Raw genomic sequence first — 144,179 nt, forward strand, 5'->3', positions numbered from 1 at the left:
TACAGCATTCTGTATCCAGCCATTATGAACAACACCATAATTGCAACCCTGAAGGCACTCTTTTTATTGGGATAGACAAGTTCGACCCCCATTGGAGAGGGAATTCATTGGTGAGAGAATTATCCAGGCTCGAAATGGCCTGGATATACAAAATACGCACATATGTCCCTTTTGGATTAAACATAGAGACAGATGTTAACGCCTTTATAGATAATGGTTGATTTAGATTCCTGTAATAATATTCTTTGTAAACCAGCTCTGAGTTTTGGTATATCAGGGCATTCTATATTTTAAATTATATTCATGGTCTCCTATAATTTGGTTCCTTTTCTCTCCAAAATTTCATCTAAGATATGGATATATTTTTAATCCATTTTTAATTGTACCGTTGTACCGTTGAATTCAATCATTTATACTGGAGTGTTGACATTCTGGATCCTCCTTAATGAGAGGCTCCAATTTGTTTGACCTACCAGGTTTTCACCACTTTGTAAAGAGTTTTAATGTTCAATTCATTGATGTGGCCACAAGATGGCAGTATTTTAACTGCTACCTATCTAGCTAATGGTGTATATCCTACGATTGCAAATATAAAGAGGGCCTTTATATACACATTTTTTATTACTTTCATTTTATTTTTGTGTTTTATCTTTTTTAAATAATTGATGCAACATACATTTCCTCTTGATTTTTTAGGGCAGGTTATTACGTAGAGTGTTATACCTGATTCATAATCCAACCCCTTTTTTTATTAGATTTTCAATTCAGCTGATTTGAGCATTCAGTTGCTCAGATTACAAGAATTATATGGCGCTAATATGCCCTCTGGTTCTTTAATTGCCTGCCTTTGAGTTTTCTTTTACTGCCGTGTAATAAGGGCAAGGATCCCAATTCAAATATGGCGGCTCGCGCCCGCGATCACTGAAGCTCAGAGCTGGGCGGTCCTGGGCGTTGTTCTGTGCTTTAAAAGAGTGGTGAGTCAGCACGCCGCTCGTACCCCTGGAAGAAGTCATTGGACGAAACGGCGTTGGGAAGAGCGGCGTGCTGACGTCACCACGATTTGCGCTGTCTATCCGGAAGGACGAGCGGACAGTACAGCCGGCCGGCTAAACAAACTACACGCACGATTTTTACTGCATAATTGTAAGTGCAACCTTTTTATTAATAAAAAACCCTTTTTATGGTAAAACACTATGTCAGCCTTCTCTCTTTTGGGTTATACTATGGAGATTGAGTGGTCTGATTTGTGAAAGTGAAAAACGTACCCTGGAGATCCTGGAAACTGTCTCGGTGGTTTTACTTGGCTACATGCTTGATTATTTCAACTATCTGGTAAGCAGCTAGGATTTACTGGTGGAGGACACTATCATCTGTCTTACAGATTCACGGGATACTGCCAGGATACTTTTCACCCATTTGGAGAAGTTTCTGCCTTCTTTTTGATATTCTCTGCGTTTTCTCCATTCATATGGACTTTGCACTATTCATTTGTTTTCTTGGTTTTCTTAGAATTTACTAGTGATTTGTGCATGCAGCACCTTTTATATTTGAACGTCACGTTGATATTGTTTCATATTTCGCAGCGCAGCTTTTTTCACAGCCAATTATCCTTCACTACCTGGTGCAATGCATGGTTAGCCACATTATTGGGTTATTCTTTTTTTTTTTTCTCTCGTTATCAATGTTATCCCCCTCCCCCTCCCCCTCCCTTCCTTTTTACCCCCCCTCCTTTCTTCCTTCCCCCCTTTTATTTCTACCACAAACCAAACCCCCCCTCTTTTCCTTCTCCCCCCTCCCCTCTTTCCCCCTCCCTTCTTTCCCCCCCTTCCCTTTTTTTCCCCCTTTCCTTTCCCTCCTGGTATACACCCCTCTTCTATGGTTCCTGTTCTTTTTTCCCCCTCTCCCTTCCTTTCCCTCCTTTTTCCCCCCTCCCTTCCCCTTTTGTCCTTGGGTTCCCCTCCCCCTTTCTTTTTCTCCCTTTTCCCTCTCCTCCCCCTCTCTCCCCCCCCCTCATTCACCCCCTTAAAACTACAAACCCCTTCCCTTTCCCCCACTTTTCCTTTGCTCTTTCCCCCCTTCTTTTCTGGTATTTTCTTTTAACTTTCTTCTTACCCTTTTGTCTCTCTCTCTCTACCTTTCCTCCCTTCTTCCCCCCCCTCTTTCTGCCCTTTCCTTTCTTCCCTTATTTCATCCCCCCTTTCCTCACTTGCCCCCCCCTTTCCCCTCCTCCTTTTTCCCCTTTCAAATCTCCCCCCTCCCCTCCTATCCCTTCCCTCCTCAAAACCCCTTTTTTTCAACTCTTCCCCCCCCTCCCCCAGCCCGGTTTTCTCCCCCCCTTCCTCTTGCTTTATCCTTGGTTATGGTCCTGCACATTCTATCCCTCAGGTGCACACGGTGTCCCCTTTTTACATCCTAATGGACCCCCAAGAAATTAACATTATTATTATTATTACCCCATCAGACTTTTACCTACTCTCTGTTCCCCCTTGTTCGCTACGGTGGACTTTGGTCAGCGAATTTGCACTGCGGTCCTTGACTCCGGGTAAGCGGTCGTGTGGTGTAATGTGTAATTTTTTGACTTCCCTAATGTTTTAATTGTTGTTTCTTATGTTTTATGTATTGCTAGTCTTGACAAATGTATTGTTTATTGCACAGACCATTCCTCCTGAAGAAGCGGTTCGCGGCAAAACCGGTAGAGGTTCTTCTAGGACTCCCCCTCACATCTGCTGATACCTCACGGCTCCTTCCGTTTTGAAATAACATCTTCTGTATCTCTATGTGGGGTTGTTAGTCCTAGCCTTGTTTTATTTACGGAACATTGTATGTTTTTATGTATAATAAATGTAATTTTTTATTATATCGACTCATGTTATCAGTACCGAGAAAGTCCATTGATACACATCTTTACTAGGTAATAGTCTGTTTGAGTCTGTGGTACTAGCAGCCACTACCCCTCTATTCCTGGTGTCCCTTTATTTCCTAATTAATTTCGGATGATGGTACATTTAAATTTTTTCCCATTAAACCAATCTGAGGCTATACTCAAACTCTTTGCAGAGCTAGAAGGAAGTGGGGATTTACCTTACATAAGGAAATGGGAACAAGACTTAACAACAAAGTTAGAGGACAAGCAAATGATAGAAGCAGTTTATAACTATGCAACAGATATTGCTACTATTGAAGCTAACTATAAGTGTTTGGTAAGATGGCATCTGACCCCGGAAAGAATCAATCAAATTCAGCCAAGAAGAGCTCCCCAGTGTTGGAGGGACTGTAAACAAACGGGAACAACAATACATATCTGGTGGGAGTGCCCAAAAATAAAAGGAGTACTGGTTTAGTATATTAGAGTACATTGAGGTTATAACCAGTGAAAAGATCCCTCAAAATGCCTGGAATGTGTTATTTCATGGAAACAATAAAACTAAGAAACAATATCAAGAAACTTTGGTCCCTCCCCTGCTCAATGCGGCAAAGGCCATGATCCCAAAAAAATTGCTTCAAGTAGGGAAGCTATCTATAAAAGAATGGATACAGAGGGTAGATTATATATCTGAGATGGAGTACCTCTGTAGCAGAGAGCAGGGAACGGAGGAAAGACATTGATTAATTTGGAAGAAATGGCATGAGTTTAAGCAAACAGAGAACTACGCAGTAGCCATGATAGCAACGGAAGTGACCGAAAGATGTTTTAATGGCGAAAATACCGGATATTAAGGGGGGGGGGGGTGGTAAATAGGATGTTTTGTTAGAATTTTCTTTTTTTTCTATGTATTTTGTACTGTATGTGAAAACATTCTTATAATAAAGCAAAGATTTATTAAAAAATATATAATAATTGAAATAGTATTTTCTATTAGTTATCAGTAACCTCTTTAACAAAGAAATGAGAAAAGGCAGAAAGGATGTAGCAGCTGTCACCTTGCCAAGCAGAAACTCATACAATGCACATCTGCAGTGTATGTGTTAAAGCAATATGATGGTATGCATGACAAGTTTTTTTTTTATTTTCCAGCACACATACATTCTGTATTAGACAGCAGTTCTAGGTGAGAACACACATTATAAATAGCGCACCATGGAGACCTACGTATTTTAAGAATAACTTTTTTCCATCATGGCAAATGTGTGTGAAGTTCTTTGATGGAAATACTGTATATTATGCAATATTAACATACCTCTCTACAGCAGTATAGATTTCATATGTTAAAGGAAGGTAGAACTGGTCTTACTCTGCACAGTAGCAATTTAGAACCTTTTTATTCTTACATACCGGTACTTCACTGGCAGAATGAATATTATAATCCGGCTGGCTTCTGTGGACTGCTTGAGCGACAGATTTTTTCCTTTATATATTCTAAAAAATAAGGCTGGACATATGAATGAAACTTGACCAGCCAGGTCTTGGTTGGTCTTAATATATGCAGGACAAACAATAAAGTGATATTAAAGGATATTTTTTTTTAATAACAGATATGTTATACTTCCCTTCTCTGTTCAATGGTTTTCTGGGGTCCCCCACTGGCACACTTGGCTCCTCCTGCATTTAAGTACCCTCCCAACAAGCTTGCTTCCGAGCTGCACTATGTGTGTCTATTGATACACATGGTGCTGGTCAGCCCGTCCCCCATTGGATTGGATGGACAGCAGCAGGAGCCAATGGATCTCGCTGCTCTCACTTAGTCCAGTGAGGAGAGAGAGAGAGAGAGAGAGAGCGAGCAGCGCTTCTGCTCTCAGGCACAGCACTGGACCAAGATTGGGCTCAGGTATTTTAGGGGGACTGCACCTAAAATGTTTTTACCTTAATGCAGAGAATATGTTAAGAATAAAACCTTAGCCTTTACAACCACTTTAACCACTATGCTGCAGAGACGCTGGATCGTTTTTGCATTTGGTTCAGTGGGGGGCACCCTCGCTAAATTGCCCCGCTTTTCTGAGCTTTTCCATTCCACCAGTTCCAGGGGCTGACCATAGAGTTGAGGGAAGATCTGAAATTCACTGATCATCTCTATGGTCAATAAAACCAGAAACGATTAGTATATTGGCACTTTTTGGCAATTAGTATATTGGCACGTTTCGTTCTAGTGTTTACAAGCCGTTACCAGCTTGTGAAAGCATTTAATCAAATTGATCTTGGTTTGATCAGATGCTCTTGAGGACAGACCCCCTCAAACAATAGACCCCAGATTTCTCAGTAAAGAGTACCTGTTGCTGCCCCAGCTATCACAAGGGATGCTGTAACAATAAAATTTGAAACAAGAAAATTAAAGAGGCAGTGTAAAAAATATTTTTTTTAAATAATATAAATAAAATTAAAGAAAAATTAAAGCGCCCCCATCCCCCCAAGCAAGACGGTCCCACACGCATATGTAAATGACAATTGCATTATACATGTGAGGTATTGCCGCAAACGTCAGAGCGAGAGCAATAATTTTAGTACCAGACCGACAGAGTAACTCTAAACTGGTAACCTGTAAAAGCTTCTAAAGCATTGGCTATGGATATTTTTAAATACTGTAGTTTGTCACCATTCCACAGGAGCGCACAATTTTAAAGCATGACATGTTGGGTATCTATTTACTTGGTGTAACATAATCTTTTATATTTTATCTAACACTAGGGTATTATATTGTGTTTGTGTGCACTAAAAAGTATATATTTTCCCCAAAATTTTGAAAAACCGCGGTGCAGATATTGTGTGACATATAAATTGCAACAACCAATACATTTTTCTCCTGGGTCTTTGCTTTCATAAATATGTATATGAGAAGTTTCAGAATAGACTTGGGAGGCAAGTGGTTAAAGACTACTTCCTCCCAAAATATTAAAGAGAAACATTTTTTGTCTAATTGTATTTTGTTTTTTTTGTTTACACATTTGTAAACTGATGACTGATATGTTTTATGTAAAATGCCAATTTTGCAATTATACATTTCATACAGGCTCCTTCCAAGCCATTTGTTTTGCAAAAAAAGCTAGGGGTAGATCCACAAAGTAATTACGCCGGCGTATCTCTTGATACGCCGCGTAATTTCAAATTTTGCGCGCCGTGGTATCCACAAAACAAGATACGACGGCATCTGTGTTAGATCCGACAGGCGTACGCCTTAGTACGCTGTCGGATCTAAGATGCAATTTTCCAGCGGCCGCCAGGTGGCGTTTCTGTCGTATTCCGCGTCGAGTATGCAAATTAGCTATTTCCGACGATCCACGAACGTACGAGCGGCCGTCACATTCTTTTACGTCGTTTCCGTTCGGGTTTTTCCGGCGTATAGTTAAAGCTGCTATATGGTGGCATACTCAATGTTAAGTATGGCCGTCATTCCCGCGTCTAATTTAAAAATGTTTACGTTGTTTGCGTAAGTCGTCCGTGAATGGGGCTGGACGCCATTTACGTTCACGTTGCACGGCTGGAAATTTTAGGGACGGCACATGCGCAGTTCGTTTGGTGCGAGGACGCGCTTCATTTAAATGAAACACGCCCCCTACCCGCCGCATTTGAATTCCGCGCCCTTACGCCGCGAGAGATACACTACGTCGCCATAACTTACGGCGCAAATTAGTTGAGGATTCAAACCAAAGCCAAGTAAGTTACGGTGGCATAGCGTATCTTAGATACGCTGCGCCGGTGCAGATCTTTGTGGATCTGCCCCCTAGACTTTCGAATAGTAAAGCCCAGCAATACTTGTATTATATTTGGTTGTTTGTGTGCACTAACTAGATAAGACATGTCTGTCTCTGCAAAGACCGAAGTCGGAATTTTGCCTGCAGTTCTTCTCTATTTTAACCACAACAGCCGTAGAAAAAAGTCCTTACAGTGTATCTACGATTGCAGTGCTATATTTGCTAGTTGTAAGTTCTTAATATTCATATTCAATATTTCCTTTTTACCTGATTAAAAAGTACTAAAATATTACCATCTGCTTTTAAACACAAAACATAATGAATTAAAATATTATAAAAACTACATTTGCAAATGTTTACTTACCTGAGGCCATACCTTTTATCCTTTCATCTCTTGGTTGGGCTTCTTACAAGAATTACATATCTGCATGAATCACACTCTGTTTTCAAGGAAGGAGTCTACACTAATGCATTCAATGAAGTAAGCCACATAGAACTTTATTATCAAATGAACTGAATGGCTAGGCCAGCTGGGGAAATTGAGTATTTTGACAGTAAAGCACAGTGTTATGGTAACTCTGAACTATTTCCAGGTGAGCAGGAGAGATTGCTTAGAGACACAGGCTTTCTTTCTTCACGCTGATGAGGGTCATCGCCTTATGTTCCAAGGATCTGAAATTTCTACAAAGTTAGCAAGATTCTTCATTCCAATCCTATACACATCCAAAACTGTAGCAGAAGAATGATAGTGATAATATTAACAGTGTATTAAAAATAGCTACATCAAACAGCTTTGACGATAATAGCATATTTTCTTCATTGTAAGAAATAACCAATTTCCTGCTGTCATTAATACTGCTATTGCATCTAAAAAATTTACTGGTGTCAATCAGTTTACAGTTATGTTAATCCAGGGAGTGATATAAAGTTAAATCACTTAGAATTCGTTTATAGGCCTGTATATATTATATCTAAACTCAAGAACTTAAATATAATGTATTGCAGCTTATCTTACTTGCTTTTACTTTAAATGCTTTATTCAATAAACAGTGAAAAAAGAGAAAGTGTCAAGTGCAATAACCTATAGCATCCAATCAGAATCCATTTTACTGAAATCAGACCAGTACGGCATTAATTATGATTGGTTGTTATAGATCAGGGGTGGCAAACACAAGGCCCGCGGGCCGAATCCAGCCCGCCAGACCTTGCCATGTGGCCCGCACAATGGCCGGCAGGTCTCCCAGGCAACATGAGTAAACATCCTCTGTCCGGTTTTTAAGTCATGTGTCTGGTTTTCAGCACGCTCGAAACCCAGAAACACATTCAGAGCGGATGGTGGCTTCCTCTATGCAGGCTTTTGGGAGAGTGTTTATACCAGCCGGCACAGAACCTGCCCCTGTCACCTCACCTCCCCGCTCTCACTATCTCTCTTTGTCACTGTATTAATTTCCGGGATTGAGGGGACGCTGCTGAGCATGGAATACTAGCAGATATGTGTGTGGGCTGGGGGGTATGTGTTCACCCCTGGTGAAGTGTCCTTTCCATCTCCGAGCGCCATGTGACTGTCAGAGGATACTTTTCTGCAGAGTGAAGACAGCGGTGTAGCGGGTGAGGGGCACAGGATTAGCCCAGGTTACATCGTACAGGCTCTTGCAGGTACAAGTGTCCCCTCGTTCATCACAGCTCAGAAAGAGGCAGCGGCAGTACAGTGAACAGGAGGTGGGGGAAGTTATGATCTCTAGCAGTAGAGAGCCGGTGGAGGAAGCAGTCATCGTGCAGCAGCAGGTCTGTGCAAGTTACAACACACAGGGGTTGGGGGCATGGATAATTACTGTGTGCTCTATTGGTCATGAGTGAGATCTGCAAGACTTCCACACACACCAAACCCCATCCCATCTCATCCCATCCTACCCCACCCCCATCCCATCCCGTCCCATCCCATCCCACCATACCCCATCCCATCCCATACCCACCCCAATCCCATCCTACCCCACCCCATACCATCCCCATCCCATCCTACCCCACCCCACCATACCCCATCCCATCTCATCCCATCCCATACCCACCCCATCCCATCCTACCCCACCCCATACCATCCCCATCCCATCCCACCCCACCATACCCCATCCCATCTCATCCCATCCCCACCCCATCCCATCCTATCCCACCCCCATCCCATCCTACCCCATCCCCATCCTACCCCACCCCCATCCCACCCCGCCATACCCCATCCCATCTCATCCCGCCCCCATCCCATCCTACCCCACCCCATCTCATCCTACCCCACCCCATCCCATCCACCTCCATACCATCCTACCCCATCCCATCCTACCTCATCCCATCCTTCCCCACTCCATACCATCCCACCCCATCCCTCCCCATCCTACCCCACCTCCACCCCCATCCCATCCTACCCCATCCCATCCCACTCCACCACACCCCACTCCACCCCACCCCATCTCATCCTACCCCACCCCCACCCCATCCTATACCACCCCATCCCATCCCCATCCTACCCCACCCCCCCACCCCATCCTGCTCCACTCCACTCCTACCTCATCCCATCTCATCCCACCCCATCCCATCTCATCCTACCCCATCCCATCCCAGGGTGGATGGGAGGATGGAAGGAGAGTGGAGGGTGCAGAGGTCAGATATTGCACACGGTCCATAGCATACTCCTGTATCCTGCATTCCGTACGCAGCAAACTCCTGAACCCTGCGCTCCATAAAACCAGTCATAAACAAATGCAGTGACAATTATTTATGATAATAAATAGTGGACACATAGTCCTACAGATACAACCGGCCCTTTAAGGGCAACCATACTGCTAATGCGGCCCCCGATGAATTTGAGTTTGCCACCCCTGTTATAGATACTGTACTTTGCACTTTACTCCATGTTTATTGAATAAACCCAAAAGAGTATTTCTCTTAAAAAAAATAATAAAAACAGAAACAAGGGTAAATATTTTATAAATTAACTTATTTAAAGGCTGAATTTCCATTACTACAGGAAAAGCATTTTTGCAGTTTGTGAAAAAATAAATTAATTTACAGAATAGTAACATATAAATATACTCATTTAAATACATTTGATTTCCATTAAAGCTTACTTCAAAATGAAGACTTAAAATAAGACAAAATTCATTTATGATAATAAATAGTGGACACATAGTCCTACAGATACAACCGGCCCTTTGAGGGCAACCATACTGCTAATGTGGCCCCCGATGAATTTGAGTTTGCCACCCCTGTTATAGATACTGTACTTTGCACTTTACTCCATGTTTATTGAATAAACCCGAAAGAGTATTTCTCTTAAAAAATAAAATAAAAACAGAAACAAGGGTAAATATTTTATAAATTAACTTATTTGAAGGCTGAATTTCCATTACTATAGGAAAAGCATTTTTGCAGTTTTGTGAAAATATAAATTAATTTACAGAATAGTAACATATAAATATACTCATTTAAATACATTTGATTTCCATTAAAGCTTACTTCAAAATGAAGACTTAAAATAAGACAAAATTCAGTGAATAATTAGTTATTACTTAAAAGAACAAGACTATAGCAAAGCAAATCCAATGTCCAAATTTTTGCTGCAAATGTCCTCAGATGACTGATGAAAACTGGAAATAATGAGACTAAAAAGTCACTTAGGTTTATCTTTTATATGAATCCAGTACCTAATCAAATATAGCGATTTAATTATATTAAAGGATAACAAGTTTCAACCTACAATTTAACAACTCAAAATCCAACAAAAGGCGAATGAAACAAATGTTTAATTAAACTGTTTAAATTGTTCAATGTTTGACATTTTGGTGCCTATATGAAACCACCAGTCGCTACAGTCTATGATGCTGTTTGTGAACACCAAAGGCCCATTAGGTGCTGAACTTAGGTGGAGATTTTACTCAGTCCCAGTGAACTCTCTTTCTTCTAGTCTGTGAAGCTGCCTGCTTGCTCTTTGCTGCTGCTCCTTCAGTTCAGTGTAAGAGCGAGAGAATGTGTGAAATATGGACGTCACAGGAAATGCCATAAGCAAAATACCACTCAGTATGCTGCTTAGGGCCACCACCTGTCCTGGGATGCTTCGAGGAACCATGTCACCATAGCCTACAGTTGTCATGGAGATTACTGCCCACCAGTAACTTCCAGGGATACTGGTGAATTCTTGTTTGGCACCTAGCTCATTCTCTGCAAGATATACTAGAGGAGAAAACAGTGCCATTGCAACACACAAAAACAGTAGAAGTAGCCCAAATTCTCTGGTGCACCTTCTGACCGTGAGTCCAAGGGTCTGCAGTCCTAGAGAGTGCCTTGCTAGTCTCATGACATACAAGATTCGCAAAGCCCGCAATACGCGAAGTACCAGTCCCACCTTTTCCAAGTAGTTATTTCCTGTTCCTCCAGTTTTTTCTCCTGATAGTGAATCTACTATCAGAGTGATATAATAAGGCAAGATGGCCATCACGTCGATCATGTTAAGTGGTGTTCTTAGGAATACACACTTACTCTCAGCCTGGATAAAGCGTAGTATGAACTCCAAGGAAAACCAAGCTACGCAAACTGTCTCTAGAACAAAAATATTGTAGCACTTCTGCGAACATTCACCCTGCAAATAGAAAACATGAAAAATTATGAGTTAACATATTTCTTACCATCATATGATGAATAATATTTGACTCCACATATCACTGTATATGAAAATATTTAAAGATCTGTGTTTCTCATAGTACCCAATCACCTTATTCTGTGCATATTTTAGTGCTGCTTAAATAATGACAGAATAGTATGTTATGGGTAACAGAGAAAGTCCCAAGTGCGTATCTTTACAGCAGTCAGAAAATAGCCTGAAATCTTCTGCAATAAGTGTAACTGCCTTCACACAGATAGAGGGATGTGTCTACAAAACTATGCCATTATGACAGGTTACTTAATAGGGCAACAGATTGCATGCAATGTTTGTATGCATGTTTAGTAAGCCTTTCCAGGTTATATTACCTGTACAATGGTAATTTTGGAAAACAAAACATTACCAAATGTATAGATGTGTTACAAAGCTTTACCTTGCGTTTATATTAATGTACTTTAAACATGTGCATTGCTGATTAAGAATTAGTCCCTATTCAAAGTTAACCCAGATAAAAATGTCCTCAAAATGTCAACTTTCTTCTTTATAAATCAGGTTACTGTCTGTACCGAGAGCTAAAATTGTTACAGATGTCAGACTGAAGTGTACTCTTGCTACCCTGCTTTTGAAAACTCAGGTGAAACTTGTGAGGCTGATGAAAATCAGTGAGACAAGGAAGGTCACAGGAAATCATTGACAGACGTCGGATATAATTTCAAGCATAGCTGTACGCTGTATCAGCATCGCTGTTCTAGCCTGCAGATAGCTGATAAATATATAGTGAAACCAATGGAATAATTTGTCATCCTGCTACTATCGTGATGAGTTGAAGTGTCTCGATGTGTGCAATGTCTTTGATTTCTGAGCCAGGGATCATATTTAAAGTCTGTGCTCTGATGATCCCTGTTAATCATTTTAAATGTGAATGAATTTAGCCAAACCAAATACCACAGAGTATCACAATATTTATATAACCATAAGATTACTTCATATAAAGAACCTTTGGATATTTTTATGCAAAGTACAGATGCACTGAAATATTTTTTTGAGGATTCTCAAATTCTAAGCCCATGAATGTGCAAACTATGTAGTTTATTAAATATTTCCTAGGGGTCCCAGGACAACAAAAAGCTTTCTAAGTTTGTTCCCATTTAGCTGCAACACCCCTTAGGGTTATAGCATCAATAGTGTTAAAGTAGATCTAAACCCACAGTGTATCATAAACAAATGTCTTTATTTTTTATAAAATATATTTTTTTCAATTAATTTGTGCATATCAGTGCTGTTGATCCCCTAAAGTCTATATTCAGCCACTTAGGTTTTAAATGCGCTTGCTTAAACATTTACTGCACATTATTGCTCTTGAGCAGTTTACTGATAGTTACAACAGTGGACCATGCCTGTGTAGTGTGTATCAGCATAGCTACATGTAGACTCCAGAGGGTATAACGTAGGAGCAAAATTGGGGGATAGCTGTCACATAATAGCAGAAAGGCCCTGAACATTGCAGGGATACCAAGCATTAATTTAACCAAAGCTGTATATTTATAAAGATTTGTATTTATTTTGGAATTCGCTAAATATTTTAAGCTGGGATGCAGCTTTTGTCCATGAAAAATCAGTAGCCCACCATTTAAAAAAAAAATGAAGCCCTCCTCACTCAGGTGCACTACTCACCTATACTCTCTTGCAGTCTCACTGGCTCTGCCATCCAGCACCAGTCTTCTTCCAGGTTGAATGATACCTGGTGACATTTAACTAACTTGCTGGATTTTAGAGTGCCATAGAGCTGCCCCCTGCGCTGCAAGACTCTATGCATCATCCAGTGTGATGAAGAAGAAAAGAGGAAGATGACCCAACATTTCACGTGACTGGGTTCAAGACTTCTGTAAAAGGTTAGGTATAACTAAAAAAATGGAAAAACACATGCTGGGGACAGACCAGGGATGTATGGGGGTGGAATTGGACATTACAGCTTTTATGAGAATTTTGCAATAGATCACCTTAAAGCACCCTTGTAGATGTCCATATATATCAATCATGTACATAAATAATTGCCCCAAAATCTAAAATAACTGCAGATTGGCTGCAGTATTAGGCACATTGTCATTTTATATATATTTATTTATTTAAAATGCTTATTGGGAGCGCAGTCATTACCCGAAGGCCTCGATGCGCTCAATATATATATACACACACACACACACACACTGCTCAAAAAAATTAAAAGGAACACTTTTGAATCAGAACTCCTGGGATATTGATCTGGTCAGTTAAGTAGCAGAGGGGGAGGGGTGTATACAGAGGGGGTTGTTAATCAGTTTCAGCTGCTTTGTTGTTAATTGAAATTAACAACAGGTGCAATAGATGGGCAACAATGAGACGACCTCCAAATAGGAATGTTTTTTCAGGTGGAGGTGTCTGACATTTGCCTGCCCATCTTTTCTGACTGTTTTTCACTAGTTTTTGCATTTGGCTAGGGCCAGTGGCACTACTGGTAGCACAAGGCGATACTTGGACCCTATAAAGGTTACACAGGCAGTCCAACTCCTCCAGGATGGCACATCAATATGTGTCATTGCCAGAAGGTTTGCCGTGTCTCCCAGCACAGTCTCAAGAGCATGGAGGAGATTCCAGGAGAGCTGGACAGAGCCGTATAAAAAGGGAAGAACTGGAGCAAGATGTTGCTCTGGCCTGGGACTCAGGGAAGCCAATACCTGAGAGAATTACATATGGAGATTGCGCTGTAAGAGAAGGAAAACTTTGCACAAGGTTTGTTTTTTATTTTCTGTTTTGTTTTGTTTTCTGTGCAACCTTTTAAATAAAATTAACTACGAGTCAGAACTTTAAGAAAAGACCCCTATTGAGCTAACCCCCACACATGGTGGAGGATGCAGACATGTGGTGAATTACCCTCTAGCCACAGTTTTTTTTCCCTCAACAAGGATAGCAGCCTTTTTCTGCATTGACTGCCCTATTGTTGCAGTCACGCACCCAACTGAATTTTTTGGCCTAGCTGGGGCACAGGAGGAGCTGGCATCCAGCCCCCAACTTCAGGACAATGAACAAGAAATGATCTCTGACAATGAGAGTGGACAGAATGTGGTGCCTGATTTAGGAGTCAGAATAAACGATTTTTGTACAGAACAACTGAAAGATTCCACTCTTACTAGAGCCAGAGAAAATATTAATATAATAGATGGGGAATCCATTAAACCTGACCTTGGGGTCAGCCTATGGTCAAATAATGGGTGGATATGGAAAACTATTCATCAACACATTCATCTCTTAAAACCTTGGAAGGGCAGAAAGACTTTGCTGGGAATACCAACCCCCAAAGGACACAGCCCCCATGACACTTGAGGTGTCCATAACTGAAACCTTGTAGTGTAATGTAAGATGGATTGAAATTTAAGCGCCACACCACTGCTAAGTCCAGATACAAATTCAAAGGGGTACAATTCAAGAAATAACCAACATGTTTCGAGGGTCTAAGTACCCCCTTCATAAGGGCTTGACTGGCAACAAACCAGCAGTGAACTGGACCTACAATGATATTTATTCCAGTGTGAGTTGAAAGCACATGCCTAATCAGCAGCTTGTTTGGCAGTTAGAGTTTGTGAGAAAGAATAGAAACTTTTTCTCTCACCTACCCGAACTGACCAGTTTTACAGCATCATATAATTACGAAACCGGGTGTCTGTGTAAATGTAAAACCCTATAGAATACTCGAAGCCAAGCAATAAGCAGTTGCGAAATTAAATAAATAACATGTTAGAACTGGGAGTGATAGAGGAGTCCCACAGTGTTTGGTCATGTCCAATAGTGTTGGTCCCATAGCCAGATGGAACCATAAGATTTTGTAACGATTTCAGAAAGTTGAATAGCATATCCAAATTCGATGCTTACCCGATGGATGATATGAGGTGGATGAGATTGGGAACTGCCAGATACAAAACTTTTGAATCTGACTAAAGGTTATTGGTATATACACCTAACGTAATCTGCAAAAGAAAAGATTACATTCTCTACTCCCGAGGGGTCATTCAAGTAGAAGTGGATGCCTTGTGGTTTGCATGGTGATCCTACTTCATTCCAGAGAATGATGGACAAGATGTTAAAGCCATATTGTCAATACACGGCTGCTTATTTGGACAATGTAGTCATCCAAAGCCCTGACTGAGAGTTTAATTTGCCCCAGGTGCAAGCAGTAGTAGATTTCATTAGCACAGAAGGACTTACTGCCAACCCCAAAAAGTGTGCCATAGGTTTGGAGGAGGCCAAATATCTTGGCTACATTATTGGCCGAGGGCAGATCAATAAGACTGAGGCAGTTCAAACCTAGTCCCAACCTATAAATAAAAAGCAAATCCGTGCATTTCTTGGAATTACATGCTACTTTAGATTTGTTTCCAATTTTGCCACCATTTCAGCCCCACTGACAGATCTAATGACAGGTAGGGGGGTTTTGCCGATGTTCCAATAATGGTTACTGGAAAATGCGTGTGGTTTTGCTGTAAGTTTACTACAATTTTGGAGTTATTTTTATAGGTCATGTGACTCGTAATCTTTTCCCTTCTGTTATTATTTAATTTTTGCAGACTCGCACCGTGCTTTTACCCCCGAAGAAGTGGACATTGTTCCACGAAACGCATTGAGTTCTTGGATGCAGCTCTGTTACAATAATGCGTTAAAGACTTGGACGCCACATTTAAATTTATTGATACTATGACTTAAATGAGTTGTAAAGGCAGAAGTTTTTTTTAAACTTAATGCATTCTATGCATTAAGATAAAAAGCCTTCTGTGTGTAGCAGCCTCCCTAGCACCCCCTAATACTTACCTGAGCCCCATCTCTGTCCAGCTATGTCCACAAATCCCTTGGCCATCCGGGTCTCTTCCTCCTGATTGGCTAAAAAACAGCAGCAGCGCCATTGGCTCCCACGGCTGTCAATTAAAATCAGCTATCCAATCAGGAGAGAGAGGGGGCAGGGCTGAACGGCAGCTCCATGTCTGAATAGACACATGGAGCTGCAGTTAGGCTCGAGTGCCCCCATAGCAAGCTGCTTGCTATAGGGCACTTGACAAGAGGGAGGGGCCAGGAGCAGCGAAGAGGGACCTGAGAAGAGGAGGATCAAGGCTGCCCTGTGCAAACCCACTGCAACTGAGCAGGTAAGTATAGCATGTTTGTTATTTAAAATAAAAAATAAAATTAGACTTTACAATCAATTTATTCCAATCTATCAATGCAGGTATTGTATTTCTGCTACTTATTAGTTCTCCAGCATTATTTGTGTATTGCGTTGCTATCAGATCTGTTTATAATTGGACCAATACATTTGCAATCATGTGTATTGATGTTTACTAGTTTGATGTCATGTGCTTCATTTAAACTCACAGGGGAATGCAAATTGTATGTATAGATGATGGATGGGAGGGAGGCACATGGTTATAAATGGTGCTCCAGGCCACAATTTTCCGACAAGTATAAATAACTAGGAGTGGAGCAAAAGGTTGCTCTGGCCTGGGACTCAATGAAGTCAATACATGAGAGAGCTACATGTGGAGATTGCTCTGTAAGAGAGGGAAAAGCTTTTCAAAATGCTTGCTTTTTTTTATTAGTGACTGGGAGAAGCCCTTCGCCTGTGAGGTAGGAACCTGTACTGTTTAGTTAGTGCCTGAATGGCAAGGATATATTTTCTGTTTTGCTTTGTTTGTTGTCTGTGCAACCTTACATAAAACTGACTGCAAGTCCGAATTTTAAGAAACGACTTACCATTGGACTGCCTTTTTCCCCAGGGAAGGTGATCCCCACTTGAGCTACAGTACATAATGTATCTGTAAAATCACCTTATGCCTCGTACACACGACCAGTTTTCCCATCGGGAAAACTGTCATGACAGCTTTTGGCCGGGAAAACTGGCCGTGTGTATGGGGAAAAATCTACCGAGCAGGTTCTCGGTTTTCCCGGCGGACTTTTTACCGCCGGGAAAAACGATTGTGTGTACAAGGCATAAGTCACATAAAACATCAGTAAGCTCTTTCCCTGGAATCAATTAGCATTGTAAATATTCTCTCCCGCCCACAAGGTGCCACTGGCCTTCTCTGTAGAAACATATATATATGTCAGTTCTTTTAGAAAACCAAAGAGATAATGGATTAGCATTCAATCCCCTAGGGAGATATCAGCAATGAAAAACAATTTTTAGAAAGACAGAGGGTGGCAGATTTAAGCTTTAGGCGGAAAACCCCTTTTAACTGTATTATCTTGGGAACAAAAATTGTACTGACAATTTATTTTTTGACACCACATAACCTGTATTCTACAAGCCCATAAACACATAAGTAAACAAAATCCAATTACAACAGTGTCTGTTCAGTTTCACGCTTGCTGTAGACTACAAATCATACTGTTGGTGCAGAGGTACTGGTAAAGTATTGCAGACTCAGATTACTGCTATCACTGTACTAGAGCCATGAAATTACAATTGCTCTCCACAGTAGGGTATGACAGTTCCTGTAATTGTATAGCTGTTAACCTTCCTGTGGAGATTACAATTAAACAATACCAACGTGAAAAAGCTGAGAAGAAAAGCTTAATTGAAGTAACTTCAAAATAAAAAGAAAGGTTTGGGATGTAGTAAAGCAGTATGCCTTCCAGGAAGAAAAGGAGCAAATTCAGATGCATAGTCAACGTTTTAGGATGTGCTTTTTATTATATTTGAAGTCATTTATCAATAAGATGCAGGTGGCTGCATTACTAACTGATTTTCAAATGACATTTTACAGTCTTTCAAGGAGCTGCTAGTGATGGATTGCCCAACTGTTTGAAGCAAAAAACGTGTTCAACCATTTACCTATAAGTGTCACAAGACTTCACTCAATCTTCTGTAATGTTCAGTCCTTGAACATCGATTTCTACTTTTCAATATTTTTTTTAAGGCTATGTATTGATCAGGAATTATCATGGGCCATGGCTAACCTGTGACCCTTCTGACTTTAAAAAGAACTGAGCTGTCATGCCCCCATAGAGAATCTGCCAAGACAAAAATAAAGGAGTTGTTAACAAAGCGGTAGCTTACACACCCTACAAACTCTATCACGTCTCTGTGTTAACCCATCTCCTAAAGACGGACCAGGGCATAATCCAATTATATTAAAAAAGGGCAGCATAAAGGACTTGCAGGTTCAAGAGCATTAATTGCAATTTATATTTCTATATATACATTGTGGGATTCCAAATGTTGCAATATAAGTGACTGATTTGTTGTACCATTTATATGTTGCATTTTACTACTGATTGATAATATGGAATTAAAAGAGCCATTTACTCACTTGGACCTCAAATGCTCTGTGTTAACTATTTAGACATAATAATACAAGAATCCCATGAGGAAGTCAATGTGACGAAACATGTCGGGGGCATGGCTATACAACAATCATCCATACTGACGTGTGACGCCTGAGCTGAGAGCAGGACACTGACACCGCGATCCGGAGCTTTGGAGTGGGTGAGAGGTTATATCGAGGGCACACTTCAGGTCCACCGAGTCAACACTTTAAGCTTTGCTGTGGTTTTTCATTACGGGCTGTTTTTATTTGTTTGAAATGTGAGTGCAAAGATTGAAGGTTTTGTTTGATTTTAAATAAACAGGTTGAAACGATATCATGCTATTGGAGCACGGTTGAATAGTGGATGATCGTTTTAACCCATGTGTGGTTTAAAAAGCATCTGAGCCAAACACGAAAGTGGGAGGCAAGATTAGCTGGTGAGTGCGGTTTCAGAAGGAGTGGTGTCACATACACGTTGGTGTGGTGGAAGATTTAAGATATAAGAAGATTTATCATTTGGATTTTTTGCATTCAATGGGCTAGATTCAGGTACCTGCGCTTGTTCTTACGGCGGCGCAGAGTATCGTATTTACGCTACACCAAAGCAACTTACAGGAGCAAGTGCAGTATTCACAAAGCACTTGCTCCGTAAGTTGCGGCGGCGTATCGTAAATGGGGCCGGCGTAAGTGCGCGTAATTCAAATGTGGAAGGGGGGGCGTGTTTTATGTTAATGTGTGATGACCTGACGTGATTGACATTTTTTACGAACCGCGCATGCGCCGTCCGTGTACATATCCCAGTGTGCATTGCTCCCAAGTACGCCGCAACGATGTATTGGTTTTGATGTGAACGTAAATTACGCAAACAACGTAAAAAATTCAAATTTCGAAGCGGGAACGACGTCCATACTTAACATTGGCTGCGCCTCCTAATAGCAGGAACAACCTTACGCCGAAAAAGCCCAACGTAAACAACGTAAATAAATTGTGCCGGCCGTACGTACGTTTGTGAATCGGCGTATCTAGGTAATTTGCATATTCTACGCCGAAAACAACGGAAGCGCCCCTAGCGGCCATCGTAATATTGCACACAATTATACGCCGCCGCATTCAAGTTACGTCTATTTTTTGAGCGTATATGCCTTTGAGAATCGGCGTAACGATACGCCGGCGCAGATTTGAAATGACGGCGGCGTATCTGGAGATACGCCGCCGTAAATGCTACATGAATCTAGCCCAATATCTTCACTTCAACATTTGTTTTATTTATGGACTATTAATTTGTCACATATAAAATAATATGCAAAGTGGTTGGAGTGGGCTTCAGAATAGCAAAAATGTTTTTATTACAAATTATGTGAGTCGACTGCAGTTCCTCTTTAACTCACTAAAAACAAGCAAAAATAAGAATGACAGAATTGGAGCTTGCACCTAAAATAAATCCCAAACTTCATCTTGCAGAGAACGCCCCTGTTTTTATTTACCTCTTTCCAGTGCAATGGATTTCATCTTTGTAGCCCTTGTAATGCTATTGTGGGGAGATATATACAACAGAGTGGCAGGGGCAGAGTTATGAAGAGTAGTATGGTTCTGGACACTGAGGGACTGTATATACCTAACCAGCATCTGGTGTTTGACCATTGCAGGCAGAACCGATGTAATGATGTCAGCACTGCCTGGACAGAACTACAGTACATTGAGTGTCGAGAGGCAAGTAAAGACACGGTCAAGGCCACTGAAACAGGGGTATGTCTGGCCCTCTTGTATAGGGCCCAGGCCCCATCAGTTCAACAGGGGGTACCCTGGCAGGAGGAGGGGGTGATCAGAGCAGCTGGCAGGCAAATTACTGGAACTAAAAATAATGTGAGTGTCACCGGCGCAAAAAAAATATATATAGTGATCTGCTGCAGTACCGTATATGCCTCCAAAAGGAGGTAAGAAAATGTGTCAAAAAAGTGTTACTGCGCTAATCAAAAAAATGTTGAATTAATTGCAATTAAGAAAATATGCAATTCATAAAGTGCTATTGAACTATATACTAAATTATGTATTATTGTAAATTATGTAAAACGGCAATAAACGTGCTAGGTTATGTGCAAAAATGTGCAATACAAAAACTATATAGAAAAACTTTTCGGGTATAAATACTATAAAAATACCATAAATTATATCAAAGATGTGCAAGTCAATATAAAACAGCAAAACAGTTATCAATATTGGACAGCAAAGGAAAATGTCAAATTCCCAATGCGTTCCAATAGAAAAAAAAAAGTAGTAGACTTTGGGAATTGGCATTTTCCTTTGCTGTCCCATATTGATAACTGTTTTGCTGTTTTATATTGACATTGCACATCTTTGATATAATTTATGGTATTTTTATAGTATTTATACCCAAAAGGTTTTTCTATATAGTTTTTGTTTATCCACATAGCATATTTATTTGCAATTTTGCACATAACCTAGCATGTTTATTGCAGTTTTACATAATTTAGTATATAGTTCAATAGCACTTTATGAATTGCATATTTTCTTAGGGCTCTTTCCCTCGGAGCGGACCGTTTCTGGGTCCGCTCTGTGTGTCTCCGTCGGCTCAGCGGGGATCCCCGCTGAGCTGTCGGCGGATAGGGCGGTCCCCGCACACAGTGCAGGGACCGCCCTGTCTCAGCTCCGCTCTGCCCTATGGGGAACCGGATGCAGACGGACCGTCTGTCCGTCTGCATCCGTTCCGTTCCGCCGGACGGAAGAAAAATAGGGTTTTCTTCCGTCCGAAAACCTGATCCCGACGGACGCGGACGCTAGCGGATGCTCCATCCGCTAACAGACGCGATCCCATAGGGATGTATTACAAGTCCGTTAACGGACTTGTAATAACGGACAGGCGGAGCGGACGTCTGAAAGGGGCCTTAATTGCAATTAATTCAAAACTTTTTGGATTAGCGCCGAAACACTTTTTTGACACAAATTACTGGAACTGATTCCCTCTGTGGTTCTTCCTACTTCTGTGGCTTCTCCTCCTCTCCCACTCGCTGGCTTTCACCTGCTGTAGGGGGAGCCACAGGGTGATCAAATCCAGTAATTCTCAATGATCTGAAGCATGGATGTGTGACAGTTATGTCATGAATAACAAATTATCTGTAATTTATTACTCTGAGAGTTCAGCTTTAACCACTTCAGCCCCGGAAGATTTGGCCAGGCCATTTTTTGCGATACGGCACTGCGTCGCTTTAACTGACAATTGCGCGGTCATACAACGATGTACCCACACAAAATTGACAAATAGAGCTTTCTTTTGTTGGTATTTGATCATCTCTGCGGTTTTTATTTTTTGCGTTATAAACAAAAAAAGAGCGACAATTTTGACACAATATTTTGTACTTTTTGCTATAATAAATATCCCCATTTTTTTTTTTAAAAAGCAAATTTTTTCCTCAGTTTGGGACGATATGTATTCTTCTACATATATATTATCTATCTATATATCATCTACAATAATATACAAGCATATATTGATTGGTGTGCGCAAAATTTAGCGTCTACAAAATAGGGGAAAGATTTATGGCATTTTGATTATTATTTTTATATTTACTAGTAATGGCAGTGATCAGGAATTTTTATCAGGACTGCGACAATACGGCGGACAGATTGGACACTATTCACACATTTTTGGGACCATTGACATTTATACAGCAATCAGTGTTATAAAAATGCACTGATTACTGTGTAAATATCAGTGGCAGGGAAGAGGTTAACACTAAGGGCGATCAAGGGGTTAACTGTGTTCCCTTGTGTGTGTTCTAACTGTAGGGTGATGGGACTGAAAAGAGGAGATGACAGATTGTTGTTCCTAGCTAGTAGGAACACATGATCTGTCTCTCCTCACCTCACTAAACAGATTTGTGTGTTACACACACACATCCCTGTTCTGGCTCTCGTGCCCACGATCGCGCATTGCCGATGGTCATCGCGACCGTTGGCCACACGCATCGGCACCACCACAGTGCAGCACGCGCGCCTGCTATTCCCACTTAAAGGGCCGACGTACAGCTACGACGGCTCGCGGGAAAGTGCCGACCTGCCGCCATATAATGATGGCGGCTGGTCGTGAGCAGTTAAAGTAAACCTCTTGCTGCTCTTCCCTACTTTTCGAATGTTTGTATTAGGATCCCCACATTGCCTTATATACCATTCTGAGGATGACAAGGGGAGCCACACACATAAGAGTCAGCAGCAGTAGCAGAGATGCTGATATTTGTCTCCGCTTGGTCCTTTAATAAGTGGAGTGCAGATACAGCACACAGGAGAGCTGACATCGCTTAGAGAAATAACAATATCTTTGCTGCTGCTGGCTCTCCTCTGTGCGGCTCCCCCTGTCATTCCCAGGATGATATAATACGTGAACGGTAAGGCAGTATGGGCTGCGGGACTGGGTGTTCCTATTTGATTGACAGCTCTTCCGACCTTCGCATACAGCGCGTCACGAGTTCCCGAAAGTAGCCGAACGTCTTCTTTTGGCAACTGGTGAGGCCCTGTATGCGACCGTCGGAAGGCTGTCGATCAAATAGGAACGCCCAGTCCCGAAGATCATACCCGGAAGCCACGGAGGACATCTATCTCTAAAACGGTAAGTACTGCATTGATTTTAGAAAAAACACCAGATTCTGCTTAGTAAAATTAGCCTCAATCTAATGTTAAAAAAAAAAAATTCTCCCGCTTTAAAGTATATTTCCAATTTTGTAGCTAAATTGGGATAACACCTATATTTGCTCTCATTCATGTAGCATAACATAAAAAAATGCTGCTTACATGTTACCTGCTGTTTTTTGAAAGCTCCAAAACTGAAGTTTTTTAAATTTTTATGCTGAGGGGGTTGGAGATCAAATTTTGTGCCATAAATAACCCTGTCTGTATTTTGCTGGCAGATCTCATTATCAGTTGTAGACTAGACTGAACACTGGCTGACCTAGCAAAGGGTTAAAGATCTAGAATCTGGTATTCTACATTGTGATTGTATATTAATGAGGGAGTGTTCCCCTGTTTGTCAGTTTTCTCTCACTTCAAAATGTTCAAAGTACCGAATAGCTTGCCCGAGGCCTTCTTTAAGCAAACACCTAAAAATATATATTTTTAGCATGTATTTTTAACCCCTTCCCACTCAGTTCTGGCATCCTATTACTGGGGTCTGTATGTCTGAGGGTGTGGAATGTCACAGCGGTCACATGATTGTGAACCAGCCTTTATAATGCCATATAAATGGGAACATATAGGTAGGTATTTACAAAATCTGATGCAGTTGTGCATAGTAACCAATCAGCTTCTAACTTTAGCTTGTTCAATTAAACCTTGACAATAAGCCTAGGTTCACACTGCTGCGGGATTGAAATAGTGCCAGTTCAGCTGAACTCGCACAATTTCATACCCGCATGTCAGTCCGACTTCAGGAGAAATTTCAGAGACATCTGTATGGGTTCCTGCACAGATGTCTATTGAAATCGCACCCGAAGTCTCCAAAAGTAATACAGAAACTCCTTTTGGGAATCAGTGCGGCGCTGCAAAGTTGTTGTCGCACCAATTCGGACGGTGGCATTGCTGCTCATCTTTAAGAGATTGCATCTAGCAAACCACGAATGCAGTCCATGATTCTATGTCTCTAACAAAATACGTGTTCTAATCAATAGTTAATTTCAAAGATTGGTGATAGATTAGAGGGGATATATGTTCCCAAATATTTCAAGGCTGTATCTGTCCACTTGAGCCTGAAATTTGTCTGTAAGGGCTGTAGCTTCTCGATAGGTACGCCTACCCCCATTGCCTCTGATTTATTCAAATGAATCCGTAGATTAGATAGTTGACCATAAGTCTCAAATTCGCGGATAAGATTCGGCAGCGAAACCACAGGGTTGGTGAGGGAGAAGAGTAAATCATCAGCAAAAGCTGAGATTTCATGTTGCTCCTCTCCCACACCAACTCCGGTAATGTCTGGGTATCCCACACAAAAAAGGCTCAAGGGAAAGAACATAAAGTAAAGGGGATAGTGGACACCCCTGCCTCGTTCCGTTTGAGATGGAAAAAGGGTATGATAAAACTCTGTTAACTTTGGCCTGGGCCGTCGGGTGTGAGTAAATCTTGGATATCCATTGCATCATATGTTCCCCCAGACCTATATGGCGCAGGACTGACATTAAAAATTTCCAATTAACTCGATCAAATGCCTTTTCCGCATCTATACTTATCATAACGCACGGAGTATGCGTCTCCTGTGCAAAATGAATAAGGTTTAATACTTAGTCGTATTATCACGAGCTTCTCTGGTTGGAATGAATCCCACCTGGTCCAGGTGTATCATGGACTGTAAATGTTGCGCAATTCGGGTAGCAATTATTTTCGTAAATAATTTAAGGTCACAGTTAAAGAGTGATATAGGTCTATAGCTACTGCAGCAAGTGGTATCCTTTCCTTCCTTGAGAATTACAGTGACGTGTGCTTTTAAAGTATCTCTGGGGAAGGATGTTTCCAAACTTACTTTATTAAATAGTTCCACCATATAAGGGCCTGGGGCTTTACCTAATTTAGAGGTCTTAATTGCTTTCTGGAGTTCATCCAAAGTTATTGGCGCCCCTACATTTTCTCTAACCTCTGGAGACAATTGGGGGAGTTGGGAAGAAGCAATATAGTTTTCTAATTGTATGAGTAGAAGATTGTTCTGGGAGGTTATATAGTGAAGAATAAAAATCTCTAAACCCCTGTGTGATCTGCTTAGGTAATCCCACTTTTTGACCTTGAGGTGTAATGATTTTGGGAATGTACAAAGCAATTTTTTGTTCTTTGACTGAGCGTGCTAACATTCTCCCTCATTTATCTCCTGACGCCTCTTATAACTGTCTTATGAGCTTCCCATAATATCCCTATATCACCGTCGGCTTGTTTATTAATTTGAAAGTACTGATCTATCTCTCGTTTTACTTCCTCCGCTATCTCGGGGGTCTGCAGGAGGCTTTCATTTAATCTCCAGAATCTAGTCCTGGAGTTTGGGGGCTCTGAAAGTCGGTATGTCAACTCAGGGCCAGATTCTCGTAGATCGGCGTATTTTTGCGCGGGCGTAACGTATCCTTTTTACGTTACGCCTCCGCAACTTAGACGGGCAAGTGCTGTATTCTCAAAGCACTTGCTCCGTAAGTTGTGGCGGCGTAGTGTAAGTAGGCCGGCGTAAGCCTGCATAATTCAAATTTGGAACAGGGGGGCGTGTTTTATGTAAATAACTTGTGATCCATCCGTGGAATGTCCCGGTGTGCATTGCTCCAAAGTACGCCGCAAGGACGTATTGGTTTCAACGTGAACGTAAATGACGTCCAGCCCTATTCACGGACGACTTACGCAAACAACGTAAAATATAAAAAATTCGACACGGGAACGACGTCCATACTTAACATTGGTACGCCGCATGTACGCCACCATATAGCAGGGGTAACTTTACGCCGGGAAAAGCCTAACGTAAACGGCGTATCTGTACTGCGTCGGCCGGGCGTACGTTCGTGAATTTGCGTATCTAGCTGATTTACATATTTCTAGGCGTAAATCAACGTACACGCCCCTAGCGGCCAGCGTAAATATGCAGTTAAGATCTGACGGCGTAACAGACTTACGCCGGTCGGATCTAATAGAAATCTATGCGTAACTGATTCTAAGAATCAGGCGCATTGATACGACCGCCCAGACTCAGAGATACGACGGCGTATCTGGAGATACGCCGTCGTATCTCCTTTGAGAATCTGGGCCTCAATCGGTGCATGGTCTGACCATGTAATCACGCCAAGTGTTGTACTTTGAACTGCCTGTAAATGTGTATGTGGAATCAAAAAATAATCTATACATGAATAGAGTTTATGAGGAGAGGGATAGAATGTGTAGTCTCTCTCGTCTGGATGTTGTAAATGCCAGACATCAATCAGTTGAGCCTTATGGATAGTCTGTATCACTCGTTTACAAATACCGGAGACGATGGAGGACGAACCAGATGAGGTATCTACATTGGGAAATAACGGAACATTAAAGTCGCCCCCAAGAATCTACTGACCTTCAAGAAATCCCATAAGGCGATTCATTGTTCGACTCAGAAAAAAATCTTGATGATCATTTGGAGCATATATAGAAGCAAAGGTAATTTTTACCTCTCCTATGAGACCTTTAATAAACAAAAAATGCTCTTCTGGGTCTATCAGGGTATCCTGATTCAGCCATGGAAGTCGACTGGATAGTAATATTGACACACCCTTAGTTTTGGCTAATTTATTCATAGAATGGTATACAACTGGATAGTATCTGTTCTTCAAAATGGGAAGTTTATTGCTTCTGAAGTGCATCTCCTGGATAAAACGCTACGGGCCATATTCTCGTAGATCGGCGCATATTTACTCAGGTGTAGCGCATCATAGATGCGCTCCGCCGGCTTAACTTGGAGAGAGCTCTCCCATATTCCTGTACCACATGCGTCCTAAGTTGCGCTCGCGGAGCTGAAATGTGTTGGCGTAAGTAGGCGCAAGTGACGGTAGGAGGGATGTGGGCGTGAAGAATGCTAATGAACCGTGACCCCATGCAAATGATGTCCAGACCGAACGGAGCATGCGCCGGACGTGCCCCGCCCTCTGCGCATGCGCAAAACAACAGTAGGCCTAAATCCCTTCTGAGTTGGGCCGGCCCAGTGCATAAAAACGTCACCACATGCGCCCAACAAGTGCAAAGTTACTCCATTTTCATTCTGTTGGTGGTGTGATATTTTGGAGTGTGAACTTTGCAATGCCTGGACCCAGGAAGGAAAGGAGGAAGAAAAATTTCTCCCAAGATGAGAGGGCCATCATAGTCTCTGCCATGGAGAGATATGATTCTAGACTCCATGGTGCTGACAGTGGCAGCACAAGTAAAACAAAAAAGGAGGATATCCTTAAGAGAGTGACTGCCCAGGTCAATGCCTTAGGCCATGAGGCCAGGACCCCCCAGGACATTCTTAAAAAAATGAATGACCTGCGTGGTGTGGTCAGGAACAAGATGGCCATCATTGCGAAGCATGCCAGGGGCACAGGAGGGGGGCCACCCTGTTCTACCCGGCTCACTGAAGAGGAGGAAGTGATTGCCCGCTGCCTTCGGAGGGAGCAGGTGGAGGGCCTGGAGGGCCATGACTCAAGTGAGCCACCCATGAGGACAGGTAAGTGTGTTTTATCTTCTATCTGGTGTGTTGCATGTGTGGTGGGGGTGGTGGGTTATGTGACAAGTGTGTGGGTCCACCAACATGTGAATGTTTTGTGTCATCCACAGGTGAGCAGGATGAAGCGGGCCATCCAATGCTGCCAGTGGCCGTCACATACCATCATCCACTGAGCAGTCTGCTTCTGTGACTGACCTCCTGGGAAGCCAACAGGCCTTGGTGGAGGGGAGTGGTCAGTCCTCCGCGCAGGAGGTTGTTGAGGAGGAGGTCCATGAAGAGGTGGTCCAGGAAGAGGTGGTCCAGGAAGAGGTGGTCCACAGCGAGCAGGAGGTCTTCCTTTTTTGGAGGAGTCGCATGTGGTGGCAGGACCATCACAAAGCCACCGCATCTCCAGCCCCTCAGGGTCCTCCAACACCCTCTCCAGTCCCTCCCGTCCCATCCCCCTCATCTCCAGCCCCTCAAGGTCCTCACCCTATGCAAGGGGCCCAGCCACTTCTGTCCCCAGGAGGGCAACCCACAGGACAAGGGGTGCGGCAGAAATGCTGCATGAGAATCTGGCCAGGCAGCAGGACCAGCAAAGCCGCCATATGGGGGAAATGGTGGTGGAGTTGAGGCACCTGTCCGACAGCCTGGCCTCCTCGGGAGCAGTACCAGATGCTCTCCAAGATGTGGCTGGAAACAGCGCAGCCACAATCACCAGCCTGGGTGAGCTGCAGACTACACCTGCAGAACTTGTGGGGGAGGTCAGGTGCCTGCGAATGGCTGTTCAGGCCCAGACAGCTACCCAGGAGTCACTGCTCACCCGCATAGCACTGGCTTTGGAGGGCAGACAGGCAGGCAGGGAGGCACCTGTGGATGTTCCTCCACCTGGAGATGCTCCTCCACCTGATGCCCCAGCTCCCCCCAGGCAAGTGAGGGCCAGGAACCTGGGCACCAGGCGTAGCCCGCGCCGGGGCAAGTGATTGTTTATTCTTTATTTGCTCTGGTTAAGAGCTTTTTTTATTATTTGCTCTGGTTAAGAGCTTTTTTTATTATTTGCTCTGGTTAAGAGCTTTTTTTATTATTTGCTCTGGTTAAGAGCTTTTTTTATTATTTGCTCTGGTTAAGAGCTTTTTTTATTTTTGGGTGCTGCACACAGGCAGTGTTGCAGAGTACAGTGTGAATGGTGTGTGAATGTGGGGTGGTGACATTCCTGCCAGTAAGGGGTGTCACCCTCGGGCGCTGGTGATAAGTTCTCCCCAGGTCCGTATGAATGACGTATGAATGGACAGCAACATCATTGGGGCCTTGACGCGGCGTTGCTGCTCCTTAGTACCGTGTGGTGTACTTTGGTCTAATCCAATGTTCTGTGCATGTGGGGTGTGTGTTAGGGACCACAGTGGTGTGCATGCGTGCATTTTCTGTGTGCCATGTTTAATGTGTGTGTTTAACGTTCAAAGATTCGCTCCACGAGACATCTCCTGACTGCTGTACCATCAGCAGACGGGGTAGCCACGGTTAGGGGGGGACATGGTGGTTGGGGGGTCAGGTCCTCACGTAGGTCAATCTGCAGGCCCTTTCTCACTGCGAAGTTGTGCAGCACACAACATGCAGCGATGATTTGGCACACGAAGTTGGGGGAATACAGCAGGGTACCCCCAGTCTTATCCAGGCATCGAAAGCGTGACTTAAGGATGCCAAATGTTCGCTCAACCACTGCACGGGTGCGTGCGTGTGCTTCGTTATATCTTCTCTCTCCTGGTGTTTGCGGATTGCGGAATGGAGTCATCATATGAGGTCCCAGGGCATATGCAGAGTCACCTGGAAGGGAAAAGACAGGAGGATGTTAGTCATGCATGTGCCCCTCGTGATGTCTGCATCATGGGGGGGTACAGTCATACCTGACACCCATGTCACTTACCAACCAGCCAACTGTCCCCATACACATTCTGCTCAAATTGTCTTGGGATGTCACTTTGCCGGAATATAAAGCTGTCATGGCTGGCTCCGGGGTGTTTTGCACGGACGTGCCATATGAGGCCATGTGCATCCACGATCACTTGGACATTGATGGAATGCCAATGTTTTCTGTTGCGGTATATGTGCTCGGTCTCGTGGGGGGGGCTGTATTGCCACATGGGTACAATCAATTGCACCCACAGTGCGTGGGAAACCATCAATTAGGCAGAAATCTCTCATTGCCTTCAGCCGCATGTCCTCCTGGGTGGGTCTGATTATGTGGTGCGACATGCGTCGGAGTATTGCGGGGACAACTTGGTGCACGCATCTACTCATGCTGGTTTGGGATATCCCAGCCACGTCTCCACTGGTTCTTTGAAAAGAGCCTGTGGCAAGAAAATGCAATGTTGACAGGACCTTCACCAGTGGCTGCACTGCATGGGATCGTTGTGTTGGGCTGCTGATGTCATTCTGCAGGGCTCTGGTAATTTCCAGGATGGCATCAGTGCTGAATCTATAACGGTGATACACATCCAAATCAGCCATGCCAAAGAGGCTAATGCGCTGTGGGTAGATACTCTCATGTGCCCTCCTACGTGCCCTCCTCCTTCTACGTGCCTCTTCCTCTTCACACACTAGCAGTGCTAAGACCACGCTTGCCCCTGGCATGTTGGCATACGAATGTGTTGTCCGATAAATTTGGTTGCTCAGCTCGTCCGGGATGGTGCTGCTGTATTTGCTTTTTTCAAGCTAACTTACTCAGGTCTGGAGCAAAGTTAACCGAGCTCTTATAAGGGGTAACTTTCAGCCGGACAATCGTCTTACGCGCACAGCGCGTAGCCTAAGCCGATCGCGCGTAGGTTCGGGAATCAGCGCATCTACATCATTTGCATATTTGAATACTAATTCTATGGCAGCCTAGGATGCCATCAGCTGAAATATACGCCTACGCTGCGTAAACTTAAACTAGTTAAGACGGACGGGAGTAGCCTGATTTCTGGCGGATCTGGTTCTGTGACTACGGCGCATAGATAGGACGGCGCATCTTTACACTTACGCCGCGCATCTCCATATACGCCGGTGTAACTTGTTTGAGAATATGGCCCTGTGTCTGTATGTATACGACTCAGATCATTCAGCAGTATTTAATCCTTTAGCATTTAACGAGAGTATCTTAATAGTATCCATCTCAGGGTAGGGGATACGGTTTAGGAAAAAAAGAAGGAAAGGGAGGAAAAAAAAGGAAAGAGAAGGCCCCAGAATCTATACCACTTTCTGGGGTCTATTCACTATGGTCATCGAGGGTGGGCGTCCTCCGGCGTCCACCCTAGAGAACACTTAGCAATTTGCCTTATGCACTCTGCTCCTTTGAGCTATTGAGCGCCTTCCTATTGGGGGGGAGTAGTTAACCACTTGACCACTAGGCACGTAAACCCCCTTAATAACCAGACCAATTTTCAGCTTTCGGTGCTCTCACAATTTGAATGACAATTACTCAGTCATACAACACTGTACCCAAATGAAATTCTCGTCCTTTTTTTCACACAAATAGAGCTTTCTTTTTGTGGTATTTAATCACCGTTGGGTTTTTTATTTTTTGCGCTATAAAAGAAAAAAGACTGAAAATTCTGTAAAAAATAATAATTTTTCTTTGTTTCTGTTATAAAATTTGGCAAATTTAGTATTTTTTCTTCATTCTTTTGCATAAATGTGAAAGATGAAGTTACGCCGAGTAAATAGATACCCAACATGTCACCCTTCAAAATTGCACACGCTTGTGGAATGGCACCAAACTTCGCTACTTAAAAATCCCCATAGACGACGTTGCAGGGTATTGCGGAGTATTGTGGGGTATTGCGGAGTATTGTGGGGTATTGTGGAGTATTGTGGGGTATTGCGGAGTATTGTGGGGTATTGCAGGGTATTGCGGAGTATTGCGGGGGTATTGTGGGGTATTGCGGAGTATTGTGGGATATTGCGGAGTATTGCGGGGTATTGCGGGGCATTGCGGAGTATTGCGGGGCATTGCGGGGCATTGCGGAGTATTGCGGGCATTGCAGAGTATTTTGGGGTATTGCAGAGTATTTTGGGGTATTGCAGAGTATTTTGGGGTATTGCACAGTGTGGGGGCATTGCAGAGTGTGGGGGCATTGCAGAGTATTTTGGGGTATTGCACAGTGTGGGGGCATTGCAGAGTATGGGGGCACTGCAGGGTATGGGGGTAATATTGCAGAGTATTACACAGGGAGGGAGGGATGGATCTGTGACTGCATGTGTCACAGATCCAGCCCGCAGCAGCAGCAGCTCCGCTCTCTCCCCTCTTCTCTCTCACACTGTACCGTTCGGTACAGAGAGGAGAGGGAGGAACCGGCGTCATCACATGACGCCGGTTTGTTTACTAGTGATCGCTCCGTCATTGGACGGAGCGATCACGTGGTAAACCGCCGCTATCAGCGGCGATTTACCGTGATCCGTGATCAGCCGGGTCCGGAGGACCCGGCGGTCACGGAGACTCCCGTGTGCGCGCCCCACAGGGCGCGCGGGAGCGCAATTCTAGGAGGACGTACATTCACGCCCTCCTAGAATTAAGCAACCGCCTTGTAGACGTATTTCGTCTATAGGGCGGTTGCTAACTGGTTAAACACTGCCGCGGTGGAAGAGCCTCCGACATTCTCCGCTGACCTCGCTATATAAATTCGTTAAACGGAAAAAACGACACAAAAAGCAAAAAAAAGCAAAGCTGCTATAATTATAACCTTTGTCCCATTGCCTCATCCTGTTCTGCCTCATCTTCTCTAAGGGTCATTAGTTAGTTTCACACATAGTATAATCAATGACCTTAAAAGGGGTAACGATTTAACTCTTTCCCCTCTTTCCCCCTCTGTAACAAAGAGAGAAGAGAGGAGAAAAAGAAGAAGAAAAAAAAAAAGACCACAGCAAAACAGACAGATAAAAACAAAAATGAAAAAATTAGAAGACCAGGGAACCGAAGAACCAAAACCAAAAGGGGATCGGGGGAAGGGGGGAAAGAGAGAAGACAAACAAAAAAACTAAATAAATAAATACTCCGTACCCCAAAAGGGGGGGGGATCTAATCTCTCCTACCCTCTTCTCTACCGTGTAATTCCAGTCTTATGTGCTGTATGTGGGGATTACATATCCCTTCCCTGTATTCTAACTTGCGATCACTCGTCTGCGGGAGTATCTGTCGCCAATCCGGCACAGGAAAGGCTTCTATCTCTAGAAAATTGAAGAGGCCCGGTAAGTCTGCCTGTGATCTTAGTGTAAAGGAGGATAAACCTTTGCGTACTGTCACTGCAAAGGGGAACCTCCAGTGGTATGTACAGCCCAACTGTCTTATCCGATCTAGAACGGGGGCGAAGAATGGCTCTACGTTGCAACGTGGCCTTCGATAAGTCCGGTAGTATTTTAATCCGTGCACCATCTAGCTCCACTATGCCAGTTTCCCACGCTTTCCTAAGTATAGACTTCTTCTGTGAATGATAGTGGAGGTGGCAGATCACGTCTCGTGGGCGATTAGGGTCAGTGGATTTAAGGCCTAATGTTCTATGAACTCTATCGAGTGTCTTTTCATGTCTTCTTCGGTGACCCAGTTGCCCTTAATCCCAAAATTGTCCATTAGCTCATAAGGACACATATTATAGACAGGGTCGGATTAACAGAGGGGCTATTGAAACTGAGCTCCAGGCCCCTACTTTAATGTAGGCCCAGCATTGAAGTAATGTAGGCCCAGCAAGGGCAGACTATTCAGGCACTGCACAAGGGCTCGGAGCCAGTAGGGAGCCCCAATGATTGTCGCCTGGTACCTTCTGCAGCAGGAAGAATCTGACAGTCATTTACTGGCCCCTTTCTTGTCTGAATGAACAGTGCCAGTGATCCATACCGGTCACTGTTCATTTATAACTGAAGCATAGTAAACTGTCAGTTTATAAATGGACAGGAGCCTCTATCTCCAGTTCATGTATCTGCAGTACAGCTAAAGCTACAGAGAAAGGGACTAGAGAATATGTCCTCAGTCCCTTTCTCTGACTCAATAGTAAGACTAAAAATTCAAATTTAATTGTAAAAAAAAAAAAGCTAGAGACAATAAACAAATACTACAGACACCGTCCACTGCTCTACTGACACTGTCCACTGCCCTATGGACACCATCCACTGCCCCATCCAAAAGCCAAAATGAAAAAAGAAATACTGACACTGCCCACTACCCTACTGACACTATCAACTGCACCCCCCCCTAAAGCATGGTGAACAAAAATAAAATAAAAAATTAACAAAATTGCAGGGAATAAAAAAAAAATAGTTTAAAATTATAAAACAAATAAAAAAAAAATAGGGTCTCATTCACATGAGTTGCACATGCAGTGTGAATGAACGGTCTGTTTTCATTTTCATTTGTTTTTGCATTTTCATTTTTTTTATTTACATAAATAGGCCCATCAAAATCCTCAGCACCAGGCCCATGATGCTCTTAATCCGGCCCTAGATAGAGATGGGTCAAAAGGAAGGTGGAAGAAGACAAATCATTTCTCAACACTCTGAACATCAGGAAGTGTTGAAAATAACAATGACAGCCCTCCAAACTTCAAGCCACCAAAGTTCTCAAAGTTTAAAGCGGAGCTCCACCTTAAAATCATACTTTGCTTCAGTAGCATCCTTTTAATAGTGGTAAAAAAGTTCTTTCTGAAAAAATGTTTTTACTTGCCTGGAACACCCTGTTGCTAGGCAGAATTCCTAATCTACCTTCTTCCTGGACCGCGATGGTTCTCCTATCCTACCTAAGCACAGACTCCTGGGAAATGAGTGTCATCATTTCCCAGGAGACTGTGCGCTTGTCTGTGCCGATAAATGTGCGGGATTTCCATACAGGAAATTACGTGATTTAGGCTGTTTACCAAGCTATGTTCAAATAGGGCACAAAGCCCTTCTTATAAATATATATAAATTAGTCTATATATATATATATATATATAAATACAATGGGCCAAATCCTCAAAAGGGATACGCAGGCGGAACTGCTGTTCAGCCTGCGTATCCCTGTGCCTATCTTTGGAACTGATCCTCAGAAGCAGTTTTCCAAAGATAGGCAGAAGATCCGACATCTGTAAGAGACTTACACAGTCCAACTGCCCAACCGTTCTCAATGGGGAGACCCCTGGGGGAGGGGCCTTGTTAGAAGGCCTGTCAGCCAGACTTTTTCTCGTCAAGGACTCTTGGAGGTAGCGAGGTCACTAGACCGACCCGTCCACTTCCTAGGTAAGGAAACGAAGAGGGTGGCACGCTCCTTAGGATAGGGGGAGGGAGGGGGGGAGGGAGACACAAGGGAATAGACACTGGGATGAAGAGTAGAAGGAAGTCAGCTTTCCTTCTCTATTTTTTGTGTGTTGATAGCAATTGTATACTCTCTCCTTATGGTACAAGGTGGTTGTTTTCTATACTATGTTACTTTGCAACAATGTTAATTGTACCTGTCAATTACTGAATTAAGAAAAACAAATAAAAATGAATGATTATAAAAAAAAAACACTGTCGGATCTTAGGATGCAGTACCGCATCCGCCGCTGGGGGCATTTCGTGTCGAAATGCCGCTTTGCGTATGCAAATGAGGACTTACGGAGATCCACAAAGCTTTTCAGCTTTGTGTTTTCTGTGTAAGTTTACGTTTGCATACGTAAAATTAGTTCTGCTTTTACAAAGTGTAAACTAGTAACACCTTGTAAAAACAGACCTTTTTTTCGATCGCCGCGATTTTTTTTAAATTTTTAATTTTTTTTCCCGGCGCGTAACTTTTTTTTTACCCGACGCAATTTTATTGTCCCGTCGCAATCCACAAAGCCCGACGTAACGTAATTTCGCGTGCTGCCCGTCGGGAAAATGACGTCACGAGCATGCGCAGTACAGCCGGCGCGGGAGCGCGCCTCATTTAAATTGTCATCGCCACCTGCAGAAGAGGACCGCCTAGCGCCGGAGACATTTAAGTTACACGGCCTGAAATTTCTAGGTAAGTGCTTTGTGGATCGGGCACTTAGGTAGAAATTTTAAGTCAGTGTAACTTAAATGGGAAAAGTTAAGTTAGGCATGATTTTTGAGGATTTGGCCCAATATATATATATATATATATATATATATCATGTAAATATATCATATAAATATAAATATTTTAAAATATTACAATTTTCATTTGCATGGATGTGAGTAATGACCCACCTTATCCAAGCGCTGCAAATAGACTGCTTGGAAAGAGGAGTCATTCAGAGTTTTATTGGAGTGTAGATTGAGTTATCACTGTTGCAACGGGGCGGGACAAAAGAATAAACAAACTGCGCTACGAGCGCCATTCTACTGCACTCGTGCGAGATGTAGGTTACCCAGCATGCACTGCAGGCCGAAATCCAGGAAGGGAAACGAAGTGGGCTTCAAATGCCCACACACATAATGGATTCGGCCAGATGAGGAGAAGAAGAAAATAAGGCAAGTGTGGACCAATATTACTTTAACGGCTGGGGAGCTATTGCCATATTATGGGGACTATGTTATGTGACAATTACAATCTTGCAAAACAAAATAAAATTTTTTGACTGGAGCTCCGCTTTAATAATCCAATGTGAAATTCTGCTTCTGTGCAGGAGCTTCCTGTAACAAAAACCTTGTGCAGGGTCACTGGTCTTGTCTACACCCCCTCCTGTAATTCTAAGCAGGCAAACTGTAGTGGGTGGGACTGCTGTGTCCCTCCCACACCTCTGCTCTGCACAGGATACGGACAGCACATTAATGATGTTCCTGTTACTTTTAGGCAATATCTGGGTTTGCAACAGGATTTGGTGTACGCAAAGTTGATTTATATTCTTTGTCGTCATTGACAAATACATTTAAATGAGTTAAGCTTTAAATACCAAATCAGGTGTCAGCTCCTTAAGCAAAATAATGTTTTGCATTTTATGGACGTTACTCCTATAGCTCTTTTTAATTGGGTTTTCAGTGTTGATTGAAAAAAAGTTAAAAACCCTTTTCAATGTAAGACCCTTTTCTCTATTCTGACAAATGAATGACCAATGTGCTTGTACAAGGAAAACTTGAACCTTCTGCCCAATTGGGATGACACGCCTTTATTTCTTTCTGTACTCCAATCTTAAAAAAACTGGTGATTTAGCAGTATGATTAGCCAGATAAAATCAGTCTATTTCTTGTTATCATTTTTAATCATGTTTTCTTAAAGCTGCTTTCAGTGCCACTGATTTGGTAAACCAATAATTGGCTCAAATTTAACTTGATCTATTCACATATAGCTAGATTCAGAGAGAATGGCTTAACTGTGAGCCGGCGTAGCGTATCACATATAAGCTACGCCGCCGTAAGTCAGAGAGGAAAGTGCTGTATTCACAAAGCACTTGCCTCCTAAGTTACGGCGGCGTAGCATAAATGGGCCGGCCTAAGCGCGCCTAATTCAAATGAGGAACAGGGGGCGTGTTTTATGTAAATGATTCGTGAACTGACGTGATTGACGTTTTTTACGAACGGCGCATGCGCCGTCCATGGACAAATCCCAGTGTGCATTGCTCCAAAGTACGACGGCCATGCTTAACATTGGCTAGGCCATTTATTTGTTCGACTAACTTTACGCCGGAAAAAGCCTCATGTAAACGACGTAAAAAAATGCGCCGGGCGCACATACGTTTCTGAATCGGCGTATCTAGTCATTTGCATATTCTAGGCTGAACTCAACGGAAGCGCCACCTAGCGGCCAGTGTAAATATGCACCCTAAGATACGACGGCGTAGGAGACTTACGCCGCTCATATCTTAGCCTAATTTAAGCGTATCTGTTTTCCAGAATACACTTAAATTTACGACGGCGTAGATTCAGAGTTACGACGGCGTCTACTGATACGCCGGCGTAACTGTCTCTGAATCCAGCTAATAGTTTCCACATAGTGCCACAGTAAAGAATATATTAAACTATTTATAGCTATAGTTTATATATATATATATATATATATATATATATATATATATATATAATTAGCTAATGCACCTTAATATTTTAATATTTTAAAAGAAGACATAAAAATGATGGCATGTAGACATCTCTTCGAATAAGAAATCACAAAATGTACTTCTATATTCTCCTATGCCTTAATGTAGACCAATTAGCCTTATATATTCTATAACTGTCATAAATCTGACCTTGATATGTGCTTATTACAGTGCGCAATGCAATATTCACAACAAGCACTTAGGGGAGTAGATAATATTGTGCTATAGCCGGGTCTCTGAAAACACACAGAAAATCTCTGGGGCATAATAACAAGGACATCTAATTATGACTAGCTGTATACAGCTGTTAGAGTGCAATATTATTCTGTAATTTAATACAAAATCAAACATTTGTGAGCATACCAACAGTATATTCACTAGGTATAAAACATTTCTAATTGTGCCTGCAGTCCGTTCCATGTAGTATTTTGATTTGTTTTAGTGCTAAATGTGTACTTTTGATATATTACTTGTTACAGGTTTATAAACATGACATCCAGTAACTTGACCATTTATGTATTATGTGCAGTCAGGCCATATATGTGTCCCACACTACATTTAAAAAACAATTATATATGCTATAATATTGTAACCGGAAACACAGGAAACCTGGAGGCAATTTTTCGTTTTAGCCTATGCTGATCTGAGCCCCCACACCTTGCTCCATTCTACCACCTAATTACCCTGCTGTTTCCCCATACAGCTCAGAAATCTGCAAATTCCTCTCCCAGTTCCTTGGCCATGTTGCAGGTGCAAATGTGTGTGATCTGGAGAAAAATTGCACCTTCTTGTAATGTGCTGCAGCCAGGGCCGCTGATAAGGCAGTACAACTAGTCCTGTTGTACTGGGCCCAGGCCCCATTAGCTCAACAGGGGGGCCCGGGCAACTTTATAGTTCATTTCTCCCCAATTAAAAATAGGTCTTTCTAAACTACACCCCCTTCTTGCTTAGGGGGTGTATAATTACATTCTCCTGGGCCCCATCAGGTCAACAGAGGGGCCTAGGAGATGAGAGGAGAGGAGGGACTTTTTTCTATTTCAGAGCGCAGGTACATAATTCTGCCCCACATGTTGTGGTTTCAGCCGGCCACCCACTGCCTTCTCTGGCGGAGTGAATAGTAGCTAGCGGGAGTTTGTCAGGGGTGGGGTCATATGAGGGGCCCAAGAGCGGGGTCAAAGGGGGCCCCCTCTACTATGGTGTCAGGGAAGATTGGAGCTCAGAGTTGTGACACTGCAATCTGGCATTCACAGCATTGCCTCCTGCCTATCACCCATCTTGTCACCCTGCAACCCCCCCTACGTCACAGCTCTTTTCTATCGACATGCTTCTCCCATCAATCAGTACACCATCACTCTCCCCAGAATGTCTCCACTTCCTATCACCCTTTAACCCCATCCTCCTCTTTCATAGGCACCCCTCTCTCTACTATCATTTAGGCCCCATACACACGAGAGGATCCATCCGCTGAAAAATCTCAGCGGATCGGTTTCAGCGGATAGATCCCCTGGTGTGTACGTTCCAGCGGATATTTATCCGCGGATATTTCCGATTTCCAGCAGATAAAAATTTGTAGACATGCTAACAAATCTATCTGCTGGAATCGGCTCCAGCGGATCGATCCGGTGGTCTGTACAGACTCACCGGATCGATCCGTCCGAACCCATCCCTCGCATGCGTCGTAATGATTCGACGCATGCGTGGATATCCTTATATGACAGCGTCGCGCACGTCGCCGCGTCATCATCGCAGCGACGGCGCGACACGTCACCGCGATGGGAATTCGGCGCAGATTTTGATCCGATGGTGTGTACACTCCATCGGATAAAAATCCTCAGAGGATTTATCCGTGGATACAAAATCCTATCGTGTGTACCAGGCCTAACACCCCATTTCCCTTACTCTGTCTCCCTTCTGTCACCTAGCACCCACTCTTTTCTTACAATGGACATCCTCCCACTGCCAACTTGTAAACATGATTTTTAATATTTTAGGGTGCATGAAATAAGCTGCAATAACTAAAAGAAAACAACTTTGTGACATAGCGTTGTCATTTATATGAAGCCATGTCACTGTAGTGTGTGTGCGTGTCTGTAAACACATCCATTTATAGTACTTGGCAGTCAATATAATGGTGAATCACCAATGAACTCACATACATATGAATAACTTTGTTTAACTTCAAGCTTGCATCCAGTATGCCAAAAGTGCTAAAGTTGTTTTTAGCCCTTTTTTTTATAACCTGTAGAATACTGTGAACACAATAGGAAATGGATTTTAACTGGTTGCCACCTGGCCACAGTACTTTTACTGAGGCAGGGCGGTATGGGCAGGCTGGATCATGTACATGTACCTCATCTAGCTAAGGGGCCTGCAGTGCACATTTCCAGTGACCACTGTGTGCACTGGACACAGCAGATTGTGGCTCCCAGTACCCGGCTGCTGAAAGCACGACCTATGCCATCACAGGATTATAATGTCAACAAAGCTGTTAAGATTGTATTTCATTCATAACAGCTGTGATTCCTATAGTGATGTTGTGATTGGCCCACAGCTATCACATGGTACCTGGGCCAATCATAGCACCCTGTACCATGTGATAGCTGTGGGCCAATCAGTCAATAAGACAATCAAATAATAATTTTCAGTGATCATCACTGTAACAGCAAAGTGTGAAAAAAAATTGGTGACACTGAACTACTCTGATAAAAGTATGTGAAAAAGAAAAAGAAAAGAAAAAATTTTTAGTAAAAAAGTTTTTTTTTTTTTGTTTAATAAAGTCAGTATTTCTGATTATTGCCACACTAGTCATATGATGACTCAGTACTGCACTAGTGACATTATGTAAGAAAAAAAAAGTTATTTGATTTCTTAATTTTCCAAAAAATGAACACTTCAAAAGGAGTGTCCGTGACCGCCGGGTCCAGAGGACCTGGCGCATCACGGATCACAGTAAATTGCCGCTGATAGCGGCTGTTTACCACATGATCGCTCTTGTCCAATGATTGAGCAATCACATGTAAACAAACCATTTGATGACGCCGGTTCCTCCCTCCTCTCTCTGTACCGATCGGTACAGTGTGAGAGGAGAGAGCGGGTGGCAGCAGCGCTGTGGGCTGGATCTGTGACTATTGCAGTCACAGATCCAGCCATCCCTGCAATACCCTGTGCAATACTCTGCAATACCCCTGCGCAGTACTCTGCAATACCCCCTGCTCAGTACTCTGCAATACCCCCTGCGCAGTACTCTGCAATACCCCCTGCGCAGTACTCTGCAATACCCCCTGCGCAGTACTCTGCAATACCCCCTGCGCAGTACTCTGCAATACCCTCTGCGCAGTACTCTGCAATACCCTCTGCGCAGTACTCTGCAATACCCCCTGCGCAGTACTCTGCAATACCCCCTGCGCAATACTCTGCAATACCCCCTGCGCAATACTCTGCAATACCCATACTCTGCAATACCCCCTGCGCAATACTCTGCAATACTCCCTGCACAGTACTCTGCAATACCCCCTGCACAATACTCTGCAATACCCCCTGCACAATACTCTGCAATACCCCCTGCACAATACTCTGCAATACCCCCTGCACAATACTCTGCAATACCCCCTGCACAATACTCTGCAATACCCCCTGCACAATACTCTGCAATACCCCCTGCACAATACTCTGCAATACCCCCCGCACAATACTCTGCAATACCCCCCGCACAATACTCTGCAATACCCCCCGCACAATACTCTGCAATACCCCCCGCACAATACTCTGCAATACCCCCACACAATTTTCAGATATTGGCACCATAGCTTGTTTACGCTATAACTTTCACAAAGACCAAATAATATTCACCAATTTGTACTTATTTTTACCAAAGATATGTAGCAGTATACATTTTGGCCAAAATGTATGAAAAAAAATTACAAAATTTGCTAAATTTTATAAACAGAAACAAAGAAAAATTCATTTTTATACAGAATTTTCAGTCTTTTTTCTTTTATAGCGCAAAAAATAAAAAACCCAACGGTGATTAAATACCACCAAAAGAAAGCTCCATTTGTGGGAAAAAAAGCACAACAATTTCATTTGGGTACAGTGTTGTATGACTGAGTAATTGTCATTCAAAATGTGAGAGCACCGAAAGCTGAAAATTGGTCTGGTTATTAAGGGGGTTTAAGTGCCCAGTGGTCAAGTGGTTAATACACTTTTTATAACAGAATTTAGAAAATATAAATTTTTTTTCTTTCAAAATGTTTGGTCTTTTTTCGTTTATATAGCAAAAAGTTTAAAACACAGTGGTGTTCAAATAGCACCAAAAGAAAGCTCTATGTGTGTAAAAAATAAAAATAAAATTTTATTTGGTTACAGTGTTCCATGACAGCGCAATTGCCAGTTAAAATAGCAGTGTTGAGAAGCAAAAAATGGAGGGGGTAAAATCTTCCAGAGGTCATTTCGTATTTGAATAAGAAAAAATTTTGGCCGCATTCGAAAAAATCTACCGCATTCGAAAAAAAAAATCTACCGAAATCTAAAAAAAAAAGATCAAATTCGAAAAAAAATTACCAAAATGAAAAAAAAACTATATGTAACCATTTTCCCCAAATTAAAATTTTGTATGGAATGAAATTTAATTAGAATAGAAAAGATTAGAATAGACAAGAATAGCATAGAAAAACAATAGAACAGAACAGAAAATAATATATATATATATATATCCATCTTCCGAAAATTATTTTATTCTATTCTATTGTTTTTCTATTCTATTCAAATTCATTCTAAATGATATTGGGCGCGTCTGCATGCCGTGCAGACGTGCGTGTGATGTATGTGAGGGCTCCTCCCCTCTGAGTTCCCCCGGGCAGGGAAAAGCATGCAGCGGCGTGCTATGTGAATGGATGGTCGGATAATAGGAGCCCTGTAAGCCTCCACAACCCCAGCACGATAGCTCTACTGAGCGGAAGAAGGAGAGAGGACTAACAGCACTCGCCTCCTCAGCACTTTCCGGCACTGTCTGTTCATCTAGAGGTGGTGGGCGGAAGAAAGGAAGGGGGACAAAGCAAGAAGTGTCGTAAGCACTTCTTGCACCTCTGTGAAGTAAGCTTACCAGCAGGTTTTACTCACACACATGCGGTGGGCGTGTGGGAGGTAATCGGCGGAGATAGCTGCAGAACCAGTGGATGGGACAATTATATGGTAACTACTGAGCTAGAGGAGATCTTGATAACTGTCAAACGCTATTAAATCAGCAGTGACTCCAGCAGGAGGAGGAGGTGTATTGTTTATCTTAAAGATACTAGCTCTCAACTGGTTCAAGGCTTATAAAATACTCCATAACATTGCATCTGTGGACTGTATGTTTCCCTTGCTGTCATTGCATTACATATGTAGAACTCTGAGAATATTTCTACCAGCGTGAACTAACTAAGTGGCATAAATTAAAACAGAAGGTGGATGAGGAGGTGCTTGGGATCTGAAGTTCCAACTAAAGCTCTCCAATCCTCTCCCCCCCCCCGGCTAAGAGAGGATTTGTAGCGGCTACTGAGTAGATAGAGTGCACAGCGGAGGAATGTCGACACGCCGACAGGCTGCGCAAAAGCTGCCGGGAGGGATACGCTCTTACCTTTCCCCTCGTATTGCTGAGCTTGTGGAGGTTGATGGGAGAAGGGAGGGGATGGACTCCAGGGCGAACCAGACTGTGAGCGGGTACGACTCCCCTAAACTAGATCCTAAGCAGGACTGTGGACCAGGGACACCGGGCGGTATGCAGACGAAGGAGCGGGGGTCCCTGGCCCTGGGAAGGGGAAGGACAGTACCCGGAAGCAGTAAGGAGACGTTCAGTCCAGGGCATAACCAAAGCAGTAAAAGGCAGGAGGGAAGCCGGCCAACACTGAGTCAGGACAATACTGACAATGATAGGACCTTGCTGATAGCAGAGCAGAGTGGGGGGCCAGCAGTGGAGGTGGAGGAACAGAGAGACCCTCAGGTAAAGAACCAAGACACTCATTCTTTAACAGCGGATGGGGATAAGTTGTTGGCCTGGGATGAAGAGGCATTCATGGAGAGTGGTGACCCCCGGGGGGGAGAGGATGAAAGTACAGAGGAGGAAGGGGCATGGACAGAGACTGGACCAGGTTCCCATGGAATAGGAGTATTAGTGATGTCCCCAACAGAACAACACCCTAGTATAGGGCAAAGCGGGGGTAGTATCCCCCTAAAATCAAATGGTTTAGAAAAGGACATTAGGGAACTTGGAGAACTTCTGAAAGCCCTACTAACCAAAAAAGATATTCAGCAACTTATCTCCGCTGTGGAGCAGTCTTGTCAGCAAGCGGTGGAGTTGGCGTGCTGGGACACAGAATTGAGGCATTAGAGGACGGTCAGGAGGGAATGATTCAAACAGTGATCAATTTTCAAGAGACTGTGAAATATCAGGAGGCGACCTTAAATTTATATCAAAATCAACTGGACGACCATGAAAACAGGGATCGCAGACAAAATATTCGGATAAAATAAATATTGAAGGCAGTCCAAACATTCGAACTGCTTCCAACAATCCAGCAATTGTTTCAACAGATAATGGGGCAATCCGCACCATAGAAAATAGAGATTGACACGGTCCATCGTGTTCCGTCTTATCCCATTTTAAATATAGAAAGACCAAGAGAGATGGGTACATACAGTGAGAGATCAACAGGACAAATTTAAGGATATATGGGCAGGATGGCAATACTACTTCTCCGAAATAGTGACGGACTGACCCGGGGGAGGGGGAGAGCCAAGCCAGGGCTTTCTTTTTTTTTTTTCTCTTTTGGGTTTGTTTTGTTCAGTTGTTGTTCCTCTCTTCTTCCTTTTGGAGATTGGAGGATAATGGCCCCGATTCACAAAGACTTACGCCGACGTATCTCGATATACGCCGCGTAAGTGTCAATGTGCGCCGTCGTATCTATGCGCCGTACCCATAGAACTAGATACGCCTGAAATTAGGCTTCCTTCGACCGACGTAAGTTTCCTACGCCGTCGTATCTTGGGCACATATTTACGCTGGCCGCAAGGGGCGCTTCCATTGATTTACACGTCGAATATGCAAATGACCGAGATACGCTGATTCACGAACGTACTTGCGCCCGTCGCATGAGTATACGCTGTTTACGTTCGGCGTACATCCGGCGTAAAGTAAAACACCTATAGGGAGGCGCAACCCATGCAAAGGTATGGACGACGTATTTTACGTCGTTTACGTAAGTCGTACGTGAATGGGGCTGGTCGTAGGTTCACGTCGTAGGCATTGAGCCGACGTATCTTAGGGCGTAAATTCGATGTGATTCTGAGCATGCGCGTGCATGCGCCATTCGTTCGGCCCATCATTTGCATGGGGTCAAGCTTAATTTAAATAGATCACGCCCACTTCCTTCCTACTTTGAATTACGCCGGCCAATTTACTTTACACTGGCGCAACGTAGGGAGTGAGTGCTTTGTGAATACTGCTCTTGCCTCTCAGAGTTACGTCGGCGTAGCGCATTTGAGATGCGCTACGCCGGCACAAAGATGCGCCACTCTACGTGAATCCGGGCCAATGTGTGTATGTGAGTGTTTCCCGCCACCCAAGGGGCTCTGGAGGGAAGAAATAGAATGAAAAGGGTAAAATAGGAGGTTAGATCCAGAGAAATCCAAGGGGAAAGGGGAACGAGTGTTACATGTTAAAAGGATTTTATAGGGGTAAATTGTAAGCATTGTAAGTATTTGTTTCTGTTTATTGTTTCTTTTTTATATATATATATTCGATTGTAAAACGAGATTTGTTATAATAAAAGGAAAAAATTGATTATAAAAAAAAATTCTATATGATATTCGAATTTTGGAAGCCATCTTTGGAAATTCGAATTTCATATAGAATGAATTTGAATAGAAAAGATTAGAATAGAATTGAAATATATTATATTTTTTTCTATTGTTTTTCTATGCTATTCTTTTCCTTTATTTTCTATTCTATTCTAATCTTTTCTATTTAACTCAATTTCATTCTATACAAAATTTAAATTTTGGAAGATGTTTTTATATATATATATATATATATATATATATATATATATATATATATATATATATATATATATATATATATATATATATATATATATATATATATATATATACACACACACACATACACAGACACATACTTATATATATAAAACCATCTCTTGAAATTCAAATTTTGTATAGAATGATTTCAAATTGGAATACAAATGATTAGAAGAGAAAATAGAAAAAAATAGAATTGAAAAGCAATAGATAAGAATAAAATATAATATATATTATGCTTTATTCTATTCTGTTCTATTGTTTTTCTACTGTATTATTTTAGTTTCTATTGTTTAGCAGTCTTTTCCAATTTATTCTGGAATTTGAATTTATACTATTCGAAATTCGAATTTCAGAAGACGGTCATATTCTATTTTAGTACATTCTATAAAATTCTATTCTTTTCTTTACTATTCTTTTATTTTTATTGTAATGCTTTATATTTTATATTCTATTTAATAGTATTCTTTTTTAGAAAATTGATTTATATTTTTTCAAATTCGATTCAAATTTGTTTTCAAATTGTTTTTGAATTAGATTCAAATCAAATTTCAGATGTTTTTTATTCTAAACATTATTTCGGATTTGTTTAAATTCGTTACTATTGTAATTCGGTAATTCAGATGCTTCCAAATAATGAAAAATTTGTCCGAATTTCGATTCGGAACGAAACAAAATGCACATCTAGTGACACCAATACAGTGATCAGTGCTAAAAAAATGCACTGTCAATGTATACCTGACACTGGCAGGGAAGGGGTTAACATTAGGGGCAATCAAAGGGTTAAATGTGTTCCCTATGAGTGCATTCTAACAGTAGGGGGGAGTGCTTTGACTAAAGGAAAACAGAGATCCATGTTTTCCTATCTGGCAGAACGGCGGTCTGCCTTGTTTACATACAGTTGTACTCATAAGTTTATGGCCGAATTTATGATTTTTTTGCCCATTTTTCAGAGAATATGAATGATAACAAAAACTTTTCCACTCATGGTTTGTGTTTGGCTGAAGCCATTTATTATCAATCAACTGTGTTTACTCTTTTTAAATAATAATCACAACAAAAAGTACCCAAATGACTCTGATAAAAAGTTCACATACCCCAGTTCTTAATAGCGTGTATTGCCCCCTTTAACATCAATGACAACTTGAAGTCTTTTGTGGTATTTGTGGATGAGGCTCTTTATCTTCTCAGATGTTAAAGGTGCCCATTCCTCTTGGCAAAAAGCCACCAACTCTTGTAAATTCTTGGGCTGTCTTGCATGAACTGCACGTTTGAGATCTCCCCAAAGTGTCTCAATGATATCGAGGTCAAGAGACTGAGATGGCCACTCCAGAACCTTCACTTTATTCTGCTTTAGCCAATGACAGGTCGACTTGGCCTTGCGTTTTGGATCATTGGCATGTTGGAATGTCCAAGTATGTCCCAAGCGCAGCTTCCTGGCTGATGAATGCAAATGTTCCTCCAGTATTTTTTGATAACATACTGCATTCATCTTGCCATCAATTTTGACCAAATTTCCTGTGCCTTTGTAGCTCACACATCCCCAAAACATCAGCGATCCACCTCCGTGTTTCACAGTGGGAATGGTGTACCTTTCATCATAGGCCTTGTTGATTCCTCTCCATACGAAGCGTTTATGGTTGTGGCCAAAAAGCAACATTTTGGCCACCTCTTCAAGTGCCTCCTTATTGTGCATCTTGGAACAGCCACACCACATGTTTTCAGAGTCCTGTATTTACACCTGAATTTTTGAGGGTTTTTCTCTGCATCCCAAACAATTGTCCTGGCAGTTGTGGCTGAAATTTTAGTTGGTCTACCTGACCGTGGTTTGGTTTGAACAGAACCCCTTTGAACAGGCATTCTCAAGTCCTTGGATATCTTTTTATATATATCCCTTTCCTATTTTATACAGTTCAACTACCTTTTTCCCGCAGATCCTTTGACAATCCTTTGGCTTTCCCCATGACTCAGAATCCAGAAACATCAGTTCAGCACTGGATGAAAGATGCAAGGGTCTGTCAGGAGTCCAGAAACTCATTGACTTTTATACACACACAATCATTACAAGCAAACAGATCACAGGTGCGGATGGTTACCTTTAATAGCCATTCAAAACCCTTTGTGTCAAATTGGGTGGGATAGAGCCTGCGAGGCTGAGTCCCACGGTTCAAACCACTCTCTCTGGTCCTCCATCTGTATTGGTGTTGCTGGACGCAGATGGGGGAGCAGGGGAGGGAAAAAGCTCTGGGTGGACCGCAGTTAGGCAAGTGATGCTGGATTTGTCGGAGCGAAGCGGTCTCTGTGGCTTTGGTGAGCCTGGGACTAAAGATTGGGTCTGAGATGCAGGAGAAATAGGCTGCAACCGTGGCAGGGATTGTGAAAGGCCTGATTGGGATGTGTCGGGGGAGCCCCCAATGTTGGAAGGCCGGTGGAGTGTCCTGAAGGGAGATTGAGTCAAATCCAGAGCCATTAGAGGGCGAGGGGACAGGAGAGGGACTCGCCCACAGAGCTGCTGGAAATGTCCCGACTCCCCCGCCAGCAAGATGGCGGCGGTTGTTCCACGTGGTGTATTGGAGATGGGCCGTGCAGGGCTGGAGGGGCTGATATATGTGCTGGGGCTGATCAGGTTCTTTGATCAGGATATTTGAATTTCCATTTTGAATGGAACTAGGCAAGGTTGTCCACTTTCCCCCATTGCTTTACGCCCCGTGTATCAAACCCATGGGGGCCCAGACCCGAGAGGATCCCAAAATCAGCGGTAAAAATAGTTAGAGGTCACAAATTAAACTGGCAGTGAAGGGGTTAACACTAGGGGCAGGGAAGGGGTTAAGTATGTGCCTGGGTCTGTTCTTACTGTGGGGGGGGGGGGTGGCCTCACTAGGGGAAACACTGATCCTCTGTTCATACATTGTATGAACAGAAGATCAGCATTTCCCCCGCTGACAGGACTGAGAGCTGTGTGTTTACACACACAGCTCCCAGTCCCCGCTCTGTAACGAGCAATCGCGGGTGCCCAGCGGCGATCGAGCCTGCCGGGCACACGCACGGGAGTCAGGAGCGAGCGGGGGGCGCGCGCGCCTCTGGCGGCGCGCATGCGCCCCTAGTGGCCGCTCAAAGAGCCGACGTAATACTACGGGCTCTCGCCCAGGAGAGCCGACCTGCCGCCGTAGAATGACGGCGGCTGGTCGGCAAGTAGTTAAATAAAAAATAAAAAAAATTAAAAATTCCTTTAAATATTGTACCTGCTGGGTGTCTATAGTAATGCCTGTGAAAACGTCTGAGAACCCGGGTCTTGCCCCAGGGAACATGTATCAATGGAAAAAAAGTTTTAAAAACGGTTGTTTTTTTCAGGACTCCTGAAAAAACTACAGTTTTTAAAACTTTTTTTCCATTGATACATGTTCCCTCGGGCAAGACCCGGGTTCTCAAAGACGTTTTCACAGGCATACTATAGACACCCAGCAGGTACAATATTTAAAGGAATTTTTCATGTTTTTTTTTTTTAAATTTAAGCATCATTAAAATCACTGCTCCTGAATCTTTAGGTGCAAACTACAGATCACACGGCCAGTACACACCAAGTAGCTTTAGGTGCAAACTACAGAGGACACAGGCAATAAACCACGTAAGAATACTGCAGCTAGCACAATCACCTGCCTGCCAGTAAATTAGGAAGAACTGATCTAGCTAAACTATACAGTGTATAAATATATGTACAACACCTGGGATGTATATATATCCTCTACACACTGTAACATTAACTGACTAGCCTGCCTGCCTGCTCTATCTACCTGCAAAAAATTACACTCTCTCTGTCCTCTCAACCACCGCAACACACTAACGAAGCTAGGTTCCATTCATGTGACTGCCATAAAGTGTGTGTTTTCCTCCCATCTGGTCTGTGTATATCATTACAGGCTGATGCCTCATTGGTTGGCATGGCATGGCTCTGATTGGTGGGCTTCCCTATTCCTGGTTCAAGATTGGCTCCATCCCCAATCCCTATACTTTGCATAAGTCAGCAAATCTTTGGCACCGCGTATTTTGAGTGGGAGACTTAACTTCTAGGTACATGTAGGTAGATTCAGTAAGAGTTAGGCCGGCTTATCAGCCGATCTAACTCAGAATCTACGCCGACTTATGTTTAAGCGTATGCTCAAACAGAGATACACTTAAACATATCTAAGATAAGACGGCTTGCGCCGTCCTATCTTAGGTTGCAATTTTTCGGATGGCGCTTCCATTGCGGTCGGCGTAGAATATGTAAATGAGTTGATACACCGATTCACAAACGTACGCCTGGCCGCCGCAGTAGATTTATGCCGTTTCCGTAAGGCATTATCAGGCCTAAAGTTATTCCATCTATTAGGTGGAATAAAAATGTTAAAGTATGGCTGCCGTTCCCGCTGCGAGATTCAAATTTTTTACGTCGTTTGCGTAAGTCGTCCGCGAATCGGGATTTACATCGTTTACGTCCACGTCGAAATCAATAGGCCCGTGCGGCGTATTTAGCCACAATGCACATTGGGAAATGTAGGCGCCCGGCGCATGCGCAGTTATAAAGAAAACGTAAAAAAAATGAGGTCAAGCCCCATTAACATAAAACACGCCCCCCCCTCAAACACATTTGAATTAGGCGCCCTTACGCCCGCCGCATTTACTCTACGCCGCCCTAAGTAAGGAGGCAAGTACTTTGAGAATACAGTACTTGCCTCTCTTACTTAAGGCGGCGTAGTGTAAACACGCTAGGCTACGCCGCCTTATAGTTGCGCGCCCCTACCTGAATCTACTTAATGACCTTCAGGAAAGTTAAGTATTGATGACCCTAATTGCATATCTAAACATGGGATCCTTTGAAGTGAATATGTGTAGAACAATAAGGTTTGGGTCCCATTGTTTAGATACACAAGCTTAGGTACCGAACTGTCTGTCTAACTTGGAAGCTATGTTACACGCCCTACATAGATACAAGCTAAATGAAATATATTCATAATTACAATATTTTACAGCTATTAATGGAGATTTCACATAAACTCATATGGCAACACGATGTCCCCCCCACTACACACTATGAATTTGCTGGAGACAACTAAACTGCAACACTCCCATACAATCTGAGGCCTCCTTAGTTACGGCTGTCCTCTACAACCCTAAATTACCTGACAGCATAACTTTCTAGATGATCTTGCCATGGTTGCAGAGGAAGCGCTTTCATTATGGACACTTGGTGAACCCAGTGTCTAGGGTCTTATTACCCTTCGATGAACTCAGAACTAAGCATGAGCTCCCCCGTAGTGCCTTCTTTGGCTACCTCCAAATTCAGCACTATGCACTTACCATCACCCAAAACCTCCAATTCTTTAAGCCATCCCCATTCAAATGCTTAATCCTATAAGGCCCCACACAGAAAGGACTGACTTATATAAACTCTGATATGATATGATGATATGGTCTCTCAGGGGAAACATAGATAAATGCGCAGATGGGAGGAACACCTCGAAGAGGAATTATCCCTTGAACAATGGTCCACTATATGGTCTTGGGCGGCCAAGAGCTCTATGTGCACGCTCTATAAAGAGAACACATATAAGGTGCTCTTCTATTGGTACCTGACATCATCTCGCCTACACGCTATATACCCATCGGCCTCGGATATGCTGGAGATGTCTCCAGAACCGGGCCACGTTATTCCACATCTACTGAAACTGCCCATCCCTCCAGCCTTGAGACACCACCCCCGCCCTGTACACTGTAACCATCGGAGCCCAGGAGAGACAAGTCCAGCTGATTGGTGCTTTCTTCGTCTTTCCCCCTCTTTTTTCTTCCCTTCTGTCCCCCTTTCCTCTTTATTTTTTCTTATTTTTCTGGAAAAGCAGGCCTTGCAGTTATAAATGACAGAATGTGCTAATGGGATGTCTAACAGAGAAGCTCTCACTGTTATTTCTTCAGCATTGTGTTCTCCTGTTCTATAGAGCTGTAACCTAGCTAACTATGCCTAATAGTTTAAGTCTAATCAGACTTTCTCAATCCTGATGTATGAAGGTCGTCAATCCCCTTTCCAGAGTTGTTTGTTATTACCACTTCTCTTTCTTTTTTCCTCCCTCAATTGTGTTTTACACATTTGTATTGAAAATACGAAAAACTTAATAAAAAATTTCAATTATAAAAAAAAAAAAAAAAAAAAAGAGAAGAGAGGCACCTCTAAGGCCCCGTACACACGAGAGGATCGATCCGCTGAAATTTATCCGCGGACCGGTTTCAGCGGATAGATCCCCTGGTGTGTACAACCCAGCGGATATTTATCCGCGGATATTTTTCGGGTCTGTAAAGACTCACCGGATCAATCCGTCCGAATCCATCCCTCGCATGCGTCGTAATGATTCGACGCATGCGTGAAAGTCCTTTTCCGCGGATCAATCCGCTCGTGTGTACTAGGCCTAAGTGTACATTTAATGAAGGTACAACATTTAGCAACTCATATGGTTGATAATTAAAACAGGCATGTCTAAGTAGTCAGGCACCCTGAAGTTAAATATTAACCCTTTGCTAGGTAAACTTTTGTTCATAACATCACTGTGACAGGGACAGCCCCTCTCACTGAAGTAGCACTGAAGTCATATCAAATCGTTACAAATCTCGAAGAAGTAGTGCTGAAGCAGTGATTGAGGTTGGGCTTTAAATCGCACTACTTTAAATCATATCCGGTGTGATCGCAGGCTTCTACGCAGTTGCAACTCCTATTGCAAGACATCGTTTGATTATCAAGCAAAAATGTATTAAAAAAACTTTGCTCATCTTGTAAAATACTCGCAGACCAAGTTACTCGCAATCCAAGGTTTTACTGTATATAAATTTCTATATAGCACTATTTACTGTATATCCACTGTGATAACTATTTAATTTCCTTTTTGCAAGCTAATGATAATTTTGCAATAAATGATGCATTATTTGTATTGTTAAAATGTATAACAGTAGTTTAAATGCATTCCTAAATAGAATGTAGAACTTATGAGGTATACGATTTTCTAGATATACAGTACCTTTAACCACTTAACGACCATCTCCTGTATATTTACGTCGGCAGAATGGCACGGACAGGCAAATCAACGTAAATATACATCAGTTTAAATGTCGTGTGGGCGCTCACCCTGCTGCGAGCTCTATGATCACGCCCGCGGGACCCGCGGACTTGATGTCCGCCGGTGTCCCGTGATTGTGTGTCATGGAGCTGAAGAAAGGGGGATGCCTGTGTAAACAAGCATCTCCCCGTTCTGCCTAGTGACACTGATCGTCTGCTCCCTCTCATCGGGAGCAGCGATCAGGTGACGTGTCACTCGTAGCCATGCCCCCTAACAGTTACAATCACGCCCTAGGACACACTTAATCCCATCCTAGCCCCCTAGTGGTTAACCCCGTTACCGCTAGTCACATTTACACAGTAATCAGTGCATTTTTATAGCACTGATCGCTGTATAAATGTGAATGGTCCCAAAATAGCCTGATGTAAGGAGGGACTCCGCTGGGGGCTCCTGATGTAAGGAAGGACGCCGTTGGGGGCACCTGATGTAAGGAGGGACTCTACTGAAAATGCCTGGTGTACGGAGGGACTCTGCTGGGAATGCCTGGTCTAAGGAGGGACTCTGCTGGGAATGCCTGGTCTAAGGAGGGACTCTACTGGGGACACCTGATGGCATCTAGTGGCAGGTGACGTGGCAAGTGACACGCTCAGGGCTTTCACTGATTCTGCATTATGGTGAGTTGAACTATTTAATTTTATATTACAATGTAATAATATAAATAATGCGCCTCAATCATCCTGACACCATACCAACCATGGTGCCGTGATGATTGAAACGCTAACACCAGGTGTTTGGAGTATCTTTATCTGCTGATTGTTAAAATTTCTGGGATACACATATTGTGGTGTAGGATCTGGGCCTGCTGTCCCTCCACCCCTTTTTCTTTTATTCTTTCTATCTCCCCCTAATTTCTTTCTTTCTTTCTCCCTCCCTTACTTTCTCCATCCATTCCTTGTTCATCTCAGACTCTAACCACACCCTGTTTAGCCACGCCCCATTTAAGCCACACATTTCTAGTTAGACCATGCTAATTTTTCGCTGTGGCGCTCAAAGCAATAGTGATTAAATATCACCAAAAATAAAGCTTTATTTGTATGAAAAAATATATAAATTTTGTTTGGGCACAGCGTTGCATGACCGCGCAATTACCAGTTAGTAGCACAGTACTAACTAGCAAAATATGGCCTGGTCATGAAGGGGGTAAAACCTTCTGGAGCTGAAATGATTCAAGTGATGGTAAACATTTGTTTTATAAAATAATAAATGTGTTACACTTACCTGCTCTGTGAAATGCTATTGCACAGAGCGGCCCTAAACCTTCTCTTTGGGGTCCCCCGCTGGCACTCTCAGCTCCCAAGCCGGGCTTTATGCATTCATAGACACACACAGCATGGCTGGGTCCTGCCCCCCACTCCCTCTTCACAGGATTTGGTTGACAGCAGCATGAGTCATCCTGTACTTAGAAATGGAAACATTGTGCAATTGTGTAGTGATACATGCCTGTATCTTCCGTGAACAATGTAAACAATGCCCCCTTGCATATCCCTCAGACCTTGACTGACAGCGGCTTCCCATCCAGCTGCCTCTGAGACATGTCAGATGTGTTTGCCCCACCCATACATGCCCACTAGCAGGGCACGTGATTGATGTTGGTTCTTGAGCAATTCACAGACCTGCTGGTGGACATAAGTCTGCCATCGCAAAGAGAAGAGGAAGAGTGGCTAGAGGGGAAGCTGCTGTCAGCCATTCGATACACACCCACAAGTAGGTCAGTAAAATCTTTTGGGAATCAAAAGCGATTAGGTGATCTGCAGCCAAAATTTATAAGCAGGGAGCATTTTTAATATTCTAAGTATGAATATATTAAACAGTTATATTTAACTATTCAAACAATGTTAATTTTGAAAATAACAGACAAATCAATAGTCCATATATAAATATGCATAATAAGTCCACCAGTTCCTGAACATATTCCTTCATTTAAGATGTGCGAATTACACTGAAAATCTACTGTGCAAAAACCACCACCAACACTCTGCAACAACAGCACTCCTTGTAATCACCTAGACAACAACAGCTCTCTCGTGGAAGCGGTCCCTTTAAACAATCCACTGAGCAGATATTTATGGTCCAGGGTGCATGAATTTAGAGTGTGGCTGTATGGGATAGATGCTCACCAAACAGAGCCAGATATAACTTTCCATAGTTTAGTTTGTTTTTTTTAAATCTCTGCATACAGTACAAACCATAGGTTAAAAATAAATATAACAAATAAAAAAAAAATCGCCAGCACTTACAAATGTGGCCACCACACAGAGTCCATGTGGCAGCGTGACATCAGCACTCTAAACATGAACTTTGTATCTGTAGCAGATTTCCTTTTTATACTGAATAGTCTCTTTAAGAGAAAGCCCTAAAAGAAAATTCTATAACGAGCCTGATGTGTGATCATTCACATTCCAATACTACGCTGCAAGCAAAGCATTACCATAATACCGCTGCATGCACTGGGCAGTGGATAAGACACAAGATAAATGGCTACATATTGAATCTATTAACATAATGAATTAACCTATCCAACATTCACAGTAGTGAGCTGTTTGCATCAACATTTCCTTAATCTTCTTGTGTGTTACACATTTGCTTATGCATCATAGTAGTTTTATTCTCTCTTGCACAGTTCATATGAAATTATGGTCAATGTTTATACTGTATGATTTTCATGCTTTTCAGATACATTATTATTGATGCTTTCATGCATTATCATTTCTTTTTTTTTTTTTTTTTTTTTTTTTTTTTTTTTTTTTTTTTTGCCACTTCAGACTTCCCCGCAGCGAGAGACTTGCTCATGATTTTATTCATAATTCCGTCTCTACATCAGGTTTAGCATCATTTGTGGTGCATTTCTCTTGCAATTTTTTATACTTGTTATTTATATTTTATTTATTTGTTTATTTTTATATTTTCATCTCTTTTTTTTTTTTTTTTTTTTTTTTTTTTTTTTTTTTTTTTTTCACCGTTTAGAACTCACTCTTTTATAGTAAGTACGGAACTATTTAAAAGGTTTTATCTGCGTGACAAAGAAAAGCCCAGCACCCCATCTCCCCCCTCCCCAACTAAATACCCCCTCCCCCCCCCTACCCATCCCCTCCCTTGACCATCCCACGACTCCACTATAAGAATTCCTTCCCTTAATTGAAAAACTGCGTTCCTATTCCTCTCTCAGGTTTTCTGCGAACCTCCAGGATTTTTTAAATTCCATCCAGGGTACCCATATATCCTTTTCCCCTACTTTGTGTTGATAGCTCCCGTATTTTAATTTCTCTCTCCTATAAGTGTCCTCTACGGAGTCGATCCACTCCCACATTTGCGGACTTTTCGCGTCTCTCCATTTAAGGGGAATCAATCTTTTCGCTGCGTTCAATAAATGAGGGATCAGTGAATCCTTGTATTCCTTCTCTGGAGTCTCCCCCCCATGAAAGAGCACTACCCATGGGTTATCTTCCAATTCTTTTTTTGTTATTACCTTTATCAGGGCCAAGATTTTTTTCCAATAGGCTTTAATTTTCGGGCAGTCCCACCATAGGTGTGCCATTGTTCCCCTTGACTCACAACCTCTCCAGCATTTCTCTGACTCTCCCCCTCTGAATTTTGCCATTTTATCTGGGGTGGCGTACCACCTCGTCAAACATTTGAAGTTCATCTCGGCAGTTCTTACATCTACTGCCGAGGTGTGCGTCATTTTCAGGATTCTTCCTATGGTCGTTTTCCCCCTTGGGACCCCTAAGTCCTTTTCCCAATTTTGAATGTATTTTAGCGTGTCTGACTCTTCCATTTTCTGCAAGTAATTATAGATTTTAGATATATTTCCTTTTGAGCTTTCGGTGCTACACAATTGTTCCAATAAGGTGTAATCCTCTTGTGACCTCAAAGGGTGTGGTAGGCGCTTGACGAATGACACTAACTGCAAGTATCTCCACTCGTCGAGCGCCCTAATTCCAATCCTATGTTTAATATCGTGAAGTGTCCTAATTTTACCATCTAGTGTTATGTCTTTTAACTGTGTTCTATTTGTGATCCAATTTCCCCCTACTTCTTTTGTTCCTGGAATAAAATATTCGTTTTCTTTTATATCAATAAAGGGTGAGTTGAATTCTGATTTTAATTGTTTGTGAAGTCTATCCCAGATCCTCCATGCATTATGAGTAATTGTGTGTGTTGAAGTGTGTAAGGATCTGTGTTGTGGTGGATTCCAAATTAATCTCCCTAACTGTGCCCTTGCTAATGTGCATTCAATATTTATCCATCTTTTATCCTGGGATTCTTTAGCCCATTCTATAACTCTTGAGAGAACCGAAGCATTATAGTACAATCTGATGTCGGGTACAGCTAAGCCTCCCTTTTTCTTGGCCCGTTTTAGAATTTGAGCAGACACCCTATGTTTTTTATTATTCCAAATATAATTCATTATGAGGGAGTTAATTATTTTAATGAATGACGGTGGTAGGTATATTGGGACCATTTGAAACTTATATAGGATTTTTGGGATGAGAACCATTTTTACTACATTTATCCTCCCGAACCACGAAATAGGTCTATTGAATATGTTTTTAATTTCCCTTTTTATTTCGTTGAGCAGGGGGATAAAATTTATTCTATATATTTTCTTGATGGAATTTGCCAGTTTTATTCCCAAGTATTTTATTTCTTTTTGCCATTTAAAATTATATTTCTTCCGTAGATATTGTTCTTCCTCTTTAAGAATATTAATATTTAAGATCTCCGTCTTTTCTGTATTCACTTTGAAGTTTGACACCTCACCATATTGTTTTAAAATAGTTATTAACTTCGGGAGAGTGACTCTTGGGCTACTTATATAAAATAAAATGTCGTCTGCGAAGGCGGATAATTTGTGCTCATCTTCTCCAACCTCTATTCCATATATTTCTGGATTTTGTCGGACCATTGCCAGCAGGGGTTCCAATGATAAAACGAAAAGAAGAGGGGACAGGGGACAGCCCTGCCTGGTTCCATTTCTCATCTCGAAGGGTGCGGATAAAGATCCATTGATCTTGATCCTAGCGCAAGGGTGGAAATAGAGCGTTTTGATCCATTTAATCATCCTTGGGCCAATTCCTATACATTCGAGTGTTTGTATCAGGAACCCCCAGTCTACCCTGTCAAACGCTTTCTCAGCGTCTACTGACAGGAATAGACCGGGGGTCCCTCTTTCTTTGATCTGCTCCATAAGAAGAAGTGCCCTGACCCCATTGTCCTTTCCCTCCCTCCCAGGTATGAAACCAACCTGGTCTGGGTGGACAATGGCAGTCATCACCCCCCTCATTCGTTCGGCCAAAATTTTTGCATACAGTTTGGTATCTGCATTCAGGAGTGAGATAGGTCGGAACCCTGAACAATTCATATTGTCCTTTCCCTCTTTTTTAATGACAGTGATCGTAGCTGTTAATGCCTCTCTGCTCATCTCATAGTCTCGCCCCAACCCATTGAAATATTGACATAGTCTAGGGACTAAGATAGTACTAAACCTTTGTATGTAGGCCGACGTGAAGCCGTCTGGACCCGGGCTTTTCCCTTTGGGAGTATTTTTTAAGACCTCACTTATCTCCTGTTCAGTAATACTTTCCTCCATTCTTTCTATCTCATACTCTTCTATCTTCGGTAGATTAGTTTGCTGTAAAACTTCCCTGATCTTATCCTTTTTTTCGACCGGGTCCCTGATCTTCTGTTGGACATTGTATAGTTTTTCGTAATAGCTTCTAAAAGATTCTGCTATTTTATTCGTAGCGTAAACTAAGTCTCCATCCCCATTCCTGATTTTTTCGATAAAGTTCCTGGTTTTCTTTTTTCTTACCATTCTGGCCAGGTTTTTACTAGGTTTATTTCCCCAGACATAACTTTCACTCTCTACCCTGTCTATGAAATTCTTGGTTTCTTGCCCGGCAAGGGCTTTATATTCATCCCTTGTTAAAGTTAACTTACGGAGTATTTCCCTCTTTTGGCCTTGTAATTTATGTTCCTGTTCCAGCCTATATATCTCCTCTTTTAATGTTTTTAGTTTACTCATTCTTGCTTTATTTTTCTTTGCCCCTTCAGCAATAAAAATCCCTCTTATATACGCTTTATGAGCGTCCCACAGGGTTGCTCCTGTGATTCCCTCCTTGTCATTCTCCTGGAAATACCATTCCAATTCTTTCTGTACTCTCTCGACCACATCCTCGTCCCTCAGCAGACCTTCATCCAATCTCCACTCTGGAGGGATGCATTTTTGTATGGAAGTGCTTATTTTGAAGGTTATAGGTGCGTGGTCTGATAGCGTTATGATCTCACATCTTGCTTCGACCACCCTCTCCAAGAGTCTGTGGTCTACGAGGATGTAGTCGATCCTCGAGTACGTCCCATGCACAGGGGAAAAAAACGTGTAATCTCTTGTCTTGGGGTTGAAAATTCGCCAAACATCCACCATTTGATTTTGTATCATTTGTTTTTTCAGTAGCTTAAGCTGCTCACCGTTATTCCCCTGAACATGGGACGTACTATCGAGGCTCGGGCACATGCAAAGGTTAAAATCCCCCATCAACACCACATGTCCCTCTTCAAAATCTTTTAATTTTCTGAGTATTTTACTGATATATTTAGCCGAATTCACATTGGGTGCATATACGTTTGCCAGAGTGTAGTCCTGCTCCCCTAGTTTTATTTTTAAAAACAAAAACCTCCCCTCCGGATCATTCAATCTGTCCACCAGTGTGTATCTAACTCCTCTTGCAAATCCTATAGCAACCCCCCGAGATCTCGATGATACGGTGTCTCCATAATACCAGACGGGATAATCGGATGAATATATCTTTATATTAGACTCTAAGGTAATGTGGGTCTCTTGTAGGTAGACGATGTCTGCTTTATACTGCGTAAGTTCGGCAAGAATTTTATGTCTCTTAATATGAGAGTTTAATCCTTTTACATTATATGATAAGAACTTAATATCTGTCATTTATCTCTTTTTTTTTTTTTTTTTTTTTTTTTTTGAGTTTGAGAAGAATTCCTGTGGAGTCGTTCAGATGGTCCCCCTCCCATTACCCTCCTTTCCCCCCCCCCCCCCTTTCCCTCCCCCCCCTTCCCCCCCTCCCCCCCCCCCCCCCCCCGATGTTCCCCCCCCTCCCGTCCGCCCCCCCCCAATCCTCCCCCCCTCCCCTGGCCCGATCCTGGCCTGGGAGCCGCTATTGGTTGCCTCCTCGTCTTCTCCATCGGCTCCTCCCTAGTGGTGGTGTACCTAAGTGCTCCTCTAGCTGCTCCCCCTCCCCCCTCCCTCCCACCCCCCGGTTGTCCCCCCCTCCAATCAAATGTGGCTGAAACCAACACCAAGCTAATCCACCCAGTCCGGTAGCTCAGGTACTGTTAAGTCCATTTTATAGCAAAATTCCGTCAATTCTTCCGGGTGTCTTAGTCGAGCAGTTTTACCCCCCTTTATTCCAATAAGGCATGCAGGAAAACCCCATTGATACTTAATATTTTGTGCCCGCATCAACTCTAGTAAGGGTTTCAAATGCCTTCTCCTTGCCAACGTTTCTCTCGACAGGTCAGGAAATATTTGGAGCTCAGTCTCTCTATATCTTAGGGGGGGTTTCCCCCTAAGCCTTCCCCAGATTTCCGCTTTGTCCACATAGTTCCTGAATCGCACAATGACATCTCTTGGTCCGTATCTTTCTGTCTGTTGGGGGTTACCTATACGGTGTACTCTTTCAATCTTGAGGGGCTTCGCTTCTGCTGTTTTATCTAGCAGGGGGTTAAATATTGTATTCATAATTGCTCTGAGATCTTCATCCTTTTCTTCCACAATCGCACGGATTCTGAGGTTCTGCCTCCTGTTGCGATTCTCCTGGTCCTCTATCCGATATGCCATCAATCTTTGATTGTCACTCATTGCCTTCACTTGCTTTTTCAGTATGTTTAGTTCCTGGTCCTGTTCTTCTATTCTCCTTTCTGTCCCTTCTACTCTTTCAAGAAGCCCTCCTAGGTCTAATCTTATTCTGTTGATTTCTGTTTTTATGATGTTTTCCATCCTCAGTAGCATAGTGTTCATCTCAGCCTTCGTGGGGGGTTGTGTGTCTTGGGCTTGTTCTACTAGTTTACTGTGTTCTTGTTCGCTCTCTATTGTCGTTTCTCCTCTAGAGCTCTCAGCACTGCTCCCCCCCTTCTTTGTCTCACTCTTCTTTTTTTCATTTCTCTTTGTGATCCCTGGGCTTTTGAGACTCCCTTCTTGAGTCAAATATTGCTGTATTGAACCGTTTCCAGGATTATTTTTAGGTGTTTTTGAAGTAACGCCCCTAGTTGATCTATTCATCCTGCTTTTATTGTTGGGTCTGATTCTCTTCCCCAGTTTGAAGATGTTTAAGAATTGCTATTTGTTTCTTTTGCTCCTCCTTTCTCAGACCCCTGCTTCAGGGCCCTGTTCCCTTTTTTCTTCCTTTTCTTCCTCCCTTCTTCTCTCCTTCCTTTTCCCCCTGTTCACAGTAGTCTGTAATCTAACTTGATTATCTATCTCGGGTTCTATGCCCGTGGGGGTATTCAACGTACCAAACGCCAACTATATTGACCCCCTTGTGGGGAGAGGTGTGTAGAGAAAGGGGGTATACCTCATACCTATTTGATCCTGTTTCCCTGGGCGGTCTTGTTAATTTCTCCTCTGTTTCGCCGTTTATTTACTACTTTTAAGCCGGTCTATTAAGCCTGCGGGGTCTATCTTTACAGTTAGAGATGCCCGCTATGCTTACAGTTTTATCACGGTTGATCGAGTGTATAGGGTATTCAGATATCTGGAGAGAGCCAGCAATGCTTATGTTCAATTTTGCCTTATTGCTCACCAGATGTAGGCCTGCGCCTTTCTGTGTGGTTTCAGACTAGTTTTAATCTCCTGAATTAGAGATCTCCCCTTCACTAGTGATCATAAGGCAAAAGATACGTTTTAAAGGGGACTATCTTAATAGTCCTCCTTACATACTCCTATAGAAAATACACCAGGGTTTTACTCAAGTTAATCAGTCTCTCATTGCTCTTGCACCAGGTATGTCGCTACTGAGCTGAGTGTTAAGAAATATAACCACCAGGACACACAAAGAGAAAAAAAAACAACAAAGAAAGAAAAAGAAAAAAAACAGTGTCCGAATTTACTCTGGGTGTCACACCACACCTCAGGAGCTCCTCTTTACAGTTCCCTGCAACACCTCCCCTGATTGTTTTCACAAGAGAAAAATAGAACTTTTCATATGTCCTGAGTCCTAAACAATGCTTACAACAATGAAACCACCGAAGCACAAAAGAGGATGCAGCCTTATCACTCCTTTAACCTATCATGCCCGAATCTAATCCGCGGCAGCTAGTCCCCAGGGTGCACTGCACCTGTAATCCTCCCAAGGTTGAACAGACACAGCAAATAGCAAAAAGTCATTCACAAGGGAATATTGAGAATAGGGAGGGGGGGTCCGGGGGGGGGGCAGGGAGCCCGACCCGACTCGGCTCAACTGAGCGCCTCACCAATCCCCCAGTTCATCTCGCCGACCGCCGCTGGGCTGTGCTGTTCCGTGGGGGGGACCTTGATGTAGCCCCTGCTATCGGTTCCACTGTGCTCCGCTCGGCCATCCGTTGTGATACAGGCTGTTGGGGATCGTGGGGCGGTACGGTCACTCTCCGCACTCGTCGGGTCTTTGGGAGGGGATGAGTCTCCCGCTCGGTCCTTTGGTCACTCAGCCTCTCACGCTGGTGTCCGTCGGTCCGCCGATGTACTCGATGGAGACTCGGTGCGGCAAACGCCGCTAGCAGCCATGGAGCAGTCGGCTCCTCCCACCCTCACCGGCGTCACGTCACGTCCTCATCCAGCGCTCCTCAGATCTAGTCATGCATTATCATTTCTAATAATTGCTTTTTTTATTTCTTTGGTGCATAGTTAGAAGTGCAGTGCTTTCTTCAATTAGACTCCAAGAACACTGTTTTTATAAAAAAAAAAAAATTCTTGTAAACATTTTATTATATTTCTGAAACACTGACTTTTGAGTGAACCACTGATTTTGCAGTCAATGCGTACCATATTTGGTATCCAGAGCATGACATATCAACATCCTTGCCAGGAATTCCACAATTGGCTTCTTTATAGGTTATAATATAAGTTGGTTAGACTTACATTATAGTATCTCACAAAAAGGAGGACACCCCCTTAAATTTTTGAAAATATTATATCTTTTCATGTGACAACACTGAAGAAATGACACTTTGCTACAATGTAAAGTAGTGAGTGTACAGCTTGTATAACAGTGTACAGAGACCTTGCGGTCCTCCACCTTCCGTTTGACGATGCCCCACAGATGCTCAATAGGGTTTAGGTATGGAGACATGCTTGGCCAGTCCATCACCTTTACCCTCAGCTTCTTTAGAAAGGCAATGGTTGTCTTGGAGGTGTGTTTGGGGTCATTATCATGTTGGAATACTGCCCTGCTGCCCAGTCTCTGAAGGGAGGGGATCATGCTCTGCTTCAGTATGTCACAGTACATGTTGGCATTCATGGTTCCCTCAATGAACTGTAGCTCAGCATTAGACCACAGGACATGGTTCCAGTAATCCATGCCCATAGTCTACTTGTCTTTGGCAAACTCTTTGCGGGCTTTCTTGTGCAGCATCTTTAGAATAGGCTTCCTTCTGGGACGACAGCCATGCAGACCAATTTGATGCAGTGTGCGGCGTATGGTCTGAAAATGTCCAAAATCTCCCAATGTCAGAGCGTTTGTCAGACAAGTGTGAACCCAGCCTTGAGGCCGGGTTCACACTGGTCCGACAAACGCTCCAACTTTGGGAGCTCATGTCGCATGACGTGTGAAAATCAATGTTTCCCTATGGGAGCCGTCTTAACTGGTCCGACACATGTAGGACCGATGTAGGACTGATGTCTCAGAGCAAAGTAGGATGAAAGTCGTATGACTGTCGTGTCCATCAGTGTGAATCCAGCCTAACATGAGTTTTAATGTGGTTGCTTAATTCTAAACACAGCTACATACCCAGTTATGCAACCACATTATTTAATTTTTTTATTTTTACTTCCCCTCCTAAAAGATTTCATTTATTTTTTTCAATTGAGTTGTACAGTTTATAGGTCACAAAGGTGGAAAAAGTTCTGAAATTATTTATCTTTGTCTCGTTATTTTACATCACAGAAACCTGACGTTTTAACAGGGGTATGTAGACTTTTTATATCCACTATATATACTGTACATGGGGGGGAAGTGATATTTGCAAATTACATATGCAGGCTCTGCTTTCTCTTTTGTAGCACTGCACGGTAGCTGTGCTTTACTGTCCCTTCTCATAAAGCAAGTATATAAGTTATCTATCCTCAGTCCTGTTATACCACGCATATCCTTATTTAAGGGACCATATGTTCTCATGTTTTTTTTCTGAGCCATTGTGTCTACTGATACCTTTTTCTTGTTCAGATACTACTGAAGCATTTCTGGTCATGAAGTTACATCTTATTTTGTCCACAGTCTCCTTCTTACACTAGTGCTCTGCAGTTTTAGCCTTGGATGGGTTCCAGACATGAAATGCGAATACAGCACTTTGCTATCTGACGATCCTTTCATGTACAGCAGAGTCTCCACAGAACCTCTCTGTAGCCGAAGTGTTTATATTAGTTGTGACACATGCATCATGTTTTGATGCAAACAAAATAACGATAACAAGCAATACTTTTGTGTTTGTATGTGATAATTGGGCCATAGAACATGTGATATTAGACAATGGAAGCCACCCTGAGGATACTTACAGCTGATCTAGCATTTCCACCTCCTTTATACAGTATGCTCATTGTGTATATACCTTGTTTATATGGAAGACACAATATTAATGTACACAAAGGGTTTTACCGTAGAATAAAATGAGTAATAAATAAATAATCTGACCTCTATGATATTTGCTTACTTCATTTTGTGTTTATTAACTTTTGTGTGTTTTAATAGGTCATTATAACTTGGGAAGAGTTCAAGTATGAGCTTGATAAAAAAATCAAAATGCACCCCTCTCATTTCATCATCTATTTATCTGCTTATTTTCCCAGGCACTGATTAGTAGTCTGTATGGTATAGACACTTTTGGAGAAGAGAACTTTTATAACAAAGTAGTGTATAGGCAACACTGCTATGTCAGGTTGTCACTCTCAAATCAATCATAGACTGTCATTCTTGTTAAATCATTCATGTAATTAGGCATTCTCCAAGGTAGGTCATGTGACGTGCAATGTCACTTCCAGAGCCAAAGAAATAGCTTCCTGATGAGTTCTGCATTTAAAGCCAAACTCAGAGTTTTGTAGGATCCCTCCCTCACTTCTCACTCAAGTCACTCTGTACCTATTTAAAGTAAAATCTATTTATACATACATTGAATCCAGCAGTCCTATGGCTGACCATATGACATCCTCTTTGTATGTGGCATTGATGATGAGCAGAACTTGCTCCTGGCACTCATATATTCACATGTAAACGCCATTCTGTTTTGTAGTACTGTGAGTCCTGGCTGGTGTATAGATGCATGTGTGTCTATGATGGCTTGAGTGTCATGCAGAATACTGGTGCTGCATTGAAGTGTGGTAAGACTGTGGTGGGCTGTTTTTTACTATTTAAACATGCTAGGCTAATAAATATATATATATTTTTTTATGTCACAATGTAGAGTATAAGATTTCCTATCATCTGTGTCCAGTCTTGCCACACAGAGTTAATCCAGCGCTGAGCAATCCTCTTTTAATGTTCAGTGAAAATTAACAGAATATCAGATAAAAACTTGCCAAATTATAAAGTCTGTTTCTCTGTTCTTGCTTTGTGTTACAGGTTATTTACATATCTAGAGCTTGGACATATTTATCATATGTTATGTTTATCATAATATGAGGTGATCCAAAGTTCATTGTATATTACCAGGATATGTAAATAACCTGTAACACAAAGCAAGAACAGAGAAATGGACTTTATAATTTGGCAAGTTTTTATCTGGAATTCTGTTAATTTTCACTGAACATTAAAAGAGGATTGCTCAGCGCTGGATTAACTCTGTGTGGCAAGACTGGACACAGATGATAGGAAATATTATACTCTACATTGTGACATCAAAAAGAAAAAAAAAATTTGGGGTTTACATCCACTTTAAATTACAAAGATTGAGTGTAGCTCTAATGTGTTACATCAGTAGTAATGTCATGCACTACACCAGAGAGCTAACTGGCGTGTAATGTCTTACAATTTGTTTTCTTTGTAAAGCGGCAAGAGCCTGAGAAGAAAAACCCTTCCCGTTCAACAGCTGAAGAGTGGCCCCTTCCTCTCTTTGGGGAAACAGTGATCTTATTGCAGAGGTCCAACATGCCTCCTACTAAGTTAAAGTAGTATTAAACCCAAAAGCAAACATTATTTATATTGCAACTTATCAAATCTTACATGTGATGGCTGCATTCATTTTCTTTTCTTTTTTTAAAGTTTTCTTTCTTTTATTTTCACCTGGTGATCCAGCTTGTAAGTCTGTTGATTTTCAAAAGAACAACCTATGCTACAGATGTAGCAGTTAGAGGGCTAGAAAAACGTATTTAACACTGAAGGGGGTCCTTACAATAGTCAGCTGTAACTGCTTAAAAAGTGGGAGCTTCTGTTTCATTCTAACACTATTCTCCTCCACACTGACAATGCTGTTATCTAAGGATGTCTCTGTTGCTTCTCCATCCAGAGTGTAAGCACTCTAACAGGTGCTGTGTTACTGGCCAGATCACCTGGTAATACAGAACGAAAAAAGCAAAAAAAAAAAAAAAAAAAACACCAATAGCGGCAAAGATCATACTCACTTCTGACAGGAGAGCTCTGGTTCTGTCTTAACAAATGGCAAGTGACACATCTCCAAGAGATCATGGCTTCCACAAGGAGAACAAGGGTCAATCTTAACAGGATACATGCATGATACAAGCTTCTCTAACTGTAATTTTCTTAAAGAAAACAAACAAAAAGACTTGCTAACGCTTATTTGCTGATGTGTTGATGCACCAGCAGTGTACTTAGCTAATTTAAATGTAAAAACTTTAGTCTATAGACAGGTGCTTTCTTATGCTGAGTGGACGTCATACGACATCCTCTCAGGAAGCGCCATTTGTGGGGCTGCGCAGTGGCGCAATCTATCACCGGACACAGCTGATGACTGATCAGAATACCGACTCACTGCTTTTACCATTTGACCGCTGTGATGACTCACGGCAGGTCACATGACAGTTGTACAAAATAGATGGCTTCCTTTCATGCCATCCAATGTGTACAATTGTGTTGCTAGCTGTGATTGGTCAATGTGAACACATGATACAGACACAGCCAATCACAGCCCATTTGTACCATGTGATTAGCTTTGACCAATAAAGACTGAATGATTCAGTTTCACTCAGTAAAATGCTTGCTTATAGCAACATAAAAAAAATATTGCTCTGGTCACAGGGTGTTAAAAAATTAAATAAAAATCGCAAATAAAATAAATGTAATAAAAAAAATTATAACTTTTTTTTTTTATATTGTCACCAGTCAGTGTCCCTGATCACCGCCACACCAGTTTCTATGATGAGGCTATACTGCACTGGTGACAGTATGTAAAAAGAAAAAACATTTCCAGACAAAAAAATCACAACTTCAAAATAATCTGCCATGCGTCTTACTAAATACCTTGGACTGTCTAACTTTCAAAAAGGGGTAATTTGAGGGGTATTTCTACTGTCCTGGCATTTTAGGGCCTCAGGAAATGAGACTGGCACTGTTCATCAGGATTGATCAATTTTCAGATATATACCATAGTTTGTAGATTAACCTTCACACAGACTAAATAGTATACACTGATTTGGGTTATTTTCACCAAAGAAATGTAGCAGAATACATTTTGGGCTAAATGTATGAAGAGCTATTATTAGTTTGTAAAATTGTATAACAGACAAAGAAAATTTTCATTTTTTTTGTTTATTTAGCAAAAAATAAAAAAACCAGTGGTGAATAAATACCGCAAAAGAAAACTCTATTTGTGTGAATAAAATTATAAAAAAGTTAGTTTGGGTACAGCATTGTATGACAGCGCACTTGTTATTCAAAGTGCGACAGCACTGAAAGCTGAAAATTGGCCTGGTATTTCCAGTTTTGCCATCAAATTTGAGAAAACCCCACTATACATTTTTTATGTGTTCCCATTCACAAAGCATACCTATTTTTTTTGTCAAGTATTTCTTACCATTTAGATGTTAGGACAAGGTGTCATGGCTGACTGCATATTTTTTTGAACAATGTTAACGTGAGTCTGTCCTCATTATCAAGCCCAGATCCTAAAACTCTAATGCTGCGTACACACGATTGGTTCATCTGATGAAAACGGTCTGATGGACCGTTTTCATCAGACGAACCGATCGTGTGTGGGCCCCATCGTTTTTTTATCCATCGGTGAAAAAACTTAGAACTTGTTTTAAAATTATCTAATGGTTAAAGAAACGATAGAAAAAAAACGATCGTCTGTGGGCACGCGTGCTCAGAATCAAGTCGACGCATGCTTGGAAGCATTGAACTTAATTTTTCTCAGCACGTCATTGTGTTTTACGTCACTGCGTTCTGACACGATCGTTTTTTAACTGATGGTGTGTAGGTACGACTAATGAAAGTCAGCTTCATCGGATATCTGATGAAAAAATCCATCAGTCCGTTTTCATCGGATGAACCGATCGTGTGTACAGGGCATAATTCCTTGTTAGGACAGCCAGTATTTAAATCTAATTACAATGCATAACGAATGCTTGCACAGTAAAGACATGGTAAATTATGGCAAACACAGATGCCCAACCGCCTCACAGACAAAAAGAACCATGTAGCATTTTTCCTTGCTGGGGGGATCGAGAATACAGCATCTAAAAGGGTAAGCTCCAATATTGAAATATTTTTTTAGGTCATGCTATGTGAATGGGGGACATGTAACAAATATAAAGTAAGTGTGATCCCAATTTTGCTGCACCAATACACTTAAGTTTAGTTGGGATTTACGGATCAACCCAAGCAGACAAAAGACCCTCAACAATTACAGTCTGCTTATGTAGGAGGTCATACCTCATAAGAATGTAAGAATGTAGAAACATCTAAAATGGTTTGATTAAAAAAAAAAAAAACACGTGGCAATTTCCAGTCCTTAAAGGGGTTGTAAAGGTACAATTTGTTTCCCCTAAATAGCTTCCTTTACCTTAGTGCAGTCCTCCTTCACTTACCTCATCCTTCCATTTTGCTTTTAAATGTCCTTATTTCTTCTGAGAAATCCTCACTTCCTGTTCTTCTGTCTGTAACTCCACACAGTAATGCAAGACTTTCTCCCTGGTGTGGAGTGTCGTGCTCGCCCCCTCCCTTGGACTACAGGAGAGTCAGGATGCCCACTAACACACAGCTCCATTATCTGCAATGTAGAGAGCGTCCTGACTCTCCTGTAGTCCAAGGGAGGGGGCAAGCACGACACTCCACACCAGGGAGAAAGCCTTGCATTACTGTGTGGAGTTACAGACAGAAGAACAGGAAGTGAGGATTTCTCAGAAGAAATAAGGACATTTAAAAGCAAAATGGAAGGATGAGGTAAGTGAAGGAGGACTGCACTAAAGTAAAGGAAGCTATTTAGGAAAAAAAAATGTTACCTTTACAACCCCTTTAAGCAGAAATTTAAAGGGTTCCTATGCATCCTATGCATTAAGGTGAAAAAACACCTTGCACTCTCTGGCCCCCCGAGCCCCCGTTTTACTTGCCTAAGCCCCGAACTTCTGTGGGCACTATCCCATGTCGTTCTTCCCACAGCTTCTTGGCTCTTCATTGGATGGATTGATAGCAGCGCAGCCATTGACTCCCGCTGCTGTCAATCAAATCCAATGACGCGGCTGCTGGGGGGTGAGTCATTCACTCAGCGGCTATGTACGCTGAGTATATGGCACGGGAGCACGCCCACAAGGTAACCCCCTCGGGAGAGAGCTTCCCAAATGGGGTTAGCTATTGCAGGGAGGAGCCGCCGCAGGACCCCAGAAGAGGACAATCTGCACAGTGGAGGTAAGTATGACATGTTTTTTTTTTTTAAAGTGAACCTTTAATATAACTTTAAACGTAGTACCACATTTTCTGGGGGCATGCATAGTCAAAACATTTTTTTGTTGTTATATTTGGATGGAGTGGGAAAAGATTCAAACCACTGTCAGGTGTTACTGCTGTCTGTATCTGGTGACCATTGTCATTAAAAATGAAAGCGATGAGAAATTTAGAATTTTACTATTGTCACCATAACACAAAGTCAGTGGACATTTGTTCTAAAGACAACAGACAGAGAGCAAAAAGGGAACTGATAGGATTTTCTATCCTTCCCTACTCTATTCATAATTAAAAAAATGTTTTGACTATAAACACACTTCGAAAATATATTTTTTTACATGACATTTCTGGCTGTATCTTGTTTTTGTTATAAACTTGCTGACCTAATGCGACAGGCTTTGTATTTGGTGATAAGACAAGTAATGGTAATGATTTGGTTCTAGTGATCTGCATGTACAGTCTGTGGTTCTAAATATTTACAGCTGAACGGATTATCTTTGTTCTCACAATTAGCACTGAGCCTACTTCCTTTTCTACCACGAAGCTGAGCCTTTCAACGCACTCCGATAACAAGAGCAGAAGTAGGTGGCCATGTAGCGGCTTTGTGCAAACTCATTATCTAGCTGTCATTTATATTGGTTTTCTGTTTACTGTGGATTTTACAGTACTTATCTAAGCTCTAACCGCAGATGAGCTTAAAACTGAAGATTTAGAGAAAGTGTCTGTTTGCTTTATTGAGTGCATAAAATGTTTTTATGCTTTCTTTCCATCTATGCTTGCAGTAATTAGAGTTATATTGACTTAATTATGTCATTTGCACATTGTGAAGAATAGGAGGGGGTAAGTGCTGTGTTCTTTTTAAACAGAATTTTAGCACTGTGAAATGAATGCTCATCAACAGGCAAGGAAAAAATATGTAACGACTTCAGCCCTAACAACAATTTGTGCTTAAAACTAAGGCTTGGTATACGTGTCCTTGTACCAAACACACAAATCTTTGAGATAGGACAGCCAGTGCTCACAGATCCACACACATGCTGCTTTTTTGTTTCTAGGTCATACAGTCCAGCTAATGTACCTCTCCTTGATAGGATGGCTAATAAACTTGTGCCCATATCACCGCAGGCATTGGTGTTTAGAGGCTGTTTTGAACCAATCACTTGTATTTTTCAGCATTAACTTTAAACAGTGAGAAATAGAATTGAATGCACACAACTTTACTACTGAAGTTTCAATCAAGTGTGAAGTTGATTACACACATTGCAACCTGATTATACAATCTTCTCTAGAGTTACTAATAACAATATAGTTCTAGGGAACTTTTGTTTGGATTTAAAGGATAAGTTCACCCTTTTGGAACATTTTACATGTTACACCTGTATTTAGGGTGCAACATTTAACATGTTTCCACCGATCCACTGTGGCAAACTTGTAGTTATATTGGACTGTGATGCCCTGTACACACTATCGGTTCGTTTGATGAAAAGGGACCGATGGACCGTTTTCATCGGATGAACCGATCGGGTGTGGGCCCCATCGTTTTTTTCCCCATCGGTGAAAAAAAATAGAACCGGTTTTACATTTTTCTTATGGTTAAAAAAACGATCGTCTGTGGTGACATCCATCGGTCAAAAATCCACGCATGCTCAGAATCAAGTCGACGGATGCTCGGAAGCATTGAACTTAATTTTTCTCAGCACGTCGTTGTGTTTTACGTCACCGCGTTGGACACCGATGGTGTGTAGGCAAGACTGATGAAGGTCAGCTTCATCTGATATCTGATGAAAAAATCCATTGGTCCGTTTTCATCAGATGAACCGATCGTGTGTACAGGGCATGAGACTGCTGATCAGCGCAAAGATATATGCATTTATTATTTTTTCTTCAAAAGTGAGCCTTTAAATTGAATGAACTGTTTTAGGTCCCTTTCACATCATGTTGCCTTTCATCATAGGCCTTGTTGATTCCTCTCCAAATGTAGCGTATATGGTTGTGGCCAAAAAGCTAAATGTTGGTCTTGGCTTGTCTCTGTGGTGTTTGGCGTATTGTAAGCGGGATACTTTGTGGCATTTGCGTAGTAATGGCTTTCTTCTGGCTACTCGACCATGCAGCCCAACTTTCTTCAAGTGCCTCCTTATTGTGTTTCTTGAAACAGCCACACCACGTGTTTTCTGAGAGTCCTATATTTCACCTGAAGTAATTGTGTTTTTTTTTCTTGCATTCCGTACAATTTTTCTGCCGGTTGTGGCTGAAATTTTAGTTGGTCTACCTTACTGTTTGATTTCAACAGAACCCTCATTTACCACTTCTTGATTAGAGTTTGAACACTGCTGAGTGGCATTGTCAATTCCTTAGATATCTTTTTATTTCCCTTTCCTGTTTTATACAGTTCAACTACCTTTTCCCGCAGATCCTTTGACAATTCTTTTACTTTTTCCATGACTCAGTATTCAGAAACATCAGTGCAGCACTGGGTGAAATATGCAATGGTCTGTCAGGATTACAGAAACTCATTGACCTTTTATACACACTCACTTATTACAAGCAAACAGATCACAGGTGAGGATGGTTACCTTTAATAGCAATTCAAACCCCTTTGTGTCAACTTATGTGCATGTTATCAGGCCAAAATCACCAGGGTATGTAAACTTATGATCAGGGTCATTCGGGTTGTTTCTGTTATGATTATGATTTAACCACTTGCTTACTGGGCACTTAAACCCTCTTCCTTCCAAGACCAATTTTCATCTTTCAGCACTGTCACGCTTTGAATGACAATTGCATGGTCATGCTACAGTGTACCCAAATTAAAATGTTATAATTTTTTTCACACAAATAGAGCTTTCTTTTGGTGGTATTTAATTGCTGCTGGGTTTTTTATTTTTGCTAAATAAACCAAAAAAGTTTGAAAAGAAAAAAACAGTTTGTTATAAAATGTTGAAAACAGGTAATTTTTCTCCTTTACTGATGTGCTAATAGAGGCTGCACTAATGGGCACTGATACGGCGACACTAATGCACTGATAGGTGGCACTGATAGATGGCACTGATAGGTGGCACTGATAAGCAGCACTGATAGGTGGCACTGATGGGCACTGATCACTCTGATGGGCACTGGTAGGCACTGGTAGGTAACACTGATCTGTGGCACTGATTGTGAGATACTGATGGGCATTGATTGGCAGCACTGGTGGGCATTGATGGTTGGCACTGTGGGCACTGGTAGGTGGCACTGTGGGTACTGGTAGCTGACACTGGTGGGCACATTAAATGCAGCTGTGGCTTTCTGTGTGAGGGACTGATCTGTTTTTTTTACCCTCGCGCTGACAGCGTGAGGGAAAAAAATACAGATTACCGAGCTTCTGTTTACATCACGTGATCAGCTGACAGCCAAATAGCTGACAGCTGATCACGTGGTAAGGGGCCGGGCTCTGATCTGTGATCACCCGAGTCTTATAGACTCGGTGATCACAAAGCGCGATGTGCGTGACCAGCAGGGACGTGGGCGGCAAGTAGTTAAAAAGAGTAAACACAGTTGATTTATAATAAATGGCTTCAGCCAAACACTAGCCATGAGTGAAAGAAATGTTTTTGTGTTATCATTCATATTCTCTGAAAAATGGCCAAGAAATCATAAATTCTGCCAGGGTATTTAAACGTTTGAGCACAACTATAAATTGTATATACATACATACGTATGTATGGGAGTCATTTTACCTGCAACAGAATTTGTACTTCTATCCAATGAGTTCTGACATACGGTACACAGCTTGCCTATATTCAAATTATACAGTGCTATGTGCTATTACACACAACCTCCAAGACTAATATCAATAAATTAACACCTAATTACCGTATATACTCGAGTATAAGACGTGTTTTTCAGCACATTTTTTTGTGCTGAAAATGCCCCCCTCAGCTTATACTCAAGTCACCTTTTTGCGCCTGATCACCCGGACTTTGGGGACCCAGTACCGGCCTTGGCACACATGTAGCCCCATTTCTCCTCTACAAGTGTGCAAAGTTTGTTGTCTGGGGGCCCTACGGCTGGGGAGCACTGATTTTTCAAAGCCGGGCTCCCCTTCCATAGACTCCCATGTTAAACGTCAGTCTAGTCATGGACACAGTGAGGCATGGGCACAGTGAGGCATGGGCACAGTGAGGGATGCACATGGACACCCTAGGCTTATACTCGAGTCAATAAGTTTTGGGGTAAAATTAGGTGCCTCAGCTGATATTCCGGTCGGCTTATACTTGAGTATATACGGTACTTGTATCTTCTGCTATGTATGAATATATTGTGGTAGCAGAGATGGAAATAGATCTACTTTTATACAAATATGAACCCCTATGAATCTCAACCACTAAAAGTTGTATAAACAGTCACTCCAAGTTGTGAATACAGTCATTTCAAAGAGACCTAGGTGTCCGTTTATGAAGCAGTGAACAGCGGTGATCCCAAGGATCACCACTGATCACAGCCCATAAACAGTTTATGAAACAGAGATAATCGGGGGGAGAAGTGTTTGAACTTGTTCTCCCGCCGATAATATCAACACACAGAGAATCCTCATAGACCAGTGGTTCTCAACCTGGGGGTCGGGACCCCCTCGGGGGTCGAATAAAGATTTGCCAGGGGTCACCGAATCTTGGGCTGTTCCTGAAGCACGCACTGCTCTCCCAGCATTTTTGCGGCCACCCAGCTGGGCTGTTCCTGGAGTTCAAGGCCGTCCACTCAGCCTCTTCGCAGGTGCCCATTCAGTTGATGGCATGGCCGCAGGGCAGAGACAAGAGGTCAGCTGACCAGTGATGAATGTGAAGTGGGAGGGGCTGGAGGAGACCCTATCTCCTGATTTCGGCATAGGTGTCACCACAAAGCCGAAGACACAGTGAGTACCTGTGATTATAGTTGCCATTAAAAGGACTCAGGAAGCGCTACATGTCCATGGGTTAGGGGCGCAAATTACTTGTCTTGCCTTGGGTGCCGACAACCCACGCTACGAAAATTATTTTACTCTTAAGGGTCCCCACAACTTGGGAAATTTTATCAAGGGGTCACGGCACTAGAAGGTTGAGAACCACTGTCATAGACTGACACAGTAACGGCCAGTTTATAAATCTGTGATCTGAGCACTTCACTGGCGATCTGAGTCAGAATTCACACTCCCCGATTCACCATCTCAGAGGTGGAGAATGGGGGAGTGAAGAGGGAATCCCGGGGGATCTGAGGAGGAAGGAGGAAGATTTTTAACCTTCTTCTACCTCGTTCTGACCCCCCAACGCTGTAACTATGTCCCCCTGTAATATTTATGTGTATACATATTAGGGGTGCAACGGATCAGAAAACTCACGGATCGGATCGATCCTTGGATCACAGTCACAGATCGGATCATTTTTCGGATCAGCAAAAAAAAAAAAAAAAATCATAAATGTACACATCAGATTCCCCCATCAGAGCCTGCATACATCAGAATCCCTCATCAGAGCCCCCATACATCAGAATCCCCCATCAGAGTCCCCATACATCAGAATCCCCACCACAGCCACCATACATTGCATGCTATTGCTCAGTGCTCACCTAGGCCGCCTCCACTGGGTGGACCAAGATGGCCGCCGCTCCGGAGCTAGGCCAAAGCCGCGGCCTTTCCTATGGCCGAGGCAGCGGAGCGCTCCGCAGATCGCCTGGTGTGCCGATCTGAACAGGTCGACCTGTTCGGGTCACGGATGGGTGACGATTCGTTGCACCACTAATACATATATATATATATATATATATATATATATATATATATATATACACATACATACACATATATATATATATATATATATATATATACACTGTGTATATATATATATATATATATATATAAATAATGTGTACATGTTTATATATATATATATATATATATATATATATTGTGTGTGTATGTACATGTATATATAATGTGTGTGTGTATACCTATATATATTATACACACATTATACATCTCGGTTTTTCTGTGAATTTCTGGTACTGTAATCTCGTAAAGTCTCACGAGATTCCAGTATCAGGGGGCCTTCTCCACTGTTTGAACAGTTGGTAGATCACTTCACTCCTCCAAGGGTGAAGCGATCTACTCTGCTTCATAAACAGGCACACAGAGGAGAAAAATCTCCTCCGTGAATGCCGGAGAACGAAGCAGTGAATAGGTTTTACTGCTTCATAAAAGGACACCAAAGTATAATAAATTTCCACTTAAAGACAGCATCTACACTCAGTATGGAACAACTATTTCCTTTCCATCACAAACTATGAATGCCTCCACCAAAAAGCAAAACCTCCTTCACCTCCCTAATTATGGAAAGACAACAACATTTTATATATATATATGGGTTGCAAAGCATTTCTCCATCTCTCTGTTTTAGTTGTCAAGTCACAGTACATTGAAGTGATGACTGCTCCTGACAACCACTAACCTATATGTATGGCAATCAATTCATGAAAGAAGAAGAATCGCACAAAGTATAATATCCTTATTAATTTATAAAAAAAATAAAAATAAAACAATAATTGCAATCACATGGGTTTGGTGCCCATCAGCAATATACACTCTCCGGACACTTTATTAGGTACACCTGTTAAAATGATTGGTAACACAAATTACTAATCGTCCAATCACATGGCAGAAAATCAATGCATTTAGGCGTCTAGACATGGTGAAAGCGACTTGCTAAAGTTCAAACCGAGCATCAGAATGGGGAAGAAAGGGGATTTAAGTGACTTTGATTGTGCCATGGTTGTTGGTGTCAGATGTGCTGGTCTGAGTATTTCAAAAACTGCTGATCTACTGTGATTTTCACGCACAGCCATTTCTAGGGTTTACAGAGAATAGTCAGAATAAGAGAAAATATCCAGTGAGCAGGAGTTGTGTGAACAAAAATGCCTTGTTGAGGTCAAAGGAGAATGGGCAGATTATAGAAAATCATCAGTAACTCAAATAACCACCCGTTACACCCAAGATATGCAGAATACTATCTCTGAATGGACAACACATAAAACCTTAAAGCAGATGGACTACAGCAGCATAAGACCACAGTGTGTGCTACACCTGTCAGCTAAGAACCTGAGGTTACAATTCGCAAAAGCTCACCAAAATTGCACAATAGAAGATTGGAAAAACAATTGCTTGGTCTGATGAATCTCGATGCGACATTCAGAAGGTAGGGTCAGAAATTGGCGTAAACATAAAAACATGGGTCCATCCTGCCTTGTATCAATGGCTCATGCTGGTGGTGGTGTAATAATATGGGGGATATTTTTTTTGGCACACTTTGGGCCCCTTAGTACCAATTGAGCATTGTTTAACCACTTCCCGACCGCCGCATGTAAATGTACGTCCACAGAATGGCACGTACAGGCAAATGGGCGTACATGTACGTCCTTGCCTTCTAGCGGGTGGGGGGTCCGATTGGGACCCCCCGCGCTACATGCGGCGGTCGGATTCCCGCGGGGAGCGATCCGGGACGACGGCACGGCTATTCGTTTATAGCCACTCCGTCACGATCGCTCCCCGGAGCTGAAGAACGGGGAGAGCCGTATGTAAACACGGCTTCCCCGTGCTTCACTATGGCGCTGCATCGATCGAGTGATCCCTTATGTAGGGAGACTCGAACGATGACGTCAGTCCTACAGCCACACCCCCCTACAGTTGTAAACACACACTAAGTGAACACTAACTCCTACAGCGCCCCCTGTGGTTAACTCCCAAACTGCAACTGTCATTTTCACAATAAACAATGCAATTTAAATGCATTTTTTGCTGTGAAAATGACAATGGTCCCAAAAATGTGTCAAAATTGTCCAAAGTGTCCGCCATAATGTCGCAGTCATATAAAACTAGCCCCTATTTTGTAAACGCTTTAAATTTTGCGCAAACCAATCGATAAACGCCATATTGCGATTTTTTTTACCAAAAATAGGTAGAAGAATACGTATCGGCCTAAACTGAGGAAAAAAAACATTTTTATATATGTTTTTGGGGGATATTTATTATAGCAAAAAGTAAAAAATATTGAATTTTTTTCAAAATTGTCGCTCTATTTTTGTTTATAGCGCAAAAAATATAAACCGCAGAGGTGATCAAATACCACCTAAAGAAAGCTCTATTTGTGGGGAAAAAAGGACGCCAATTTTGTTTGGGAGCCATGTCGCACGACCGCGCAATTGTCTGTTAAAGCGACGCAGTGCCAAATCGCAAAACCTGGCCTGGGCATTTAGCTGCCTAAAGGTCCGGGGCTTAAGTGGTTAAATGCCACGGCTCACCTGAGTATTGTTGCTGACCATGTCCATCCCTTTACAAAAACAGTGTAACCATCTTCTGATGGCTCCTTCCAGCAGGATAATGCACCATGTCACAAAGCTCAAATCATCTCACCACTGGCTTCCTGAACATAATAATGACAGGGTGAAGCAACGGAACATAATGTTGTTTCGTCCAGCCGAGCCATGTTGTCGCAGTAGAATTGTATCGTCTTGTCGGCAAGTGGTTAAAGGTGCATGGCACTGTGAGGCCATAAATGTATGTGGCCTTAGGCTGCAATTAACATTGCCTATATTTCCTTGTTTCATTCTTATGTATTACGTTTAGAAAGTTTATAATGTCAAAGTGTTATTAGTTTTCTTTGAATAAAGTTTTATTCAAAATTTATAAAAGCCATTGAAGCAAACTATATTCATACAATAATATAAAAATACAGTACCTTACTATCTGCTTCCTCAACCATATGAAAAATGGTGACATCAAATACAGAAGATGCTGTGATATATTACAGAAGCATCAAATGAATTGTATAATCTTATTGAATTACAATTTTACATCTATTCAAGAAGTCACATCTGTTAGGAGCAGATAAAAGCACTTTCTATACAAATCAGTATATATATATATATATATATATTGTAGCGCTCACCCCCGAAGGAGCCGCTGAATTATCGGGTCTTCTGTCTCACCTCTGTGACCCACCACAAACAATGAATCCACAGCACACCAGCACACCTTGTGAAGCTTTATAACAGATTTAATAACTGTGGGATAGAGCAAAAGCCCTTAACGTCTCCCCACTCTAATATAATACAACTAATAACAGGATGAGATAATACGTTTAGATTGAATGCAATGAACAGTAATATATATATATATATACTTAGCGGTATCTACCCCACCCTAAACTACTGGCCAGTAGTACTGTCCTAGGCTAGCCAACGTTGGGGCCCTGGTGTAGGAAGTACACTTGTTGCAATGGCCAAAGGCCGCTTACCACTTCTAGTGTCTCTTTGGGAAAGGAGGATGATTGTCTGCGGAAGCGAATGTCCCTCTCTCCTCAGACCGACGGTTGTGAAATGGATGCAGTCTTTTAAAGCCTTCGGCAGGACAACTCAGATCGTCTAGGGGCTGTCTGGGGAATCTGGCAATAACCTCCGTCAGCTGTCCTCACTCAGTTGGGCAGGCTGGATTACTCCGGTGGCTGGATCGGCCCTGCGACCAGGCCTCAGTTCTATCGCTCAAAACACAGTCTCTCTCTGACACAGTAGACGAACATCAGTCTCTCCAAGAACTATTGCATAGAGCCTGTGTCTCAGTGGCAAACACACAGCTCTGACACAGGCCGTCTTAAATCACCCTCTGATGCAGATCTGTCTTGCCTGGGTCCTTGTTCCAGACTCCCTCTCCTCACTGCTTCCTCCTGACTCCCCTCTCTCCAAGAACTTCCTGTCTCAAAGCCTCCTGGGAAAATGCAGTCCCTTGCTGTAAAAATGTATCTCTATGTCTGTTCTGTACTGCAGCCTCCAAATCTGTGCTCTCTGGCTCCACCTGCTGCAATATATATATATATATCTTCTTAAATGGCTGAAAATCACAACAGGGCTACATTCTCCCCCTACTTAAAGTCTTTGGGGTCCCCCCCAAAGGGTAAACTGTATTTGTAAGTTCTACAGACAATGTATACAGTATGAAAGGCACATATAAAGTTTATACTAGACCATCTGAATACCTTTACTGCGCATAGATAGATGCAGTCTATGACAACGTCTAGCAAGTGGAGGGGGCAGAGGAACACTCCACCAAGGTGTGCTGATGGTCGGGATTGGACACAAGTCCTTTGATACCTCTGTGGTTAGGGTGGACACTTTGGGTGATCTGCGTACAGTAGTGATAGCTTCCTCTGTGCTGTTCCCCGGTGAGTCATAATTGAGTCTCTGAGGAGGTTGCACCAGTCGTTTGGACCTTGATTCTAGAAACCTGGATGGGCCTTCATCTGCTGAGTCCTCTTCTACTTGCTGTGTTAACTGAGGGAATTCAGTTTCCTTTTCAACTGGCTCAACAGGGGTATCTTCTAGCACTGAGGTTTCCGGCAAGAGACTTTCCCCTTGAGAGGGTACAGAATTATCCTTGTTTGCTTGAGGCACAAATTCAGGGGCATCTGGTCTTAGATTGCTCAAATCCGGCTCAGGAGTCATAATAGTTGGATGAACATCCATAGGTTCAGATGGCCACATCCAACTCGGACACACATCTTCCTCATCGCTGTCGTCCTCACTTTCTCTTGTAGAAGGTGGCTGTTGGGACCGAGTAACAGGTGCTTGACGGGAAGTGGATGGAATGGGTGAAGGAGACTCATCTCTATCTGGTACCCGCACAGCTTCATTCAGAGGTAGGAGATGATTCCGATGCCAATTCTTCAGTGGCCCGGTCTTTCCCTCTGGTCGAATCTGGTACACTGGCAGGCCAGGCAATTGTTTACAGACGATGTAGATCTGAGAACTCCATCTATTAGCTAGTTTGTGTCTGGCCGAAGCACCCAAATTTCTTAATAGAACTCGATCACCTGGCTGTAAATCCTGTACCCGAACCCTCAAGTCATAGTTCCGTTTGTTTCTTTGTTCTCTACTCCCGGATGTCAAACGGGCCTTCTCAAATGCAGAAGCCAGGTTTCTCCTCAGTCTATCCACATAACCCTGGTGAGAGGCAATAGACGTCTGGTCAAGGGAGAGGCCAAAAGCTAAATCTACTGGTAATCGGGCTTCTCTTCCAAACATGAGGCGGTACGGTGAGTATCCTGTAACATCACTTTCTGTGCTATTGTAAGCATGCACAATGGTAGAGATATGCCGACTCCAGTGCTGTTTCTCCCTGATCGACAGTGTTCCCAACATATTGAGTAGAGTCCGATTGAATCTCTCCGGTTGTGCATCACCCTGGGGGTGATAGGGGGAGGTTCTTGACTTCTGAATCCCCAATAGATCCAAGAGCTGCCTGATGAGTCGACTTTCAAAGTCTCTGCCTTGATCAGAATGGATCCTCTGAGGTAGACCATAATGAACAAAGAACTTTTCTACTAGGACTTTGGCTACAGTAGGAGCACGTTGATCTTTGGTTGGAAAAGCTTGAGCATAACGGGTAAAGTGGTCTGTCACCACTAGGATATTTCCCTGTCCACTAGTGTCAGGCTCTAAGCAGAGGAAGTCAATACACACCAGGTCCATAGGCCCTTGACTCTGCAGATGGCTCATTGGAGCAGTCCGCGAAGGTAAAGTTTTCCTCTGGATACATCTTAGACAGGAATGGCAGTAGCTTTCAACTTCGGATCTCATGCAGGGCCAATAGAATCTGTCTCGGACCAGTTTAAAAGTTCTCTCTGCTCCAAAGTGACCATGGTCATCATGCAAAGCTTTCAGCACATTTTCTCTATGCTTCTCTGGGAGGAACAACTGCTGCTTTTCTTCTAAGTCATCCGAGGGGCCCCTTCGGTAGACCACCCCGTCTAGCAGTTTCAACCGTTCCCACTCTTTGTGGACCAGACGAGCCTCTTTTGGTGAATCGGTTAGTAGGAGCCCTCTTTGACCCGCTTTCATTGCTCTCAGAGTTAACCCGATCAAAGGATCTTCAGCCTGATCTACTCTCAGGTCCTTCTTCGTAAAAGTAGGCAGGCCCTCACTCCTCAGCTGTGTAGGGTTACAATACATTTTAGGGACACCGGCAGCCATGACTCCTATGGCCTCTGCTCCAATCATTCCTTTGGTTCAGCTCTCCACCCCTTGGCATAGGGCTTGAACTCCATCTGGAGTCAAATGAGTCCACTCTGTTTCTGGGACCCCTGTGCTATAGGGTCTCCTGGATAAGGCATCCGCGTCTTGGTTATTGACCCCAGGGCGATATTTGAGGCTGAAGCGGAATCCTGACAGGGCAGCCAACCACCGGTGCCCAGTGGCATCCAGTTTGGCCGTAGTGAGAATGTAAGTGAGTGGGTTGTTGTCAGTTCTGACCACGAAATTGGCCCTGTACAGGTAGTCTTTTAGTTTTTCCACCACTGTTCACTTCAAGGCCAGGAACTCCAACTTGTGAGTGGGGTAATTCTTTTCAGAAGGGGTGAGACCCCGACTCACATATGCCACCGGTCTCAGGAGGCCATCATATTCCTGGTATAGTACTACTCCTAGCCTTTCTCTGCTAGCATCCACATGTAGTTCATAAGGCTTGGCAGGATCAGCGTAGGCAAGGACAGGAGCCTGTGTTAGACTTCCTTTCAATTGGAGGAAAGCTTTTTCACATTGGTCGGTCCATTCCTCCTGTATTGATTCACAAGGCTTCCTAGTTCCGTGGGCTGATGACATTGATTCATCTTCTGCTCCTTCCATTCTTAGAAGCGTGTTCAGAGGCTGAGCTATCTTGGCAAACCCCTCTACGAACCTCCTATAGTATGAGCAGAATCCTAGGAAGGACCGGAGTTCAGTAATATTACGAGGTCTCGGCCATGAAGCCACAGCTTCCAACTTCTTAGGATCAGTTGATATGCCTTCTGCTGAAACAACATGTCCCAGGTACGTGACTGAAGGCAGACAGAACTGACACTTCTCTAAGGAAAGTTTCAATCCTTCTTCATGCAGCCGCTTCAAGACCTTTTCCAACCGCTGCTCATGTTCTTCCAGTGTTCTTCCGAAGACTATTAGGTCATCTAGATACACTAGTACCTCGATCAGGTGCATGTCTCCCACCGTCTTTTCCATTAGTCGTTGGAAAGTTGCTGGGGCTCCTGTGAGGCCTTGGGGCATTCTATTAAACTCAAAGAATCCCAGTGGACAGATGAAAGCAGTCTTCTCTTTATCTTCAGGATGCATGGGTATCTGGTGATATCCACTTCGCAGGTCAAGTACACTAAACCACTTTGCTCCTGACAGACACTGTAAGGCATCTTCTATTCGAGGAGTAGTGTATTGGTCGGGAATGGTTCTTTGGTTGAGTGTGCGGTAGTCTATGCACAAACGGATGGAACCGTTTTTCTTGCGAACTACCACGATGGGTGAGGCATAAGGACTCCTGGATTCTTGGATTATCCTGGTCCTTTTCAATTCAGCCAGCTGTTTCCTTAGGTCATCTAGATCTCCCAATGGGACTCGCCGTGACCTTTCTCGAAAGGGCTTGTCATCTTGGAGGCGAACGCGGTGCTGAGTGCTCCTAGCACACCCCACATCAAACTCATCCTTGGAGAATAAATCTTGCCACTTGAGGAGCTGAGACTGAATTCGCTTCTTCCACTCAGGCGAGATAGGGGCATCTTTAGGATAGAATCGTTCAGCTGGGATCTCTCTGTCTACTCCCTCTATCAATTCAGTGGGTGAGAGGGGTGTGGCAGTGGCCACTTGTCCAATCGGCATCCGTGCCTTCAAGGTCACTGGGGAGTCTGACACATTGCATACACTTACAGAGACTCTCCCACGGGCCCGCTGTAGAGCTCTGATGGATATTATCTCAGGCACCAATTCCACTCCAGATCTCTTCATATTTCTGGGATCAGTTTCCAGGACCACATAGGGGCCTGGTTGTGACCAATTCAACTTGACTGAGGCCCGGAAACTAGTCATTTCGCCTGGCTGTAAGACCTTCTCTGCTCTTTCTAATCTCCAAAGCCGTCCCACTTCTGCAGGGGCCCTCTGTTCTTGAATAATCCGCTGGTAGATTGGCCGCAACATCGGGTGCATCTCCTCTGAAGTAGAACTCTCTTCCGTCACTAATGGAGTTATAAGGCGTCTCACCAAGTCAGTATTTGTTCCCACAATCATAGAACTTCGATTAGCTCCTGGTGGGCGGGGACATACAATGGCTAAGGCGTCACAGACCCCTGGTTGTCCAACAGTTGCCGAACTGAACTCCAGCTTCACTTGTAGACACCCATCATATGGAAGCTTCTGAGTCCCAATACCCCAGATTTCGAGATCCTCTAACTCCATCAGGGGTAGATGCTTCAAATGCTTCTGGTAGAAGTCCCGGTAAATCAGTGTTACTTGAGCACCTGAATCGAGGAGAGCCTTCGTGTAAACCCCTTCTACTTGAACTGGGATAATGGGTGAAGGGCCTATCAACTGGTCAGGGAACTTCTTCGGAGTAGTAGAAGGCATAGACCCAGTCGGCTGCACTCTAGCCCTCTTCCTCGCTTGTGGTGGTTGTTTTCTTCCCCCTTCCGGGTGTTTAGGTTGTGGGTGTGCCTTGCCTCCCTCTGACACAGGACCAGACGCCAGGGGAGGGGATCTTTTTGTCGTAGCAGGTGAGGCTCTGGGTAAAGACTTGGGCCTCTTATTGGTATCCTGGGAATCAGAGCAGTCTTCAGTAGTTGGGCACCCAGTTTGCTCCCTCACTGGGGCCCTCTGTAGTTTCCCGCCGGTCGATAACTTCCTCTTGCATTCGATGGGCTCGGACAGGTATTTCGGTAATGACCCACTCCTCCGCAATTATAGCAGATGTTTGACGGTTTCTTGATAGGCACCACCTGAGTAGTAGATTCAGGAACTGGTTCTGAAGTGACTTTTTCAAGGGGCGCCTTGACACCTGCAGACAATAGGGTTAGCATTTGCATCAGCTGGGAAACTTGAGCCTTTAATTGGTCCACTTCTGAATTCCCATTCGACACATTGAGCGTTCGAACCTCAGCAGCAAATGAAAATCCTGAGCCCTTCTTTTTCTCCTCTAGGATAGCCTCTTCCTCCCTTACCATCTTAATGAGATCAGAGTATTGCAAAGAGGTACCCCCTTGTAAGGTCTTCAACTGGATCCAGATGGGATCGGAACTCAGAGCGCCTCTCAGGATCTGTTTCATTCTAACTTGATCCATATCCCTGGCTTCTATTCCTTTCTTTAGTACAATCTGGTATAGCATTTTGTTTAGTCGTCGAATATACTCGGAAAGCTGCTCATTTTCCCGTTGAAACATGTGTTCAAATAGGAAGATTAGATCTGTAGCTTTCTCTGTGCGCCCAAACTCATCTTGTAGCATGCGAAGATAGTCATATGCTGTACAAGACTCCTGACTGAATTTCAAATTTCGGATGGCTTCTGCTGCAACGCCTTTCAGACTTTCAGTAATGCGTTGTTTCTTTTGAGCCTCTGGAACATCCCATTCTTCCAGTGCTTGCATAGCCTGTTCCATCCAGGTTTCATACTCTTCTTCTCCAGGAGGTACAGGCTGCACTCCAGAAAAAATTCTCAACTTCCTGTAGCCATAGTTCACAGATGGCGAGGACATTTTTCTAACGCTCTCTACCAGTTTTCCTATGTCCATGAAGAAGGAAGCTGGGGGGTAGTTAGTGGTTGGTACAGAAGTGGTAGTTACTTCCACTGTGTCTGACATGGCCTGGCTTGGTCCCTCCAGACAACTTGCTGAGGTGAGTAGAGGGAATAACCGTGCTTTAACTTCTCCGGCTAGCTGGATGCTATCACCCTGGAAGCAGGTTGGGACTCCTTTCTTCCATTCTAGTAGGGCATAGGTATGGGAGACTTTTTGATCTATTTTCGTGTCTATTACAAACACTTTCTGGTCAGGTGCTAGTGTAGTTACTGCTTGACGGATCTGTTCCTCTGTCCATTTGTCAGCAGGAATGTCCATTACTATACTCAGCCCTAATTGGCCATTTTGTTCTTTGCACCACTCTGCTGCGGTGTTTGGATCCATTGCTGGCTCGTTTGTGCGGTTATCATTTTGCGAGAGGTATCAGAAGAAATCCCGGACGAGCACCCCACGTGTAGCGCTCACCCCCGAAGGAGCCGCTGAATTATCGGGTCTTCTGTCTCACCTCTGTGACCCACCACAAACAATGAATCCACAGCACACCAGCACACCTTGTGAAGCTTTATAACAGATTTAATAACTGTGGGATAGAGCAAAAGCCCTTAACGTCTCCCCACTCTAATATAGTACAACTAATAACAGGATGAGTGTCATGGTCTTACCTCTCTCCTGTCTCCTTCGTTTGACATGTGCTGGCGGCCATCTTGGTTTCTGGGACTCTTGTAGCCTCCCACCCTGCGGCTCCTCCTTCCCACTGGGAGGAGCTGGATGCCTGGCTCACATATATAGGAGCTCTGTGGCTTCAGTTCCTTGCTTGGTCCTCCTGTGTTCACATGCTTCTAAGACTGCTGCTGCTTCTGGTTCCGATCCTGGCTTCGTCTGACTTCCCTGCTGGTTCCTGATCCTGGCTTCGTCTGACTTCCCTGCTGGTTCCTGATCCTGGCTTCGTCCGACTACCCTTCTGGTTCCTGACCTCTGGCTTCGCAAGACTCTGTTTAACCATCTGTTTGGACTTTTGCTTTACAGCTTGATTTTCAATAAAGCCTTCTTATTTTCACTTATCTCTTGTTGTACGTCTGGTTCATGGTTCCGTGACATTAGGACCAAGCCATGAATTTTGACGGTACAGGGCCATCCTCGCTACCCACGCTGGTTGCCAGACTTGATCAGCAGGATTACCTGTTGGGTTAGTTCGCCGTGGCGTTGCAAACCCTGCTTGAACGCACGGCTCATTTCGCTCCCGTTGCCGATGGGTCGGTTGTCGCTCCTGGGCCCGCTCCTACTGCCGCTCCGGTTGTTGCGCCAGACTCTACCCCGACACCTGTTGTTGCGCCTGCGGTGTTTCGGGGTATGACCGGTTCTGCCCCCCTTCCACAGCGATTTGAGGGAGAGCCAACTCAGTGCCGAGGTTTCCTTAACCAAGTGGGCATTTATTTCGAGTTGCTGCCACATGCCTTTCCCACTGAGAGATCAAAGGTGGGCTTCTTGATCTCGCTGCTCTCGGACAAGGCCTTGGCCTGGGCCAGCCCTTTATGGGAGAACAACAATCCGGTGGTTGCCGAGTTTTCCGGTTTTGTTGCTTCTCTTCGGAAGGTATTCGATGTGCCGGCTCGCGCCGCCTCTGCTGCGAAGCTCCTTATGTCCATCAGACAGGGTTCACGATCCGTAGCCGAATACGCCATTGAGTTTCGTACCCTGGCAGCAGAGGTGGGCTGGAATAATGAGGCTCTGGTCGCTGCTTTCTCTCATGGTCTCTCGGATGCCTTGAAGGATGAGGTTGCAGCTAAGGACCTACCAGTGGAGCTCGAGGCTCTTATTTCTTTCCTGATTTTGATTGACACCAGACTCAGGGAGAGACCTTCCTTTAAGGAGAGCCTGCGGAGGCCTCCTAACAGTTTGGCGCCTACGTTTGCTGTCCCACCCGTGCCTCCCTCTCCTCCCACGCCTCCTGGGGTTGACTTGTCTGGGGGTGAACCCATGCAGCTGGGGTTTGCTCGCCTGTCCGAGGGGGAGAGGGTACTCCGGAGACGCGAGGGCCGATGCACGTACTGTGGTCTCGGTGGGCATTTTCGGTTGGCATGTCCGAACCGTCCGGGAAACGCTCGCACCTGAGATCCTGTCGGGGGCAGATCTTGGGTGGAGTCTCCTCGTCCCCGGTTTCCCGTGTTGATAAACCACTGATCACTGTTGTCCTCTCCTGGGTCGGGGGCTCGGTGACGACCCAGGCGTTGGTGGACTCTGGTGCTGGTGGTTTTTTCATTGATAGTGAGTTCGCTGCCGCCAATTCCATTCCTCTGCAGGCTCGAGGTTCCCCGCTGGCTCTAGAGGCGATAGACGGCAGACCCCTCCAGCCGTCACACGTGACTCATGAGACCCTTCCAGTGGGGATAGCCATTGGTGCCGTTCACAGAGAGTCAGTCTGCTTCCAGGTTATTTCGTCTCCACACTACTCGGTGGTCTTGGGGTACCCCTGGCTCCAGAAGCATAATCCGACTTTTGACTGGAGATCGGCCGAGATCCTCTCATGGTCACCACAGTGTGGGGCTAGTTGCATCCATGGGCCTGTCAAGTTGCTGTGTACTTCCTCGGACTCTCTGTTGCCTCCTGAATACGAGGAGTACCGGGATGTATTCGATAAGGTGCGCGCAGTTGCCCTACCTCCGCACCGCCCATACGATTGTGCCATAGAGTTACAACCTGGTGCCGTTCCTCCTCGCGGCAGGGTCTATCCACTGTCGGTTGCGGAGAATGAGGCCATGGAGGAGTACGTGATGGAGGCGCTGTCCCGTGGTCACATTCGCAAATCCTCGTCCCCGGCAGGGGCTGGATTTTTCTTTGTGAAAAAGAAGGGCGGTGAGTTGAGGCCTTGCATCGATTACAGGGGCCTTAATCGCATCACGATCAAGAACGCTTACCCGATACCCTTGATTTCCGAGCTGTTCGATCGCCTTAAGGGGGCCACGGTCTTTACCAAACTCGACTTGAGGGCGGCATATAACCTGGTAAGGATCAAGGCGGGCGATGAGTGGAAGACCGCGTTTAACACCAGGACCGGTCATTATGAATCCTTGGTTATGCCCTTTGGGTTGTGCAATGCGCCCGCAGTCTTTCAGGAATTCATCAACGATGTTTTCCGTGACCTGTTGCAGCAGTGTGTGGTGGTCTATTTGGATGACATCTTGGTATACTCTGAATCCATGGAGGCCCACATTCTGGATGTCAAGCGAGTGTTGCAACGGTTACGAGAGAACAAGCTGTTCGGTAAGCTTGAGAAATGCGAATTTCACCGATCCCAGGTAACCTTCTTAGGTTACATCATTTCCGCTGAGGGGTTCTCCATGGACCCTGAGAAGGTTTCGGCTGTCTTACAGTGGCCTCAGCCCAGTGGTCTTCGTTCCTTGCAGCGCTTTTTGGGCTTCGCCAATTATTATCGGAAGTTCATCAGGGACTTCTCCATGCTGGCCAAGCCTCTCACGGATCTGACCAGGAAGGGCAGTAATTCCCAGGTCTGGCCGCTCGAGGCCATCCGGGCTTTTGAGGCCCTAAAATCCGCCTTTGTGTCGGCCCCGATTCTGTCTCATCCCAACCCTGGGTTGCCCTTTGTCCTCGAGGTGGACGCATCTGAGACGGGAGTAGGCGCCCTTCTGTCTCAGCGTAGAACACCAGAGGGTCCGCTGCTTCCTTGTGGGTTTTACTCCCGGAAACTGTCACCCGCGGAGTGCAACTATCAGATTGGTGACAGGGAGTTATTGGCTATAGTACAGGCTCTCAAAGAGTGGAGGCACTTGCTCGAGGGCTCCGTGGTTCCGGTTCTCATCCTGACGGACCACAAGAATCTGACCTACCTTTCTGAGGCCAAGAGATTGACTCCACGTCAGGCCAGATGGGCTCTGTTCTTGTCACGTTTTAATTACGTGGTCTCCTACCTACCCGGTTCCAAGAACATCAGGGCGGATGCCTTATCACGGCAGTACTCCGAGCTGTCCAGGGAGGAATCTATATCGACTTCGGTCATACCTCCGAATCAGATCCTGGCCGCCATTCGCACCAGCCTGACCTCTCCCCTTGGTGAGCAGATTTTGGCGGCTCAATCTGGTGCTCCCTCTGGGAGACCCAACGGCAGATGTTTTGTGCCTGAGGAGTTGCGCACTCGGTTGTTGCGAACCTACCATAACTCCAAGACCGCGGGGCATCCTGGTAAGAATCAGCTGTCCTGGGCTGTTTCACGTCTGTTCTGGTGGCCTTCCCTACGTTCCGACATCGCCGCATATGTAGCGGCATGCTCCGTTTGTGCCCAGAGTAAGTCCCCTCGGCACCTTCCGTTGGGCCTGCTGCAACCCATAGCCACCGGGGAGCGCCCATGGTCACACCTGGGGATGGATTTCATTGTGGATCTCCCTGCATCCCGAGGCCATACGGTCATTCTCATGATTGTGGATCGGTTTTCCAAAATGTGCCACTGTGTTCCTCTCAAGAAGTTACCCTCTGCACAAGAATTGGCCACGATTTTTGCCTGGGAGGTCTTCCGGTTGCACGGTTTGCCCAAGGAGATAGTGTCGGATCGGGGGAGTCAGTTTGTGTCCAGGTTCTGGCGCGCCTTTTGCTCCCAGTTGGGGATTCATCTCTCCTTCTCCTCGGCCTACCACCCTCAGTCCAATGGGGCCGCAGAACGATCCAATCAGGCCTTGGAGCAATTCCTTCGTTGCTATGTCTCCAATCACCAGGACAATTGGGTTGACCTCCTGCCTTGGGCTGAGTTTGCCAGGAACACGGCGGTGAACTCTTCCTCTGGGACGTCTCCCTTCATGGCCAATTATGGGTTCCAACCTGCCGTGTTACCGGAGGCATTCTCTCCCCAGGATATTCCGGCTGTGGAGGATCACCTTTCCGTCCTACGTGCCTCTTGGGTACAGATCCAGAAGTCCCTTGAGGTCTCTGCGCAGCGCCAGAAACTCCAGGCTGATCGCAGACGAGCGCCTGCTCCTTCCTACCAGGTCGGAGACCGTGTATGGTTGTCCACTCGCAACCTCAACCTTCGAGTGCCCACTCCCAAGCTGGCTCCTCGCTTTGTTGGTCCCTTCCGAGTGATTCGCAGGGTAAACCCGGTAGCCTATGCCCTTGCGCTTCCTCCTGGCATGCGGATCTCCAACGTGTTTCATGTCTCCCTGTTGAAGCCACTGGTGTGCAATCGCTTCACTTCCTCGGTTCCTCGGCCTCGTCCGGTCCAAGTGGGCAATCATGAGGAGTATGAGGTGAGCAGTATCCTGGACTCACGCCTGGTCTGCGGTCGGGTGCAGTTTTTGGTCCACTGGCGTGGTTATGGTCCAGAGGAGCGTTCCTGGGTTCCCTCCGCAGATGTCCATGCTCCTGCCTTGCTCCGAGCCTTCCACGCACGTTTCCCTCAGAAACCGTTTTTTGCACCGCGGAGGAGGGGCCCTTGAGGGGGAGGTACTGTCATGGTCTTACCTCTCTCCTGTCTCCTTCGTTTGACATGTGCTGGCGGCCATCCTGGTTTCTGGGACTCTTGTAGCCTCCCACCCTGCGGCTCCTCCTTCCCACTGGGAGGAGCTGGATGCCTGGCTCACATATATAGGAGCTCTGTGGCTTCAGTTCCTTGCTTGGTCCTCCTGTGTTCACATGCTTCTAAGACTGCTGCTGCTTCTGGTTCCGATCCTGGCTTCGTCTGACTTCCCTGCTGGTTCCTGATCCTGGCTTCGTCTGACTTCCCTGCTGGTTCCTGATCCTGGCTTCGTCCGACTACCCTTCTGGTTCCTGACCTCTGGCTTCGCAAGACTCTGTTTAACCATCCGTTTGGACTTTTGCTTTACAGCTTGATTTTCAATAAAGCCTTCTTATTTTCACTTATCTCTTGTTGTACGTCTGGTTCATGGTTCCGTGACAATGAGATAATACGTTTAGATTGAATGCAATGAACAGTAATATATATATATATACTTAGCGGTATCTACCCCACCCTAAACTACTGGCCAGTAGTACTGTCCTAGGCTAGCCAACGTTGGGGCCCTGGTGTAGGAAGTACACTTGTTGCAATGGCCAAAGGCCGCTTACCACTTCTAGTGTCTCTTTGGGAAAGGAGGATGATTGTCTGCGGAAGCGAATGTCCCTCTCTCCTCAGACCGACGGTTGTGAAATGGATGCAGTCTTTTAAAGCCTTCGGCAGGACAACTCAGATCGTCTAGGGGCTGTCTGGGGAATCTGGCAATAACCTCCGTCAGCTGTCCTCACTCAGTTGGGCAGGCTGGATTACTCCGGTGGCTGGATCGGCCCTGCGACCAGGCCTCAGTTCTATCGCTCAAAACACTCTCTCCAAGAACTATTGCATAGAGCCTGTGTCTCAGTGGCAAACACACAGCTCTGACACAGGCCGTCTTAAATCACCCTCTGATGCAGATCTGTCTTGCCTGGGTCCTTGTTCCAGACTCCCTCTCCTCACTGCTTCCTCCTGACTCCCCTCTCTCCAAGAACTTCCTGTCTCAAAGCCTCCTGGGAAAATGCAGTTATCCAGCCCCTTGCTGTAAAAATGTATCTCTATGTCTGTTCTGTACTGCAGCCTCCAAATCTGTGCTCTCTGGCTCCACCTGCTGCAATATATATATATATATCTTCTTAAATGGCTGAAAATCACAACAGGGCTACAATATATATATATATATATATATATATATATATATATATATATATATATATATATATATATATATATATATAGTGGATAGTAATATAAATGCAGACAATAGTCAGTGGTAGACGCTGTCTTTCTTGTTTTACCCTGCACTCAATCGCTCTTTTTTATGCCAAGTTTAAACAGACTGTACCTCAGACGGAATACATATTATTGATAGGTAAAGGAAGACAATGATGTTCAGTCACATAAAAAACCCTGTACAAAAGTGAAAGAAATCGAATTCTAAATGGTTTTACATAATATGAAATGGTATTCATTAAAGCTGATATCTGGGAATACATGAGCGTTTTCACCTTCTATATACGCCAGTACCCCATATCAGACGAGATCTTTTTAAATAACTGTATTTGCTCACTAAAATAGTTGTCATGAAATTTGGGACCTCATAATGCATACTCCACTTTAGGACAGGGGAAGGGGTTAACTGTTTCACAACATTACTCACTACATATATATAAAATATGCCATCTGAGATAAAAGTAATAAAAAAAAAGATAAGTAAGGATACTTAGAGTTCACTGATCCACAAAGCTTAAAGGGGTTGTAAAGGAAATTTTTCTTCCCTAAATAGCTTCCTTTACCTTAGTGCAGTCCTCCTTCACTTACCTCATCCTTCGATTTTGCTTTTAAATGTCCTAATTTCTTCTGAGAAATGCTCACTTCCTGTTCTTCTGTCTGTAACTCCACACAGTAATGCAAGGCTTTCTCCCTGGTGTGGAGAAAGCCTCTTGAGGGGGGAGGGGGCAAGCAGGAGTGCCAGGACGCCCACTAACACACAGCTCCTTTCTCTATCTGCAAAGTAGAGTGTGTCCTGACTTGCCTGCTCGCCCCCTCCCCCCTCAAGAGGCTTTCTCCAAACCAGGGAGAAAGCCTTGCTTTACGGTGTGTAGTTACAGACAGAAGAACAGGAAGTGAGGATTTCTCAGAAGAAATAAGGACATTTAAAAGCAAAATCGAAGGATGAGGTAAGTGATGGAGGACTGCACTAAGGTAAAGGAAGCTATTTAGGGAAAAAAATATTTCCTTTACAACCCCTTTAACATTAAATTGGACAAGTAACCCTGAATCTAGTGGAAAAATATGGTGAGGTCATGAATTACAGCTACATAAAAGGATGCGATAGCCATACCATAACCTGCCTGACTGTTGAGTCTTGAATATAAGATTCGAAGAATCAGGATACCTGCTCTTGTAAAGGGTAGAATCCACTGTAGAGGAGTCAAGGTTAGGAATCCACCTATGAGCAATGGAATCATAAATGTGAAAAATAATAGAAGATAACCAGATTCCACTAGACTCAATGAGTGGCTGAGAAGAAGAATTCCATTAGAGAATGATCCCAAGAAGCATTAAGGAAAAGTCCCCATTTTGACTAAGGCTGGGCTCACTCTGCTGTGCGGAGTGACTCACAGCAGGGGTCCGATGCGTACTGTTCTCTGTTTCAGGGATGAATAAGGCCCGAATTTTTGGCTGGATTCGGACCTGAAATGGACCAGAAGATGCCCAGGACTCTTCTTCAAACCACTCCATAGCCGTCCCGGAGCTGTGTGAACTGAAATGTGATTTGGATGAGGGAAAACCTGCATACAACTCACATTAGTGTGAACTCAGCCTAAAATTTAGCAAGGACAGTGGGACTTCTAGGAGGAAAGTGCCATAGGTACATTGGTTGATTTGCATAATTATCTAACATAGTAGGAGAATCACAATGATTAGAGAGAAAGAACAAGAAGGGAATCTACAGGGAGAGAGGTTATCACATTATATCAGATGTTCCCTGAAGATGGATAAGATATCTGATTCATTCAAGGAGAGTGTACACAGCTTTAGCAAGGACTGTGAGAAGCAAGGGCAATGACCCTTTTCAGGGAAGGTTTCTATGATGAGGAGGTAAGGAAACAGAGGGTACAGAGGGCACCAGGGAGGACATAATAGTCCATTGATATGGAGTAAAAGGCTACCAGAGAACTTTCGGGAGGGGGATCCAGAATATTCGGTGCGACTCGGATGAAAACAGACAGACGGTAAATTTTCATTCGATCCCCCCATAAAGGAGAGCGGAGATCTCACTGGTCCATCTCAGCACAGTCATCCACCGGCTCAGCGGGGATCAATGGAGCGATCCCCGCTGAGCAAGCGGTTGTCCAAAAACGGATCCTCCCAGGATCCGCACGTGTGAAAGGGGCCCAAGTAAAAATTAAAAAAGGTCCATCATTATTCATTTGGATATCAGTCTAAAAAAGAAGGAAACTACTAAACTATAAGCTTTTTTACACACTTTTTTTAGATTTTAAGGATTGGCTATAATCTGAAAATTGCTCAATAGACACAACCAGAATTAATTGAACCGCAGTCCATGGACCTTATGGGAACAGTGAAACCTTGGATTGCTAGCATAATTCATTGCAAGGATAATTCGTTCCAGAAACATGCTTGTAATCCAAAGCACTTGTATATTAAAGCAAATTTCCCCATAAAAAATAATGGAAACACAAATGGTTTATTCCACAACCATTTATTCATAAGTCCTTCAGTTTCTAGTCCATATTAAAAGATTATAGCATGTGTAATAGGTTGTGTAAGCATAAAATGTCCATCCACAAGGGGATTAGAAAAAAATCCAGCAGGAGCTACAGAGTATAAAAGAGAAGAGAGGTCCGTGATTGGCTGAACACTGAACACAGTGTCTGCTGGAAAACTGAGTGTGAGGATGAGAGGACCTCCGTGATAGGCGGTAGCCGAACACAGGGCCAGATTCAGGTAGATCACCGCATCTTTGCGGCGGCGTAACGTATCTCATTTACGTTACGCCGGCGCAAGTTTTACAGGCAAGTGCTTGATTCACAAAGCACTTGCCTGTAAAGTTGCGGCGGGGGAAGCGCATGCGCCGTCCCTAAAATTTCCAGACGTGCATTGCGCTAAATGACGTCGCAAGGACGTCATTGGTTTCGACATTAACGTAAATGGCGTCCAGCGCCATTCACGGACAAATTACGCAAACGACATACATTTTCAAATTTCGACGCGGGAACGACGGCCATACTTAACATTTACTGCGCCTCATATACCCAGGGGCAACTTTACGCGTCGCAAATCTTACGTAAACGTCGTAACTTCACTGCGTCGGTCGGGCGTATGTTCGGGAATTTGCGTATTTTGCTAATTTGCATACTCGATCGGGAAAACGACGTCAGCGACACCTAGCGGCGAAAAAAAATGCATTTAAGATCCGACAGCGTAATAGCCTTACGCCTGTCGGATCTAATGGTTATCTAGGCGTAACTGATTCTATGAATCAGGCGCATATATACGAAGGGCGGACTCAGAGATACGACGGCGTATCAGGCGATACACCGGCGTATCTCTTTTGAGAATCTGGCCCACAGTGTCAAACGCCTATCACGGACCAGGAGGAAGCCGCAACTTTTGAAAAATGGACGCCCACGACCCGACAGGGACACTGACTATCACGGAACGAATGGGACCAGGAGGAAGCCGTGATTTTTGAAAAATGGATGCCCGCAACCTGTCAAGAATACAGGTACACTGAGGCTGCAATAGGCACAGTAAGAATGAGCACAGTAAGGCTACAATGGGCACAGTGAGAATAGGCACAGTAAGGCTGCAATGGGCACAGTGAGAATGGGCACAGTAAGGCTGCAATGGGCACAGTAAGGCTGCATTGGGCACAGTGAGAATGGGCACAGTAAGGCTGCAATGGGCACAAAAAGGCTGCAATGGGCACAGTGAGAATGGACACAGTAAGGTTGCAAATGGGCACAAAGAGGCGTGCAAATGGGCACAGGGAAGCTGCAAATGGGCATTGTTGACCCTCTTTTCCGCTTACAGTAGCTGCTGCATTCTCACCCTAGGTTTATACTCGAGTCAATTCGTTTTCCCAGTTTTTTTGTGGTAAAAATAGGACCTCGGCTTATACTCAGAGTATATACGGTACTTATATGTGCCTGTTTTAATCATCAACCAGTTGCTAAATGTTGTACCTTCATTAAATGTAACCATATTGCTCCACTTAGAGGCGCCTCTATTCCCTTTTTGTGACTTGACGTTATTTGTATATGAAAACATCGCTTGTATATCAAGTCAAAATGTATTAAAAAATGTTGCTTGTCTGGCAAAATGCTCTCAAACCAAGGTTTTACTGTATATTGTATTTTCATATATAACAATGTCTGGCGGTGCCCATAAAGTCCATGAACTGCGGTTCAATTAACTTTGGTTGTGTCTATTGAATGAATCTCAGATAAGGCACCAATGTATAATGGGGGGGTTAACGAATGTCCATAGTGTCACCCAATTGTTCCTCATTCTAACACCTTTTTTTCGAATCTGTTAGCCTAGGTTCACACTGCTGCGAATTCAACACACAGGGCAGGGGAGCAGGTATAAGGTAACAAAAACTTGAGAGTGTCTGCTATCCAGCTATCCAGCTGTTTCTTTGCCCTAAACGAACGAAGCGCAAGTTCACTTTAATTTATCATAACTAACGCAATAAGGATAATAAAACTGTCATTATTTAAATTACATGCACTGGATATTTAATATTATGGACACACCATCTCATTCAAAGATTTTTCTTTATTTTCATGACTATGAAAATTGTAGATTCACACTGAAGGCATCAAAACTATGAATTAACACATGTGGAATTATACATAACAAAAAAGTTATACATAACAAAAAACTGAAAATATATTTCATATTCTAGGTTCTTTAAAGTAGCCACCTTTTGCAGCAGACACATCTCTAGAACTGTTAAGAGGAGACTGTGTGAATCAGGTCTTCATGGTAAAATATCTGCTAGGAAACCACTGCTAAAGAAAGGCAACAAGCAGAAGAGACTTGTTTGGGCTAAAGAACACAAGGAATGGACATTAAACCAGTGGAAATCTGTGTTTTGGTCTGATGAGTCCAAACTTGAGATCTTTGGTTTCAACCCCCGTGTCTTTGTGCGACGCAGAAAAGGTGAACGGATGCACTCTACATGCCTGGTTCCCACTGTGAAGCATGGAGGAGGAGATGTGATGGTTTGGGGGTGCTTTGCTGGTGACACTGTTGGGGATTTAATCAAAATTGAAGGCATACTGAACCAGCATGGCTACCACAGCATCTTGCAGCGGCATGCTATTCCATCTGGTTTGCGTTTAGTTGGACCATCATTTATTTTTCAACAGGACAATGACCCCAAACACACCTCCAGGCTGTGTAAGGGCTATTTGACCAAGAAGGAAAGTGATGGGGTGCTGCGCCAGGTGACTACCTCTTGAAGCTCATCAAGAGAATGTCAAGAGTGTGCCAAGCAGTAATCAAAGCAAAAGGTGGCTACTTTGAAGAACCTAGAATATGAAATATATTTTCAGTTGTTTCACACTTTTTTGTTATGTATAATTCCGCATTTGTTAATTCATAGTTTTGATGCCTTCAGTGTGAATCTACAATTTCCATAGTCATGAAAATAAAGAAAACTCTTTGAATGAGAAGGTGTGTCCAAACTTTTGGTCTGTACTGTATGTGCTATACATATATAAAATATATTCAAACATATTGCAAGAAATGTAGAAGTTGTGGAAAGAGAAGGCCAACAGACAGCACTCACAACATGAAAGGATATATTCTTATATTTAAGCGTATACACTAACCAATGTTTGTATTGCTATTACAATGCTGATGTTACAAAATGAAAGTTTATGTTGTGACCATATATTTCCTTTAAGCTTCTGGTTCCTATGCATTAGTTTACATAGATACCCTCTGCAGCTGTATTTTTGAGTGTCTTGTAAACAGCTGGATATAAAAGTACAATATCACACTTACCCTGTCTTCCTCTTCTCTAAAGTCTGGCATGGTGCTGATACAGAGGCTGACTGCTGTGATGGCCACAAAGGATACAGATAAACAGGCAAAAATCTTCCCAGGAATACCTGAGTGCGGGTTCTCAACCATGTCCCTGAGATGCTTCATGCACTGGGCCAATCGTCCACTGTCCTGCAAGGCACTTTGGGAATTTTCCTTGGAGGTGCCAAATTCTTCCTCATACATCTTGGCCTCAGCCAGTTCTTCTTCTTTCTGCTGCAGTTTTCTAAGGCAGCACCATTCCAGTTGTTCTTCCTCTATTCCCCAATATATAAGCTCTTCCTGGAAGGAAAGGGCACACATTTCTCTTAGTATCCTCAGTTTCCCAGCTGCCATGAACGTCATAATAGTCCTAAAGGCACATGGGTTACGATCAAAAAAGAATTCATTGCAGTTAATGTCATAATCATCACACACATCCATTATTTCATCATAATTATTACAGCTTCTTAGTTTTCCAAGCCGCGTCAATGGACAGTCTTCGAGAGTGGTCCATGGGATGCAGTACTTGATGCCACCTACATTGATAATGATATGTCGAATTCTGTCTTCTACTTGCCCATTGTAAAATCTCTCCTCACCGGGACGAAGCAGCTTAGCTGTTTTATAGAAGACCCCTTTTCTGGTCCGTACCTCACACAGGTTATCTATATTTTTGAATCTGAAGGAGGTAAAGTCGGCCTCTGCTTTCCCCGCCAATAATGCCATTTCCTGATACATTGGTTTTCTTCATTGAGGCAACCACTATTTCCGGAGAAAAACAGGTGGAGAAACCCTAGTGTGCAAAACAGCTGCAGATCTGAAAGAGAAGAAAATGTGTTTGTTGGTTTGCACAGTTTATTGGACCAAACTACAGCAAATACATATAATCGTGTTCCAGACATAGGACATCTATAATCAATTAACTTCAACTGCTGTTCAGTCTTGCATGTACTAGGGAAAGCTGCTTTTGGTGACTGTGTACGAAGAAATGATTATGATTTATGATTTATTGCCTTCTTTTTCCTCTGCATACCACAGGGTAAATGAGAAGAAAAAAGCATACTCAGCAGGGAGTCTGCTTAACCAATTTAATACAAGGTCACTGTATGTTTATTACAAGGCCAGTATTTTTGTTGTTGTAATATGCTTGTTAAACCAAGATTTTACATTTTATTTGTGGTATATTAGAGTAAACTTATGTGGGAAAGAAACATTTTAAGGCTAGGTTCACATTGATGTGGCTCTGCGAGACTTATTTTGCGTAGGCACATCAGCCCATTGATTGAAAAGGTCCCTGCACCATTTCTGGAATTGCAGCCCGCATGGGAACCACAAGTGCACAGTGCTTCCCAATGCAGGTAAGATTTCCAGTGTGTGTGCGACGTGCCACTCGCATGCATCCAGTGCATTTTCTGTGCGGGTGGTTGCAGCTGTGGGAACGGGTGCAGACCTGCAGCAGGAATCACTTGCACAGATGTAAACCAAATCTAAGGTGAATACAGAATACAGCGCTAAATAACAGGTACCGTATTATACTACTTCTTGTAAAGAACATCCTTACCACTGTTGGAGACCAGAGTATATGCTATACAAATAATGACTTTATGAACAACAGTTTTTCCATAGCCTTGGTAGACCCTCACATGTGACCACAGTTGTAACTGGTGATAGGTTGCTCAGCCCTCAAGGGCAGCTTAAAGTGATTTTAAAGGCTATATTTTTTTTTAAATAAAATATATATAAAAAAAATTATACTTAAAATGGTATTGCACAGAGCTGTCTCTTACCTAATATTTTGGAGTCCCCAGCTGGCACTCTCTGCTTCTCCTCTTCTCCAAATGCCCCCTCAGCAAGCTGGCTGCTGAGTGGGCACTCCTGCTAGCACGCTCCCGATCCGGGCTGTGTGCATTTAAAAAGGCACACACAGTGCAGCTCAGCCACTTCCCCATTTTCCTCCTCACAGGATTTGACTGACAGCTGCTGCCTGTGTTTCCTGTGAGGACAGGAAGAAGAGAGAGCAGTGCTACAGATCGTCTCAGCGATGGATCAAGAGAGAATGGCATTTTTTTTTTACACACTCTTAGCACTGCACCTAACACTTTCCTACATACACACTCACAGCACTGCATGTAACTCACTGCCCTTCGTCACACACTCACAGCACTGCACATATCCCCCCCCACATACAGCACCACACCTAACACTGCCCCCTCCCCCACACACATACCCAGAACACCTGAACAGTGCCCCCATCTAATTAGATACAGGTATTGTTCAGCCAGCAATTTACAGCCTGTTTACTTTGACAAAATTCTGATTTTGTTGATTCAGGTGTTGCCAATAGTGCAACGACTGAAATTCAAAAAGTGTATGGCATACAAGTATCTATTATGTCTGCTGTTCAGTGTATAATCTGTGCCAAACATTGTTCTGCTGCAGGAGAAATTTCCACTTCCTTCCACTTCGGCTTATACTCGAGTCCCCGTTGGAGGCCGCGTCCATCTTCACCCCTCTTCCTTCCGGGGCTGCGGACTCCGGCTGTGTGACTGGCCAGAGCCACGTGACATCACTCCCACGTATTTTTGGGCCAGTGCCCCAAAGTCACGGCACTCGCTTGGGAAGAAATGGCTCGGAGGGATTGCCCAAAATAACCAGCTGTACAACTGGCTTCTGATAGTTAAAGGCATTTTTTTCATAAGATGCTTCCCATACATTGGACCTTGAGAATGATAGAGTATATAGAACCCTAGGGCTGTAAAAGCCCTGGTCCAGGGAGCCGGTACTACGGAGGAGGCATCGGGTATCAATGCACGCTGACAGTATTAACCCCCTCCACCCCAAAAATACCTCTGCATTGTGTAAAAAGGCTGTTTGATCCCATATTCTCTGTTTCTCCCCATCTTCCACAGTCCCCAATTAATCTCCTGCTAAAACAGAGGCTGGGGGACAAGCTGCACATGCTCAGTTTGGTGTGTATTGCTACAGAGTTTTTTTTTTCCCTTGGGAGGGTGCATGTGATCAGCACAGGGCCAATCAGCACTGTCCAGACAGAGGGTCAGGGGTCCTGCAGTCTGATAGGACAGTCAGAGCAGAATGTAAGCTCCTCTTACAACCAGACACTGCTTGAACTGCTGATGAGAAAAGGTATTTAGCAGTTTATATTTAGTAAAATGATTGCATTTCCACGTTCTGTGTACTGTGGGAGACCAGATATAGTGAATGCAGGGTACGGGGTTTAGTAACACTTTAAGTCACCTATTTGGGATCTGTTAGTGCAACAATCAATAACTACTTACTTTGAACAAGTTTAGATATTTTAGGTACAAGTTTAGGTACAAGCTCTAAAAAAGAAAAAATGGGTCCACACCCACTTTCAATTCTGTGACACGTATTCACTGTCTCTTGTGAGAAGGCACTGCTGAGTCACACGTCACAGAGCCTGCCTTTTGAACAAAGCACAGAGGTGCTGAGGGGAGGAGTTTCAGGAGGTGGAGTTGGTACAGGAATCCCTGCTTGAAGGAAGCAAGGTATCATGGGATATGTAGTTCTTAGAAATGGAAAGTAAGCAGCAGGGGAGAAGCTGCAAAGCATGCAGGGAATCAAGATAGTTTTGGAAAGAGATGGCCAGGAGACAGGCAGAACTGCTGGCTATCTGCTTGTCTTGTTATCCTTTCTATGGTTACAGTATAAAATATTTCAGGAATTAGAAAAGCAGACAATTTACAACACAACAAAAACTTTTTAACGACTGCCATTCAGAAATTGTGTATACTTTTCATTCAAAAATCTTTAGAGATTTTTTAAATGTTAATCATACAGTATATGTTAAAGAATAGCTCTGCAAAAAGCAAGTTAGACTTTATCAATGTCACCTATTTGTTGAGTAAAAAGGTATAAGCAGGGCCCTTTACACTACATCATTCTGTATTCATATAGCATAAGGCTTTGTCAGCCCACAAATCCCTTTTTACGTACAGTCAGGCCCGGACTGGCCATAGGGCATACCGGGCATATGCCCGGTGGGCCGCGGCGGCCCGCGGGCCGCCAGTGGCCCGCGAGTGGCCCGCGGCGGCCCGCAGGCGGCATGGCATGTCTCCCCCCCCAGCAGTGCTGTGTCTTAAAGCCGAACCCTGTGAAAAAAACTCAGGCCGTGATTGTCCAGACTGGCCGCACTCACTACAACTGCTGGAGGCGGAGCCTAATACTCCGCCCACCTTCCTCCGCGCCATCCTTCCTGCCCGGGCTCTGTGGACTGGATGAGAGAGTGAGGGGAACTTACATGCAGACCTGCACGTCCAGCAAGCACTATTGCATCCTCCTCCTAAATGTAAGTGCTAGTTCCACTGCTACTTGCCAAGCCTGTGTGGCACGATGTAGCCAAGGAGGAGTTTGATGTACCCTAGCTGTTGGCTCCTGTCTCTGCCCACCTCCTGTCAGTCAGACCTGTGTAGCTAGCACAGAGCTGAGGAGGATCTTAAGAGCACTTCCTATGGCTCCAATCCATGCTGTATAGGTCTGTCCCCAGCAAACACATGGCTCCAGCAATGTCCCTGTTGGTGCAGACATGGAGAAAAGCTGCAATTAAATGCCACATTGGTATGAGGTGTCCCGTCCATTAAGGGTACATGGGCGCTGCCCCCTCTCTACAGCCACCCCCTCTATGTAGAATGGATAGATTCATGCATTGCATGAATCTATTCATGGCTGCCGCTGCCAACCCCTATTCATGCGTCCGGCCTCTTTTCCGATGCCGGGCGTCTGAATTACAGCAACAGGGGTATTTTTTTAAAGCACCTGATTAGAGCCGTAGGCTCTAACAGGCTTCAAAAAGGAGGACTGCAAGCACAGAGCATTGTTCTTGCAGTCCACCCAGATGTGTTAGAAAAGCAAATTAATATTTGCTTTTCTAACACTGAACCGCCTCTCCGCCAATTAGGTAGCGTGGGTCTAATACCCGTTACCTGATTGGCTCCTATTGGATGCAATGGAACAACAGAGGAGGGGAAAGAATGGAGGACACAGGAGCTGTCCCACAGCTCGACACCGTCACCCACTGCCTGAGATGGAGTAAGTTCCGGGCAGGCAGGGGCCACAGTAGCAGCATTTGATGGGCACAGCTGGCAGCATTTGATGGGCATGAGTGGTTGCATTTGACGGGGTACAAGTGGCGGCATTTGATGGGGTAAAAGTGATGGCATTTGATGGGCAGGAGTGGCTGCATTTGATTGGGCACAAAAGGCTGTATGAAATGGGGCACACGTGGCTGTATTAGATGGGGCACAAGTGGCTGTATTAGATGGGGCACAAGTGGCTGTATTAGATGGGGCACAAGTGGCTGTATTAGATGGGGCACAAGTGGCTGTATTTGACGGGCACAATGGCTGCATTTGATGGGCACAGTGGCTGCATTTGATGGGCACAGTGGCTGCATTTGACGGGCACAGTGGCTGCATTTGACGGGCACAGTGGCTGCATTTATCGGGCACAGTGGCTGCATTTGATGGGCACAGTGGCTGCATTTGACTGGCACAGTGGCTGCATTTGATGGACACAGTGGCTGCATTTGATGGCTACAGTGGCTGCATTTGATGGGTGCAGTGGCTGCATTTGATGGGCGCAGTGGCTGCATTTGATGGGCGCAGTGGCTGCATTTGATGGGCGCAGTGGCTGCATTTGATGGGCACAGTGAGGCTGCAATTGATGATTTTTTTTCAGTATTTTTCAGTTTGTTTGCGCCCCTCCAAAAATGGGCACAGTGGCTGCATTTGATGGGCACAGTGGCTGCATTTGATGGGCACAGTGGCTTCAATTGATGGGCACAGCGGCTGCAATTGATGGGCACAGTGGCTGCATTTGATGGGCACAGTGGCTGCATTTGATTGGGCACAAGTGACTGTATTAGATGGGGCACAAGTGGCTGTATTAGATGGGCACAGTGGCTGCATTTGATGGGCACAGTGGCTGCATTTGATGGGCACAGTGGCTGCATTTGATGGGCACAGTGGCTGCATTTGATGTTTTTTTTTTTCAGTATTTTTCAGTTTGTTTGCTCCCCTCCAAAAATTTTGAGCACCAGCTGCTACTGGGTCTGATAGCTTCTGTCCGTGGCATTGACAGAAAGGGGTAGGTCATATTTAAATTAGGGGGTGCACATGTTTAGTCAGGCCTAGGGCAGCACAAAACCTAAATACACCACTGCCCCCCAGTGCACTCTCAGCTGCGAGTCGGAGCCGCAGAGTGAAGTCGTCTCCTTTATGTCTACACAGGGGGAGGGGACCCGACATGCAGTCGCGCACGGATATGAGGTACATTATGGGTCTGAAGGGAGGGTCTGTATTGTAGGGGGGTTTCTGTATTGTGGGGGGGGGGGTTCTGTATTGTAGGGGTGGTCTGAAATGTAGGGGGGGGTCTGTATTGTAGGGGGGGGTCTGTATTGTAGGGGGGGTCTGTATTGTGGGGGGTCTGTACTGTAGGGAGGGGGTCTGTACTGTAGGGGGGTCTGCACTGTAGGGAGGTCTGTGTAACATGCAGGGGGTCCAGAACTGTTAGCCCACAGTTTGTTACACAGACACCCCCTATGTAATGTAAAGGGGCCCAGAGGTGCAGGGGGCTGTGTATTGTAAAGGGACCCAGAGGTGTAAGGTGCTGTGTAATGTAAAAGGGTCCAGAGGTGCAGGGTGCTATGTAATGTAAAGGGTCCAGAGGTGCAGGGTGCTGTGTAATGTAAAGGGGTCCAGGGTGCTGTGTAATGTAAAGGGGTCCAGGGTGCTGTGTAATGTAAAGGGTCCAGAGGTGCAGGGTGCTGGAACCCCACATCTCATGATTGACCGCCGCAAAGTGCAGCCGCGCCGCCCCCCCCCCCCCCCCCCGGGCTGCTCAGTCTAAAATGCCCGGGCCTATTTTTTGTCCCAGTCCGGGCCTGCGTACAGTATATATCTACAGATAAATGTATTATTTGTATTCATCAGTTTTCTCATGTATTTCCTCAACTGAACCTAAAAATGACAAAAATTATAACAATAAAGTGTTACACTGCAAACAATATCAATCTCTAGAACTGTGAACCCAGCATATCACCCAGCAATCATGGTAGCTCATGAGATGTTTCATTCACAAACAAATCAAATGGAGCCCAGTTTACATGTCAATTGAAATATGTTCTTTTACAAAGAGCTTTAACCACAGGTGCCAGTTAATAGAATAAACATCATGCTTTCTGTTATTCTAGTGCTGTTATTATAACACTTGATCCTGCCTTTAGAAGAAATGCAGTCTCTGTGTATGTGAGTGTAATCAGGCACAGAATTAAATGTTTTATATGAATGTACTGTATGTGTGAGCTGGAAAGAGTATTATTCATTTACATATTTAAGTGTCAACTTATTCCTCCGACGTTGCCCACACACCATCGTTTTTGAAAAATGATGAACAAAACGCGGTGACGTACAACACGTACGACGGCACTCTGAAGGGGAAGTTCTATTCGCCTTTGGGCTGCTTTTAGCTGATTCCGTGTTAGTAAAAGAGGATTTGCGCTTTTTTGTCTGTTACAGCGTGATGAATGTGCTTACTCCATTATGAAGGGTAGTTTTACCAGAACGAGCGCTCCCGTCTCATAACTCGCTTCTGGGCATGCGCGATCATTTTTTACAACCCGAAAAATGACATTTTAAAAAACGACATTAAAAAATGCAGCATGTTCGATTTTTTTTTTGTCGTTTTTCAGAAGCCGAAAAACGATGTGAAGCCCACACACGATAATTTTAAATGACATTTTTAAAAATGTCATTTTTTTTCATGACGAAAAACGACCGTGTGTACGCGGCATAAGATTTATAGAAAAAAAACAGTTCACCTGTTTCACAGCAGTTTAAAATGTTAAGTTCCAGTCCAAAGAGAGAGCCTCAAGGGCGACATCAGTGTTGCCAACCTACCAGATTGAAATTTACTGACACGACACCCAAAATCTACTGGCACAGCCTAGTTTTTACTGGCACAAGTTACAAAAATAAATGTTTTAGGTACAAATTTCAGTATTTAGTCTACAAACAAGTACAATTAGCAATGTGATTTAGGGTAGATATTAGGCACAAAAACATATTTCTTATTTTATTTTCGATATAGCAAAATAAATTAGAATGGGCAGGCACCCTGCTCCCGTCCTGCAGACCCGCACACAAGGGTCCGGCCACTTTGCTCAGGTTCCATTGCGCCATGACGTCACACAACTCACACAGGCACCAGCTCTGCCAGACCTGCCTTCGCCGGTGCTGCCCGAACACACTATAGCAGGCACTCGGATGGTCTTGGCTGGGCGTCACAGCCGTATTTTTTACTGGCAGCCTTTTCCTGTAACTGGCATTTACTGCACCGTTTTTTACTGGCTGTCAGTAAAAATACTGACGGTTGGCAACACTGGGCGACATAATATAGGAATAACATAACATAAAAGCCATGGTAAAAAATATAAAAATAAATCAGATTTGTGTTATCGGTTTATAGCATTTTTTCTCAACAAAGGGTACATCAGGAACATTATGAATAAGAAGATTCACTGCCTTAGTTTGAAGTAGTAGGAAATAATAGATTGTAAACCAAATCAATGTTAACATATTTTCCTCAGCAACCTAAAACATGTAGGAGATATATTAAACCATTAAAAATTATTAAAATTGAAGTAGGCGTCAGCAACAGATGTGCAGCCTTTACTATTCGTTTTTGACCTATACAGCAGGTTATTGGTAAATACTGGTTATTACAAAATCGGAATGGCAAATAAAAAAAGTTGAGAGATCCTATTCGCTGGGATTTTGAATATGTGCATTAACTTATAATGAGATGCTGTTTAATGGATTGTTTAATCTTTATTTATAAAATTCGAAATGAAAGTGTAATTTAAAATCATTTTCTAAACCAAGAGATCTTTGCAAGTATTGATGCAATTCAGCATGAATAGTAACTGAAACGTTTCATGTTTCTAGGGAAAGGTAAAGCAGAGAAGTTTAATTTAACACTTGGTTCACGCCCATGCATTTTTTGGGTGCGTTTTGCAGAAATGCACTACAGTTCAATTATAATGGTTTTCTAATGATCGAATTCACATCTACGCGTTTTTATTAAGTGCATATTTTGGAACGGATCAGGGACTTTTTTCCTGCAGCTAACTGCGTATTTGATGCATTTTGCACTTTTTTTGGCTAATAGGAAAGTATGACAATTCTGTTCATGAGATGCAACTTTGCACTCTCTGGCACTCAAGTAGCATCAAAATCGTGCAGGCAACTTTATGTGTCCAAAGTCTCATGTTAGGTTTAAGGGCTAGAGTTAAATGTTAGATTTATGATTAGACTCAAGAGCTAGGGTTAGATGTTAGAATAAAGGACTAGGGTTAGGGGCTAGGGTTAAATGTTAGGGTTAGGATTAGAATTAAAGGCTAGACTTAGGGTTAAATGTTAGGGTTAGGAATAGAATCAAGGTCAAGGGTTAGATGTTAGGGTTAGGATTAAGGCCTGGGGTTAGGAGGTGGGGTTAAATGTTAGGGTTAGGATTAGAATTAAGGGCAAGGGTTAAGGTTAAATGGTTACAGTTAGGGTGAGCGATAATTATTAGGGTTAGCGGTAATCATCAGGGTTAGCATTAAAACCCTTATTACCGCTAACCCTAAGTCAAGCACTAACCCCAAGTCTAGCACTAACCCTAGCCCTTAATTCTAACCCTAACCTGTGACTTCAGACACAAAATTTCCTGCACTACTTCGATGCGACTTAAGTGCCAGAAAGTGTAAAGTCGCATTCCATGAACAGAACTGTCATACTTTTCTATTAGCCAATAAAAAAAGCAAAACACATCAAAAATGTGTAAAAAACGCATGTTCAAAAATGCAAAACGAGTCGGAAAAACGCATCAACCCCAACTTGCATAGATGCAAACCTAGCCTTACAGTGTAGGACTCTGTATATTATCATGGCTATATTTATTCTGTTTAAATAATTTAACATTGTAATCATTTTAAGCTAATGTTCGCATCTAGTACAGACATATCTTCCCATTCAAATCAACTAGTTTGTTCTCAGTGTGAATGTGGGCTTAGAAACAGTTAAAGAGCTTTATATCCAAGCATGTGGTTATATTGAAGAATAAAGGATAGGGGGCGCTACAACAGTAGTACCAAATTAATATGGTGATCTATCGTGAAGCAGTGGATTGCTCAATTGGTGATACTTAATATTAAATATATCTATTTATATATATTATGCATGAAAAAAACTTTTGAAATCGTGTCAACAGTATTGTTCTGACAACCTTTGACTGAAGTGATCAATCATATATATAATAGTCAAAACCGTATCAACAGTATTGTTCTAGTAGCAGTGGACTAAAGTGAGTAAACATATATCCACAACATGTGTTAAATGAAAAGTCCAATAAACAAAAGAAGATTCTTCCAATGTTAGATGAAAAGTTGCCACTTTCACCGACTGAGGCTGAGTGGCATGTAAGAGGATGAATGGAGTCCCGCGATCAGCGTGGTGGCTGGCTTGCGTTCCACCGCCGACGGCGAGCAACCAGAGGGACCGGAAGTGATGCAATTGTGTGACCAACGTATGTTTCAATATCACGTCTTCAGTTAGCGTGATAACGAAACGTACGTCAAGGCGGAACGTCGGTGGTGGAACGCACGCCAGTCACCATGCTGATCGCGGGACTCCATCCATCCTCTTACATGCCACTCAGTGCCAGGAGAAGTGCCACTTTTAAATGTAAACAGCCATTAGTTTTTTTTTTTTTTTAACCTTATTTTAAATAAATGGGATTACACTATTTCGATTCCCTTTATATTCTTTCACACATATCCCATCTGAGAGCTTCAAATTGGGTAGATGCATGGACCCAGTGTACGATCTCCATTATTGTAGCAAGCATAATCTTGCTAAAGCGCAACTGACCTTTTCCAACAATAAGGTCAATCAACACCATCTGGTAAGCAGACATCCATCTACAGAGCACTTTGGGTAACAACGGTGAAGGTGGCAACTTTTGATCTTTAACATTGGAAGAAACTTCTTTTGTTTATTGGACTTTTCATTTAACACATGTTGTGGATCACCTTAGTCCACTGCTACTAGAACAATACTGTTGATACGGTTTTGACTATTATATATATGGTTGATCACTTCAGTCAAATGTTGTCAGAACATTACTGTTGACACGATTTTGAAAGTTTTTTTTCACACATAATATATATAGAAATAGGTATATTTAATATTAAGTATCACCAATTGAGCAATCCACTGCTCCACGATAGACCACCATATTAATTTGGTACTAATGTTGAAGCGCCCTATCCTTTATTCTTCAATTTGCACTAGTAATTTATTCATTTAGTTTGGGGCTAGCAGCTATAAATATAGTTTTAAAAAATAAAATTGTAATAAATGTTTTCAGTGGTGTTAAAAATTGTCTTGTGTGCACCAACTTTAGCACTAACTCTGGATATCTTCAACCAGCAAAATTACATAGAGTCTAGACACTTGGCACATCTTTCAGAATAGAGTCAGTCTTTATTTATAAGTACTAATATATTTGGAAGCATCCGAAGATTGTTACTCACTAAAAGCACTCACAATAATATATGAAAAGAAAGCTGTAGAGTTGTTTCATCAAGAAAATAACAATTACAATGACTACTGGCACTTTCAAGAAAGGGCACAGGGAGAAGGGAAGGAAGGAAAAAATAAAGAAATGGAGGAGGAAAAGAATGGAATGGATTGAAAGGGGGAGGGAAGTGGAGAAAAGACAAGGTTTAGAAACTATTTGTATCAACCTTTATTCAATAATGTTGGCAAACAATTAAAAGAGGAAGTATTTCAGAATATTATATTTTTTTCCATGTATTTTTCTAAAATATATAAATAACATAAATTAAAAATACAATTCTCAAACCTTGTATTACTGTTAACAAGTGGTAATTATTTCTACTACAATAGAATGAAATCAATGGTGTTTACAAGATTTGTATACACATACATATTTTACATGCTTAGGAAGTAGGGATGAGCCGAACACCCCCCCCCCCCCCGTTCGGTTCGCATTAGAACCTTCGAACGGACCGAACGTTCGCGTGAACATTTAGAACCCCATTGACGTCAATAGGACTCGAACGTTCGAATTCAAAAGTGCTAATTTTAAAGCCTAATATGCAAGTTATTGTCGGAAACGGGTTTGAGAACCCGGGTTTTGCCCCAGGGAACATGTATCAATGGAAAAAAAAGTTTTAAAAAACGGTCGTTTTTTCAGGAGCAGTGATTTTAATGACGCTTAAAGTGAAAAAAAAAATTGATATATCGTACCTGCTGGGTGTCTATAGTATGCCTGTGAGGTGGCACGTGTTTAGAACTGTCCCTGCATAAAATTAGATTACTATAAGAAAAAAGTAATTTAAAACTGCTTGCGGCTTTAATGTAATGTCTGATCCCTGCAATATGGATGAAAATCATTGAGAAAAATAGCATGGGTTTCCCCCCACTCCCCCCAGGTCATTACAAGCCCCTTTGGCCAAATATACTTTGAACAGCATTATACAGGCGGTGCAAACAAGACAGGCACTGTAGGTTTGTTAAGTAGAATCTGTTTGTAATTTTGAACTGGTAATTTTTTAACCACTTACCCCCCGGACCATATTGCTGCCCAAAGACCAGAGTACTTTTTGCGATTCGGGACTGCGTCGCTTTAACAGACAATTGCGCGGTCGTGCGACGTGGCTCCCAAACAAAATTGGCGTCCTTTTTTTCCCACAAATAGAGCTTTCTTTTGGTGGTATTTGATCACCTCTGCGTTTTTTTTTTTTTGCGCTATAAACAAAAATAGAACGACAATTTTGAAAAAAATGAATATTTTTTACTTTTTGCTGTAATAAATATCCCCCAAAAATATATAAAAAAACATTTTTTTTCCTCAGTTTAGGCCGATACGTATTCTTCTACATATTTTTCGTAAAAAAAATCGCAATAAGCGTTTATTGATTGGTTTGCGCAAAAGTTATAGCGTTTACAAAATAGGGGGTATTTTTATGGCATTTTTATTAATATTTTTTTTACTAGTAATGGCGGCGATCGGCGATTTTTTTTTCGGTATTGCGACATTATGGCGGACACTTCGGACATTTTTGACACATTTTTGGGACCATTGGCATTTTTATAGCGATCAGTGCTATAAAAATGCATTAGATTACTATAAAAATGCCACTGGCAGTGAAGGGGTTAACACTAGGGGGCGGGGAAGGGGTTAAGTATGCCTGGGTGTGTTCTTACTGTGGGGGGGGGGGGGGGTGGCCTCACTTGGGGAAACACTGATTTTCTGTTCATACATTGTATGAACAGAAAATCAGCATTTCCCCTGCTGACAGGAACGAGAGCTGTGTGTTTACACACACAGCTCCCGTTCCCCGCTCTGTACCGAGCGATCGCGTGTGCCCGGCGGCGATCGCGCCCGCCGGGCACACGCACGGGAGTCGGGGGCGAGCGGGGGGCGCGCGCGCGCGCCTCCGGCGGCGCGCGTGCGCCCCTAGTGGCGGCTAAAGGGTAGGACGTCCATTTACGTGGTCTCGCCTAGGAGAGCCACCTTGTGGACGTAAAATGACGGTGCGGCGACGGCAAGTAGTTAAAGTGTAGCTCCACCCCTGTAAACATTTGTTTTGCTGTCTGTGTGCATCTGTTCAGAAGATTGCAATTCACTTTCTGTCCCAATGACAAATGAGGTTTTGAAAATGAGTTGTTTTTTTGTGAAACAAGGATTGGTTATAAAACATTAGTGGACAGGAGACACCTCTTACAGAAGAGAATTTCCCTTCCTAGGGGTAGATTTCCTCTCACTTCCTGTTGTCTTCTTCCGTTTGCAAGTAGGAGTCATTTGTAAGTTGTATGTTTGAAAGTAGGGGCCTGTCGTATATACTCTGCAGAAATTTGGGCCCTAGGTGTTGGTGTTGCCACAACACTGTAAGCCCTCAAAGTTAGTCTTGGTGGGCGCTGGAACGCCCTGCTGTGTGAAATATTATATCAAGAATTGTAATTACATGCCATTATTGAACAGTGGTAGAAAAATTGGGCCTTTGGTGATGGTGCTGGTACCACAACTCTGTAAGCCCTCACAGTTACTCTTGGTGGGCACAGGAATGGGCCCTGCTGTGAAATAATAGATCAAGAACTGTAATTACATGCCCCTGTTGAACAGGGGCAGAAAAATTGGTCTTTTGTTGGTGGTGGTGGGGGTGCTGGTGCCACAACACTGCAACCCCTCACAGATACTCTAGCTGGAGCGCATGAATGAGCCCGCTGCAAAGTATTGCATCAAAAATTTTAATTACACGCCCCTGTTAAACAGGGGCAGAAAAAATTGGGCCTTAGCCACTGGTGGCGGTGCCCAGAACCAAAAATGTTCTTACAAGCTATCAGCATGATCATTGAGGAGGAAAAGGATAGTCACTCAGCAAGCATAACAGTATAGTCACTCAGCATCAGCATAGGCAGTCTTGAAGGGATCTGACATTTCCAAAAAAATTATTCAGTTACATCAGCATCAGGTGCTCGGTAGCTGGTGGTGATCCAAGCCTGATTCATTTTTATGAAGGTCAGTCGATCGACCGAGTCGGTGGAGAGGCACACCCTGTGATCGGTTACAAAGCCTCCAGCAGCACTGAATGTGCATTCTGAAAGAACGCTGGATGCAGGACAAGCCAGTAGCTCAATTGCGTACTGTGCAAGCTCTGGCCAGTGATCCATCCTCAAGACCCAGTAAGCCAGAGGATTTTCGGTGGGAAAGGTGTCCAAGTCTGATCTTGCCCCTAGGTATTCCCGCACCATGTAAAATAGACGCTGGCGATGGTTGCTAGAACCGGTCATACCTTGGGGCTGCAGACTAAAAAATCGTCTGAACGCATCGGTCAGAAGGCCACCTTTTCCACCGCTCCTTCTGTGACTGACCGAAGCCTCAGCAACACGTTGTCCAGGACCTGGATTTTGTAACCCCCCAGTCTCTGGGAACGCGTTGCACAGACCTTTCTGCAAGGCCTCCCGAAGATGTTTCATCTTCTGCTTCCTGTGTGCCGGTAAGATAAGGTCCGCAACCTTATTCTTGTAACGTGGATCAAGGAGAGTTGCCAGCCAGTAATGATCCCTCTCCTTGATAGCACGAATACGAGGATCCTTCCACAGGCTTTGCAGGATCAGGGAGGCCATACAACATAGGTTTGCTGAGGCATTCGGTGCAGAGTCCTGTGGGTCACTAAGGACGACAGGATCCGCAGCCACCTCATCCCAGCCACGTACAAGTCCATGGGTTTCTTGGGACTGTAATTGATCCCTTGAAGACTGCTGCTGATGCTGAGTGCTAGGCTCCACCTCCATGCTCACACAATCCTCCTCTTCCTGTGTGATAGGCGGGCAAGCAGGAACACTGTCTGGATAAAGGGGGCCTTGAGAGGTAAGGAAGTCCTCCTCTTCCTCCCTCTGTTCTGCCTCAAGGGCCCTGTCCATTATTCCACACAGCGTGTGCTCCAACATGTGAATAAGAGGGACAGTCTCACTGATGCATGCACTGTCACTGCTCACCATCATCGTGGCCTCCTCAAATGGTGACAGGACAGTGCATGCATCCCTGATCATGGCCCACTGGCGTAGGGAAAAAAACCAAGCTCCCCTGAACCAGTTCTGCTGCCATATTGGCACAGATACTCATTGATGGCCCTCTGCTGCATGTGTAGCCACTGCAGCATGGCCAACGTAGAGTTCCACCTGGTGGGCATGTCACAGATTAGGCGGTTCTTGGGCAGGTTATATTCCCTTTGGAGGTCTGCCAGCCGAGCACTGGCATTATATGACTGTCGGAAATGCACACAGACTTTCCTGGCCTGCTTCAGGACATCCTGTACGCCTGGGTACCTGCCCAAGAACCGCTGCACCACCAAATTAAGGACATGAGCAAAACAGGGCACATGGGTCAGTTGTCCCTGTTGCAGGGCGGAGAGGAGGTTGGTGCCATTGTCGCAAACCACCATTCCTGGCTTAAGCTGGCGTGGCATCAACCACCTCTGAGCCTGCCCCTGCAGAGCTGACAGAACCTTTGGCCCAGTGTGGCTCCTGTCCCCCAAGCACACCAGCTCAAGCACCACATACCTGCGTACCTGCGTAGCCCCTTGAACGCCTACGGAGCACCGCTGGATCCGAGGACACATCAGCACAGGAAGAGGCCACAGAGGAAAAAGAAGAGGGAGTGGAGGAGAGAGGGGTGTCACAACCAGTAGTAGCACTTTGGAGGCGTGGTGGCGGAACAACCTCCAACACTACTGTACCTTGTCCTGCGTCCTTCCCAGCTGCCAGCAGTCACCCAATGCGCCGTGAAAGATAGGCAACGTCCCTGTCCATGCCTGCTGGACCATGAGTCAGTGGTAATATGCACCTTACTACTGACCGCCATGTCCAGCGAGGCATGGACATTGCCTTCCACATAGCGGTAGAGAGCCAGAATCGCCTTCCGTGAGAAAAAGTGGCGTTTGGGAACTTGCCACTGAGGTACCGCACATTCCACAAACTCACGGAAGGGGGCAGAATCTACCAACTGAAAAGGCAGCAGTTGAAGTGCTAGCAATTTAGCTAAGCTAGCAGTCAACCGCTGGGCATGTGGATGGCTGGGAGAGAACTTCTTTTGGCACTGCAGCAGCTGGGGCAGGGAAATTTGCCTGGTACAATCTGCCATCGGTGTACCGATGGTAGATTGCCCGCATGTACTAGGCTGTGACACACCTAATTCTACACCTTCACTCCTATCTGTGCAGGCTTCAGAAAGGACTGAAGGTATAGTGGGGTTGGCGATCCCAGCTGATGAGGGGCAAGGGGAGGTCCACTTTGTTCTTTGGTGTGGGTCTTTGAGGTACGCTTGCCAACGAACTGCATGGCAGGTCGACATATGTCTGGTCAAGCATGTGGTACCCAAGCGGGTGATAGTTTGGCGGGTGATAGTTTGGCCACGCGAGATACGCTTGAGACATATGTTGCAAATAAACAAAAAACAAAATAATACAGCGCTAATAATTAAACCTGTGAAAAATATATATGTGAAATATATCTCAAAAAGTTGAATAAACACTATGAAAATGAACGTGAATATATAACCAAAAAAATGTATGATCAAAAACTTAAGATCGGTGAATTGACAATATGGTAATCAATGTGACAAATCCATCCAAATGAATAAATAAAGTGAAATAGAGATAGTCCATAAAAAATCAGTGCAATTAAGTCCGATTAAGGTGAGCATCTGTGATTAATCAGGAAAAGGATCCTCCACCAGAAAGGTCACCCAATGTGTGGGAAATGATTTTTAATCGTCACTTTTCAGAACCATTCGCCCGGCAAGACCCAGTGTGACCTCCTAGTCCGTGCTTGCTTAGCAGTGTCTCCTGCCAACCTCTGCATCATTACTAGGTGTGGCTTTCAATGACACAGGTATTAGGAGAGCCACAGTGACGTCATCACGCTAGAGGGAGAGACACGTGACGGACGGACATACGAAGCGAACGGAGGATTGAGGAAACGCCATCTCTTCCATACCATATCCCACATGCAAGTTTACCAAGTTTTTGCTGTAAGTGCACACCTGTTTCTATTAAAAACTTAATGTTTACACAGTAATGCACTATGTGGTTTCCTACCATTCTTTATTTTTATGAACACCAATGTTAAACTGGAGCGGATTTGAATGGGATCCTATCTTTTGGAATTATCAACACTGGTGATTCATAGCAGTGTCTGGAATAGTCTTTTCAAGGAAGACTTTAAACATCCTTACGCCGAATTAGACCGTTGAAAGCCCGGTCTTTTTCTCTGGTAAGGAGATTTCATTTCCCACACATTGGGTGACCTTTCTGGTGGAGGATCCTTTTCCTGATTAATCACAGATGCTCACCTTAATTGGACTTAATTGCACTGATTTTTTATGGACTATCTCTATTTCACTTTATTTATTCATTTGGATGGATTTGTCACATTGATTACCATATTGTCAATTCACCGATCTTAAGTTTTTGATCATACATTTTTTTGGTTATATATTCACGTTCATTTTCATAGTGTTTATTCAACTTTTTGAGATATATTTCACATATATATTTTTCACAGGTTTAATTATTAGCGCTGTATTATTTTGTTTTTTGTTTCTTTGTTTACTATGGTATTTTAGTAATTAATACTGGCAGCTTTTCACAGATATCAATTAATTTTTTCACTGTTAATTTATTTACACGTTAGCGCAGTGTTTTTTTCTGTTTATACAGAGAAATCTCTTTCCATATGTTGCAAATAGCAGCGGTGCGATCTGATGCACTCATCTGAAAAAAGGCCCACACCCAAGAACTTTTAGAATAACGCTGAGACACAGCAGCGCCCTGCAATGCGTAGCTCTGCGTTGTGATGCAGTCGGTGTGCTGCACTTAAGCTGGCCCCTGGAGGACATCCTGCCTCGTTGGAGATGTGCCTGTGCCTCCTCCTCCCCTCTCTCCTATCAGGCACCCACGTAGAGTCAGTGAACTCATCATCCCCTCCCTCCTCATCACTGTAGAAAACCTGGCAGTATGCTGCAGCTGGGGGAACATGACTGCCAGATTGCTGTCCTTCTTGGGCACCTCCTCTCTCTGGGCTCACGGATCATCGGAGCCTTCAAAACGCTGCGCATCCTCATGCAACATGTACCCAACACTGTGGTCAAACAGTTCAGGGGACTCCTCAGGAGGACATGGTGGGGCTAGGGAAGGAGTGACTGATGCCATTGAGCAGAGGGAAGAGGACGGCTTGGTCATCCACTCTACCAAGTCTTCGGCATGTTGCGGCTCAACATGGCCAGCTGCCGAAAACAAGGACGAGGGTGTCCAACGGCCACGTGTTGATGAGGATGCACCGTGTCCACGACCAGCACTGTTGCCTCTAGACGCAGAGCCTGCTTGCCCTCGTGACTCTCTGCCTCTCCTTGTTGTCCTTCCAGACATACTAATGGCCTGCAGAGGACAAAGGCAGTAAACACACACCTCGTAGCTTTAGGTGCAAACTGCAGAGGATACGGCAGTACACACCAAGTAGCTTTAGGTGCAAACTGCAGAGGACAAAGGCAGTACACACTACGTAGCTTTAGGTGCAATCTGCAGAGGACACCGGCAGTACACACCGAGTAGCTTTAGGTGCAAACTGCAGAGGACAAAGGCAGTACACACTACGTAGCTTTAGGTGCAAACTGCAGAGGACACGTGCAGTACACACCAAGTAGCTTTAGGTGCAAACTGCAGAGGTCAAAGCCAGTACACACCACATAGCTTTATGGTGCACACTGCAGAGGACACAGGCAGTACACAATACGTAGCTTTAGGTGCAAACTGCAGAGGACAATAGCAGTACACACACTACGTAGCTTTAGGTGCAAACTGCAGAGGACACGGGCAGTACACACCACGTAGCTTTAGGTGCAAACTGCAGAGGACACGGGCAGTGCACACCAAGTAGCTTTAGGTGCAAACTCCAGAGGACAAAGGCAGTACACACACCACATAGGTTTATGGCGCACACTGCAGGGGACACAGGCAATACGCCACGTGAGAATACTGCAGCTAGCACAATCACCTGCCTGCCAGTAAATTAGGAAGTGCTGATCTAGCCAAACTATACAGTGTATAAACATATGTACAACACCTGGGATGCATATATATCCTCTACACACTGTAACTTTAACTGACTAGCCTGCCTGCTCTATCTACCTAGAAAAAATTATACTCTCTCTCTGTCTCTGTTTTTTGCGCGCTGTGATTGGCCAAGCATGCGGGTCATAGTGCATGCTTGACCAATCATCAGCCAGCAATCCACTGCGATGCCGCAGTTAATTACGGGCCGTGACGCGCCACTCGAATTTGGCGCGAACGGCCCGTAACGTTCGTATTTCGACGAACTGTTAAACATACGATCTTCGAGTCGAACGTGAGTTTGACTCGAACACGAAGCTCATCCCTATTAGTAAGTACATCCTGACTACAGGCTCACAGTATATGCACACAGTCAAGATGGCCCCCACACCATGTCCAGCAACTACAAGTAAAACAACAACTAGTAGGACAAAAAAGTCTAATCCCAGCTGTTTTGTAAACAATATACAGTTTTTATATAACTTCTGGTTTAACAGTTCCTAAAGTTGAATTTATTAAATTATTTTTTACTTTGTGATTTACAAATCAGATTCATTTGGATGGGTTAGTAATTTGGTGTGAAATACAAGGCAGATATGCTGGCATGAGATATTGGCTGCTGCAGAGAGTCGTAAATATTCTGCTTATCACTTATCTTATTTCTAGCCTCCAATACTGTATATGAGTAACAGCAGCATTCTTCTGCAGCAGTCTAGTACTGCTTCTCTTCCATAGCTATACCCATTTCATCCTTTTTAGAAATCCAGATGTATGGCCCTAGGACAGGTTTGAAAACCAAAGCTTTTAAGCTTCTAAAATTAACTGGGTTTACATGAAAACTGACTTTATATACATTTTAGAGAAGCCAAGCATAACTGAACTTTATCAGTGTAATGAAAGGGTGGCTGATTCATTTTTGCTTTGGTTATGTTGGTTTTTGCAGATTAATTCCTGAACTGCACCGTATCTATTATTTTTTCTACTTGCACACATCTTTTTCAAAGAAAGCACACGCCTTACATTCCATACTAATCTGTACAATGACACAATTCAACCAGAGAGTGTAACAATCTATCCTTTAAATGGGCTTCTTGACAAACAAAATCATCCAAAAATAGCCCAAAACCCAAAAATCAACCCACAAACTTGGTGTGGGAAACATTGGACACCTTCAGCTGCCCTTGTGCTCTGCTGGGCTTCTTGTGTGCCCCTGTGATTTAAGTCAGGCATAGACAGATTGAAATTTGGCCAGTTCACTACCGACCGACTTCAGTACAACCAGCCTGTGTTTTTTCTTTTGATTACTGCCGACAGTGATCATTGTATTCTGACACCTGGCAAATCTCCCAATGTCAGAATACAATAGCTCCACAAGAGGGATTCCCCCATTCCCTCACTGTGTTGTTGGGGAATTGAGCATTTTTCTTTCTTTAGACCTGTGGTTGAAGGAAAGAAAATTGCATAGTGTATATAGCCTGCCTTAAGCCAGCCATAGATTATACAATTTTCTTTCTTCCAACCAGAGGCTGCAACAGTCAGTGTTAATGGGGGAATCCCTTGCCAGGATCTATTGTGTCCTCCCAGTTGGGGGACACGAGGAGCCGTCCCATAGACTGGGAGAACACAGTATTGCTAGCAGATATAGGTGCTGGCGCCTGGCAATAATCACATCCTAAAAATTCAACATGCTGGATCAGCCTGCCCATACATGGTTCGAATCTCAGTCTCTACTGAACGGGCCCAGATTTGAACAGTCTATAGCCTGTTTAGAGGAGAAATGTGTGACCTCCAGGCATACCTGCTCTTAATTTATCCATTGTTATTGATGCTCCAACATGAAGGCTCTCAGACTAGTGTTGGGACTGCATTATACAAAGCAGCCTTGACAAGGCAGTGAGTCTTCCACATGTTTCCAAATGTTGTGCAACTAAAATCTCTGGTTTTTACCCATATTGTTTAACCAGTGTGATTTGTTCTTTTATTGCTGGTTAGCTAGTAAGTGTGCTGAGAAATACAGATTGCTTTGTTTGCTCTATACAAAGCCCTTCCATGTGCACCTTACTCTAAATGCTAGTTATAATTTAAGGTAGTTACCCTTTCTTTTTAGCCAAATGACCCACAGCCCATAAAATTATCTTTGCCAATTTTCTACATCATCAGGACACCTTCATTCAACACAGGATGAAGAAATAGAAATATGTTTCAGTGTTCACATTGTTAATTACTGACTGTCTAACAGGTGTCAATGACAAGCAGATGGGGCTAAAATTTTGGCAGTTGTACTAGTGTCACAATTTTGAAATGACACCTACTGGAACAATCTATAAATGATAATGTATTTCTACTTTATATATAACATTGCAGACATTTTAAGCACCAGTTTACACATGTAAAAATGTTGTGTTTTGTAATAACTATTTTTAACCACTTCAGCCCCGGACCATATTGCTGGTCAAAGACCAGAGCACTTTCTAGCAATTGCGCCGTCGTGCGACATGGCTCCCAAACAAAATTGGCGTCCTTTATTTTCCACAAATAGAGCTTTCTTTTGGTGGTATTTGATCACCTCTGCGGCTTTTAGTTTTTGCGCTATAAACAAAAATAGAGTGACAATTTTGAAAAAAAAAAATATTTTTTACTTTTTACCATAATAAATATCCCCCAAATATATATAAAAAAAACTATTTTTTTCCTCAGTTTAGGCCGATATGTATTCTTCTACATATTTTTTGTAAAAAAAAAATCGCAATAAGCGTTTTATGATTGGTTTGCGCAAACGTTATAGCGTTTACAAAATAGGGGGTAGTTTTATGGCATTTTTATTAATATATATTTTTTTTACTAGTAATGGCGGCGATCAGCGTTTTTTTTTCGGTACTGCGACATTATGGCGGACCCTTCTGACACATTTTTGGGACCATTGGCATTGTTATAGCGATCAGTGCTATAAAATGCATTGATTACTATAAAAATGCCACTGGCAGGGAAGGGGTTAACACTAGGGGGCGGGGAAGGGGTTAAGTATGTTCCCTGGGTGTGTTCTAACTGTAGGGGGGGTGGACTCACTAGGGGAAATGACTGATCATTGTATGAACAGAGACGGTCAAGCATTTCTCCCCTGACAGGACCGGGAGCTGTGTGTTTACACACATAGCTCCCGGTTGTCGCTCTGTAACGAGCGATCGCGGGTGCCCGGCGGTGATCGCACCCGCCGGGCACGCGCGTGGGAGTCAGGGGCGAGCGCCCCTATTGGCTGCTTGGCGAGTTGACCTCTAGCTACGTGATCTCGCCCAGCAGAGCCGGCTGGTCGGCAAGCAGTTAAGAACCATCTTATATAAATTAAATAATACTATCAGTATCTCCTTTATAGTATCCATATTGCAATCTAAAGCTTTTAAACCAATCTAAATTTGTTAGTGTCTGCTTCTCTCAAGCCCTAATAAGTGAAATTGTTTCCATGGAAAAATGTTGCCTAAAGTACTATTGATGATGTGTGTGAATCTGATACAGCGTTCTCTTCCTAATGAAACTTGTGCCAGATCTGAGTTGAAAAAGACTGATTATTGCTACCAGAGGGGAAACATATCTCTGATATCTGAAGCTCTATCAGTTGTATCAGTTCATTATTAGCAGAGTGAGGGAGATTGATGCATTTCCCAGAATGTTAAATTACGGTCAGCAGACCAACACACATATATATCTGGTTCTGACAAAACAAAAACATTGTTCTAAAAAGATAAATGGACGTCAATGAATGAATTCCAATCTACTGCAGATCTGTGTGTATTCCAAGAACGTGGCTCAGCTTCCACAGTCCATTCAAATATCTCATAAAATTAGTAACACATTCCGATGCCAATGGTCCAAGCCAAGCTAATTTTCACTTTTAATTCTTACTCTTGTTCATTTCCCATTTATTGTTTAAAAAGCTTATTTGACAGCTGTCCACTGTGCACCTTATTATTATAGAAAGCTAAAACTGAATATGCAAAATAATTACAGGAATTTCAATTTATATATGCCTCTACCTAAAGGACACAATGACAACAATATTTATCTCTAAAACCATGCCAATTACATAGTTACATAATTGGTAGGGTTGAATAAAAACATCAGTCCACCCAGTTCAACCTATGTGTGTGTTTATGTTATTATCATTTCCCATATGCCTATATATTGCGTTCACTAAGATTCCCATCTAAGAGTTTTTTAAATTTCTGATATTCCTCGCAGACACCACCTACTATGTCAGGGAGTTCCACATCCTTGCCACTCTGAGGCCTCGTACACACGACAGAGTTTCTCGGCAGAATTCACCGAGAAACTCGGTCAAAACCCGGATTCTGCCGAGAAACTCTGTCGTCTGTACAGTTTTGGCTCGATGGAGCCGCCGAGGAACTCGACGAGAAAATAGAGAACATGTTCTCTATTTTCTCGTTGTCCGCGTTGTTCTATGGGAGAAGGCGGCCCGCCGAGCTCCTCGGCGGCTTCATCCCAAAACTCGACGAGGAACTCGACGTGCCAAGCACGTCGAGTTCCTCTGTCGTGTGTACGGGGCCTAACAGTGAAACACCCCTTATGTAGTTTAAGGTTAAACTGCCTCTACTCCAACTTCATTGAGCCACATGTCCTGTTAGGTGACCTGAGACTGAATAGCTTCCTCCTTATGCTATAGGGGTCAGGAGGAGCATCCACCAGGGTTTCTCACAATAATATACAATCTTTCACGGCAATGAAAAATTGGTTATACACAAATGTGTTCATTTATTTTTTTTAGAGGTTATCGCAATCCACTTATTGTTCATTATCCTCCTTATGCTAGAATCGCCATTAAAGTATTTGTATATCGCTATCACATCCCCTCCATGTGTCTCTTCTCCAGGGAGAATAAGCCATTCCTCATAACTGATGTGCTCCAGCTCCAGTCCAGACTAGTGACCAGAATTGTTCGGTATAGTCCAGATGTGGCTGGACCAGAGTTTTGTAAAGTTTAGAATTATAGTCTTATCTCTGGAGTAAATACCATTTTTAATGCACACCAACAGTCTGCTAGCTTTGATTGCTGCAGCTTGGCATTGCATGCTATTGAACTATTTATATCAAGCTCTATGTAGGGGAAAAAAACAACACAGGGTTCTCAAGAATACAGTTTGAAGGCTGGCTCACAGTGGTCTGGCATGCACTCCGACTTCCAGAGCATAAGCCGCATGACATGTTAAATCAATGGTTCCCTAAAAGAGCCGTCTTAACTGGCCCAACTTGTGTCGGTCCAACTTTGAAAATGCTCCCTGCAATACTTTGGTCTGGTTTGGGCACGATTTCAGCCCATTGATTTGAATGCAAGTCACATTTAAGTCGGATCATCGTCCTAACTGTTCTAATTTGTGGCATGTGGCTTGTGCTCTGAAGATCTTATAGAAGAACCCCACACAAAAAAAAAAAAAAAAAATCAGTGTAGGGTCCCCCCAAGACCATACCAGACCCTTGTGATCTGGTATGGATTTTAAGGGGAACCCTACGTTAAAAAAAATGATGTGGGGCCCCCCAAAATACATACCAGACCCTTATCCGAGCATGCAGCCAGGCTGGTCAGGAAGGGGGGAGACCATACCAGGCCACATGGGGCCCTCACACCAGGCCCTCAACATGGCGGTGGGTGCTTTGGGGCAGGGGGGCTCTGCGACCCCCACCCCAAAGCACCTTGTCCCCATGTTGATGGGACAAGGGCCTCTTCTTGACAACCCTGGGCAGTGGTTGTGGGTTTCTGCGGGCAGGGGGCTTATCGGAATCTGAAAGCCCCCTTTAACAAGGGGGCCCCCAGATCCCCCTCTGTGAATGAGTATGGGGTACATTGTACCCCTACTCATTCACCCAAAAGTGTCAAAAATCAATAAAGAAAGTACACAGGTTTTTGACAAAGTCCTTTATTAAAAATAAAAGTTTACCCCCGACGTAGCTCCAACATGTCTTCTTTCTCCAGTGATGTCTTCTCCCACTGCTGCTGATGTGTTCTCCCTCTGGTTCTTCTCCCTCTGCTGCTGATGCCTTCATCCTCCAGTTCTTCTGTTGGTTCTTACGCTAGCTCCTGCAATTGTCCGAGCTCTGTGCTCTGCCAGTTCTTATATAGACATGGGCCCATACAGTGACATCATCCAGAGACCCCAAGCCCTTATAACATCACCGCCCATCAGGCCCCAGTCGGTGACATCATAAGGGGGCCTTGTTAAAGTGGGCATTGAGATTCTAATAAGCTCCTCGCCCGCAGACCCCCACAGATTTTTTCCTGACGGCAAAATAGAGAACCTGCTCTCTATCTTTTTCCAGCTCTCATCAGACTTTTTCCAATGGAAAAAACAATTGTGTGTACAGGGCATTATTCTGGCCCTATACCTTGGCATCAGTGGGGGGGGGGGGGGGGGGTCGAGACGCTGGTGTGGGAGGGAGTGAAGAGAATGTTTTATTTTTGCCATCATGTTTCACAGCTGTGATGTGGTTATTTTAGTTTGTGGTGTCTTGTTTTCGCAAAACATAAAGCTGAACATACACTTATTGAAATTCAGGCAGTTCAGCAGGGAAAGGCCACATTTTGATTAGTGTTTATGCACCCCTGCTTGACAGAAGTCTATAACTTGATACTTTTCTGTCGAAGGGACATGTTGGAAAATTTCCTCAATCTGCAGCCAATCAACTGCAGCCACTGATTGGTGTTTTCTGACAGCGGCACCTGGCTATATGATGTTCCATAGGGGGGGGGGGGATTCCTCCATTCACCCTGTTTGTGTGAATGGAGGTCTTCTGTGTTCTAGACATAAAAGGGAGTACCACTTAGTACAGTGTTCAGCCCCTCCAGCCACAACCTGAAACAGACTCTGACAGGCTGCCTGCAGCAGGGCTGAACACTGCACCTGCCCCTTTTGGGTGCATTTAAATACCAGGAGGGATGCACTGCTCTTAGACAGCCCTGTGTGCAAGGGGCCTAAATGCATATAATGATTTTTCAATGGTGGTATTCACTGTGTTTACCTGCATTTAGTTGTGGTCAGTTCAGCTATGTTTAGAGAAAACAGAATTCTTTGCATCCAGGACACCCAAAACACAGTTAACTGCATGTAAACGTGTGTAAATTTGGCTAAACCTGCTTTAAAGCAGAAGTGCTAGTGTGAATGAGGCCGAAAATAGGCTCATGAACACAGGTTCATCGTGTTCAAAACAGCAGATCTTTAGCTATCATCCCAGGGTTTGGTATTTTTGTCTGAGGATAGTAGTGTGTCCATGCTCTGATCTTTGTAGAACATTCATTCCTAGAAAGAATAGCAATGATGCTGATTTTCTTTCTATACAAATTATCTACCTGACTGTGAACATGTGGCAGCAAAGTCTTTAGGATTTTTTTCAAACCTTTAAAGTCGCTTATGCTTCAGGAAATCCAAAAATAAATTAAACACCTGTGTAATTAATTGGAATGCCTGCCATTAATTACCCAACCCTACAATTATCCTGTACGTATGCCATCAATAATCCTAATTATTTAAGCTATTAGTTTAAAAAAATGGCAATATAAATATCTGTCTACTTTGTTTATTTTTTGAGGCTCTCTTGATTAATTAGCATGATACAAAATGATCAGATCATGTTTTTTGAGAAAACTACTAAGGGACTATAAACTTTTTTCCAGAGAAAGCCATAAGGAACTACTGGAAAACAAGACTTTATAATAAGCAAATCAACGGTATCAGTAGTGATGTATTAACCACTTAAGCTCCGGACCAATACGCTGTCTAAAGACCAGAGGTGTTTTTACAATTTGGCAATGCGCTGCTTTAACTGGTAATTGCGCGGTCATGCAATGTTGTACCGAAACGAAACTTGCGTCCTTTTCTTCCCACAAATAGAGCTTTATTTTGATGGTATTTGATCGCCTCTGCGATTTTTATTTTTTGCGATATAAACGCAAAAAGACCGTAAATTTTGAAAAAAAATGATTTTTCTTATAACAAAAAGTAAAAAAAATCGAATAAACTAAATTTTAGTCAAACATTTAGGCCAAAATGTATTCAGCCACATGTCTTTAGTAAAAAAAATCGCAATAAGCGTATATTTATTGGTTTTCGCAAAAGTTATAGCGTCTACAAACTAGGGTACATTTTTTGGAATTTACACAGCTTTTATTTTATGACTGCCTATCTCATTTCTTGAGGTGCTAAAATGGCAAGGCAGTACAAAACCCCCCCAAATGACCCCATTTTGGAAAGTAGACACCCCAAGGAAACTGCTGAGAGGCATGTTGAGTCCATTGAATATTTAATTTTTTTGTCCCAAGTGATTGAATAATGACGAAAAAAATAAAAAAATAAAATGTTTACAAAAAGTTGTCACTAAATGATATATTTCTCACACATGCCATGGTTATATGTGGAATTGCACCCCAAAATACATTCTGCTGCTTCTCCTGAGTACGGGGATACCACATGTGTGGGACTTTTTGGGAGCCTAGCCGCATACGGGGCCCCAAAACCCAAGCACCGCCTTCAGCATTTCTAAGGGCACAAATTTTTGATTTCACTCCTCACTACCTATCAAGGTTTCGAAGGCCATAAAATGCCAAAATAGCAAAAAAAAAAAACAAATGACCCCATTTTGGAAAGTAGACACCCTAAGCTATTTGCTGAGAGGCATGTCGAGTCCATGGAATATTTTATATTTTGACACAAGTTGCGGGAATATGACAAACTGATTTTTTTTTGCACAAAGTTGTCACTAAATGATATATTGCTCACACATGCCATAGTTATATGTGGAATTGCACCCCAAAAGACATTCTGCTGCTTCTCCCGAGTACGGGGATACCACATATGTGGGACTTTTTGTGAGCCTAGCCACGTACGGGGCCCCGAAAACAAAGCACCGCCTTCAAGATTTCTAAGGGCATACATTTTTGATTTCACTCCTCACTACCTATCACTACCTATCACAGTTTTGAAGGCCATAAAATGCCAAGATGTCACACAACCCCCCCAAATGACCCCATTTTGGAAAGAAGACACCCCAAGCTATTTGCTGAGAGGCATGTTGAGTCCATGGAATATTTAATTTTATGGCCCCAAGTGATTGAATAATGACCAAAAAAAAAAAAAAAAAATTTTTTACAAAACGTTGTCACTAAATGATATATTTCTCACATATGCCATGGGCATATGTGGAATTGCACCCCAAAATACATTCTGCTGCTTCTCCTGAGTACGGGGATACCACATGTGTGGGACTTTTTGGGAGCCTAGCCGCGTACGGGACCCCGAAAACCAATCACCGCCTTCAGGATTTCTAAGGGCATAAATTTTTGATTTCACTCCTCACTACCTATCACAGTTTCGAAGGCAATAAAATGCCAAAACAGCACAAAACCCCCCCAAATGACCCCATTTTGGAAAGTAGACACCCCAAGCTATTTGCTGAGAGGCATGTTGAGTCCATGGAATATTTAATTTTTTTGCCCCAAGTCACTGAATAATGACCAAAAAAAAAAAAATACAAAACGTTGTCACTAAATGATATATTTCTCACACATGCCACGGTTATATGTGGAATTGCACCCCAAAATACATTCTGCTGCTTCTCCTGAGTACGGGGATACCACATGTGTGGGACTTTTTGGGAGCCTAGCCGCGTACGGGACCCCGAAAACCAATCACCGCCTTCAGGATTTCTAAGGGCATAAATTTTTGATTTCACTCCTCACTACCTATCACAGTTTCGAAGGCAATAAAATGCCAAAACAGCACAAAACCCCCCCAAATGACCCCATTTTGGAAAGTAGACACCCCAAGCTATTTGCTGAGAGGCATGTTGAGTCCATGGAATATTTAATTTTTTTGCCCCAAGTCACTGAATAATGACCAAAAAAAAAAAAATACAAAACGTTGTCACTAAATGATATATTTCTCACACATGCCACGGTTATATGTGGAATTGCACCCCAAAATACATTCTGCTGCTTCTCCTGAGTACGGGGATACCACATGTGTGGGACTTTTTGGGAGCCTAGCCGCGTACGGGGCCCCGAAAACCAAGCACTGCCTTCAAGATTTGTGTGAGTGAAATCAAAAATTTATGTCCTTAGAAATCTTGAAGGCGGTGCTTGGTTTTCGGGGTCTCATACGCGGCTAGGCTCCCAAAAAGTCCCACACATGTGGTATCCCCGTACTCAGGAGAAGTAGCAGAATGTATTTTGGGGTGCAATTCCACATATAACCATGGCATGTGTGAGAAATATATCATTTAGTGACAATATTTTGTACATTTTTTTATTTTAATTTTTTTTGGTCATGATTCAATCACTTGGGGCAAAAAAATTAAATATTCCATGGACTCAACATGCCTCTCAGCAAATAGCTTGGGGTGTCTACTTTCCAAAATGGGGTCATTTGGGGTTTTTTTGTGCTATTTTGGCATTTTATGGCCTTCGAAACTGTGATAGGTAGTGAGGAGTGAAATCAAAAATTTGCGCCCTTAGAAATGCTGAAGGCGGTGCTTGGTTTTCGGGGTCCCGTACGCGGCTAGGCTCCCAAAAAGTCCCAAACATGTGGTATCCCCGTACTCAGGAGAAGCAGCAGAATGTATTTTAGGGTGCAACTCCACATATAACCATGGCATGTGTGAGCAATATATCATTTAGTGACACATTTTTCTTTTTTTTTTTTTTTTTTCTCATTATTCAATCACTTTGGACAAAAAAAAAAAAAATCAATGGACTCAACATGCCTCTCAGCAGTTTCCTTGGGGTGTCTTCTTTCCAAAATGGGGTCATTTGGGTTTTTTTTGTGCTATTTTGGCATTTTATGGCCTTCGAAACTGTGATAGGTAGTGAGGAGTGAAATCAAAAATTTACACCCTTAGAAAGCCTGAAGGCGGTGATTGGTTTTTGGGGTCCCGTACGCGGCTAGGCTCCCAAAAAGTCTCACACATGTGGTATCCCCGTACTCAGGAGAAGCAGCAGAATGCATTTTGGGGTGTAATTCCACATATGCCCATGGCATGTTTGAGCAATATATCATTTAGTGACAACTTTGCGCAAAAAAAAATATATATATATATATATATTTATATTTCCCGCAACTTGGGTCAAAATCTAAAATATTCCATGGACTTAAGATGCCTCTCAGCAAATAGCTTGGGGTGTCTACTTTCCAAAATGGGGTCATTTGGGGGGGTTTTCAATTGTCCTGGCATTTTATGCACAACAATTAGAAGCTTATGTCACACATCACCCACTCTTCTAACCACTTGAAGAAAAAGCCCTTTCTGACACTGTTTGTTTACATAAAAACATATTATTTTTTTGCAAGAAAGTAAAGTTGAACCCCCAAACATTATATATTTTTTTAAAGCAAAGGCCCTACAGATTAAAATGGTAGGTGTTGCAAAAAAAATTTCCACACAGTATTTGCGCAGCGTTTTTTCAAACGCATTTTTTGGGGAAAAAATACACTTTTTTTTATTTTAAAGCACTAAAACACACTATATTGCCCAAATTATTGATGAAATAAAAATTATGATCTTAGGCCGAGTACATGGATACCAAACACGACATACTTTAAAATTGCGCACAAACGCGCAGTGGCGACAAACTACATACATTTTTAAAAGCCTTTAAAAGCCTTTACAGGTTACCACATTAGATTTACAGAGTAGGTCTACTGCTAAAATGACTGCCCTCGATCTGCCCTTCGCGGTGATACCTCACATGCATGGTGCAATTGCTGTTTACATATGACTCCAGACGGACGCTTGCGTTCGTCTTTGCGCAAGAGCAGGGGGGGACAGGGATGCTTTTTTTTATTTTTTTATTTTTTTATATATTTATTTCGCTTTTTTTATTTTATTTGTTAACTGTTCCTTCCATTTATTTATTTTTTTACCATTTTTATTGTTATCTCAGGGAATGTAAATATCCCTTATGATAGCAATAGTTAGTGACAGGTACTCTTTTTTTTTTTTAAATGGGGTCTATTAGACCCTAGATCTTTCCTCTGCCCTCAAAGCATCTGACCACACCAAGATCGGTGTGATAAAATGCTTTCCCATATTCTCAATGGCGCCGTTTATATCTGGGGGGGGGGACATTCCCTCCCACTGAATGTAAAAGCAGTCTAGAGGCTAATTAGCCGCTAGGACTGCTTTTACATGAAAGCCGACCGCTGGCTGAAAAGAATGATACCAAGATGATGCCTAAACCCGCAGGCATCATTCTGGTATAACCATTCAAAGTCCTGCAACATACCAGTACGTTGATGGTTCTTGTTGGACATGTATTGTAATCTTTTTTTTTTTCATGCAGTCTGTTGGCTGAACAAAAAAAAGATTGATCGGTGGGTATGCCCACCATTAGAATACCTCCCTTCATCCACCCACTTCTAATGATGGGCATACATGCACCATTTATATATGCCGAAGCATGGGGGCATCCTCCCGCAAAAAAGTTATGCCGCGTACGGTCGGACTTTTCTATGCCGCGTACACACGGTCGGACTTTTCTATGCCGTGTACACATGGTCAGACTTTTCCACAGGAAAGCCTCCGTAGGAATGTCAACCGTATGTACGCGGCATTAGGAGCAAAATCGCTCCTCCGCCCCTAATGCCCCCATGCTCCGGCATATATGCTCTTTTTTGAACTGTAGTGGTGAAATCACCTCCTACAGCATTGGAGTCGCGGCTTTATATATCGTGGGAGCAAACGCTGTTGCTGTCACGCTAAATAAATCCGCACTGCAACTGAATGGCGTACCTGCTAAGCAAATGATGGTTAACATTAAAACAAAGTAACATTCCAGTATAACAGTAAGATCATACCATACCTGCAAAGCAAATACCTATAAAAAAACATAGTAAAAAATAAAACATTTTTTAACGCAACCTGTGCCTAAAATATATATATATGCCAAAGCATGGGGGCATCCTCCCGCAAAAAAGTTATGCCGCGTACGGTCGGACTTTTCTATGCCGCGTACACACGGTCGGACTTTTCTATGCCGTGTACACATGGTCAGACTTTTCCACGGGAAAGCCTCCGTAGGAATGTCAACCGTATGTACGCGGCATTAGGAGCAAAATCGCTCCTCCGCCCCTGCTGCCCGCATGCTTCGGCATATATGCTCTTTTTTTTAACTGTGGTGGTGAAATCACCTCCTACAGCACTGGAGTCGTGGCTTTATATATCGTGGGAGCAAACGCTGTTGCTGTCAAGATAAATAAGTCCGCGCAACAGCTGAATGGCGTACCTGAAAACAGTAAAATAAATTACATACCTGAAAAGCAAGCATGAAAAAACATAACAACAATAAAACTTTGCAGAATAGAATACAGTAAAAAAGAGCAGAACAATAGAGAGAGAATAGAGAGGGAGAGAACAATAAAACGACAACTATTTTTGGTTTTTTTATTTTATATTTTTTTGTGTGTTTTTATTTTTTACTTTTTTTTTTTTTTTTTTTAACACTTTTTTTTGTAACTGTGAACTGTAACTTCAACTTTTCGGTTCCAGGTTTGGGTCTCTCAAAATGCGATGGCATCTTGGGAGACCCTGTGTGAGTGTGCCTAGCCTGTGAAATGTTTCACCCTACACTAATAATCAACGTGTGTGTGGAAGCGTTCAAAACATTCACCAATACAAAGACCAGGATTGCCAGGACATTTGGGACAAAAATAACGGGTGTCACGCCTAAATCCGCGCTTGGTACAGACACGACATTTTCTTTGGGGGGCTCGTTGGGTAGGGGTACTCGGGAGGACATAAGAAAAATGCCTCTCATGCAGTCGGCTTACTGCATTTGGTAGGAGATGGTGAGGTACAATACCGCCTGGATACAGGAGTTCTGTGATGATATCCCTCTGGAATTGAAGGAAGGATTCATTCCGTCCTGAAGCTCTGTATACGACATGAGCATTCAGTAGAGCCAATTGAAATAAATGTAGAGACACTTTTTTGTACCAGCGTCTCGTCTTACGGGCAATATGATACGGCGCCATCAACTGGTCGTTGAGGTCCACCCCTCCCATATTAAGGTTATATTCGTGGACACAGAGGGGTTTCTCCACAACACCAGTCGCCGTACGAATTTGGACTGTCGTGTCTGCGTGAAGGGTGGTAAGAACGAAAACATTCCTATTGTCCCGCCACTTCACAGCGAGCAAATTTTTACATCTGCAGCAGGCTCTCGCCCCCGGCCTAACACGGGCATCTACAAGCCGCTGGGGGAAGCCCCGGCGATTAGGTCGCACGGTGCCACATGCTCCAATCTGTTGATCAAATAAGTGGCTAAAAAGTGGCACGCTGCTGTAAAAATTGTCCACATACAAATGGTACCCCTTTCCGAATAAGGGTGACACCAAGTCCCAAACAATCTTGCCAGCGCTCCCCATGTAATCTGGGCATCCTTCCGGCTCTACCTGACTATCTTTTCCCTCGTAAACCCTAAAGCTCCATGTGTAGCCTGTGGCCCTGTCACAGAGCTTATAGAGCTTGACCCCGTATCTGGCACGCTTGCTGGGAAGGAACTGTTTGAAAGACAAGCGGCCAGCAAATTTAATCAGGGACTCATCAACGCATACAACCTGCTGGGGATTAAACAAGGCTGCAAAACGTTCGTTGAAATGGTTTACGAGGGGCCGAATTTTGTAGAGCCGGTCAAATTCAGGGTCTCCACGTGGACGACAAAGTGCATTGTCACTGAAATGCAGGAACCGCAGGATCGCCTCGTATCGTCTCCTGGCCATGTGAGCAGAGAAAATGTACATATGGTCAATGGGATGTGTGGACCAATACATCCGCAATGACGGAAATTTGTGTATGCCCATGTTGAGGGTAAGGCCCAGAAAGGTCTTAAATTCGGAAACCTCGAGAGGTTTCCATTCTTTGGCAAGGCGAGACTGGGGGTTAGCGGCGATGTAAGTACCAGCATATAAATTGGTCTGGTCCACAATAGATCTATAGAGATCTTCCGTGAAATACAGCGAATAAAAATCAAGTGACATAAAGTTCGCTGTATCCACCTGAATACCGGGTTGGCCAGTGAATGGGGGAAGTACAGGTGCTGTAGAAGTGGTGGGGACCCAATCAGGATAGGCAAATTCTACAGGAAGGGCACTATGGGCACGACGGGCCTGTCTCTGTCTTTTTCTTGGTGGCAGCGGGACACTACTTGTGCTTGCCACATCGCCAGCTTCAACTGCACTTATGGGACTCGCCACGTCACCAAGTGTTACTGCAGTGCTGGATAAACGACCAGGGTGTACTAGGCCGCTGGTGCTTGCCAATTCACCAGAAGGAATAGCGGCGCTAGTACTGGATCTCTGCTCCATACGAGGGTCCTGCGGTTCTTGCTGCTCAACAACATCAGAATGGGATCGGGTACGCCTGGCCTTAGCAGGGACCTCAACTTCGTCGTGCGAGCTATCTGACATGGAGCCGCTGTCGTAAATGGGTTCATATTCTGAGCCAGAATCTGTCAGATGCGTGACCTCCTCCTCTTCACTATCTGACATGCACATGAACTCCAAGGCCTGCTTATCATTGTACCTTCGGTTTGCCATTTTGGACTCTAAATTTAGTGGTACAATGGTAAGGATTCACAGGTAAAAAAAGCACCTGACTATAGAAAAGCAAATGTAGAAAACGCTTCAAAAAAAACTGTAAGCGATCGCAGGGATCAGGCCTGTCTCTGCGAACGCTGCAGTTATGTGTCTTGTGTTTTGTAAGTGACAGTGATCGATCGATACTGCACTTGGGTGGGTTGGGCTGGGCAGAGGGGGAAAACGCAGGTGCTAGCGGGTATCTGGGCTGATTCCGCTAACAATGCGTTTTTGGGTACCCTAAACTGCTGGGTACGCTAGTATAGATCTGATCAGATCAGGTATCGATCCGTTCAGATCCTATACCACTAAGGGGGGTGTATGCTTAGCGAGTGGGTGTAAGCGGTACTGGCTCTAACCTAACGCTGCCTGGGGTGACGCAGACCCTGACTGGCGCTAAAATTAAATTTATATCACCCGCCGGGTGATCAGGGGGTTAAACCTATTGGGTTATATACGGCGGGTGCTCTGATGCTATAAACAGCAAACTAACCAACCAGCGTCAACCGTAACACTTATACGGTGATCACTGGTGAAAGGGTTAACTAGGGGGCAATCAGGGGGTTAAAACCTTTATTCGGTAATATATGGGGGTACCTAACGCTTTCTAAAAACCTGGTGGCGAACCTAAAATAACTAAATAACTAACTGGCTAACCACGTCACCAGTGACACTTATACAGTGATCAGTGGTGAAAGGGTTAACTCTAGGGGCAATCAGGGGTTAAAACCTTTATTTATGGGGGTACCTAACGCTATATAAACCTGGCGGCGAACCTCAAAAAAAACTAACTGCCTAGCGGCAACAGTGACACTAATACAGCGATCAGAAACCGATCGCTTAGTGACACTGGCAATAGGGGTGAAAGGGTTAACTCTAGGGGCAATCAGGGGTTAAAACCTTTATTTATGGGGGTACCTAACGCTATATAAACCTGGCGGCGAACCTCAAAAAAAACTAACTGCCTAGCGGCAACAGTGACACTAATACAGCGATCAGAAACCGATCGCTTAGTGACACTGGCAATAGGGGTGAAAGGGTTAACTCTAGGGGCAATCAGGGGTTAAAACCTTTATTTATGGGGGTACCTAACGCTATATAAACCTGGCGGCGAACCTCAAAAAAAACTAACTGCCTAGCGGCAACAGTGACACTAATGCAGCGATCAGAAACCGATCGCTTAGTGACACTGGCAATAGGGGTGAAAGGGTTAACTTTAGGGGCAATCAGGGGTTAAACCTTTATTGGGGGGGGGGGTAGGGGGCTACCCTGGACCTAAAGGGGCCTAAACCTAACTGCCCTGACACTTTTTTCTGTCACACTGACACTAAAAGCAGTGATCAGAAAATAAATGATCACTGCAATCAGTGACACTGTGACAGGGGGTGATCTGGGGGTGCTGGGGGGGTGATCGGGGGGGGTTATGTGCCTATGTGTGCTGTGTCAGTGTGCTGTTGGTGCAACTCACAGTACTGACGTCTTCTCTCCTCTGGAATCAAACGAAAAGACCGCCAGAGGGGAGAAAACGTCACTTCCTCCCTGCCTGTGTTTACAGTTACACAGGCAGGGAGGGCTCTGCTGGAATTTCATTCGCCGAGGGAGATCGAGAGGGGACGGCTGGAAACCAATAGCCGCCCCCTCCTCCCGGACCTCCCGTACACCGTTCCCGGCCGCCGCATGTACCGGAGGGGGTCCCGATCGGACCCCCGAACCGAGGTAAGGCGGGGACGTACCTATACGCCCATGTGCCTGTACGTGCCATATTGTGGACGTATATGTACATGCGGTGGTCGGGAACTGGTTAAAGGAGTTGTAAAGGAAAACATTTTTTTTTGCTGAAATGACAGTTTACAGGGTATAGAGACATAATAGTTAACTGATTCCTTTTAAAAATGATTAAAGATAGATAAAAATCAATCATATAATGTACCTACAGTTTCAGTTTTGTTTTTGCATGTTTTCTGCTTCCCTGCTGCACAGAGCCAATACAGGGCAGTGATGGTTTGGAAAACGAAACTGATTGGTGTTGAGGCGTTTTAGACACACAGTAATCACACCTCCTTGATTAGTGACCACAGAGAGAAAGCTCCCATGACTTTTTTCATCAGGAAACAGACAACCAGGAAGTGTTCAGAACAGAGAAGGATTAGAGCAAAAACGAACAATGAGGACATGAAACCAGGACTGCAGTAAGGTAAAGGAAGCTATTTAGCTAAAAAAAAATCCTTTAGTGACCCTTTAATGCTTAGACGATTTAGCTAGTGTATAATATAATAATTAGGGAAAACAAGTCTACTATAATAATTTGCATATTAGTTAAACAAATGAATCCATTCATGAAGGATAACAGTACTATTGACAAAAAAGCCTTAGTCAGCATCAGGCAGCTTTGCAATCAATAAATAAGTGCTTTGCTGTCTCAGCACCAGTTCCACTGCACTGCGCAACCTGTGCACAGTACTAACGGACTCACCCTCCACTGCTCATTTTATGAGTGCCCAGTCATACCTGCAGGCTGCAGACAAAGAGATGTGGGCCATCATTCTTGATCAGAGAATTACTTAATGCTTACTTGTTTGTCTGCATCTTGCAGAAAAAGATGGGTCCATGTATTAGCAAAAGCAGAGGAAAAGGCTATCAACACAGGGCACAGCATTCTTGCTAAATTATTTACACATTTTTCCCCTATTTTACTGTTTGCAAGGCAGCCCATGACTGTGTGATGTTGACAAAGACATATTATTGAAGTACTAATATGTTTCATTTAGTAAATGTACATTTTAGATAACTATCTTTCATGGCTTACTAACCCCTGTGGCACCCCATATTTTTGCATATTACCATATGTAGCCTGAACATTAATACTTACAGTACTATATTTATATGTGGTAAAATGCATTAATACGTCAATTCACTATGATTTTAATACACTGCTACCAATATAAAAATTAAATAAATAAGGCATCACAAGTTTAAATTTAGCGACCAGTGGCACTGCTCCTGTCCACCTTAAGATTACTGTGAAAGATAAAAACATTACAGTTTTGCAATGTTATTTAAATATTGTTTTTATGCCGCTGCAGCCAGGGCCGGATCCAGGGGGGGGGGGCAACAGGGCAATTGCACCCCCCCGAACATTACGGGTGAGTCACCGTGAAGGCGTGAATGTGCGGGCGGGTGACCCGGCATGCAAGTGACAGTGCGGTAGATGAGCCGCCGAGCTGCCCGTCCGCTCGGCGCTCACACTGACTGTGCGAGCGGATGCAGCTGTGCGGCTTGGCAGGTGGGTGTGAGAGGGGACGAGTAGCTGCCAGCTGGGAGGCTCGGTGGGTGGCCTGGCCAATCAGCGCGTGGCGGAGCAGAGAGATGACATCTCTCACCGCCTGGTGCCCACTCTGAATCCCGGCAGTTTCGTCCGCCCTCACTCACAGTACTACATAACTGCACTAGTGAGCCCACTAGTATAAAACTGTAAAGACATTTCTGCCTTCCTGATTGGTCCGCCAGCCAGCCTGTCCATCTAGCCAAGCTCCGCCCCAATAACATAATTTGCTGTCAGAGACTGTGCAGGCAGCAGAAAAATTACATTATCTCTCTGCTGCCTGACTCTGGGACACAGGAAGTGGCAATCCCCATTCCCCACCTAAGCAGGAAAGTGACATTCCGCAAGGTGAGGCAGGTGACGTGGCAAGTGACAATCTGCAACTTGTGGCAAGTGGAAAATCCGCAATATGTGGCAGGTGACGTGGCAAGTGGACAATCCGCAATGTGTGGCAGGTGACGTGGCAAGTGACAATCTGCAATTTGTGGCGAGTGGACAATCCACAATGTGTGGCAGGTGACGTGGCAAGTGACAATCCACAATTGACAATCTGCATCTGGTGGCAGGCGTCGTGGCAAGTGACACACTCAGGGCTCCCACTGGTTCTGCATTATGGTGAGTTGAACTATTTCATTCTATATTACAATGTAATAATAGAAATAATGCGCTTCAATCATCCTGACGCCATAACAACCATGGTGCCGTGATTATTGAAGCGTTAACACCAGCCATTTCCCAAATAAATTGCCCGCTAAAAATCTTATTTTCTTCAGTGCCCCTCCCGAGACTAGACTCTGGATCCTCCCCTGGCTGCAGCTAGAGAGATATTACTACATCATTTTAACTAAAGGTGTCCTTTTGGACCACTTACTATTTCACTACAGGTCATTGTATCGTATCCTTTGATGATTTCCATCAAGCATAAAGCATAAAGCACGTCTGAACTGTTCTCTCCTCTTCTTCCAGCTAGGAAATAAATTGAGCAACTTCTTCAGGGAAGCCCCGGGGTATTACAGGGCAAGCCTCTCCTCCCCTATCACTCGTTAATAAAATAGTTAGTAACAGCAAGTAGTATACCCAAAGAGGTGGGGCAAAAGAGTTTGCAAAATAAAGGTGATCGCAAGAGGTACTGCTTAGAAACTGGGTAAGGTTGGTAACCACAGGAGGCAGTCTTTATTCACATAGCAGCCTGCCCTGGTATTTGGAGCTCACCAGACACCTGGAGGTACGTGGTGGTTTTAGTTTTACTATAGCCAACATGAACCTTCTGAGTCTTTTGCTTTGATCAATAGCTAAAGCCGCCCAAAAGTCTGCTGCTATTATTTACAGAGCTTTAGGCCCCTTTCACACTGACATGTTTTTCAGGTGGTTTAGCGCTAAAAATAGCGCTGCTATACCGCCTGAAAAAATCATGCCCTGCAGTCTTCAGTGTGAAAGCCCGAAGGCTTTCACACTGAAGCAGTGTGCTAGCAGGACCGCTTCAAAAGTCCTGCTAGCCGCATCTTTGGAGCGATGAAGGAGCGGGGTGTTTACCGCTCCTACACCGCTTCTTCCCATTGAAATCAATGGGAAACCGCGGTAATACTGCTGGCAATGCGACTCTGCAGAGGTGCCTTAGGTAAAGCTCAAGTCTTGTTTATCTTATGCAAACTATACTGTTCATTTTTAATTATATGATCAGCTCAAATTAAATAAATGCTGCAGCATGTTGGTATGTTTTAACCACAGTTGCAGAGCCAGCAGGTTTTAAATTCTCCAAAATGGACCTAGGTTTAAATACAGTTTATGATTTAATTACTACAATCAAAATCAAAACATTGTTGGTTTGGCTAAAAATGGTTTATTTTGTGCTATATATGGCATTCTCTGGATCTTTTGTTTTAGCAATAAATTTCCTGATACCATATCTAAGGAGATATTTAGATATCTTGACAGGAACATACAATATCCTATAAAGGCATAATAATAATCATAAATAAGTAATGATATGTATGCACCAATGTTTTTATCATGTAATAATAAACGTTATATTTTTTTATATATTCACCTTACATTCGAGTCTGCTTTAAAAGTCCCACAGTACCAGGGGGTACACTCTTACTTTCTGTCCAAATTTAAGGGATGTTGGCAACACAATAGGGGTTCACCCCATGGTGGTTCAACCTTTCTAACATAAAGGCATAATAAGAATCTATACAAATAACAATATGTAATCAGTGTCTGAACTTTTTCTACTGCGATCATATGTGTACATTTTGAAATTATGACTAAATATATAAGCCATGTATTCTGTCCTAGATATACAGTCACGTTTTAGCTCTAGTGTAAATTGCTCAAACGGGAGTGCATTTTCTGCTAAACCATGTCATCTTGACATCAGGGATCATGTACAATGTAGCAAATTTTGGCAGGTGTCATAAACTTGTCCAAAAATATTAAATCAAAACCTATGCACCTTTACAATTCACATGAAATGTATGACGGCTACATTAACTTAAAGGAGTTGTAAAGGACATTTTTGTTTTGCTGAAATGACTGTTTACAGGGTATAGAGACATAATAGTTAACGGGATTCCTTTTAAAAATGATTAAAAATAAAAAATCAATCATATAATGTACCTACAGTTTCAGTTTCATTTTTGCATGCTGTTTCATGCTTCTGTGATGAACACAGACAAAGAGCCAATACAGGGCAGTGATGGTTTGGAAAACGAAACTGATTGGTGTTGAGGGGTTTTAGACACACAGTAATCACACCTCCTTGATTAGTGACCACAGAGAGAAAGCTCCCATGACTTTTTTCATCAGGAAACAGACTGTTCAGAACAGAGAAGAATTACAGCAACATCAGAGCAAAAACGAACAATGAGGACATTAAACCAGGACTGCAGTAAGGTAAAGGAAGCTATTTAGCTAAAAAAAAAAATTCCTTTAGTGACCCTTTAAGTCTTATAAAAACTCCATCAATTTAATTAGAAAGAAAATGGAAGTGTAAAATTACAAAGTGAGCATCATTTTTACCAATGTTTGTTGTACAACTTCCCTTTATTTATAAACTGCATCTGATGAACTACAGGAGATTTGGAAAGTATAGTTTTTTTTGTACATATCCAGGGATATTCAGGGTATTTGATTGAAAAATGGTGAAAGCATTAAATCTTAATTTGCAGTGCCTTGCCCCCTTGAAATGTTCCACATTTTGTCATGTTACAACCAAAAACAATAATGTATTTTATTTATTTGTGTGATAGACCAACACAAAGTGGCACATAATTGTAAAGGGGAAGGAAAATTATAAATGGTTTTCAATTTTTTTTACAAATATGTGAAAAGTGTGGTGTGCATTTGTATTCAGCTCCCCTGAGTCAATACTTTGTAGAACCACCTTTCGCTGCAATTACAGCTGCAAGTCTATTTGGGTATGTCTCTACCAGCTTTGCCCATCTAGAGAGACATTTTTACCCATTCTTCTTTGCAAAATAGCTCAAGCTCTGTCAGATTGGATGGAGAGCATCTGTGGACAGCAATTTTCAAGTCTTGCCACAGATTCTTAGTTGGATTTAGGTGTGGACTTTGACTGGGCCATTCTAACACATGAATATGCTTTGATCTAAACCATTCCATTGTAGCTCTGGCTGTATGTTTAGGGTCATTGTCCTGCTGGAAGGTGAACTTCTGTCCTAGTCTCAAGTCTTGCAAACTCTAATGCCTTGTACACACCATTGTTTTTCCTGACATGCAAAAAGCCGTTGTTTTTCCCGACATGATTTCTCTCCAGCCTGACTTGCATACACACGTTCATGCAAAGAAACGTCCCACCAAAGCACGGTGACGTACAACATGTATGACGGGACTATAAAGGGGAAGTTCCTTTCAAATGGCCCCACCCTTTGGGCTGCTTTTGCTGATCCTCGTGTTGGTAAAAGTTTGGTGAGAGACGTTTTGCGCTTTTCAGCCTTATGCTTTTCAGTTACAGCGTAACCATTACAAATGCTAGTTTTACCAGAACGAGAGCTCCCGTCTCATACTTGAATCTGAGAATGCGCATTTTTTTTCCCCTTGGAAAAGCATACACACAACCGTTTTTCGCGACGAGAAAAAGACTGATGGGAAACATGACAAGAAAAGAGAGCTGGTTTCAATTTTTTTCGGGCATTTTTTCGTTGAGAAAACGGCTAGGGAGCATACACACGACCGGTTTTCACATCCAATATAAAAAATGGCAGTTTTCTCGTCGTGAAAAATGGTCGTGTGTACAAGGCATAATAGGTTTTCTTCTAATATTGCCTTGTATTTGGCTCCAACCATCTTCCCATTAACTCTGACCAGCTTCCCTGCCCCCGCTGAAAAAAAGCATCCCCACAACTGGATGCTGCCACCATCATGTTTTACGGTGGGGATGGTATGTTCAGGGTGATGTGCAGTGTTATTTTTCCACCACACGTAGCATTTTGCTTTTAGGCCAAAAAGCAAAATTTTGGTCTTATCTGACCAGAGCACCTTCTTCCACAAGTTTACTGTAACCCCCACATGGCTTCTCACAAACTGCAAATGGGACTTCTTATGGCTTTCTTTTAACACTGGCTTTCTTCTTGCCACTCTTTCATAAAGGCTATATTTGTGGAGTGCACAACTCAGGCCCCGTACACACGACAGAGGAACTCGACGTGCTTGGCACGTCGAGTTCCTCGTCTCGTTTTGGGATGAAGCCGCCGAGGAGCTCGGCGGGCCGCCTTCTCCTATAGAACAACGCGGCCAACGAGAAAATAGAGAACATGTTCTCTATTTTCTCGTCGAGCTCCTCGGCGGCTCCATCGAGCCAAAACTGTACAGACGACAGAGATTCTCGGCAGAATCCGGGTTTTGACCGAGTTTCTCGGCGAATTCTGCCGAGAATCTCTGTCGTGTGTACGAGGCCTCATAGTTGAGCTGTGGATCTCTGCAGCTCCTCCAGAGCTACCATGGGTCTCTTGGCTGCTTCTCTGATTAATGGTCTCCTTCCCCGGCCTGTCAGTTTAGGTAGATGGCCATGTCATAGTATGTATGCAGTTGTGCCATACTCTTTCCATTTTCAGATGATGGATTAAACAGTGCTCCATGAGATTTTCAATGCTTGAGATATTTTTTTTATAACCTACTCCTGCTTTAAACTTCTCCATAACGTTATCCCTGACCTGTCTGATGTTCCTTGGCCTTCATGATGCTCTTTGACTAAGGTTCTCTAACAAACCTCTGAGGGCTTCACAGAACAGCTGTATTTATACTGAGTATAAATTACACACAGGAGGACTCTATTTATTAATTAGGTAACTTCTAAAGGCAATCGGTTCCACTCAATTTTTTTATTTAGCGGTACCGTATCTGAATAAAGGGGACTGAATAGAAATGCATAATTTTTCTTCCACTTTACAATTATGTGCCACTTTATGTTGTTCTATCACATACAATCTCAATAAAATATATTTACAACTTTGGTTGTAACTTGACAAAATGTGGAGAATTTCAAGGGGTGTGAATTCTTTTTCAAGGCGCTGTACTTCTGCAATTTTGAAAACTGGAAAATTATAGAGCAGCAAGCACAATGGTTAGGTAATCCCTCTGCGAGCCTCTCTTGAAAGCAACCTTCCATTGTTAGAATGATGTTGTATTACTATATTTGTGATATGTGTTAAAAACAGTGGGCCAGATTCAGGTAGATCCGCGCAATATTTGCGTGGGCAAAGGGCAACGATTTTTGCTCTGCGCCCACGCAAATATTTTGATATGCCCGCGATTCACGGAGCAGTAGCTCCGTAAATTGCGCAGGCGCTATGCTAAATAGCCCGGCGTAAGGGCGCCTAATGTAAATGATCCCGCCGGGGGCGGGAATCATTTAAATTAGGCGCGCTCCCGCGCCGAGCGAACAGCGCATGCTCCGTCGGGAAACTTTCCCGACGTGCATTGCGGGAAATGACGTCGCAAGGACGTCATTTGCTTCTAAGTGAACGTGAATGGCGTCCAGCGCCATTCACGAATCACTTACGTAAACGACGTGAAATTTAAATTTCACGAGCGGGAAGGGCGGCTATACTTTAGCATTGGCTGCCCCTGCTATAGCAGGAGCAACCTTGCGCTAAAGTCGCCGTACGGAAACTCCGTACCTTGCGTGCGCAGGGCCCGCGCAACTTTTGTGAATCGGTGGTAGTATGCAATTTGCATACTATACGCCGATCACAATGGCCGCGCCCCCTAGCGGACAACGCAAGAATGCAGCCTGAGATATGAAGGCATAAGGAGGCTTATGCCTGTCATATCCTAAGCTGCAGTCCGTGTAGCGATGTTCCTGAATCAGGGGCATTCGCTACGCGGGAGCAAAACAGCTATTGCGCCGCGCAACCTATGGTTGCGCGGGCGCAATAGCTTCTTGAATCTGGGCCAGTGGTTGGAATTGCATCACTCTCTATACCAGGCCTGGTATACACTATCAGTTTTTTTTGTTCAGCCCGCTGGGTTGAACGAAAAAAAAACACGAGGAGCTCCCCTCGCCAGAACACGCCGATCAGCACTCTCAGCCATTGGCTGCCATCGCTGATAGGAAGCTGATTGGATGCTGGTTTTCCAGAAGATGGCCGTTTGGCTAGGCTGGTGTACACACTGCCGAATGTTGGGCAGTTTCTGTTTTGATATTTTATACCAGACTTAACATAAGGACATCTGAAGATAATATCTAACAAGGATGGAATTTTTCTAACAGCTGTTCTGTTAATGTTCTGTTAATCAATGTATTACTGTAGTTTAACATATCTGTGATACTGTTACAGGCACTTTTATTTTCTGGTTAATACATCTTTATTGAATTTTAATGCATATGCAACATTACTCCTAGAAATGTAGGTAGTAGCTGAAAGAAATAGCGTTCCAAGGCATTACTAACAATACTGAAATAATACTATAGAATATGGCCATACATTATACAATTTTCTTGTACAATTTTCCTTTAGGTTTAAACCTCATATTATATGGTTTTGGTAAATCTAAACTATTTGTATGAAATCAGGAGGGCCCTCACACTACACAGTTCCTGGTAAATTGAATGGAAATCGAATAGGAAAATTGTATAATGTATGGCCAGCAGGAAAGTATACTGTAGCTGCGGTGTGATAAATCTCACTCTCTACAAACAATGAAAAGTCTTTTGTGTATTTTCTAAGGTCGGGTTAGGCCCCTTTCACACCAAGATGGGAGGTGCGGTGACGGCATAGCGCTGCTATTTTT

At 43.4% G+C, this 144,179-nt stretch overlaps 1 protein-coding gene across 1 annotated transcript; it reads right to left on the reverse strand.

Annotated features, from left to right (window-relative positions):
* Positions 1-9,583: 9,583 nt before the first annotated feature.
* On the reverse strand, positions 9,584-99,103 carry KCNG2 (potassium voltage-gated channel modifier subfamily G member 2). Its single transcript, XM_040353847.1, has 2 exons — positions 98,243-99,103; positions 9,584-11,248 (listed from the first exon to the last, which is right to left on the reverse strand). Exons 1-2 carry the CDS (start codon positions 98,999-99,001, stop codon positions 10,544-10,546), a joined length of 1,464 nt encoding a protein of 487 aa, XP_040209781.1. The 5' UTR covers positions 99,002-99,103; the 3' UTR covers positions 9,584-10,543.
* Positions 99,104-144,179: the final 45,076 nt, after the last annotated feature.

This window comes from Rana temporaria, chromosome 5 (assembly GCF_905171775.1).
Source record: "Rana temporaria chromosome 5, aRanTem1.1, whole genome shotgun sequence".
NCBI classification, from domain to species: Eukaryota; Metazoa; Chordata; class Amphibia; order Anura; family Ranidae; genus Rana; species Rana temporaria.

Coding starts and splice junctions, on each gene's coding strand:
- KCNG2 (XM_040353847.1), bottom strand. CDS start 99,001: ATGTATCAGGAAATGGCATTATTGGCGGGGAAAGCAGAGGCCGACTTT. Junction 11,249..98,242: donor TTAGAGAAGAGGAAGACAGG/GTAAGTGTGATA, acceptor TTCTATTTGCAG/GGTGAATGTTCGCAGAAGTG.